Source organism: Cupressus sempervirens, chromosome 9, assembly GCF_028749045.1.
Source record: "Cupressus sempervirens isolate cs-2001-9-10 chromosome 9, ASM2874904v1, whole genome shotgun sequence".
NCBI classification, from domain to species: Eukaryota; Viridiplantae; Streptophyta; class Pinopsida; order Cupressales; family Cupressaceae; genus Cupressus; species Cupressus sempervirens.
In genome coordinates this window covers 827,428,344-827,572,522 of record NC_143126.1, presented here as the reverse complement: position 1 = coordinate 827,572,522, position 144,179 = coordinate 827,428,344, and the positions used below count along the sequence as shown (strand labels likewise).

At 35.0% G+C, this 144,179-nt stretch overlaps 1 protein-coding gene across 1 annotated transcript; it reads right to left on the bottom strand.

Annotated features, from left to right (window-relative positions):
• Window positions 1–28,910: 28,910 nt before the first annotated feature.
• LOC149541231 (TatD related DNase) lies at window positions 28,911–88,538 on the bottom strand. Its single transcript, XM_089802243.1, has 12 exons — window positions 88,242–88,538; window positions 88,009–88,029; window positions 87,792–87,892; window positions 87,621–87,678; window positions 87,330–87,373; window positions 86,376–86,456; window positions 83,655–83,725; window positions 83,423–83,533; window positions 60,942–61,024; window positions 60,178–60,394; window positions 30,264–30,347; window positions 28,911–29,721 (listed from the first exon to the last, which is right to left on the bottom strand). Exons 1-12 carry the CDS (start codon window positions 88,264–88,266, stop codon window positions 29,649–29,651), a joined length of 969 nt encoding a protein of 322 aa, XP_089658369.1. The 5' UTR covers window positions 88,267–88,538; the 3' UTR covers window positions 28,911–29,648.
• Window positions 88,539–144,179: the final 55,641 nt, after the last annotated feature.

The following is a 144,179-nucleotide window of genomic DNA, read 5'->3' as shown; positions in this document are numbered from 1 at the left end:
TCCACGTTCCATTATAGTCATGTTCATGCATTCAGCCACTCCATTTTTCTATGGGGTTCTTGGAACAGAGGTGTGTTGATAGCTTTAGCATTCTCCATAGAGAAACGTTGCAACACTTTCTCAACATAATTAGCTTGAGATAGCATCAAATTCATGTTCTTCCTATCTCTGCAAATCTTCATACCAAGGATTTGTTTTGTTGCCTCCAAATCTTTCATAGTAAATGCATGTGCTAACTAATTTGATCCATGTTAGACCCAGCTATAAGCATATATGCAGATATAAACAATATAAAAAATTTATAGATCACACATATAAGAACATGAGACACCAAGATTTAACATGGTTCACCCAATCCTTGGGCTACGTCCACCAAACAAGAAGTCCAATATTATTATGATCCAGTGATTACAACCTAATTACAATTTGTAATCCCTTACAACTCAATACCGCTGCAACAACCAATTTTTGCATCATCCACAGTAAAAAAAATTCCTAACCCTAAGCTCTTCTATACAAGTATTTTTACCACTTTAGGGTTATAATTAATAATTACATGTTGGCCCAAAATCTCGATAAAATATGGCCCCGACTGTATTGGGGGCTACCACCCCCAAACCCCCACTCAGGGCCTGGTTTGGCCCCAAACCCTGCTGAGGAATTATGGAGTATGTATAGTACTTTTCTAATCAGTGACCACAACCTAACAATCTCCCACTTGGGGACTGATTAGGCTTCACACTAAACAACAATCTCCCACTTGGAGACTAATCCTGTAGCTATGTCACTACTCCATGAGGCTCCCGCTAGATCAAACCATCCTGAACGATGTTTTTCTTTTATTCATATTCAATCTAGAAGACCAATAGAAGTTGGCAGTCTATTGGGAAAGAGAGATACTGAGAGGCAGTTGAATCAGGATATCTAAAACTTTTATCCTTTGAAATAATTTTCAAACGGATATATTTCACCACGAACCCTTCTCTCAACAAATACATGAATCACATAAACATATACTACAATAATGTATTTGTAAGGAAACTTAGGTGCAGAAACAACTTCCTACACTAATTCCTTAAGGAAAGTATTGTGCAAATTCCTATTAAATCCTTAAAATTTAGATTCAATATTATGTAAACAATAATATTGCAGTCAACCATGAATACAGAAAATAGATAGAGAAAGAAAACACATAAACACAAAGATATGTCAGTGGAGAAAAACCTTTCAATAAAACAACCCCACCCCTCCAAAACTTACACAATGTATTATCTTCAACACAATGGTTACAACACACTTGCAATGCAAGTTCTTTCTGGACACGGAAGACTAATCCAGTAGCAACCAACAATACACTTTTCATTCTCCTATCTGCAACCCGAAAAATGCTTATATCATACGCTTCCATTTCTAGGGCAACTAGATGGATACTTGAGTGTACAATACTCAATGATCAATTACCACAAGTTTTCACATTTTCACCCATCATCAAATCTTTCAAAGATAGCAATTAGTTGTCATAGGAATCTGTCATAACCGTTTAAGTCATGATCTCCTTACACATAATTCAAGATGCCGACACATGCAAGTGGAGTGACACATCAACATGCCAACTAGACATGTACACTCACACTTAATTACATTATTTTCAAAAAAAATTTACAAAACAAATAATAAGAATAGGAATTATCCAAGGTTGAGACACCTTATTCCTAATAGTATTAGATCTAATAGCTAATCACGTCCATAAACATGAAAGTAAATAATCAACACATAACACGAAGATTTGGTAACCCACAAACCCTCCAAGGTGAAGCTAGAACTAGGGTGGGTATGAAACCCACAAATCTTTGCTACTATAATAACAAAGTTCATATGTTAGGGCTAAAATTTGATCACATCTGATGATCTACCCATTGAGAGTTTTTCCCTATTAAGAGCTACAAGACTTATTCAATCCACCTTGATTCAAGGATTTAAAACTTACAACAAAGTAAGCACTCTATTAGAAGATATACACAGGCCTGATAGGACCACTCTGTTAAGAGATTTACCATGATTCACTTTGTCAAAATGTATCACTACCTGATCCTTCGATTACCACTCTAATGCTTGATAACGAATCTCTTCTTTCCAATGTTCGATTCTCTCTCTGATATGATATAACTCTGCTCTACACTTCACTACTTTCTCAGTCACTTTGTTTGATTCTCTTTCAGAACTTTGCTTCAAGCATCCAAACACATAGACACATACACTATTATGAAAATAGGGTTTGGATCCTTCTTTTATAACCAATTGGAGAGGTTTCTAGATCCAAATCAATGATCCATATTTCTCCCTTTTGCTACTTAAACCTTCCATTTTTCTGATTGGTTAAACACCTTCCATAGGGATTAATGATGCATAAAAAAATGTCTAATCATCCCCTTAAATTACTCCTCGATCATTAAAACATGCATTAAGTTGGCAAAAAATGGTTTACCTTAGTGTTTGTGCAATTCCAAACAAATATATTAAAATAAGTTCACTTGGCACATGAATACCCTGATGCTCAATCATAACTAATCTTCATGTTGTTCCTCGACTTCTGAATGCTCGGCACTCACTATATGACTCAACATAAACTAATTTTGTATAGCTTGGTGTATAATGTCTTATGTCTCACTTGACATGCATAGGAGTACTTGACGACCATAGACTTTCTCAGCAATAACGATTGCTTGGCGTTAACTAAAATACAAATAAGTCTAACATACATAGCTTGGTCTTCATAAGATGGCTCGATCGCAGTAATGACCGACCAACTCTGCCAAAGGAATGACTAAGTGTTTGACACTGATAGACAACAAATTTTAGGGATGAACATTCTCCCCCTTTGACATTAGTGGCAAAAAAACTTTGTCATGGTTCAACATTACATCCAAAACTAAAAATAGTACTCCCCCTTAGACTATGACTCGATCTTCAAAAGACTTCAATATATATATATATATAACATATATACATGACTTATGACATACTCTGACTTCAAAATGAGTACATTACATATTGTTCCCCCTTGATATACATATACATTTGCATTTTCATTTCCCCCTTTCATAGACATTTTCTCCTTTATCATATTTCCCCCTTGTTTTTCTCACTAATGGTTGTTGGGGTGAACGGGTCAAACCATACTTGTCCAAAAATGGTTTGTGAATCTATATAACCATTGCTAATGCATTATCCCAACTTGATCTAACAGCTTCCAAAACTGAAAAAAAGAAATTCTAGTGGAGCAGCTAGGTCAACTAGACTTTTTGCAGTAGAGAGATGTGAATCTCTTTTGATTATCTCCTTAGCTAGGAACAACCCTCTCTATGTCAATTCCATATGAGGTATCAACATGGACTAAATGGAAATGAGTTTCTCTCACACTCTACCATATGTGGCTTGTAATTCGACCAATCTCCCTTGAGTAAAAATCAATCTTTTAAATAATGAATGGAACTTGAACTTGCATCCATGATTAAAGAATGTCCTCTAGACTTCAAATCTAATTGTAATTTCTCAATATGATCTTGAATATTGTGATTGAATACATCACACAATGTTTTATACAAAGTTTGGATATTCTTCACTACACCTGCATTATTTACATGGTTATAAAGTTCAACTTGCCTGATGGCTATTTCAATTGACACTTTCTCCAAACTTCTCAAATTTATTCTCAGAACATTGCAATAACTTTGCATTTGCATCTATATCATCAATATTGATCTTTTTCTACAATATGCACTAATTGGTCCATTATTGGGACTTTCCCATCAACATCTTTGATATCATGTGCATCAACAAAGATATCCTTCATTTCTTGAAGTACCTATTTTTGTTGATGTTCCCTTCTCAATTCTTCTTGTTTGGTTTTCCTAGCCAACAAATCTTGCAAAATTTGTATTTGTTCGTAAGTTAAGTGATCAACATCAAACATAGGAATTAGTGTAACTTTGTCTAATGTTACATGCTTGCCAGGTGACCTTGCCTTCTTCTTTAGCATTTTCATCCTTGGGGTGTTGTTGCTCGATAGTGCTAGTTGTAGTAAGTGTGATGAAATATCTACACTTGGTCTTTGTTTCTCTTGTGCTCCACTAGCATCTTAGCTTTAGATTGTGTAGAAGGTTCTACACTCAGTTCACTCTCTTTCTTTCCTGCCTTCTTTTGTTCCTCACCCCATCTCTCAATCCTTGTTGCACTTGATGGACCTATCTCCTTAATTCCCTCTGTAACAGGTCCTCAAACTGTTGATCTTGTTTCACCTGTAGTAGTATGAAGTACTTGAGCTTTCTACACATCAGTATGACCTTCTATTGTTCGATTTTCCTTAGTAGCCTCTTCATCTATTTTCTCTTCACCTGTTGATCCACTTTGTTCCTTGGCATCTATGACTAGTGTCTTTTGTTGGATTTATTGTAATTGTGTATTAATGTCAATGGTAACAATAGGTGCTTCAGTTATTGATTCAATTACCTATCCATTCGTTCCTTGCTCTTCAATCTTTGGATATTCCATGATTTGAACAATAAATGGATTGGAGGTATCTATCAAAGTGCCTTTGATGGATTTTGGAGCTTGCTACCCTTTATGTAACTCAATTGACACTATCTTCTCTAGCTTCGTTGACACTAGAGTCACATTGGGCAATGTTGTAATGGGGGTTTTCTCCTTAATGATGGCTATCTTTGTCTATTTTTCCTTGTCTTGAGCCATTTTCTCCATTGTCTCTACCAATTGTTCTACATCATTATATGGATCTTTTGTATTATCCAGTTCTACTTGTTCATCTTCCTTTACCTCTTCTATTGTTGGTGGCATTAGCTCGAAGGCTTTCTTCTACACCATCTTTATCTCTTGTACTACTTCCTCAATTATGTTTCTCAAAAAATTGTAAGCTCTAGTCTTAGGTACAAATTTCTTTGCAAAATCTCTCAATGCTATAGACATATGAGTCTTACCTAAATAAGGCATTGTTTTGGCTAAGGTTGTTTCCCTTATTTGTCTTTCTATACGTAATGCACGTTTCCATTTAGAATCCAGTTTATTACACAAATCCTTTGGCAGTTATTTACCTAATTCCATATGTGTATATTTCAAATTTACAATCATGTCCAAAACTGTATTGTCAACTTTTTCTTTATTGAACTCTATCTAAAGAATCATATTTTACATGTTTAAATCTAGTAAGGCCTACTAGACTTCTAATATTTTATCATACATTTTCTATGTCCTAAGGAGCTAGCCTTGGCACTATCTGAAATTTGCTCAAATCATCTGATTCTGTCCTCTCGCCTTCATAATCCTCCTCATCATCTGGTTTAACAATAAGTTTCCTCCTCGGCCTCTTCATTTGACCTTGCTTGGTCTCTTTGGCCTCTAATTGCCTCTTGTTGGCCTTGTTATTTTCACTATCCCTTTATTTGGCTCGACACTTGCAGGGGTAGCTACTCTTCTTTGAGGTGTAGAAGTGGGTTGTGTAACCACTTTCCTTAGACTCTTCTTTAGCTTAGGATCAACAATCACAATGTTTTTGCCTTTTGGTGCCAGAGGCTTAGGAACCACAAGTTTTTTTTCCCTTAGATTCATCATCTTCATCATCGTCACTCTCCTGATCTTCCCATTTTCTTTCGATGATTTGTAGGGGTGTCTCTCCAAGTTTTTCTTCTAGGTCTTGAATCATTTCCTTTCTTTTCTTGTCCATCTTGGGGACCTTTGTCTGCATCATCATCTTAATCTTTTTTGTTTCATATGTGTCAAATGGCTCAGCATTCTTGTTAATATCTTCTGATAGTAATGTTGTTACTGTTGCAGACACTTCATCAATATTTATTTCATATTGCATTGGCCTTATCCATGCCACTCTTGATATAACAATTTCGGCATAGGTATAGTCGGTATCTACCATCAAGAAAATGTGATTATAATATTGATCAACAATTGACTTAGGGGTTCTCATCCTATTCTTCATTTTCCTTTTGAATTCATTAAAATAACCATCCATAATTGGCTTAAAATTTTCAATTAATTGCTCAATATATACATTAATCTACTCCGTTATGGGTCTATCCTTATCGCACACTATATCTCCAATTGTAGGAAATGAATTCTATACATAGTATAACTGAGCCAAACTTACACGATGTATTCTTTGCCTTCCTGATGGCCCCAATATTCTCTACTAATTGAATCAACTACAACTTGGCCAATTAGTAGCTATGGTCCTTCTTGACAATTTTATATCCCATATTGACAGCTACACAAGGCCCACTATTCAGTCAACTTGAGTGATAGAATTTTTGAGAAATGACTAGGACTGCAAACTCAATAACATGATCATCAATTGCATCAATTGACATTCCTTAGTCATTCCATTTCGCCTTGGAAAGTTCTTCAATCACATTCTTGGTCTAGCATTGAATTGTCTTCACTTAGTCAAGGGTAGGGAAACTAGTAACTTGATGGATGATTGATTTAGTAATCTTCACTGGCCCATTTTCTAGCCACAACTTCATGTCGTGCATCCTGCTCAAAATGATCTTAATCCACTCGATGTTAAAAACCTTTGGAAAAGACAAGGCACAGGTTAGCCCTTTCTTGACAACTACTATATTTTCTTCCTTTAGCATTTCATTTTTTTGCAAAGCCTGTCATATGTGTTCCTCGGCTCAAAGTCACCAATTTCTCCAATCTTACACATATAGCATGATCACACATCATGCACCATAATGACTCATGGAGGATAGATGACAATGCTCTAGATGGATCTCTAGTCATCAGAAACTCAGGATAAGCCTTAAATTTTGGCAGGGGGCATGCATCATTTCGCACAATTTGGACATTGTTGTCCTTCAATGCCTCTTTATTTCCACTTCCAGATGTAGATGAAGTCATTACAAACTAGGGTTTCCAACTTCAAATGATTTTACAAACTAATCAAACTCGATTCAAATAAACTTCACAAATTTACACACTTTTGTCTATGGCACACACAAGTTTCTTTGAAATTCATGCAAATCGCTCTAGAATTGCCTGATATCGCTCTGCAAACTCTCAAATGGCTAGGTGAATGAAGAAATGAACTCAAAATCAATTGAATACCTTCAAACGGTCGAAATATGCTTACATTTAATGTTTCATACATATAGGAGGTAATGCATAGTGCATGACAGTTGTCTTGGCATACATAAGATAACTCGACATTCATACTCCATTCACTGGCTTGGTCACAACATCTCGATCACAACAACATTCATGTTCTCACTCCCATCTCGATCAAGCATAATAGCTCAGTCTACACAGGATCTCGATCAACATTGTGACTCAGTCACAACTAATGTTGATACTATTGTTCGACATCAACTATGCTCCAACTTGGTATATATGCACTTTGCTCAGTTCACACTTCAAAACTATCCTAATGCATCTCGTCTTATGCAGATATGGACTTCACCACATCAAATGTTAGGAACCGATGTATGATAAATCATTTGAATTATAGTTCCTCACATACCTTCTTTATTTAGTTTGAAGTAGTGTGATCACCTAATCCATTGGATTGGATGATCCTGGCTTCACTTGTTCCACTAATGCAAGCTTATTCCTTCTTCTTCCAAGTTTGATTCATCTAGTTCTTTGTTTGTTCACCCATATTTTCACCTGTATTTTGTTCATTTCTAGGTGTTAATGCTTAGGTCATGCACTTCTTGCTCACATGTCCTATCTTGTGACAACTATAACAAACCAAATTGTCATTCATCCAACTCTTGGATTTTCCTCTTAAATGTGTCTTCATGCAATTTACTACAACATGACCATACTCACCACATAACTGATAGTTATACCATGTGTTGTAATCCCAATTGATTTTCTTTCCTTGTTGAACCCTTGGTATTTGGTCTTTGATTGTTGTTATTGATGTCAATAATGTAGTAATAATGAGCATATGGTATGGTTAACATCATGTAATTATCTTATTTGACATCCTTAAATATTGTTCAAAAAATATTCAAGAAAAACACTAAAGTGTTAAACAATTAACACTTAATGTTCACATTGGTTTAGAAAATGGTTATAGAAAAAAAAAAGTTTTGGTCTATGAGAAAGTCAACAAGCTTTTTTACTAGATAGACCCCAACTATCATACCTTTTTGGAAAGGTCTCTAAGTTAGCTAAAATGGGTCTTTGTTAGTTTTTGCATAACACATGTATGGAAAGAGAAAAAGTTTGTTTATCATAAATAATTACCAAATTGTTATGACAATTTTAGCAATTTTGAGTGGTTTTGGTCTGATGGAAGTTTGGGGTATGTACCTGCCTCCAAAAATTTGACTTTCTTAGTTTATAAGTAGATGATACATTCCTCTAAAACATCCAATAGGTGGTTTTAACAGAAGTTGCAAGATTTGTGTGGAATTCCTTGTAGACCGAACAATTTGCAGGCAGATTTTTGACAGCAAAAAAGAGGGTAATGCTTTATGTCTCTATTTTCATATTTGTTATTTGATTTTCATTGCAAAAGTTTATTAGAGGTAGAAGAAGGGTTATATATTATTGCTTCATTCATTCATATCAGTATTTGATCAGATCTTTTAATGGAAAAAGAAAATATATTTGGATATTAGATGTTTTGAGAAGAATAGAAGTATATCTTGCATTATGTTTTCAACAAGTTGAAACTAGTGATTCATGTTTTGTGTTGTAACAGAGATGATCCTCTGATTTTATATCTCATTTGTTCATTTTGGAAGTTGGTGCTTCTTGTATTCATGAAGTTGGTGCTTTAGGTGTAAAGGATTGGTGTTCCTTGAAATTGGTGTTTCTAAAATAGGGTGTTGGTGCTTCCCAGAGTTGTAGCTCTAAAAGATTTGCCTAAGAGGCCAATAAAGTTTTAGATTCAAAGTGGTTTTTTACCCTAAGGGGTTTTCCACATTAAAATATTGTGTCACTTTGTTATCCATTAACTATTTTGCTCATGTGTTAAAATTTTTATAACTTGTATTTGTTTCAAGTTTAAAAAAATATTTTAAACCACTGATTCACCACCCCCCCCCCCCCCCCCCCAGTGGTGATTGTATTCCAACAAGTGGTATCAGAGAAAGGTTTCCTACATCATATTTAGCAACTTTGTGTAGATTTTAGTTGAGTGGAATACTTATCTTTTATGGCTCAAGATAGTTCTTCAAAGGTTCCTATTTTTGATGGATCAGATTATGCTTTTTAGGAAGTAATGATGCAAACATATTTGTTATCTATTAATGTTGATGTTTGGGCTTCAATTGTTAATGGTTATAAAGTTCATAAAACTTTACCTACAAATCCTGATGAAGAGAGGAAGTATGAAATTGATATGAAAGCTAAATTTGCCATACTTAACAGTTTATCTAAAGATGTTTTTGTTAAGGTAATGCATTGCAATTCTTTTGAAGAAGTAGGGGACAAATTGAAAAACGCATATCATGGTAATGATAGAGTTAAAGAAGCCAAGATACAACATTTGAAATCAAGATTTGAAGACCTTAAGATGGGTAATGATGAAAAACTAGAAGACTATCTTCTTAAGATAGATGAAACTGTAAATGGCATAAGAGGACTTGGTGAAAAAATTGATGATATTGATGTTGTAAAGAAATTTTTGAGATCTCTTCCTGATAAAATTGATTCTAAGATATGTTCTATAGAAGAAACTAGAGATATTAGCAAGTATACAATGGAAGATATTCATGGAGCACTTGTAGCTTATGAAATGAGAAAGTTTGGCAAGCAGGAATCCACAAGCAAAGAAGCAGCATTCAAGGTGGAAAAGAAAGTGAAGCAAGTCTCTTCAGAATCAAAAGATCTTGATGTTCTTGAAGCACATTTATCAAGGACATTAAATAAAGGAACGGGTAAATGCAAAAGTAAACTTCATTTCAAATTCTTTAATTGTGGTAAAATATAACACTTTGCATCTAAATGTCCTTATAATAGTCATGATGAAGTAGATGATAAGAAAGAGAAATCAAGTAAAAAAAAATTCTATAACAAAAATAAATTCTTTAAGAAGAAGAGTAGTTTGATTGTTGATGTATCAAATAGTGAATCTAGTAGTTTTGAATGTGATGAAAATAAGTTTCATTCATGGCTATAGAAACTACTTGTCAAGAATCAGATAGTGATGATGATGTTGAACTTGTTGAGGCTAATTTAGAATGTGAATTTCTTTATACACTTAAAAAGATCAAGGAATTAAAAAGAAATTTAAGTGTTCAAGAAAATCAATTCTTAAAAGAAAAAGAGAACTTTGAAAAAGAAACTAAGGACTTAAATCAACAAGTTGTAGAATTGAAATTACAAGTTGAGGAACAAAAGAGAATTGACTTTCTCACTAAGGAAGAGTTAAGTTCTAAAGATCGGGAATGTACAAGGTTAATGAATGAAGTAGTAACATATAGAAGAAAGTTAGAAAAATATGAGAACACTACTTTGGATGATATGTTAAGGAAACAAAGAAGAACTGGTGATCTAACAGGAATTGGTTTTGAACTTGGACAATGTTCTAGTGACAAGAAAGATAAATCTTTATTCGAGATATTTAAATCTGAAACCAAGAATATATATCAGAATGCTACCACTTCAAATGTAGGTAAAAATGCAGATTTTAATCAGATTTCTAATGATAAAAATTAGGTTATATCAAGCACTTCATTCATGGGTAAAAGATACTCAAACAGGTTCACTTTTTTCTTTGATGGTTATTGTTTCATGTGTCATCAATATGAACATAGAATAAGTAATTGCATATACATGTCAAGGAGGTATTCAAAGTTTCATTTTGGTTATTCCTTTCCTAAAATGTTACAAATGCAATCTCTTTGGTCATGTTATGAGTAATTGCAAAACTAAGTCAATTCAGAATGATCAATCTTATGCTAGTCTACAAGTTGATAAAGAATTTGTTGATATGGAGGCCTAAGATTAATATGTCTATGTTTGTTTAAATGGCTCTACATTCTGAAGAAAAGGACTTTTGGATAATTGATAATGGTTGTTCTAGGAACATGACAAGAGATAGAACAAATTTTGACAAATTGATTAACTACAAAGGTGGCAATGTTAGTTTGGTGATGATTCTTCAAGGAAAATTAAAGGTTTGGGTTCTTTGATGCTTAGTGACAAAATGTCCATTCATGATGTGTATTTTGTTGATGGATTAAAGTACAATCTTCTTAAGTGTTAGTCAAATTTGTGATCATGGATATGAAGTTGTTTTGGATGACCATGGTTGCCAAATCAAATTAAAATCTGGACAGTTGGTTGCATCAGGTAAAAGATCTAAAGGCAATGTATATAATTTAAAAGATATCACAAATACAAACAATCATGAAGATGTTTGTCTTATGGGATAGGTGAATGAAAGTTGGTTATGGCACAAAAGGCTTGGGCACTTGAATTTTGACAACTTAGTAAAAGTTAGTAAGCATCAGAAAGTAAGAGGTATGTCATGTATAAGTAAGCCAGAGAATGTTATTTGTGAAGGGTGTCAATATGATAAGCAAACAAAGGCATCTTTTCCTTCAAAAGAATATTTTGCTTCTAAACCATTGCAATTAGTACATACTGATTTATGTGGCCCTACCAGGACAATATCCTTAAGTGGTGAAAAATATTTCATGCTTTTTATAGATGATTATACAAGAATGACATGGGTAACATTCTTAAATCATAAACCAGAGGCATTGAACAAGTTTAAGATTTTTAAGAAAATGGTTGAAAATGACTCAGACATGAAGATTAAATGCTTACAATCAGATAAAGGTGGTGAGTTTACTTCAAACAAATTTGTTGATTATTGTGAAAAATATGGCCTCAAAAGACAATATGCAGCATCCAAAACACCTCAACAAAATGGAGTTGTTGAGAGAAAGAACCGAACAGTGAAAGAAATGGCAAGGATTATGTTAGACAAATCTAAAGTACCAAACAAGTATTGGAAAGAAGCAGTTCAAATAACACTATATACTTTAAATAGGGCACAACTAAGGGTAAAAACTAAGTACACTTCTTATGAGTTATGGTATGGACATCATGCATCTGTTAAGCATTTTAGAATTTTTGGAAGTAGATGCTTCATCAAGAATTCTGATGATAAAATAGGAAGCTTTGATTCAAGATGTGATGAAAAAATATTTTTACGATATTCTTCTCAAGGTAAAGCTTACAAATGTTTTAATAGAAGGTTGAATAAACTTATTGAAAGTGTACATGTGAAAGTAGATGAAGTTGTGCAGGATAAAAAGGAAATAAAATTGAATAATACTTTCCTACAAGACAGTGATAAAGACTTGAAAGAAGTAGATAATAAAGTTGATGAAGGTAAAGAAGCAGATAATAAAGTTGATGAAGGTGAAGAAGAGACAAAAGATCAAATAGAAACACCAAAACTGACAGGTACAAAGGTTACAGGAACAACATTGAAGAAGTATCATCCTCATGAATAGATTATAGGGGATAAACATGCAGTTATTCAAACGAGAACAAGAACTACATCTAATGAATGTGTTAATCTTTTTTTGTTATCTCAAATTGAACCTAAATCATATAAAGAAGCTAGTATGGATGAGTTTTGGGTTAATGTTGAGAAAGAGGAACTAAGTCAAATTGAAAATAATAAAACTTGGGAATTAGTGCCTAGACCTAAAGATAAAAATGTAATAGGTGTTAAATGGGTCTTTAGAAATAAACTTGATGAAAATGGAAAGATATCAAGGAACAAGGAAAGATTGGTTTGTAAGGGTTATGCACAAATAGAAGGTGTAGACTTTGATGAAACTTTTGCATCGGTGGCTAGAATTGAAGCAATTAGAATCTTTCTTGCATTTTCAGCTTTCAAGGGCTTTAAAATGTACCAAATGGATGTTAAAATAACATTTCTTAATGGTTATCTTGATGAATAGGTTTATATGGATCAACCTAAAGGATTTGAAAACAAAAACTATCCTAATCATGTCTACAAGCTACAAAAGGCTCTTTATGGTTTGAAACAAGCTCTGAGGGCTTGGTATTCTAGGTTGGATTAGCATCTTATCAAAAATGGCTTCAAAAGAGGTGGTGTTGATAGCAATTTGTACATATATGGTACATGTGATGATGTTCTCATTGTTCTTGTTTATGTTGATGATATAGTATTTGGATCCAATGATGATGCTTTAAGTCAAGGTTTTCCAAAGCTTATGCAATCTGAATTTGAAATGTCCATGCTTGGGGAACTATCTTATTTTCTTGGTTGCAAATTTCTCAGTTGGAAAATGGTATATTCTTATCCCAAACTAAGTATGCAAAAGAAATGTTAAAGAAATTTCATATGGAAGATTGTAAGCCTATGGAAACACCAATGATAACAAGATGTACACTTACTAAAAATGATGATTCTCCTAATGTTGATCAAACTACTTATAGATACATGATTGGTAGTTTACTATATCTCACAGCTTCAAGGACTGATATCATACAATTGTATGTTTGGTTGCAAGATTTCAATCTTCACCTAAAGAATCTCATGTTATGGCAGTTAAAAGAATTTTCATATATATATTCATGGTACTTTGGATTATGGAATTTGGTATCCTAAACATGATGATTTCATATTTTTTGCTTATACTGACTCAGATTAGGTAGGTTGTCTAGATGAAAGAAAAAGTACTTCAAGAGCAGCATTTTTCTTGTGTAACAGGCTAGTGTGTTGGCATAGTAAGAAGCAAGAATCTACTACACTTTCTACTATAGAGACTGAATATATAGCTGCATGTTCTTATTGTCAACAAGTTCTTTGGATGGTTCAAACTTTATCAGATATGAAAGTAATAGTGTCTAAACCAGTTCTTATCTATTGTGATAATCAGAGCGCAATCAACATTTCTAAGAATCCAGTTATGCATTTATACAAGCAGCACATTGATGTTCGTTATCATTTCATAAGGCAACATATCTTGAATGGTATTATTGAATTAGAATTTGTTCCTTCTTCAGATCAACTTGCTGATAGATTTACAAAACCTCTCTCAAAAGCCACATTTGAAGGGCTAAGAACAAGATTGGGGGTTCTATCCCTCTCCTCTTGCATAAGTTCATAAATGAGTGATAGGTTTTAGGGGGAGCATATTTTTCTTATCTTTTTGTTACACTGAAACCTTGTTATATCTCCTTTGTCATTGATGTCAAAGGAGGAGAAAAATTAAGATGTCTACATGATGGATATATAGGTATAGGTACACATGGATATACAAGTGGAAGTTGGTATTGACATCAATGCCAAAGGGGGATATATTTAACCCTTGGTATTTGGTCTTTGATTGTTGTCATTGATGTCAATACTGTAGTAATAACGAGCATATGGTATAGTTAACATCATGTAATGATCTTATTTGATATCCTTAAATATTGTTCAAAACATATTCAAGACAAATGCTTAAGTGTTAAACAATTAACACTTAATGTTCACATTGGTTTAGAAAATGGTTATAAAAAAAGATAGGTTTGGTCTATGAGAAAGTCGACAACCTTTTTTATCAGATAGACCCCAACTACCATACCTTTTTGGAAAGGTCTCCGAGTTAGCGAAAATGGTTCTTTGTTAGTTTTTGCATGACACACGTACGGAAAGCAAAAAATATGTTTATCAGAAACAGTTACCAAATTGTTATGACAGTTTTAGCAGTTTGAGCAGTTTTGGTCTAATGAAAATTTGTGGTATGTACCTACCTCCAAAATTTTGACTTTCTTGGTTTATAAGCAGAGGATATATTCCTCTAAAACATCCAATAGGTGGTTTTGACAGAAGTTGCAGGATTTGTGTGGAATTCCTTTTAGACCGAACAATTTGCAGGCAAATTTTTGACAGCAAAGAAGAAGGTAATGCTTTATGTCTCTATTTTCATAATTTTTTATTTGATTTTCATCGCAAAAGTTTATCAAAGGTAGAAGAAGGGTTATATATTGTTTCTTCATTCATTCATATCAGTATTTGATCAAATCTTTTAATAGAAAAAGAAAATATATTTGGATATTGGATGATTTGAGAAGAATAGAAGTATATCCTGCATTATGTTTTCAACAAGTTGAAACTAGTGATTCATATTTTGTGTTGTAATAGAGATGATCCTCTGATTTTATATCTCATTTGTTCATTTTGGAAGTTGGTGCTTCTTATATTCATGAAGTTGGTGTCTCAGGTGTAAAGGATTGGTGTTCCTTGAAATTGGTGTTTCTAAAATAGGGTGTTGGTGCTTCCTAGAGTTGTAGCTCTGAACGATTTTCCCAAGAGGCCAATAAAGTTTCAGATTCAAAGCAATTTTTTACCCTAAGGGGTTTTCCACGTTAAAATATTGTGTTACTTTGTTATTCACTAACTATCTTGCTCATGTGTTAAATTTTTATAACTTATATTTGTTTCAAGTTTTGAAAAGTGTTTTAAACCACTGATTCACCACCCCCTCTCTCAGTGGTGTTTGTATTCCAACATTCCTTCCTTGATTCTTAGGTGTCCAATTAAGTTTAGCTTTTGATCTACATTTTTTAGCTCGATGTCCATGTTTATGAAAATTGTAGTAATAACCTTCAAATCTAGGTGCCACTTGTGTTAGAAGATTGGTTGGTGTAATGCCCTGCCAAGGGATCCAAAAGAATTAACCTAAAGTTATAACTAAGTTTGCCAAACATTTTTTTTTTAAAAGAAAGAATAACATTCACATCAAACATAAAATAGCGGAAGCAATAACATACAATCATGCAGAAGCAAACATAATAGATTGCATTCCTTAAGGATCCCAAGATGTTGAATCACATTTAAATATAATTAATATTAAGTCTAATAAATACCACATCCACAAAAATAAAAATAGAAGTCCAAAGTCCATTTAAATAATATACATTTGTTCTGAATGCCACTTGGCAATAAAATTTAGAATGTTCAATCATCCATTGTACATGTCATAGGGTATAAAAGGCTAAAAGAATATAGATTTATAAAAATAGATTACATCATCCTTTTTGGATCCATGAAACAAAGTACAATACAATAAGTGAAACCATCCATCATTAAGATATAATCCATCCATCATAATATGCAAGAATAGAATGAAAGGAAATGCAAACAAGGAAACTCTAGCCACAGAATTAACAGACGGATCTCAATGGTAAGAGTAAAAAGCACTACCACTTGATTGCGTGGTAACCCAAGAAGGCCCACTCCCACTGCATTGAGGAGATAGTCTCAAGTCCCAAATAGGATGTCAATCCAAATATCAAAAGTACTCTCTAAGTCTAGGAAACCCTAAAAGTAATCTAATTCAAGGGTTCCAAGATAAATCGACATCTAGACCGAGAGGCACACAAAGGCACCTAAGAAACCTACTATGTAAGCGAACAAATGTCATCGCACGAATCAACACTAGAGTTACCCTGGCAGTCTCTCAAGACCCCGGCCCCCTAGTGACGCTATGCGGCACTAGTATCCTCTCGTACTGACAAGGCATACTAACGATGCATGGTTGCAACCAAGCGTTCTCTCTACTCCCATCCTAGTTTGTACTAGCACTTGAGGCATGGGCGAGAACATATAAAGACTCTTGTTAGGTTCATTTTACTCTCATTTAGTGTAGTGTTTTCAATTATTAAACAACGTACAATGGGTTACCCTGGCACCCACTTAGGGCCTCAGCCTCCATTGCAAGCCACTTCTCGACATTACATATAGATAACCTATCCTAAGCTCATGAAATCACAAATCAAAGAATCATATAATATCACCTCAGTCCTATACAAGTGATTGGAAAGCATCAAAAGATAAATCACAATAACCCATCAGTTGTCTACAAGCAACTGGAAAGTATCCCACAAATACAGATCGAAGACTCAAAATGGTTTAAGTAGGTCATAACTTTCATTCCGTTATCCCATAATAACACTGAAAACAATAACCGACAATATAAACAAACTCATCAAAGAGCATACCAACACATTACCATGGTTGAGTTTAAAAGATCAAGATCAGTTCAGCATAATACCACAATCACAAAACTCCCAAGCCTCTAGTAAATGTCCTAAAATTGGTCAACACTCTAGTCAACCCAAACCCAAAACATTGACAACATACAGATAACAAAGTGTAGATTTTCTAGTTTGGTTTGATTTTGAAAACATATTGTTAAGTTAAATGTAAGTTTTCAGTTTTCGTTTCAATGTATGTTTTAAGTATATAAGATTCTCAGTTTACCCTACAAATTAACCCCTTCATTTATTCGAATCAAATATAGAATTACTCCCATTATATTTTAAGTCAATTTCCTAAAAATAATTTGAGAGTAATTATTTATTTATTTAAATATTAAAATAATAACTATTGATCTTCCAATAAAACAATTTCAATTTTATTAAAGTCAATATCCTTATAAAATAAAATAAATTTAAATCCATTAAATACTCCTCATTTATTAATTAAACTTAATTAAATTTCATTAAATTAAATTAATTAATAATCATATAAATGAAATAACTATATTAACATTTTTATTAATCATTAACAAATTTAATAATAAATTCATTAATTAAAACTCATTAAATTTAATTATATATAAATAAATAATTTATTAATATTAAAATTAACTTATTAATAAAAATTAATAAAAATTAATAAATTTTATAATTTAAAAAAAAAACAATGGAAAAGGATTTATTTTTACAAGGCCCACCAACCTCTCAAATACGACACCCTATTGTCGTAGGGCCTACGACAACAGTGTACTTAGTACCACTGCTATAGTACCTGCAACAGCAGTTTACGATTGTCGCCCATGTAAATAAAGAAATGGGGGGTGTGGGGTTTCCCCACCCCTTCCATATTAATTTTTTAAAATTTTATTATATATATATTTTTTAAAATTCGTTATTAATTAATTTGTTCTATTAAATTCTAAAAATATAAATTTTAAAGAAAACAAATTCCTTTCTCCATATATATGTATATATATATATATATATATATATATATATATATATATATATATATATATATATATATGTATGTATATATATATGTATATATATATGTATATAACAATTCCAACATTAATCTGATAGGAAAAATACGACCAACCAATCAAATTTTCTCTTTAAATTTTTCTTTTTAAAATTCAAAACCCTTCACAATTTAATATCTAATTTGTAAAATTCTTGGACAAGGATTCTAAGATATTTCAATCTCTACATATACAGAAGAATTAACATGCATACAGAAATCCACAATACTGAAACATTCGTCACGAAGAATTATTCAAATAAACATCTCACAGGCACAAAGAAGATAGGAAATGAAATAGCGTAATTAACTGTGTGAATTAATCACAAGAATCTACCTGGATTCTAATGCTAACAACGCAACACCCAAAAATATTTGTGAGAGAAATTTCTCCTCTCAAAACCTTTTTTCTTCCAAAAATTCCTCTTCCAAAATTCGCGGTCTTTCAAAAATGAACCCTCAATTGTTGATAAGGAGTTCTCTCCTAAATTCAAGCCACTAATTGTGTGATCACCCGAGAGGACTCCTTGCTTACTAGTCTTTAACTCTTCTTTATCTTTTTCATGCACGTTTATTGAAATATAAAATATCCTTATTTAATTTCACTTGACTTCTCTTTTTAATTAATCTATTAAATTATAATCTCATGCACACTTTATGCAATCTTATAACTTTTAATAAATTAATATTTTTTTCACTTTTTAATTTATTTTCAAAACGTTAATTGATAAAATATTTATTAACTTAAATAATAATAGCATTCAGCATTTCTTTAAAAATGAACTCTAAATATATTATTATTAAATTCAATTAATATTAGCACGTTCTAAAATTAAACTTATAACTTCTATCTTTAAATTTAATTCTTTTTATTTAATTAATTCTCCAAATTAATTAAATATTGCAAATATCATAACAATTTTCTATTAAATTAAATCATTAATTTAATCATTTAATTTGACTTAATTAATAGAAAAATTACCAAAGACTTAAAGGACGAAATATGAAAACCCATCATAGAAAAACACATACAAGATCAAACTAAAGGGTTATAATCATGAACTTACGTCATACGACACATTCGGAAAGTAATCAACTCAGATACTTGTCCTAATTCTTTTTTACAAATAGGTTTAAATGTTAGGATTTGGACTTAAGAATTTATCTCTCCTCTCTTACCATTGAAATAATGCGATAAAGTACGCTCATCTTGGCAATTTAGAGAAGTTGATACCTAGTACCTGCAATCTGCATAAAATTCACGCATGTATAAACACATATCTACTAAACTAAATAGGCAATGGTAGGAAGTGGTGCATCATTGACTATGACTCCTTTCCTTAACCACATTAGAAATGTCATACATAAAGAAAACATACACATGTAGTATGGGGCAAGTATTCATAAGAAAACACATATGATAATCCATCTAACTAATCATCATCAATAACTGAAATCATTGTAATAATCATCATGCATACATGAAGTATATAGTATCAAGTAGTCTCATCATAAAATCAACTAAATATGAAACAATATCTAATAATCTCAAAATGCTACTAAGCATCAAGCATAAAATTGGCCTAAAAGAGTTTGGCAATAATAACAAAAATGTAAACTAGGGGCAGGCACTACAGTTGGAAGCATGGATGTTGATGATATTCCTATGGGGGAGTATTGTAGATATTTTACTATGATGATATGTTACATTCGTGATTGAGTTTGTCATTGATGTCAACATATCTATTTTTTTTGGTATCTAACATAAGAACAATGGAAATATCAAGTTGGTACGGATTACTAGTTGAGTGTTTACACTATCCGAGGTTATGGGAGATACTTCTGAGTATTTGGTATACTCCGTTAACGTCAGAAGAAAGGATAAGTCTAGAAGAAGTTATGTAAGTTTTGGTGACGTTTGTTCTAAGATAAAGTTTACAGAGGCATGTTTTGGTAAACTTGTTATATCTCTTAGCAGAGTTGTTATTCTGAGAATCTATAATGGGCACCCTGAAAATGCCCAAGAATTGAACCACTAATTATACCCAATCTGCCTATAGCTGGAAATGCGTCCAAGCTTCCTATTAATGAGTTGATAAAAATGAATTCCAAAGGCCAAACCCTGAGGGAATGACGTCTAGAATGTCACAAGAGAGGATAGATGTCCTCTAATGCCAAGAACAAATCTGTAACTCACACATCCAAGTTCTTATCAAATGCAATTCACAATAATCTAATGCTAAACAATGAGGCTCTCGCCCCTATTTATTCTTTTCCTTCACCCTTCTAGAAGGAAATTAAATATTAATTAATTGCATTCTCTAGAAGCTTCCCCCTTTCCAATAATTAATGCACTTGCTAGAAGATTCTCCCTTGCAATACAATAATTAATTGTGCTTTTAGAAAATTAAATTACTAGAGGCTTCCCCCTTTCCAATAATTAATGCACTTTCTAGAAGCTTCTCCTTGCAATACAATAATTAATTGTGCTTCTAGAAAACTAAATTAAATATAAAGTCACCTTTTAATTTTAATTTATTTAATGACTTTATAATAAATTAATTTAATCAATTTCTCCTTATTTCTCCACTTAGCCTTTGGAGAACATAAAGGCTAAGAACTCCACTGAGTTGCTAAAAAGATGGGGACATTACTATCCGCCCTCCTGGAAATTGCTTGTCCTCAGGCAATCCAGCAACACAATGAACTCCAACCTCCACTCGGATCCCAAATGAAGTAGTATGTGACATTCCTGTGGACATTAAACCAACTACAAACTAGCATCATCAGGACCAACCACATGTCCTGTAACCTAGCACCCAAAACTTGTGTTAATGATGTAGAAGCCAGAATGTCACCAGAAAGCAACTTTGTAGAAGATCTATGAAACCTCTTCTTCTCTGTATCCACCCACATTATATATATTGGACTGGAATCCTGATCATCACCAACATGCATTGAAAAATATGTAACTACAAGTGAACCATAAACACTCATGCTAACTCTATCAACAATAGGTGTAGCCGCATCGAAATATATGGACATAGGAACAACACTAATTGTTGCAACAAAAAACTGAACCAAATCTGTAGTTGATGAAAACTCATAATCATCAACATATGTGCCATCATTAGAATACACATCAACAACTGCATGCATACTGCTAAACTCCTCATTGGATGGTTCAACTGACACAAAAGTGGCTACTAATATGACAGTATCCTCGCATTCTCCTAATCCCACTATTGTTGCATCACCATCCCCTGACAAAGCCTCATGTGGACTCCTGACTCTGCACACATGACTCAACAATAGATTGTAAATCAATAATACTAGAGTGTAAACCCACATCTACTAACTCCACTGAAATGCCCACATCACCAACATCATAGTTGAGTGACTCTATACGTGCCTCGGTCTCACTTGAGGAATCAACTACCTCCTACTCTGGAGCAACACCATGAGATCTCACATACAAATCCTCAATAATAATCTTGTCCTTGAGAGAGTCAAAGGTTTTAGTGGTAACAATTGCATCAACTACCTTTGCACTAACCGTAGCAAGAGCTCTGGGAACCTCAACCTGCTGAAGCTTGGTGTCATTATCCTCTGATGCCACTGACACAACCGCATGCCTCTGTGAAGTAAGTCCATTGTCAACATTTCAGATAGGACTAACAAGTGTCATACTAAATATAGGCACATTTGCATTAGAGACTCCTGTTGTGGAAAACTCAAACTTCCTTCCTTGCAACCTCAATCTCTGCCTTCGAAAAATAGAAACCATATACCTCGTTGCACTTTCAATTGTCTCTTGATCCGAAAAGCTCTCCCTCAATTTATGTTGATGAAGCTCAAGTTTTTCCATACTCTCTTGCAAAGCATTCATCTTTGTGCTAACTTCCTCATTACTCCACCGACTTCTAGAACTGTCAATCCTCCTATGTCTATCCATGGCTAGAAAATACTAAAGTATTGGTCACTCCAAATGAAATAGAAAATCTAATAATAATTAATATTTTCCTACCCCGCAGGATGGTAGGAAACCGCTCTGATACCACTATAATGGGCACCTTGGAAATGCCCAAAAATTGAACCAATAATTACACCCAATCTGTCTGTAGTTGGAAATATGTCCAAGTTGCATGTTAATGAGTTGATAGTAATGAATTCCAAAGGCCAAACCCCAAGGGAATGACCTCTAGCATGTCACAAGAGAGGATAGATGTCCTCTAATGCCAAGAACAGATCTGTAACTCATACATCCAAGTTCTTATCAAATGCAATTCACAATAATCCGATGTTAAAAAATGAGACTCTCACCCCTGTTTATTCTTTTCCTTCACCCTTCTAGAAGGAAATTAAATATTAATTAATTGCATTCTCTAGAAGCTTCCCCCTTTCCAATAATTAATGCACTCTCTAGAAAATTCTCCCTTGTAATACAATAATTAATTGTGCTTCTAGAAAATTAAATTACTAGAGGCTTCCCCCTTTCCAATAATTAATGCACTTTCTAGAAGCTTCTATCTTGCAATACAATAATTAATTGTGCTTCTAGAAAATTAAATTAAATATATAGTCACCTTTTAATTTTAATTTATTTAATGACTTTACAATAAATTAATTTAATCAATTTCTCTTTATTTCTCCACTTAGCCTTTGGAGAACGTAAAGGTTAAGAACTCCACTGAGTTGTTAAAAAGATGGGGACATTACAAAATCGAGGTTGAGGACATGAAGGAGACATGTTGTTGATGACGTGGTTAAGCTCGCTCATCATAATATTGTGTGTATGACAAGTTATTCAAGTTGCAAGGCGGAAGATTAATGTTATCGCTAAGTGTAACGTGTTCTTAATATGGTCCTATAATAATTAATTAAGAAGGTCTAACAGCCGACTCGCAGAATTGTTTTGAGGACTTGGTATAAAGTTAGGATATTTTCCTTTATCATGGTATGGAATGATATGTTTTGATGATTGACTATAAGTAGCAGAGAGTGTGGGATGCGAAGTTGAGTAGAGTAGTGCAGAAGTGAAGGAAACTTCATTGTTGAGGTTTTATTGAGTGATCCGAGGTTTGGCATTTGGATTTGAGGTTGGTGACCTGGTCTATAAGGTTTGACAATGATTAGTTTGGTTGATAGGATAGAGGAAAGACGAAGATAACAGTAAATTACTTGTTTGAGCAGTGAGCTCTTTTTGTAATTGAAATTGCATGTTTGGGTAGTGGGCTCATCTTGCATACATTGTACTACAACTCCTAACAGGGTTGGAATCTCCTAATAGGGATTCAAAGTCTCCTAATAGAGACTCATTGTACTAAATTGTTGTAATAGACTCCTAACAGGGTCCATCCTCTAACAAGGAATATTTATATTACTACATCATTTTGTGGGCATCATTCCCACCGGGGTTTTCCTCTGATCAAGGGTTTCCCTAGTCAACATATCTCATGTATTTGTCTATGTGCATTTATTATGGTTGCTATTTACTTTGGTTGAATGGTTAAGTTTGTTTAAAGAAGATAAAATGTTTTAATTGTCAGATAACTGATTCACCCTCCCCCCCTCTCAGTTATCTTGGTGGACTATTGTTTCTAACAACTTGTATATCACTAACCTTTGACCTACATTCACGGGCCTAATGTCCTTTCTTCTTGCAATTAAAACAATTACCAATAAATTTGGGCTTAGGATTTTGCTTACCAATTTTGCTTCTGCAAATATTTGTTGTATGACTTAACTTTCCACAATGATAGCATGTGGGTTTGTTCTTTGGCTTTGCATTTCTTTGTTCTCCACTCTTTGTTGATTCTCCTTCCTCGATAGATGATAGGTGCTCAGTATAGCCTAGTACAGATATGTCATGGGGTCTTCTATATGATCTCATCAAATCTTCATAGTATTTCATAGCTTCTTTAGGCTTGTTCAATCTTTTAATGAGTTCCCTCTCCTATTTCAGTTCATTCTTCAGATGTTCATTCTCAAATTTCAGATTTGCAATCTCCACATCCTTCTTATTGAATTCTAGAGTTGTAAGGAGCAAGTTGTTAGCTATGTCCAATTGACTTTGAGTAAGCCTTTGCACTTCATTATTCCTTTCATCAAGTCTTGTAGACATATGACTCTTGTCCTCTTCAGCTTTATTTTTTTGTTTAGTCACTTCACACAATCTTACTAATTAGATTTCATGTTCTCTCTTTAGTGTGCTTACCTCTCCATTCATTGTGTTGTTTTTCTCCAATAGATCTGCTATTGTTGCATCACTTTTCACTGGAATTTCCACCATCAAGTAGACCTTCAATGTCTTCTTGATATTGAGTATCATTCTACTGAATTGTCAACTCCTTCCTTTTCTTTAAGGATTTCCTCAGTTCTTCTCTTACTTCTTCAAGTTGTTTTAGTACAAGTATATCAAGCTTCTGATTTTCAATGATCTTTCCCAACTTCCAGGCCTCCATCTCCAAGATCTTGACTATCAAGTATTTAGACTTCTACTAGAACTCAACTCTAATACCAATTGTTTGAAGTCTACTGGGAAAGCAAGATACAAAGAGGGGGTGAATCGAAATCTATGAAACTTTTATCCTTTGAAACAATTATCAAACTATATCTTTCACCACTAACCCTTATCTCAGCAAATACATGAATCACATAAACATATACTGCAATAATGTATTATATCTAATAGAAAATCGCATCCATAAACATGAAAGTAAATGATCAACACACAACACAAAGATTTAGTAACCCACAAATTCTCCAAGGTGGAGGTAAAATTGGGGTGGGAGTGACATTCACATATCTTCACTACTACTGTAACAAAATTCACATGTTGGGGCTACAAATTGATCACTTCTGATGATCTACCCTATGAGGGGTCTGCCCTATTAAGAGCTACATGACTTATTCAATCTACCTTGATTAAAGGATTTAAAACTTACAACAAAGTAAGCACTATGTCAGGAGATTTACACAAGCTTGTTAGGACCACTCTGTTAAGAGATTTACCCTGATTCACTTTGCCAAAATGTATCAGTACCTGATCCTTTAGTTAGCACTCTAATGCTTGATAATGGATCTCTTATTTCCAATGTTTGATCCTCTCTCTGATCTGATATAACTTTGCTTTGCACTTCACTAAGTCTATTTGGTTGCTTTGTCTGATCCTCTTTCAAAACTTCTCTTCAAGCACACACACACAGCATTATGAAAATAGAATTTGGATCCTTCTTTTATAAACAACTAGAGAAGTTTCTAGATCCTAATCAATAATCCAAATTTCTCCCTTTAGTCACATAAACCTTCCATTTTTCTGTAATGGGTTAAACACTTTGGATAGGGATTAATGATCCATAACAAAACGTGCAATCATCCCCTTAAATTACTCCTCGGTAATTAAAACATGAATTAAGTCAGCCAAAAATGGTTTACCTCAGTTTTTGTGCAATTCTAAACAAATATATTAAAATTGGTTCACTCGACACATGAATACCCTAATGCTCAGACATAACTAATCTTCATGTTGTCCCTTGGCTTTTGAATGCTCGGCACTCATTGTCTCACTAGGCATAAACTGACTTTGTATAGCTTGACATATATTGTCTTATGTCTCACTCAGCACGCATAAGAGTACTCGGCTACCATAGACTTGCTCGGCAATAACAATTGCCCATCGTTAACTAAAATACGAACAAGTCTAACATACATAGCTCAGCCTTCATTGGATGGCTCAGTCAGAGTGATGACCGACCAATAGTGTTTGACATTAATAGACAACAAACTGTAGGGATCAACATGAGGATGCTCCTCCTTCATTTCTATCTACTTTACAATAACATTGGGCTTGCCAAATTCTTGAGTTAACAGGCACTCTTATTATAGATCATTCGAATATTCAAAGGACTTGGTCACAATATCAACATCTTCCACATGGTTAAATTGATACAAATTTTATATCAACAATCCTTTAAGTACGCATGACAAATTCCTAAGTGGGATTAATAATGGAAGACGAGTATAGTTCCTTGATTAGGAACCACAAATGGGACTTAGTTCCACTTCCTAAAGGGGGGAAGATTATTCAATGTGATTAGATCAATTAGATCAAGTATGGAACAAATAAATTAGTGGACTTAAGTAAAAATCTTAGCTTTTTGCAAAAGGTTTCTTGTTGATTCCAAGTATTGAATACACATGAACTCTTTTTCCCCTAGAATTAAAACAAACTCCATTTGTTGACTTTTCCATTGCTATAGCTCATGTTTGGGCTATACATTATATGGATGTGAAGAGTTCATTTATACATGGGTAGCTTCATGAGATTTACATAGAATAACGAGATTCATCCAAAATTTGCTCTTTAGTTTTCTGATTGTGGAAGTCTATAAGTGGCCACAAATAGGACCCTTAGGCTTCTTATGTGAAGATGCATTGCTTTCTTCTCTTAGTAGGATTCATTAAGAGTCATTTGGACCTGAATGTCTATATTTTGTAACAGAATGCCTCTCATTTACTTGCTCTTTATGTTGATGACTTGATTATCATAGGGAATACATCATCCATCCTTAGCAATGTCAAACCTTCTTTGTAGGAAATATTTTATATGATTGACTTGGTCCATTTGCAATACTTTCTTATAGATAATGTTTTCATATCTTACCTTCTTGGTCAATATCTCTTATAGATAATGTTTTCATATCTTACCCTTCTTGGGTCCCCAATAATTACTAGTCCTTCTGACTCCCCTTCTGTTGATATATCATCTATCCTCAATAGTCCAATTTTGTTTTTAAAGTTCTTGATTACATTTGTGTCCATTTTTGTTCCCTAAAACATTGTTATTCCTACATTATTTACTAAAATATTAAATTTTATTAAACATTGATTGTTAGGGGCATTCATTGCACCTAATATTCCATATTATTATCCCCATTTCCCCTTGAGAAGGAACTTCTCCTTCCCTACATTTAGAAGTGTTGTGATCTTGACTTAATCTATTGCTACTCTCGCCAATTGTCTTAATTTTAATAAAGACTTTCTTCCTCTCTCTTTTTCTTGTTTTCCTATAGTAAAGGGTATCTTTGTTTGGGAAATCTTGAAAATGCCCTAGTTCAACTTATTAATCCTTATTATTGCTTCTTGTTTTAGAGGTCCAAATAGAGCTTCTACCTCTTCACTTTTTGTTGTCTCATATTCCAAAATTTCTTTGGTGAACTTTTCTTTTTCCTTTCCTAATTGTTTTTCCTTTCAACTTCACTTTCTTCTAGTGCTTGAATTAACCCCCACAAAGTCATAGATTGCTTCTAATTCTACAAGGATTCTTGTTTCTTCCTCTAGATTTCAGATTTTTCCTGTGTTTTATTGTTTCCCTTTTATCTTCCTTTTCACTTGTTTCATCGTTGTTTGCCTTCATATTTTCTCTACTTTCAATTAATGTTAATTGTGCTTTTATCTCCAATTGGAATGACTCTTATTCCTCTAATAATTAGTTAACTGCTTCCTTGTATTCTGACATCGCTTTTACCAATTCTTCCTAAGATCTCTATTTTGTAGCAGCGCCAAGCTACACAATTTTTAATTCAAGGGTTTCTATAATGAAACCTCTGATCTCATCATTTAAATTCTTTATTATCTTACTCATCTGTGAGATTTTTTTAGTATTTATTTATTCTTTAGTTTCTATTATGTGAGTTTTTTTGTTAGCAAATGTCCAAATATTCTACATTTATACAATTCCAGACTAATTATTATTATTTCTAGTCCAATAATTAATTCTAGAGGTCTGAGAGATTTTAATATTTGTGCCTATATCTACTAAAATTTTGACCCGTCACTAAAATTGATGAGAGAATATTCTAAACCTATAAAGGAGCCCATGGCATTTCCAATAACCTCTAGAATTTCAAAATTCAAGTACTCTACTAACATATTGTAAAGTATTATTTTATTAAGTGTTAGGGCTGAAACTCAGCTAACGTTCTATGCAACAGAAGTTATAACCATTGAAAACTAATGGATCTCCATATAAAATATCTTCTTTGATTGATTCATTTTTACGTTAAATGAACAAGAATTCTTCTGCAAGGACTGATATACTTGCCTAGTTGGAGAAGCTTGTGTCCCACCAAGCTAAGATCCTTTTGATTGACTAACTCGAGCCACTCCATCAAGCAAATAAACCAAGAATCTTACAAAGATCCCACGTGGTTACCATGATTTTCTATGAATTCTGGCATTTTTTAGTTTTTGTTTTGCAACTTCCCAGGGCAGCATTTTGCATTGTCTATTTCTCCACCCACCATTGTTTATCTATGATTTTTGCATTTTTCTTATTTTTGTGTAGTAGAGCACTTCCAAATTAATGTTGTCGCTCATAGCTTTATTTTGTTATCTAATTTAAAATATTTTTAAAATAAATTAAAAAAACGAAAATTGAACACTATAAAAATTATCAATTATAAATAGATTATATATATATATATTGATCTATTAAAATTTTATTTATCTTTTAAAATATGTTGATGATTCAATTTTCTATTGACAATTTGCTTTCACTCCAACCAATTTTAAAATATTAGACATTAATTTTCCCTCCCAATAATACAAGTAGTGAGAAAAGGAAAAACAACACAAATTAGCCAAAGATCAACAGGAATACCAGAGACCCACTAGACTATACTTCCTGATCAGCTACTAACCAGTTAAAGTTCATTTGAAAGGGAAACAAATGAATTCCATTAACCAGGTCAAAATCTAACTTTAATGCCAGGATAAATCACCCAAAATCCCACAGGGTTTAAAATGTGATTGCCAATTAAAATTACAAAAATTAAACGAACCTGCTATTATATTTCCAATAGTTTTATAGAATTGTATAGGAAGATTTACAATAAGAATTGAATTGAATTGCACACAAGTGCATGAGCTTAAACAGTCCACATGGTTCCTGTCACTGTCATGCAAATGTTTAATTGGAAATGACAAGCACGGATAATTTACTCCATTGTGGTATTTATCATTTGACATAATATGTTATGATACTCTTTACCAATTTGGAGATTTGTTTGGACAGATGCATTGTTAGATTATACAGCCCTGCACGTACCATTTAGCATAGATATGTATGATACTCGTGAACAATTTATTTCTTCATTGAAATCCCACAAGTTATAAATCAGTGTCCTAGTAACGTCAAAATTTACCTTCAGAACCATCGTTTGCCACTAACTGATTGAGATATATTATTTGCGATAAACTCTCGTTTTTGTTTTTCCTTTCTTGTTTTCAAGACATAAATGTCATGTTTTTGCTCCCATATAGTCACAATTAAGTGTTTATAATATTATAAAGTAGTTACATAAATATGAATAGCAGGCAGATCATCACCCAAGATCTCCTTTACTTTGGAGGGTGCCCATTTTTTAGTCCTGAATTTTATCAAATCCAGCCCAATAAGACTAGGAACCAGAATTGTTTTTTAATTTTTGGGAAACAACTCAAGTTGATTTCTTCCACGACAAAAATTGGTGATCATTTCAAAGTTTGTTGAAGCAATGTTTCACTTGTTTGTAACATGGTCGTCTGCGAGAACAGCACCTGCCATGGTGTCCAAGTCTTGTGGGAAGAACACCCTAGACGTCACAACAAAAAACATTAATTAAGCAATTGGAACAAAATAGTTGTATGGTAATTTAGTTACAACAGATTGAGATAGCATCTTCTTTGTTTGCACATCTATTCATAAAGCTTGCTAGATTGCATGGTGATAAAGAGCGACATAATGCAGGGCATGCTGGTTTATTCTGTATATACTTCTATTTGATAACAAGAGGTGGCTAGAAAAGCAACTTAAGTTTTTTATCAAAATAATCACAATTGATGGCAGCTTTGCATTCAAGTGGTAAGTATTGTCTTGTTTTTCCATATCCTGTAAAATTTGAGCATTTCTCTGTTTATGAGAATATTTGCATCATTGGCTCAGAAGGGATCAAAATTGTATAATTATTTTTTATACATAAATTTCATCTTTCCGATGATGGATCTGGCTGCAAACCAAAACACTGGTCAACGCCATACACAGCAAATCCAGAAGCAATCTCTATTCTATCTTACTCGCTTGGTTTTTCATCTTAAAAGATTCCTCAGGTAATTCAAAACATCAGAAAGAAAGTACCTGCATGTATTCTCATACAATATCTTGGCCAAGCTAGTAACGTCTTCAATGCCCCTTTGTGCAGCAACCACCTCCAAGACTTGCCTGAACATATCAGATTAATATTTGGATAAATGCTTTCCAGCAAAGTATCTAAAACAAACCAACTGATCCATCTATCTAAAACAACATAATAAAAAAGCAAAACTACAATAACGTGAGAGAACCATACTATTGAAGTTGGAAGAACCTAAAATAGCATGAGAGAACCATACCATTGAAGTTGGAAGAATACTAGCACCCGCAACTGGCAAATTCCAAACTACGCTATGTTTGGGTGTTTGAAATTTATGGAAAACCAAATTAAAACAATGAAAAGATTCATATATAAAGAAAAAAGGTTGCAAGAAGCTCCCTTGGCAAGCCAGTGAAAAAAGTGCAATTAATTTAAAAACCAAGAGAAGAGATTGTATTGATCTCTTGAATAAACAAAGGGCATTAAATACGGATTTAGAAGATTCCAAGGTTGCTATCATACTACATATATGCTTTTATCTTTTAATCATTATTAGTCATGAAATGTTGATGTAACATTTCCCTTTTAGGAGCATAACCTATGATCTCTGCCTAGACTCGTCTACACCCAAACATTTCCAACCTATCTAATATTTTACGTTCTTATTTGACTATTAAATATTGAAAGTATTACATAATTACTATGTACAGATAGTAAGCATATGGAAAGTGGTACCAGATCAAATAAGGACTTCTTGCCCTAACATTCCAGAGGTGATCTGGTTCAGCTGTCTAGTCCATAAAAACATTTTATTGAAAAGTAATATTTACTTTAAAAGCTATTCTTGCAAGTTTGTGGTGAGAGTTGAAAAAAGAACAAAAAAAATTCTCAATCACTTATAATAAGCCATTTGACAAACCAGTTTGAAAGAGTCTCCTCCCTCTGACAGTTTAAAACAATAAACAACAAAGTTACAGCAGCCATGCTGCAGCCAAAATACAGAAGCCCAGAAGTAACAAACAGAAAAAGAAAACCAATAAGGAAAATCAGAAACACCAAAGGCAGGGAGTGACTCTAGAGTTGATTAAGCACTGCAGCAGCCCAATGGGCCTCGCAAAGGAGCTCCAAATACCTTTCCACAAACTCAGCATCCTCTTGTTTGACTTGTTTGCTTGAGCCAAACAATGGCTGATTCTTTCCTGCAGCAATTTTAAGTTGTTGGCACTGTTGCATATTATGTGACTCTACAACACCCCCAGGATCAAAGAAAGACCAAGATAACTTCCACCAGAGAATGGTAAGAAGATTGCCATCACAATACAAGAATGATGATATTGCTAATGGATGTTAGAATATACATCATAAGCCTTGCTTAAGGGCAAAGTAAATGGACAAGACACTGACAAGTATCACACTACTATGCAATGCACAACCTATCACCCACATAAGGTGGAAAAGTGGTAGTGTGATAAGACCACTAAGGGTGGAAGATTCACTTGAGGTGGATAAATGTTGATATAACCAACAAAAATGGAGATGCTCTTAAAGTGTTAGGTGATCACTAAGTAAACTTAAGTGATGTGTAATTAGGAGCTAGGTGAGGTTATCACTAGGTACAACACCTTGATTACACCAACATCGCCCCCGCCTGCACACCCCCCCCCAAGTGCAACTTAGGGAGTGCATTTATTATGCGAGGATGTAATATGGGTCATGGCTACTACATCATGTTAGATATCCATGTGCAGTGCACATGCAATCTCTCACAAGCGGAGAGGAGGAGAAAACCACATGAGAAAAAATTCCTCTTCAAAAGATAGAGAAGAAACAAACAAATCATGATGCGTCAAGGGCTCAAGACCCCCCAAGCACTACATACATCATATATATACAATCAAGTATCCCCCGTAGGAAGGAAAAGAGAGAAATATTATTCTCTCCATAATGAAGAAGCTCCAATGCCAATGAAGTATGCCTGAAAACAAAACACAATCCACTGTCAAAGCAGCCCATCTTCCCTTAGGAAGAAACAAGTCCACCAAATGATGAAGCAGCCACTCCATGTCCAAATGAAAGGAGAAGGAAGTCTCCAATGCTTTAAAGACTGAATGGGAATCTCCAAGCTCAAAAAATCCATCACATAAGCATGATCAAACTAGACCAACAAATGTGACAAACCAAGTAAAGGAGGAAACTCCTGAATTTCAATCTCCAACTACGATGAAGCTGTCATCAAAGAGAAGAAAAACTTCCTCACTTATGGCTGCCAAATTGGTAATATGAGATCCAACATACAAGTCTAAAATGTCATCCAAGTACTCATCCCACACTGCAAGATCTGAAAAAATATGATCATCTTGTTGAAGAGTAGAACTCAAATCCAAAGAAGCAGGAGGTGAAGGAGTAAGAAGCTCAACACTTGTCTCAAGAACACGATGATTCAAGTGTCCAAACTTCTCCGATAAACATGATTCACTCTTGATGGAAGGGTCTGACCACCAGGGGCATTATCATCATAAGCAAAATGAGAAAAGGAATAAAATTGAGATAAATGATCCACAACTCCAATAGCTATGACATCTCTCATCTCCAAGCCCTTAATGTAGACATTATCAAGAGTAAACTATACAATTTACGTTGTGCCCCATGAGTAATTTGATAAATTGAAAGGAAATGAGTGGTCAAGATTGGTATATAAAGAACAGCATTAATTGTCCTCTCTCCCATGTCAGTAGAACCTTTCCCACAAGCATTCATGTATGTGTGATTACCCATCAACATGCTTGGAGATTTACAAGGCTCAAAAGAAGAGAACATATTCATAGAAGATACCATATGATAAGAGGCACCTAAATCAAGAAGCTATCTCCAATGTTCAAGATGTGAGGAAGCCATGAATTCTTGACCTTTCATCTTTTCCAACCCATGTGAAACTCCTATAGTTCCTATCTAAGTAGGTGAAGAGGTTGCCAAATGTGATAAAGGAGAAGACATTGATGAAGGCACCTTGATATTGTTCTTCCGAAGGTGTGTGAGTTCATCAATCTTCTTATTATAACATCTATGCTCATCATGTCCTAACCTTTTACAATGTGTACATTTCATCTTCTTTTAGACAATTCATCTTTAGATGAGGTCTTGGACTCATGAGTATGATGTGAAGGAGAATCCTTGTCTTTCTCATGAGGATCAGAATTGTTATATTGGACATGTTCGAGCTCAAAGGCAAGAGTCTCATTAAAAAGGGAATTTAAAGAGAGGATTTTCAAGTGAGGAAAGCTATATTAATCTTAAATTTGGAAATCAAAGACCCGCATGAAGGAAATTACAATATAAAGGTTTTGAGTTTTCATAGGAAGGCAAGATATCAAGTGAAGAACAATTCGAAGAGAAGGTTCCCAAAAATGACAAAGATGAAACAAAATCACGAAGATGATGCAATTGGAGAATATGAGCCATCATTATTGAAGGCTTAATAATGATTTCTCCTCATCGATGGAGTATTTATTAACCTATAAGATAAACATGTTGAGGTGGCACATAGTCACCATTAACCAATCGCAATGCCCCAAGTGTCCTAGTGGGTGAGCTTCATCATATTATGTTCAAATTCATTGAATGTGCCAAAAGAGGAAAAATCAAAGAAAATTATCTTCTTAAGGAAGAGTTTTTTTAAACCCACATGACATTTTATCATTTGCCCATTGGTGGGCGTCCTCTCTTGCAAGCACCTACATAATCTATTTTCTTACTGGCTCATGAAGCAATGTAATTTTATGATCAGCCCTCAAGGTGGTGCTTAATTATAATTGGGTGGGCATTTAATAATGAATTAGTGGAGGTTATTAACCCTAATTAGGCCAATTTTGGAATAATTGTAATGTCCCTTTTTAGGGTTCATTATTATAAATGAATATTTAATCAACCCAAATGTTCATATTAGTTATTTTTAGTAATCAAATGATAATATTATTTGGATTTACAATTGAAAGTCATAGATGTTACCCAAGTTGCCTAGACACCATCTACAGACTCCCTAAAAGTTTACAAGTTCAAGCTTGTTTTACGAAGATTTACAAGACGCTAATCCCCACCCTCTAATTGGAATAAGATCCAAAGATTGGATTTATACAAGCCCCTCCTTGGTAACACTAATTCAAATAATGATATTGTTGGAGATTATCTTTAGGTTTATGAAGGAGACTTCAGATGTAATTAAGTTGCTAAGACACCAATCCTCAATAGGTGTTCCCTCAAAGTTTACAGGTTCAAGTCCGTTTCACGAAGATTTACGGAATATCGACGCCCTCTATTGGGATGCAACCATTGACTGAAATATACAACCAGATCAACACATTTAATAAGATATATAAACGTAATCACTTAAGCATTGAAACAAATTAAGAACAATTGTTACCTTTAAGAAGGGGTCAATTTCAATCCTTCTTGTAATGTCAAGACATGTTCTAGTATAATGGTACCCATGGTACTCACATTTGTACATGTACACACATGTATATGTATGTATGCATATATTCAAATATGATTTACGTGTCTGTATACTTCAAATACAATGTACACTCATATACAAATATAATAAGTACCATTATATTAAAACATCAAGGAGTAAATTATTATGCCATCTTTTGTCAATGCATTGTTATTTTAAAGTCCAATGGCCTTTTATTCTTTTCAGCCCTTTGAATTTACAAATCAAGAATGTAACTTATGCGCCACCTTTCAAGTCACCTTGTACGTAACTCCCTTTGGTAGAATTATAATCTTAAAAAACAAGCGTAGCTCAAAGAGAAAAAGAAAGCAAGTCATTATAAATGCTACAACATTCCTCTTCTTCATACCCGACGATTTATATAGCAATAGCAAGGATTTAAGTTTATACATCTGAGGAGTTGATCTAAGCCAGATTCCAACGATCGAGACTAGATGCACCCTTGCATTTGCAGTCTACCAGATCATACATCTTTCTGCACTTTTCCATTATATTTCTTATGATTATGCAGCTTTGAGATTGAGCTGGTTTTGAATAAGGATTTAAATATATTTTGAATTGTGCCAACTAGATTATGCCTATGAATCTATGATCTCTAAATATGCTTAAGCCTTCCAATCTGCTTAAATTTATGATTAGAACTGACCAATTTAATGTGCACGTAGTCAATCTGGATAAGAGTTGATTTACCTGTTGCTTATTTATCTTGTCTTTTCAAAACTTCAATAAATTCGGAAAAGACCCAAATTATGCACTCTTATACAGTGGTATAAGTAATATGCCTCTGAGATAAGATGAGGCACCTTCACAATGTATAAATGATGTTATTATTGTATGCCAAGAGACTCCTTAATATCCATACAAGGCCTCGGTTGGGCAGATAATTTGTGACTGTGGTAAACAGAATTATCCAAGATTTACGGACAACCTCACCTGTGATTCATCAAGGATGACCAAGCATGGTCGAGATGAGAGATGTGGGCTGATATCAAATGATTTGTGGAAAATATCTGCAAGCCAAGAAATGAAAATCAGTAACAAATCAATCATTAAATGAATTATAAGAAAATTTAAATGGTAAACCAAGTCAGCTCATAGTGGGCAGTAGGGTATAGTCTTGTTTGTCAAGTCGAGTGGTGGATGATCGGGTACAAAGTGTGCCCATGTAAATCCCTCGCCAGGGTAGGTTGGTGGCAACTTCTTGTTCTGATCACTAGAGGTCAAGATAGCTTGCAGTTGGATGGATGGGTTGATAGGAAAGAAACCATAGTCTAGCCGACCGTATAGCTGACGCTCTAACACCAGGATGCTCATGTGGTAGGATGAGGTGGTGTTCTTGTGTCTGATCCCACATAAGGTAGGGTCATTCTCAAATGAGAGTGAGAGGGCATACCTAAGGTCCATCATTGGGAGGTTAAGTCTCTGACAATGCTTTTCCTCTCCTCCAAAGCCAAGACTTGCACAAGACAGTTCAGGTTGCATTTTCTTAATCTGGTATGATTCGGGCTTAGCTGGTATTTACTTTTCCTTTATACTTCAATTCAAGGTCAACTAGATATATGTAAATATAGATATGTAGTTCCATTTAGTCCCTTTAGCTACATGAAATGATAGTTAATGTTTTTGTTAGTTAACGATCTCTCATTTGCACTATCTATTTGTATTTGTAACCAAATAAAGTACGTAATCTTCATTTGTTAGTTAAGGCATTTCATCAAAATCAGTTAATTTGTTATAATTGTTAATCATGTTGTCCTACATTTTGTCACCAGAAAATGTAGGTAACAGTACGAAACTTTTCAACTTAGTTTCGCATTTCTTTGAGTTTGGTTCATTATTTAATTGGTTAGTATTGATCAATCAATCGACTCCAATTCACGTCATGAACTCTTTCACTGAAGGCTTCCGTCAAGTCTTTTTAGTTTTTATGTTTGTTGAGCCTATGCTTGATTTTTGAAGCCTTCAATATCTTTTTTCTCGTTTTTGAGTGTGTGTTTGTTTGCTTTTGGTCCTTTGGTTTTGCTCAAGTTATTGCTTTCGATTTTTCCTTTGATGCGGTTTATCTTAGGGCTTAATCAAAATTGGCAATCAAAAGATATGACGATTTTGGTGCCCAAAAAGTGGACTCTCTCGGTGCAACTACACAAATTAAAATATCATGTTATATTTTGAAGTTGACATTAACTTTTTGAAAAGTATAACATAAATTCACTTTATGTTATTAGTTCCTGCCATGGGCAAGAATACTTATGCATTCATGTTAGTGCTAATATGACATTAGCTTGACCAATCAAATCAAAGAATTTAAAAGTTTATATGCAACTTATAATGTGTATATCTATTTTTCATTTTTCCTTATTTTATAAATGACATTTTGTGCTCATTCTATTGGTCCAAACTATTTTTGGTAGGGAGAAAAATCAATTTTCCTTAACAAAAATTCACATATTTTTTTCCAACAACAATGATGTCATGCATTAATGATGCTTTATCTTTTTCACAATTGTGACAAATTGATTAGAGTTTCCAAAAAGTAATTATTTTATCTTCCACCTCACTACCTAAGATATAAATGCATGTCTAATCAACAATAATAACTAACTCATTTTTCTTACCAAAGATTGTAAATATATCAATTTATTATTTTTAACATCTTGTGAGTTTAAGTTTATTTAAAATCTTACTTAAAAACTAATTATCATATCATTTTAAAATACATTTATTTAATACTTTCTTCACAATAATTTAAAATTATTTTATTCTAATTTTAAAATTAATTTTTTATTCTAAATTATAATTAAATTAATAAATAACAAAAATATATTTTTAAGAATATAATTCTTTGATAAATTTGTATTAAAAATATTTATAAATTTTGTACAAAAAAAATGAAATTTAGTTTTTAATGTTTTATATTTTCTATTTTAAATATGTTTATTAGTTTTACATTGTCCCTTACTTTTGTCAATCGTAAAATGCTAACTTTTTTCACACTATGTTTAACTAGCTATTTTTTCCAATCTTGTTTGAGTTCTTTTTTGCATTTTAAAATTTGTAAATCTAATATTGTTCTTCAAACCTACTCTTTTGTTGGTTTGGATCAAGTAGTCAACAATTTATTTTTTAAAATTTAATAGTTGAATTTATATTGGAAAAGGTAGAAACGAATACTTCATTGATTTAACTCAATTTTATAATTGTTATTTAAATATTTCTTAAAATAACATAATCCTTAATCTCTTTTTTTAATTCTCTTCCAGCTATCTCTATTCAGTGTCCCTATAATAACATGTCATTCTCTCTCTTTTAGATCTCTTCATATCCTTCGTATCCTTTCATTTCTATCTATAAATCTCTATTATCATTATCTCTCTTTTCAATCTGTCTTCACATGTATAAATCTCAATTTTCCTTCTTTGCTAACTAATACGACGAATATAACTCTTTTAAGTCTCTCTTCATATATTTTACTCTCTAATTTCCTTCTTTCCTAACTATTGGCAGGAACTTTGATGCAATGCGTCTCTTGTTTATGTTATGTTTTTAAGTTAATTTATCCTTTTAATTTTTCACTTAAAGTAACTATAGAGCACTTTATGTTATATTTTTAAGTTGAGTTGTTTTTTAATTTTTTACTTAAGGGACTATATTAACTATATAGTTCGATTTAATAATTGAATTTTAATACAAACATCTTAGTAAATATTACTTTTTGAATGATATTTGCACATTATATATTTATCTATGCAGTATAAATATTATTTATGAACAATTTAAGTAATATTTCTACAAAAATTAAATTGACATCTGCTTAATTCATCACTTAAGTTGTGCATAACATGTGTACAATCACATTTACATGAAAATATGCAATTGCCTCTAAAGACCATGGTTTTGATCAAAAAGGCAATTTGAAAACACATAAAACCAATGTTCCCTTGTTTCCGACACAGGGGGGGGACAGGTAGGGGACGTCCCCCAACCGTCCCCAAAAAATGTAAATTAGCAAGGGACGTCCCCGAAACTCGAGGACGGCTGGTTGTCCCCAGTACGGAAAGGGGACGCCTAGATGTCCCCCAATCGTACTGGGTACGGCCAGCCGTCCCCAAATGTTTGGTTTTTTTTTGTTTTTTTATTTTTATTTTTTATGTTTTGTTTTTTCTAATGCAAAAAAAAAAAAATTGAACATTAAAAAAAAAAATTAAGGCTCCTAACTAAGTTGCCGAGGTGGGCACCACCCCTTAAAATGCGGTAGAGGTAGAATAGGAGCAGCAGTCTGCTTCATTTTTCTATGTTATGTTTTTTATGTTGAACGTGAACATGATTATGATACATTGATACTTATAAGTTATTATTTTATGGCAGCCCTCTAGCCTTTGGGCATATAGCTTTAGGCATATTTAGATTTAGATTTTCAGATTTATCATTATGATATTGTTCACTGATATTGATATGCATTTTGACAATTGAGTACTGAAATCAGATATTATTTCCTAGGTGGCACTCAAATGTTGTATGTTATGATTCTATAATGTTTAAATGACATGCTTTGTGCTTAGTTTCATATGAATGACATGTATATTTGCAAATTTCAATTTATATTTTAAAATTTCCCTATATATATAACCGTCCCTGTTTGTCGTCCCCGTCCCCAAAATCGCCAAAAAAGTTGTGGTCTTGGAAACCCGTCCCACTGTCCCCGTATCGGAAACTCCGAGTAAAATAGCATAAAACATGTAAATACATGTGTTTTAGAATATGCAATGAATCCCCAAGAGTGAAACATGCATATTTAAGTGTTTTCAAAACATGCACTAACCCCCAAAAAGTGTGATTTTGCACTAAAGGTCATTTGTTAACATATTTCAAAACATGCATATGCACTCAAAAAGCGTGATTTTGCACTTGGCCCTTTATTACGTGTTTTTAAAACATGCAATCTCTTCCCAAAGGTATGATTTTCCTTGAAATGCATGCATATGTCTTCATGGAACCCGGTTTTGAAGATTGAAGAGAAAACTCCATGCACATGCCCTTGAAGAACACATTTTTGCTTGAGATCTCCAAATCCATCCATTCCAAATCAAGGAAATCTTCTACCTAGGGTCGTTTTTGCATTTCCATTCATTTGGCATCCAAATCCATAAAGAAATCGTTGCATTTCATGAGATTTGAAGCCACGTTTTACCCAAAAACGTCCAAATTTAATCATTGGAGATCACGTTTTGGCTCAAGCATAGGTCATTTTTTCCAATGCAAGATTTAATCATTGAAGGTCACGTTTTTGTCAATCTGTGAAAAAAATGTTGAGTGCAAGGCAGATTGAATCCACATTTTGCCAAGACCAATTCATGCATTGATGATTGAAGACCATGTCTTTGGGCATATCCATTAAAAATGGCTCTTCTTTGCTCATTTTGAATTCATCATTGCAAGGTTGAAGAGGTCAAAATTTGTTTCGAGAATTTTAAAAAGTTAAGAGTTTATTTCTCCTCCATTTTTGGTTTATTAATCTTCAAGTGGACATTTTCCATTTTGCTCATTATTTCATGCTTATCTTGCTAAGTTGATGCATGTGTTAACTTGATGATGCACACTTGTTGATATAGATGCCATGAAAAGTGCATTTTTCTTTAAAATGATTAAAATTCTCATTTTCATACTTTTGGTTTTTTCCCAAATTCCAAATTCGAATTTGCATTTTGAAGGAACTTGCTTGTTGACATGTTTGAGTCTAAGATCAAAGGTACGTGTTTCTTTTGTGCTTGTTTTTGTTGTTTGTTTGTTTATTTTTGTTGAAATTGCAAATTCTTTCCCAAGAACTTAAACATGTTTCACTTCACTCCACCTTCCATCATCTGATGCAAGTGCATCATTTCATTCCATATTCGCCATTATATGCCAAGGCACATTGCATCCATTCCTTTCATATGCAATTACACTTCGAGAGCAATTACATGTAATTCCACTTTCCATGTCATGACACACTGTATCCCATTCTCTACATGCAATTACATGTAATATCACCCTCCATCCACATTTACACGCAATCTCATTCTTTGTTCCCAATCGCATGTCATATTTACATGTAATTCACTTTTCGTTCAATGATATCTTGAGAACCCGTTTTTGACTAAAGGTCACTCTTTGAAAATCAAAAATTTTCATTTGTGCACATTCCTATGCATTCAACTTTCATGCCTTAAGGCATATCCATAAAAGCTCATTCCTATCTCATATTTCCATCTTCTCAGTCGCATTTCAGCCTTTGCATATATGCATGCTATCTCCTCTCAAGATCATTACACTAGATCTTTTAAGTATCTAATCCATACTCCAAACTTTTGTTGTTGATCAAGCGTCAACGTTTTTATGGAAGCGAAATCCTCTGATGATGTGTTCACATTTTGGAATTTTCATGTTGCAACACAAGCACAAGAAATGCCCTCATCCACAAAATTGAAAGGAAAAATGAAATATCAATATGATAAAGAGTTGGCTCATAAAACTCCATCTCAGATCACGTCTAATCTTGATAGTGTGTCAGATACAGAGATCGGGCATGTGGATATGAAAAGATTTCTTGCAAAGGATAGAAGTTCCTGCTAATCATGAGATGAAGCGCATCAAAAGGGGTAATATTCATTTGGTCTCTACATTCCCTATGGCTGCCCTAGAACCAGAATTTGTCCTAGAATGTGCAAAGCATTTCAATCCAAAGTCTAAAACGATAAAGGATGCAAACGGTAATGTCATTATTAGCCTTGACTCTGAGGTTATTGAACAAATGTTTGAAGTACCACAAAGTGCAAAATGTGCGGATTTGACAAAGGAAGCATCTTGGGAAATATGGAATGAAAACAAGGAAAATTATCACAAATATGTTAATTTATATTGGTTGGATTCCAAGAGAAGCAATTTCTCAAAATGGCATAAAACCATTCACAGATCTAGTTTTAAACCAGACTACAAAGACTTGATTAACCTTCTCAGCAAAATATGCGGTCTCAAAGATTCCATTGATTTTGAACCATGGATGTACAAGTTCATTTTTCAAATCATTAATAATAAAAAACATTTCTTTTGGGGAGAGCTTATCAATACTACGCTTTGTGAGCAGTTGCTCAACGTAGGGACTTTAACACCATTTTATATGAATTCCTACCTTGTTTACATCACTGCTGCTATGGGGTCTTTTTCAGGACTTTTTTAAGGACTTTCAACCAAAGGAGATCCTCTTCAAGTTCCAATTTGGAAGTATTATGATCAAATTACCTTGATAAATAGTAAATATCACTATAGAAGAGTTCAAGATGCATTCTTTGGACATTTCCAGTGCTTGTTTGATAAGCAATTGTCTGTCAAATGAGTGTCTAATGAGGCCTGGGATAAGGTTAATCAATATGGTTGCATCTTTATTCAGTTTCCAACCTTCACCTATTTGAGAGTTGGGTACTTCAAACGAGAACCATATACCTTACCTAGGTATGCTATCGACAAAATCATTCTAATGGAGTTGGCCAGACAACTCATGGAGGTCCAATCCAATCAACATATTATGCATAGACCAGGTTTTGGTATCACCTCTGCCAAACCCTTGATGATTGGTCCTTACATGATCAATTCAGTACACAAAGAAAAGGCCATGGAAGCAGAACTTCAATTGATTACATTGAAGAAGTTCAAAATCAAATATGATTTTGATTATAGAGAGATGAATTCAAGAATTAAGAGAGCATTCACTCATATTCATCGTATAGAAGACAATTGGATTGATATGCGGGCAGAGTTAGATATAATGAAAATGGACTATTGCAAGTTAACATTGCAGTAGATTATTGATCTTAATATGCTACAGATTTCATCTAATCTTCAAATTGAAGATGATGGTAATATTCTTGATCCAGAATATCATTAGGCTAGTTTTGATAAACGATGCCCTTTTCCCATTCAATGGCAGCAAAAGGAGGGTACTTCTATCCTTGATCGATTTCAGTCCATCTTGGCAAATACCAACAAATGGTTGAAAATCAAAGGTCTCAAAAGGGTGAATCCTAAGATGGGGGTGGATTGTGAAAGTTTTGGTCCGCCTAGAAGGAAGTCACAATTAGAAATTGCAAGCAAATATTGTGCATCTTCCTCTGATATAAAGAAATCTCTCAAATTCAAATTGAAAGGTGAAAAAGGATTTAAATCATCTCAAACACCTGAATAAGCTCAAGAGTCAAACGGAGAATTTGATGGACTTGATAAAGAAGATGAGGAGGAAGAAGGAGAAGTCATGATCATATCTCCTCCACGGCCTACACAAACTTAGGGACCATCTATGCAGGAAGCATCTTTCTTGGGTGTGATAGATGATGATGTGGATTCATTCTCAACTCTCTTCACACCACCTATCCTGACCTCATAAGTAAATACACTGGCACTTCCTATATCTTCAGCAGTTCCTCCCATTTTAACAGTTGAACAATGCGAACACTTAGGGAATGTGTTTGAGGATTTTCCAACCCTCACAAAAGGGAAAGTTTCTCAACTCAATACATCCCTAATTAGTTTTGAGTTGTTCGTGACAGAATCTTCCTATGATGCACCCATGAATACAGCTGTACAAACTAAGTCATGCTCAGTCACAATAGAGTTACAGTCAAGATCAATGCTTATGGTCACCACTGCACCTGTTTCTGTAGATGAAAATTTCAGTTTGCCTGCATGGTTAAGCAAGAATACAATGAAGACAAGAAAGGTTGTGGTACCCCAGATAACCTTCCTATTAAGAAAACTAAGTCTAAATCTTTCAAAGATAAGATTGTTTCTAGAATCATAATTGATTCCGAAGAGACTAAGTTTGTAGAAGTTGTTGAGCAATTGGTGGACAACCCAGTTGAAGAACTTAGCCATTCTGATTACAAGTTCACCTAAGTAGAAATTGGAAAGCAGTCACGATTGGGTTGTTTACAAGATGCTCAGGATGTACTTGCCAATGTATCAAAGAGTAATGATGAATTATGGGAGAAGAAAAATCAGCTAAAACTAGAGGTTCGTTTAAATGAGGTCACTCGACAGCAATCCTCACAACATGCAGTTGTTGCATCTTAGACACCTAGAGAAAAAAGGTTAGTAGAAGTTGCAAAGTCTTGGATGGATGAAGTCATTTATGAAATGTTAAATTGTAGTTCAGTTAGATTAATATTCATAAGTTTCATTAAATGGTAAATCATCACTAGATAAATATTCTTTATATATATTATATATTATTATATATATAATATATATATTACACATTATATTTTATATATATATAGATATATATGGCTAGTTATATCAATATACTAACCAATGATGATTAGCCATAGAGACATGTCCCTTCATGAGACATGTCTCCTCCTCATATTAATATGAGATGCAAATCTGCATTTGAAAATCATCAATAACAATGGAAATGAAAATTACATTTGCAGAATTCAATCCATGTTACTTAACATGGTATCAGAGCCAAATCTGTAAATGATAAGGCCACAGGATTGATTAAAGCCATTAATATGTGAAATGGATGGTCAGACAAATGGAGCAAAGAACAAAGGAACTATGTGGGGTCTTCATCTGCATAATTAGAAAGACAACAGGCAACAAAGATCTGTACTAAAAGGGAGAACAGGCAGCGAATAAGAAAAGAAGTCTATCTACACATCCTACAATGGAACCTACCCATTATCAAAGCAGAGGGGAATGTATGATCCCTAAATCATCAATGAGTAAGAATAGGCATTTCTCCTTCCACTTCATAATATTTGACCATTAAGACAAGGTCTGGGAATACTGGTTGACGAGAGTCAATAGGAGAATGTACAATACATCTAATATAGAGTCAGCATTGAAGCTAGCACAACAAGTGAATCAATTGCGAAGATCAGGACAGAAACAACATAGGAACATCCCGACAATCACTAAGTTTGCAGAGGAAAATTGTATGAGAAATCAGGAAAAGGAAATAAGAATTATTGATTTCAATTAGAAGACAATATCGGCAATCACTAGCTAGTGATGAATTATAATGCACAATATTGATTTAATTGGAGGCTTAGATGAATTGGCAAATAATGTAAGATGGATCTGAGACGTCCGTTCAGGTCTCTATATCTGCGAATATTTATAATATGTAATATTTGCAATATATGGTCAAGTGTCTATTTTTCTTTCAGCGACTGACATAAACTTGGGTAAACATGATACTCTCATCTCAAGGCCATTGCAAGAGTTTATAGCTCGCAGCCTACTAGGGAACAAGCGCCTGAAATTTGAATAGAAGACTCAAGAAGTCATGCTAGCTTCCAAACTAGGCTAATGGTTGTGGGGAGTTTTTGTTATCCCTCATTGCTCATTGCATGAGACATTGGAGTCATTTTGTGAGCATAAAAATTGCCTGGAGATCTAGATGTCATAGGAGTCACTTGCAATAAAGAATTTAGTACAAATAAAATATAAGATTTTCAAAAAGATGGCAATAAAATAAGGAACTGTGAAGTCATCATCGCCATCCAATAATATTTAAGGAAGTGATAAGACTTTAGCTCAGCACAGATGTAACGGTGGACAATCTGGCCAAATCACGTGGAAATCACAATAATCACAACGCAAAGCATGTGAAGAAATTATTAAATATACCAATTGATCCTAAGAGTCTTTAGCTCGACCTAGATTACAAATACATATTGCCGCATACGAACATTGGGAGTTTTTTTCATTTTGTGGAGATTGTGCTAAAATGTATAAATACCAATTTCTGCATATGAGTTACAGAGAAGATATTTGTCTCAGGCCCAATACATATTCTATACATTTTCAACCATTAAACTCCCAATGTGATAAAATGTTTTGCGGTTAATTAGTTGATATAAAATATCCATGTGAATGAAGAACGTGCAGAGCGTGACCACTATCTTGCAATCCATTAACAATGACAACGATTATTGGAACATAATTGAGCTTTATCCCAAAAGAAATAGAGAGGAGAATCTAGACATATCCAAAGCTACTACAATATGATCAATATTTATGTGGCATTGATACTTGAAGTTGATGTAACTTACATATTATGAATGAAGAAAATCACATATTCATGATGAAATATACGAAAGTGTAGCAAATGAGAAAAGACATTAGTGATGTTTGTTGGACAAGACATTGCAAGAGATTTCTATCATTGGATCAAGTCTTCATTGATCACATGGATTAGTCAAATGGATTATTATCAGTCCTGATTAGAAGTCAAATGGATCATTATGAAAGTAAATAAGGAGACTGTGATTTCATAATTACAAAGGGTGTGAATTTCAAGAAACAATAAGAGTCAATCTACACTTAATGAATGAGGATTAATTTTATTGAAAATATTGCATCAAGTTTGAAGATGTTGGATTTAGGGATGAAGATATTTTGTTAAGTATGAAAACATTAATATAATGGGATTGTCTGTGAAAGGATCTACTCATACGGAGTTGGTGATCAAAGTAATATATTTGAGGCTCTTATATTAATCAGATCAATACTCTAATATTGGGAGAATTTACAATTTTGCATGGTACAATAGAAGATCCTTGAAGACATTAAGGAGTTATATGTGAGATACCCAAAGACATGTTGAAGTAAGAGAATCATACAAGGAATTTGAAGGTGCGTTACTTGGAGAAGTTGTAGGTCACTAAAGCACAATGAAAGTGATGGTAGTACCTCAAGGTCGTATTGCACATAAAAGCTACGACATGCACCAGTGATATAATAAACTGAATCTACCAGTTTTCCAAGCAATAATGATTATCTTTCAAAATATCAATTATCATATGAGATATTGATCAAATAGACTGAGATTTTGAGATCTATTAAGCATAAAGAAGGTCGATACAAAATTGTTCCACAATATAAGAATGAGCGGGAATTTTACATTGTGGGGGGAATAATAGTCAATGTTCCATTCCCACTTAAACCTTCTTCAGAGGGGAGATGTTCCATTCTCAAATAATCTTAGAAGACAATTTCTGAATCTTCATGTGCAGATAAGTATTCTTATCTTTTATATTTATCTACTCATTGTGGTCTCTCTTATTTGTAATTTCTATACATACTATAAAGGTTATTTATCTTGATCTTTTCCTTTATGGTTGAGGATGTTCTTAAAGGAAAAGGAAATTGATACTTTACACATGCTACCAGATATTGTGCAGACTCAACCTAATGACAGAACCTCCAAAGACCCTAATGATCAAGATGGATAAAATGAGGCTCTTGAAGCAAACAACTTTGATGATTGAAATTATGAGATCCTTCTACATTAAGAGGGAGTATGACATTTCTTCTAAGGCAATGCAGGAGCTTAGAAGATTGATACTGAGAGAGAGTCTAGAAATACACATGGGTGACTGCATGATGTTGACAGGCCTACTCCTATGTATAACATGAGGAAGTAATGACTTATCACCAGAAAATCAGAAAATTGATATCAGATTTTGAGGGAGTTTGACAAGCATCATTGGGGGAAGAAATTCTTGTGGAAGTAACTAGAGGACCTGACCTCTGAGGATCGATATTTAGAGGGAGAAATTCTAAGATGCAATCCTTCATGGATGATATCCTCTCTACAACAAGAAGTTCTAAGTAATGCACTCCTATTTATTGTTGTTTCAGTCTTGGGTCAAGCTATGATATCTTGGTTTAGTAGAAAACCACCAGTTGTTGACTCGAGTTCTATTGAAGCTGAGCATGTAGTTGCCTCCATGGGAGCATGCGAAGCATATCGAGACTCCTTATCACTATATAAGAGATATGGTTGGCAAAGATGTTATCAAATTAAGTTATATTAGTACAAATGAGCAAAATGTTGATATTTTTTACCAAGCCTCTTGTGAAGCTGAAAATTGTGTACTTCAGAGGTAAACTTGGTATGACATTTTTTGTAAATGCATTTATTAACTAATATATTCATGAATATAAAATTGTGCTTGCAAGCTTGTGTTGTGAAAAGTGACGACTTTTCTTGTGAAAGGTGACGACCTTTCTTGTGTTCTGATCCTATTTAAAGTGATGACTTTATTATAGTTGATCTATCTTCGAACATAAATGTTTGAAGTTAGGGTTATCCTTGTTCTTCGGGCCGGATTTTGCCAGACACATTGATGACCTTCGTGGTTCTTCGGGCTGGATTTTGCCGAACACCATGAAAATCAATTAGGGTTCTTCGGGTCGGATCTTGCCGGACACCATAATTTTAAAAACTATCATAAGCCACACTTAAGGTGGTGGTTATTCTTGTACTATAGTAGCTTCAATTCCTTTTATAAAGTGGGGGTTGATAAATTTAACCTCATAGTGAGTTGAAGAAAATTCCATATGTTAAATATGTTAATTTGCATATGTGTGTTGATGAATCCATATTGATATGCCATTCTAGGGATATCATAGTGAGATGATTTCTCCTTATACTCAAGAACATAGTATGTTCTATATCAATTCTTCCTAACTAAGAGGGAGTGTTAAATTGTAGTTCTGTCAAATTGATATTCATAAGTTTCATTATATGGTAAATCATCACTAGATAAATATTCTTTATATATAATATATATATTACACATTATATTATATATATAATAATTTATATATATAATACATATGGCTAGTTATATTAATATACTAGCCAATGATGATTAGCTATAGATGAGACATGTCTCCCCCTCATTAATATGAGATGCAAATCTACATTTGAAAATCATCAATAACAATGGAAATGAAAATTACATTTGCAGAATTCGATCCATGTTACTTAACATGAAGGAGTACAGGCCATCGCAGATACGGCCAAAGTCCTTGGACCTATCAAAGGTGTCGAAAAAATGGTACATGATTTGATTACATCTTTAACTCAAGAAACTAAAACTTTGAAAGAAATTCTGAATGACTGGGATGAGATCGCCAAATTTGATCTAGACGCCATGGTCACATGTGACATTGTTCCATCTTGTGAAATGTTCTATAGATGTCGTGGACTCATAGGTTATAAAGAAGAGACCCTAAAAAAGATTGTAACAAAGTTGCAGGCAAACTTAGAAGATTGTCAAGCAATAGAAACTGGAATCATGTGTACCTTGGAACAAATGGGATGTCAAACTCTTGATGAGCATGGTAACTTAATTGTAGTTGAAGGAATGACTTCACAATATACAAACAGGGTCAATGCTGATTTAGATTCTGAAGATTTTAGTTCCCATACAATGAATAGGTTTGCTTTGTACAAATCCTTAGCAAAGCACTTACAGGAATCTCTATCGGCAAATTCCAAGATTGTGAAATCAGCATGTGTCGATGCACAAAGGATAGAAGTCATTTCAAAGACAATGGAGATTTCAAATCTTCTTACAATGTGATGTCATCATCAAATTCAAGGCACTAAAGAACAATCTTTAAAGATTGTTATTTTGTTTTCATGTTTGTAGACTAAAGAGGATGTATTGCATGAAATTGTGTAATTACATGTAATACAATTTACATGTATAGTGACATGTAATTCAATAATTTCTCTTGTTAGTTAGACCGGGTCAAAGTTGGTTGAGTTGCTCCCATTTTTTCCTCTTTTTTCTCAACTCCTTTGCCTATATAAAGGAGCACTCTCATGTTGTAAAAATCACCTTTTATTTGTATGCAAGAGAGCCCTAGAGAAATTGTGCAAGCATAACTTTGATTGTGTAGCGCCATTTGAAAGAAAAGTGAATACAAAGAATCAATTGAAATTGAACTTTGATTGAGTGCAATTATTACTTATGCAAGTTGGAAGCTTTCACTGTGATTTGCATTTGTTACCTTTGATTCATGTGTTTTTTGCATTCTTGATAATTGAGTATAAAAAGAGTTAGGAAGCAATCGGAGCTAAAGCTTTGACTAGGAGCGGTTGTGGAGATATATAGACCAAGAGCTTTGACTGTAGCCTATATCTCTTTCTTGACTCACAAAATAGTTAGAATCCTTTACTTCTGGTAGTCTTTGTGCCCCAATAGTAAAGATTATTCTTATAGCATAGATTAAGACCGGACTTAGAGCCAAACTAGTACGCTTTCAGCTAGCCTTTGAGTTAGTGTTAGTCTATCGGTATCACCGTTTACAACTCTAAATAGCAATGTAGTTCAAGGTTTCATCTTGCCCATATCTTGCTCCATGAGTAAGTGGATTCTTTCCTAAAAGATAAGAGGAAAGAATATTGATAATACCCTTTCAAATCTGTCAACTTCTTGCTTACCTTGAGGTGATCCAAGGAACGGTGAGAAGGGGGAGCCTTCCCTTTAAGGTAGGAGAGACTTTGTCTCACACGCTGTGGCTGGTCTACCAATTTTGCGACTGGATTTTACCCAAAACTGTCAATTGCAAAATATCCACCCAACAAATCCTATGCACGTGAACATAATTTATAGCCTATTTGATTGTTAAAAATAAGGGAAATTAGGGTTAGGAAAAATTGGATGTTACAATTACTCTTAATATCATTTGATAATGGTGGATATCTTGTAATAAGATATTTGTGGATATGCCATACCATCTAATGATCTGTATGGTGGATATCTTGTAGTAAGATATCTATGGATATGCCATACATTATGATGGATATCTTGGAGTAAGGTATTTGTGGACATGCCATACATTATGGTGAATATATTGATCAAAAATATTCACGGACATGTCATACGATCTGATAGTGCATATCTCATGTATATAGGTTACTGAGATATGGTATGGTGTATGCTATAAGTCTTAGTATATCGAGACACAATGTGCAATTATTTTTCTCTGGTAGACATCGTGAGATATGATGTTAATTCGCATACCAAGAAAATATACGAATATGGTGAAATTCATATGGTTGATATTCTTAGACATACCATACTCCTAATGTTACTATGAGATAACAGTAATACACTATGTCATTTATTTGGATAGAGATCATCCTCCGTAATTAAGAGGGAGTGTTAATGATTGTAGCTTCGATCAAATGATTCCAATCCATGAAATAAAATGTTTGAATGGCCCATTGGCCTTAAACATTTGATATCTATCTTTCTCTATTATTATTAATCATGGAGCATTATTAGTATTGATAATATATATATATATATATATATTTCATATATAAATTATTATCATTATAATAATACATTGAGCGAATAATAATTGTGATAATTAATGAGTTAAGAAGAGACGTGTCTCTATAGGAGACAAGCATCTTCATATATATATATATATATATATATATATATCATTGTAAGAGTAACTTGAAACACACACAAAAATCATGAGTGCTATTACAAGTTACAACAAAGACAAATCAATCTACTTTAACACCTATCATATCTAAAGCATCTTGGTGGGGCCAACTTGTAAAAGCTTCACGAAATATCCCAGTGCAAGTATAAGTTCAAGGTATACTTTCAAATTGTCTCACAACCTCAGATACCAATCTGTGCCTCCTAGGAGCAAAGGCGGAGGCAAAGTCCGACATGGATGCATCTGGATGTTGACTGGAAGCCACGTCCATCCAATCGAATGTCTGGATGCTAGTCGAAAGCCACTCCTAGCCAGCCAGATGCAATTTCAACTTCTGATCAGCAACTACGTGCCTCCACCAGCCTTTACGGGCCCAAATGGCTTAGAAGCTTATTTGTTTTTTTTTGGCCACTTAAAACATGAGAAAATGTGATTTTCAACCTAATTTTTGCTTGTAAACCCTAAAACAGCCCTAAAAGAGACCATTCAACCACTCTTCATCACATTTTGTTTGCAACTAGACTCTTTTCTCATTTGCTCTCCATTTTGGCATTTTGAAGGCAAGGTGATTATTTTCAAAGAGGATCATTCATAGGGAAAGAGAAAGCTTCCACAAACGAGTTTTAAGCATCTAAGGTAAGCATTTGATCCCATTCTTGAGTTATTTAATGAATTTGTTTAAAATTTGAAGTTTGTGGAGAAAGCTTTCAAGCTTTTTTCATATTTGTTTTCAAAAAAAATTAAAGAAACAACTTTAGCTATCTATTTTAATAGTTTTGCATCATTGTTTTGCACTTGTAGGCTTTATCTTCATAGTTTTTTTTTTTCTAATTTAAATTTATTTAATTTCTTATCATAGGAATATCAAGAAATTATATTGTATTGTGGAAGAATCACTGCCACCAGTAGTCAAAGTTCAATGGGAGGGCAAGGAACCGATAGTTTTAAACTTGATGTAGGATCTCCTTTATGGAGACATGCCACAAGAACATCACAGGTTTCCAGAGGTAGCTCATATATTTGGAAGTGTAATTATGGAGACATCCATTCAGTAGCTCATATTCTCGAGTCAAACTTCATTTATGGACCCTTCTGGTAAAGGATTTTCAATGTGCAAAGGCACGGATGAGAGGGGACTATCTAATGCACCAATAACTTTATTTGTAAAAGAACAAGAAATTATTGATAAATTGATAAAATGATCAAAACAAAGTTTTTATCAGCCTCCATTGTCAAAGAAAACAATGCAATTACCCATGGAACCAATTGTATCCTCTAAACACCCATTCTTGCAAGTACCTATACTGGGAGTAGAAGAGGAAGAAGTAGAAATTATTGCCTACAAAAGAGGTCCACTGAACACCGCATTTAAAATGGTGGCAAAAGAGCTTGCTGATCAAGCCATTGCACGTTGCCTCTATGCCAAAGGCCTTCCTTTCAATGTGTCAAGATCACCATTTTGGAAGGAAATGGTGGCAGCCAACTCCCAGGTATGAAATGGTTCATTCACTTTATTGCAAAAAGAAAAGGCTTGTGTAGAGAGAGCCATTCAACCAATTAGAAATTCATGGAAAACTTTGGGTGTTTTCATTGTTTCGGATGGATGGAAAAATACAAGAAACTAGTCATTGATTAATGTGATTGCAGTGTCACTCAAAGGGGCAATGTTTTTGAAGGTAACTATTGTGACAAGAAGTGAAAGATTCACAATTCATTTCTAAAATTCTCATTGAGGCCATAGAGATGGCGAATAGTGAAAATGTAGTTCAAGTGATTACAGATAATGCAACAAGGGCTTTGGACGAGGGTCGCTACAACCATATTTTTTGGGCACCATGCATTGTACACTCCCTAAACTTGGTCATGCAACAAATTGGCACTCAAATTGATTGGGTGGAGCAAATATACCAAGAGGTAGAGGATATACAAATTTTGTGATGAACCACATGTCACAATCCATTTTTAGATCATTCTTCAATTTGGAGTTGTTGAAGGTAAATTGTAATTAGTAAATTTCATTTATTTATTTAATTTGAATATGTTTTATGTCAAGTTCAATCATCAAATTATATATAACTTTGCTAAATATTTATTGACATATTGTTATAATTAACTTACTTAGGTGGCTAAAACCCAATTTGCATCTCATACTATTGTTATCAAACAACTTGTCAAGGAGCAATAGGCATTAAGCCAAATGGTAATTTCTAGCCAATGGATGTAGGGAAGGTTTCGTATTCAAAGAGGGCACAAAAGGTCAAAGCATTGATCTTGGATGAAAGCTAGAGGGCTCATGTGCAATTTGTATTAGATTTCATGGACCCTATCATGACTATACTCCACTTTGCTAATTTAGATCAGCCTTGTTTGGGGTATGTCTATGATGGCATGGATACGACAATAGAAAAGGTAAAACTTTCTATACAAACACATGAGGATGACCCCACAAAATTTGAAGCCTTATACAATCCACTTGAATCAATCATTCTGACATTCGTCATCGTTGGGAAAAGATGGCTACCCCATTGCACCTCCTTGCATATGCCTTTTCTCCAAGGTACTATAGCGAGGAAGTACTTGGTATGCCAAATAGAGTAGCACCATATGCGGATGAGAAGTTGCTAGTGGATGCTACAAAGCTTTTGCAAGACTCTTCCTAGACGATGAAACACAATATAGTTAGAACAAAATTTGGGTTATTTACTTCAAGAGCAAAACTTAGTCCTCTTGCAATAAAGGACCAATTTGATATGGTAGCTATTACATGGTAGTACCTGTATGATCAACCTGTTTAAGCCTCTACAACCTCTTGCAATCAAAATCCTCTCACAAGTAAGTTTTAATTGTTTTTTGTTTACCACATGTATTCTACAATTCTTTAAATCATAGTTCAAAAAAATGCCAAAAAAACGCAGATATTGTGATATCTCGCGAAGCATTGGGGCCGCTGAATATAACGCAGTAAAACTCAGCGTCGAATTTAACCAAAAAATCGCAGCATTGAAAACATGGAAATAACACGTTAAAATGAAATACTCGCCAAAAATGTCATTGAAAAGTCCATTGTCCATCGTTTAGGGTTTTTTCACTTTATTAACATTGATTCACCGCCTCTTCTACCACCAAGCCCCTTCTTATCTCCCAACGACATTGTTATCATTCCTTTGCGACTACAAGACGGATAAACTGAGTCAAGGACCAACAATTTGCTTTGCATTCCGCGATTTGACATTGTCGGATAAAGTGAGTCAAGGCATTGCAGACTGGACAAAATCGAAAGACATTGCGCCACTGGAGAGTGGAAATTGGACAAAATAGACATTGAAGCCGAGGTGCCAGTAAATTTTTAATTTACATTGTAACTAATAAATATTAATATATATATTATATACAGCATTTTCTTTTTTTTTTTCAGATGCTGACAATATAAGACTTAAGTTTTAAATTTGGTTTTTTTAGGTTGAAATATAATTAATATTATATTGTTATTAATTAATAAATTATAAATACTAAATATTGAATATTAATAATTGTACTGTAAAATTGTAAACTATTATATTTTAAAAAATTTAACAGATGCTAGATAAACTATTAAAATCTAAATTTAAATAAGGATATTTATAAATATGTGAAAAAAGTTAAAAACGGTAAAATCATTAATCTGTCATTTATTAAAATTTAATACTAATATAGAATTATTAATAATTTAATATCTATTAAATATCATCATTTTCATTTTCCATAACTCTAGAATTATAAATATATAACACCATTTGCCATTTTATTGTATTTTAATTTTCGAGTTATTAAGAGATTTATAAAATAATAAAATTATATAAATTAATCCTTAATATATTTTAATAGATCTATGATTTATCCCTATTAAATAGACCTCATTCCAGTTTATTTGGTTAACCTCTGCATTTTCGGAATCGCACCTGATTTATGTTTTCTAGTTTCATTATTTAAATGTGATTTGTGCTTTTTAGATTCATACTATTTTAGAAATTGTTACAAATTATGTTTGATCTCAAACTTATCTAATATTTGATTTTTCATTCTTGTACAGTGGACTTATGTGTGTCACTGAAATAGGATGATTGGTGGTGGCAGATCAAAGGACCCTTTATGGAAACATGTTATCCCAGGAGCAAACAAAGGAGATGTCCAATGTATCCACTGCCTTAAATGCATGACTTCAGGCACAAGCCAATTGAAATATCATCCTGCAATAATATTACACCATGTGACAAGTGTCCGAAAGAGGCTACAAGAAAGGCTTTGACAAGCCTTAAAAAATATGCACAAAGTAAAGCAGCAAAAAAAAGGATATTCTAGGCCATGGCAGCCCCAAGGGGGACTTTTAGTTCTATAGGATCACAAACAGGTGGAGAAATTTCTTCTTCTATTGGGCCTCGAATATAAGGATCCGGAAGTGTGAGTGGGTCTTTAGCAGAGTTTTGGGTTCCACGTAACACTCCTGGTGCTCAACCTGGCTTACTAGGTACTACATGGAACAAAGAGATGCATGAGAAGACAAAGGTGGCAATTACGAGATTTTGGATCCAGAATGATATTTCCTTCAATGCTTTATGTAGTCCATATTGGGATCAAGTGGTAACTTCCATTTCTTTGACTGGTAAGGGGTTCAAGTCCCCAACTCCCTATGAGGTGAGTGGGCTGTTGTTAAATGACGAGGTAAGAAACATTCATCAGCTTGTGGAAGAGCAAAGAAAAGCTCGGGAACAGAAAGGTTGCACTATTATATCTGATGGGTGGACTGATGGCAAGAATAGGGCGCTCATCAACTTTATAGTTGCTTCAAGGGGGTAGTTGGTATTTCTAAAGTCAGTTGATGCCTCTGATCAAGTAAAAATGCAAAAAAATTGTGTAAAATGTTGGATGAGGTGGTAATAGAAGTGGGAGTGGCTAATGTCATCCAGATTGTCACTGATAATGTAGTTGCGTATGTGGTAGCCATTAGACTTCTAATGGAGAGACATCCCACATTGTTTTGGAGCCCTTGTGTTGCCCATTGTCTCGACTTGCTTCTGCTTCTTGAGGATCTAGGGAAATTGAGCTGGGTGGAGAAGGTGGTTGAAGATGGAAGGAATATTGCGAAGTACATCTACAATCATACATGGGTCTTGAGTCTTATGAGAGAGCACACTAGTGGTAAGGATCTTGCACGAGCAAGGGTCAGACGCTTTGCTACTAATTTTCTAAACTTGCAAAGCATATCAGAGACATTGTTAGACCTCAGGCACATATTTTTTGATAAGAAATGGTTAGAGAGTCCTTATGCCAGGAAGCCTGAAGCAGAGAAGATTGTAAGGATTGTGTTTGATGGTAGCTTTGAAAAGCTAATGGAGGAGACCCTCAAAGTAAGTTTTCAAATCTTAATTGATGATTTAGTATTTAATTTGAAATATTTTCATTGGCTGATTTTGTATGTTTTATTATGTCTAGGTGTCAGAACCATTGGTGAAGGTTCTACGAATTGTGGATGGGAATAAAAACCCCATGGGGTTTCTATATGAGGCTATGGATAGCACAAAAGAGGCCATTCAGCACTTGTATAGGTCAAATGAGACCAAATATAGACCCATATGGAACATCATTGATCGTAGGTGGAACCGACAAGTCCACCAACATATTCATGCAGCTACCTACTTCTTGAACCCCAAGTACTATTTCTCCAACACTTTTAAAGCAGATGCAGAGGTTCAAATTGGCTTGGACACATGTTTGGTTGCTGGTATGGACCTCTAAGACCTCATATTTGATGAGTTGCAGAGCTACAAAAGGGAAGAGGGGCCATTTTTTTCTTCTCCTGATTGCAGGCGTAGAAGATACACCTTGAAGCCAGGTGAAAAGGAAAATGTGTTTAGTTTTATCATACCATATATTTCGCTTGTGAAGTTTATTGGAAGTTTTACCACATCATAAATGGTTTTTATAAGCCTTGTAGATCTGTGGGGGGGAGATTATGGTGTCACAATGCCTAATCTTCAACAGCTTGCCATCTAAATTTTATCGCAGCCTTGTAGTGCTTCTGGCTACGAGAGAAATTGGAGTACTTTTCAAAACATACACACAAAGAAACATAATAGGTTGACTCAAAAGCGCCTAAATGACTTGATTTATATCAAGTACAACATTTTCTTGCACGAGAAGAAGGTGAAAGGGCAAGCTTCATATGTAGCACTAGACTTGGATGACATTGATCCATATTCAGCAGATTGGATTGCTCCTCCTAATGGTGAGGGTGCAGATGCGGATGTGGGCGAACCTTTATTGACAGATGAGTAGCTAGCTGAGTTTGAGATAGAGGCAAATGATTGGGATGTGGATTTGGCAGCATGTGAGGAGGAACCTGAGCTTGGTCATCCATCAGAGGCTTATGTGGAGCGTGAAGCACCTACTAGGGCACCTGTTGAGGATGTTGCTACGGCAACTACTTTAACACAACTCACCCAGTAGCAGTGATCGTTTTTGAGTTTTACTCGTAGATGCAATTTATGATTGCTACTTTTAGTTTTCATTGATACTGAAACTTGAACTTAATATGTATTTAAAAGTTGTAGTTTCAAACTTTCATGGAGATTGATTGCTATATGTATTGCACTTATTTATATTTTGATATTATACTTGTTTTTGGGTTTATCATTCTATTACTATGTTAATCTAGTAAGTTTTAGTTGCTATGAAATTATGAATTATTGTTTAACTCAGCACTTTGCTTCATATATGGTAGATATCTCAAATCATTATATGTTCTACAAATTTAGTGTATGTATGCATTTTTAAGAATATTTTAAGAAATTGTATATTTTCAAATGTTCGATAAAAGTGTCGATTTATTGCCAAATTTTTCGCCAAGTTTTTGCCGATTCCAATATTTTCAAAAAATTTGGGTTAGCTGAGATATTGCCAATACCGAATTTTTCAACTAAGTTTAAATTGCTTTTCATTTTTATGTTTTACTTTAATAATTAATTTTGTAATTGTGAACATTGTCCAGGTTGCAAGTTCTTCTATTGCTGCATGGAATTGGAGTACAGACCCCTTTATCCACTTAGTGAAGTGTAACCAGTTGAGCTCTAAAAAAGCTGAAGATTTGGTTTACGTTCATACCAACTTGCGTCTTTTGTCACATAAGGAGGATCACTACAAAAAAGGGGCAGCCAAGCTTTAGGATGTAGAACCTAAGTGTGCAAACTTGGATGCAACAATTCAAGATCTTACTACAATCACGGATGATGATGTTGATAACATCATGACAAATAGTATATCTAGTGTAAGTGGAATCATTTTTTGTTCAAATGATCTTGAGCTTGCAGTGGTCGGAGGAGTTTGAGATGATGTGGAAATTTTGTGAATCCATATGATTGAGATTCAGACTGATGAGCATTGTATGATGAACTATATTTTCATTTTGTAATTGTGATGTTTGCTGACTTACATTGGAATCACAAATGATTGAAATATAGGATATGGTTTATAATCGTATTGAATATTTGAATATGTATTGGTGAAGTTACAAGATATCAAATGTTTTAATTTTGTATATTTCTTTCATTTCTTTGCATGTATATGTGTAAATATATATATATATATATATATATATATATAAACGTATCCACGTCCCAAAAAAGAATTGCACATCCACACACCTCTTTCCTACATCCAAATCAGTAACTAAGCTCACAACCAAGCCAAACACCTATTTGGGATGTAAGACCCCACATTTGTGGAAGCCTAGAAGAGAATTTCATTCAATTTATCTCACATGCTCAGATTTATTACCTCTATTTTTGACCTCGTAATCAAGCTCGGGTGGAAACTGAACCTTGCTAATCTACCAACATCCAAAGTAGCCACAACCAACACCAATTTGGCATATGAGATCCCATGGTTATTAAAGCCTACAAAAGGATTTCTTTCCGTTTACCATATTTGTTTTCTGAGATTTTTAACCCTAGGTTTTGACCTCATTACCTGTGTCTATATATTTGTGTGCTTTACAACTTACAGTGACTATTAATTTATTAATTATTAATTATCGTTAAATAACTACATGCTAGAATTGCACATTCCAAAGGTTAAGTTCGTTCTTGTATAACTATTTTTTGTTAAAAAACAAATGTTTCAAGCACTAGAATATTAAAGCAGATATTTTAATGCGAACTATTCCTATACTACATTTCCGTGGCAATCGATTTCACTTGATGTGACAGTGTCTCTAGAGATAGTTTGTGTCAAGAATGTAAGAATTGCTTGCCTGTGACAAGATAAGATATACTTCAAAGGGTCCTATCTAAGGGTATGAAGCATTCAAATCCATCAATGCTGCAATTATGCCGAAACAAAACAAGAGAGTTAAGAATGATTCATATCACTTATCTGGTAGGTTTTAATTTTCGACACATTTGGGCAAGTTGCAAAAAACCCCAGCAGGTTCATATTTCTACAGCTGTCTATGATTCATATCACTTATCTAGCAGGTTTTAATTTTTGACACATTTCGGCAAGTTGCAAAAAACCCCAGCAGGTTCATATTTCTACAGCTGTCTACAATATTCTCCATCTTTCCGCATATTGGCAAGTGCATTTATTTTAATTTCCTTTAGACCAGTTCTATTATTCTTATTCTCTCAAGATTCCACTTATAAACTCACACAATCTTACCCAGAAGCATGAATATAAGATTCCACTTATCAATGCCCCTAATTCTAGTATTTTAGCTAGTAAGCTTAACTCTTAAGAAACAATTTACTTCATATTTAAAAAGGGAATCCAAATAAGAGTATCCACTAGAAAGAACATATAGTTTTTGTTTCAATTTACAAAGCCAAGAATACTACTTGTAATGAAATCATTCTATTAAGGTGTGTTTTAAATCAAATATGGAGCTCATAAATCCATATTAAAAAAACGTCCAAGAAAAACTGGCAATATTTAGATAAAAATTTCTTCCTGAAATATAGTCAGAATTTTCAAAAGTATGTTTCACTTTCCATTAACCTTATTCAAGGCTGTAATAAATATAATTACTATAAAGCAAGGATTAAGTACTATATACATAAATAAAGGATGGTCCACTTTACCTAACATAGCAAGGCTCGTTGCGATTTTTAACGGTGCAATTAGGATCATATTTTTCTTTCTTCTTACAAGGCCATGTTGATTTTGTATAATGCACTCCTGCATGAGTGCTTCTTATCTCACAATATGGAGCATCTGTCTCTATCATCATCCTCTCTAAAGGAATACCAGATAGAACTTCAAGATTCTCTGATGTCTTCAGAGAGCATCCATTTATACCTGCAAAAGCCTGAAAGTTTGTAGAAAATCAAAGAGACTGGGAGATTATACTTCATGATATCATACCCTACAACAATAACAGTAAGCAAATGAAGATGAACCACCGATTGAAGCTCCCAAATTATTTTAGGAAAAAAAATATCACAGGATTAATCTTTTACATATGAACAAATACGAGGGATTAGTTTAGGTACAATGCTAAGTTAGCCAACGCCTTGGGTCTCAATTCAAAGAAGATACTCTGTTGCTTTTATTAAGTGCATCATAATAAACTATAAAGATATAAACTTAATGAATTGATATGGAAAATGTTTTTGAAGCAGCAGAAACTAAGGTCACAGTATAATAAGACAGGAACAAGAACATGTGAGCCCTAGGACTGTAAATAATCAACAAATTCCTTTGAAGAATTGTTTTTTCAGAAAGAATCTGATACATGTGGATTGTTTGCAACTTTACGTTTTTAATTAAAAACAATGAACATCAAATATGTCTCTAACGTCATTGAGAATTTGTACACAACCTAGGTCAAAGTCCATTAACTCACCTATGTATATATTGTCAAACTTCAAAAGCTGATCACGTTCTTCTGCAGATCCAGTGAAAGAGTGAGCTACTCCTGAAACCAACCTGCCATGCAAAAGATAATAAATTTGTTTTAGTTGTTGGCAATATGGTCAGATAGATGTCCTGATGGTTGTCATTTATAGCAACATGTATTCAGTATTTTCATTTATGCATTTAGTGTTAGTAAATTGTCTAAGTGTTAGACAGTTTGCAGCAGTACAGAGAACAGATCTTAAGAGTACAGACGACTCGTTGAGAGTTAGCTTATCCACAGTTAAGGAAAGCTTCGTGACACTGTCATGATGATGTGATTAAGTGCAAGGATGTGTACAGACAGTACGCCACAAGTTATGATTAAAATACCAATGCGGGTATTTAACCGAGTAGAACAGAGCATATCAGTAAACAGAGTTGTACGGCTTGAGGAATTATTTTGGTTACAAAATAATTACTAAGTTATGATGAGCTGACCATGTGGATATTAATCCATAAGTTATTTTATATTATGTCAAGCGTGTAAACACATGAAAGCTGACTGAGCAGAGTTTCGTGAATGTGCAAGGTATAAGTAAAGATCTTATAGTGCGCAGTTAGTGGGAAGTCCTATGAAGTCGTGAGATGTTCTAATTGTGATACGAACTATTATGCAAGCCTTATGTGATGCGAGATCTGATGTTTGATCAGAGCAAGTGCAAGTTACAGCAGCGAAGCAAGTATTGTATGTATACCTATCTTGTGAAGAACTGAATTGTATTACTGCATGTTAGGGCAGTGGGCTCTTCTTGCATACATTGTATTTTTTCTACCAACTCCTAATAGGGTTGAGGCTTCTAACAAGGCCTAGTCTCCTAACAGGAACTCGAGACACTATATGTATTTCATAGACTCCTACCAGGGTCAATATCTTTAACAGGATCCTGTTGTTTAGTGAATCATCTAGTGGATATCATCCCCACCAGAGTTTTCCCTTGGCCAGGGTTTCCCTAGCTAACAAATAATGGTATTATGAGTTATCTATGTGCATAGTTATATTTACTGTTCAGCATTGTTGGTTTACTTTCATATGCAAATTATAAAGTAATTAACAATATACATTTGTGGGCAAAAGTTTGTAGAATACTGATTCACCCCAACTCCCCCCTCCCCCCTCAGTATTATCTATTTCTAACATTAGTTTATAATATAACACCAAAAAATCTCCCTTTCCATTTCATTATTGATGCAACTGCCCTTTTGTGGCATGGGCCCCACAAGTCATCTATTTGGGGTTATTGATGGTACTGTCTCTGGTGGGTGAATGAGGTCTTTTGGTCCTTTTCTTTATTTGATTTTTCATTTTTAGTTTTATGTATGTGCATTGCTAGGAGAAGAGTTGTTAGTTTGGATTTTTGGGGTGGATAAGGACTGAAGTGATCTTGCTATTTGTATTGAAAATAGCTCAGAAAATAAAGGATTAAAAAAGGCTATGCAGTCTGCACTTTATATTGCATGAGTTTTGGTATTCGTCAGAATATATAACTAATAGGATATAAAACAGAGAACCAATTGAGCATTTGTATGAATCAATATGTTCTAGTTTGATTCATCATCAGTTGGATTCAAGTGCATACATGCTGATGGAGCTCTAATTTTTTCAAAAGATTTAGGGTCTCCATTTGAGAAATAAGGTTGAAGACCTATCACCCACCTCAAACAAGAGCATGGGATCATGCATTGTAGGTACAAGGGTAGAACTGTGAGTGACGTCAAAACTTGAGACATAAGATGTTCATATAAGTAGATGAAGAGGCAATGAGATTTTGATTTTTAAGAACAAATGTATATGCATATATACTATGGAGATGAATACAAGATGTATACCTATTACACACAAAAGCATAATATTAAGTAACAAAATTCATCTGATAAGGAATGTCTTTTCAGGAAACAACAGCACATAACATTGTCATCAGTATAGGCAAGGATGTAAGGGAACGTCTACTTATAGATTTAAGCATCAAAGTATAAGTTCAGTGATTTAGAGAATGATCACATGCCATGGAGGGTTCTTAGAGATGAGTCAGAAATGATACTGAGAAGGGAGCACCATGTAATTGAAATGAAGTCCAAAATCAAAGTCAGGATGGATAGCAGTACATACAATTGCACTGATATAAGATTGCATGCTCAGAAAGAAAATACAAAATATTTAAGTCTGAAAAATATCAATGAAGATGGAAACTATTATAATGCGTACTTGCCATATCTAAAAATGAAAGTATTGAGGATGGAAGACATGTTGCATTTCTAGAGGGATATACAACCATTCACACTTGCACAGAATAATCAGACGTTTCAAATACAGGAAGGCATCGAGCAAACTCGTTATGCTGCAATTACTACAAAATGTATGGATGATGTTAGAGGTATTATCATTTTCTTTGGAGACCTGAGATAATAACTGTCGGGCCTGAAGATATTGGGATGATATTACCAGTAAACACAAAAAGCAAAGATAAATCACAAGACGTCACAAAGGAATAGCAATTCATTTCCATACCAAAGTTACGCTATGAGGCAACAGATATATATTAAGGGACCACAATAAGCAAACATCCCCCTCATTTTTGTCAAGGCTAAAGACATATGCTGTAATTTCATCAAACAATTCACATGCAAGGGATGTATGACTGATATAGTATTTCAGCTGGCTTAAAATGACTCTTTTTTCAATTTGCATCAATGAGAATCTTGTGCTAGAAGACTCCAAATGGACTACACAATGACCTAACGTGAGTGTGCTACTAATTTTGTCAATATTCAGTGCATATATATGATCTAAGCATGAGAAATGAACACCTACAGCCAACTGACATTTTTATAAACAATTGGTATGCAAACTAACTAGTTGATAAATAATGATATTGAATTGTTTAAATGACACCAGCAACTATTATCTTCTTAATTGCAATGAAATTTCAAATACAATACTCATGAAATATGGCCAAGACTTTTGGCATTTACATGGATTACAAAATGATAATGCTGGTATAATGCACACTTACAGCTGATACTCTAAAAACAATACTAACAAAGAAACCTGGTTGTAGATGGCTGTAATAATTTCCTTCAATGTTGCCCCTTCTGCTTTGCTTTTTCGAACTGTTTTTTCAGATCTGCTTTTTTAACTGCTTTTTCAGCCTGTTTTTTCGGTTCCGCTTTTTCGGGCTGCTTTTTCGGTTCCGCTTTTCCGGACTACCTTTTCGTATCTGTTTTTTCGGACTACTACCATGTTAAATCTCAAGACCATATCTTTCAATGGCGTCAAGATTTTCAGCTTGAAGGGATTCCGTCCTTCAAATTATTGAGACATAATCTCCAAAAAAATTCTCAATTTCTTTGATATTTCCAAGCATACTTAAAAGAAGCTCTTCCATTTCTTTTATAGTGTTCTCACAAGGGTTCCATCCTTCGTTTTCTCAATGTGGGATAAAACATAACTCCCTTTATGTAACTTATGTCTCCAATGTGTTATAAAATAAAGGGGACTCTTTTAATTTAAATATTTCCTACAAACTAGAGTCTATGCATTAATAAAGTTAAATATTTAAATTTAACTTTATAAAATAGCTTTATCAATGCATAACAAATCTTATCAATGATAAACAAGTCTTCTTGTCGATTTTAAACAATTACCATCGACATACCACTGCCACTGGATGTCCGACCATATCCAAGATGACTTACTATAAATAGTAAGTATGCCCAAGGTTGCCTCAAAACCCCACAGAAAGACCTGCAGCTGAAACTATCTAGGCCAAATGGCCTCTAAGTCCCTTTAATGTCCTAGTTAGTCTACGGGACCGTAGGGAAATAGGCTAACGACAACATCATGCTATGAATGCTAAAAAGGGGACATTACAGTCCGCCCTTCCCAATATTGCTTGTCCCCAAGCAATGGTCGAACAACAACCCAATCAATCCACCTGGATCCCAAATGTAGTCATGAACTATACTGCTGTCAGTCAACATAGGCTCCTACAACAACCTCTGAAAATTAACCAAGAGGAATCCATAATCAAATTGGCGAATACAACTCACCCAAACTCCAAAGTCAGGAACCCATGCGAAACAAGCTCTCGAAATATCAGAACCCAAGTAGAGTAGATAACCCAAACTACTAACATAGTAAATACCATCAACACATCCCACTAGCCTATGTGGAATGTACAATACAATTCTGCAACAACGATGAATACTCCCGCATGAAACTGCACCAAATACAGAGAATCCACACATTGTACACCTACTGCAATTAACACAACTCTGCAGATCACCGGTCACTGTCTCATAACCATAACACCCATGCACTACTAATGGTGAATAGTCATTACACGGTAGATAGCAAAAATGAGAGCCCAGACCAAACTTGTCTTCCATCAACTCCTCAACACATGGATCAAAAGCAAACCGATGAACATATCCTACAGTGTAATGCCAGTAAAAAGAACCAATCCCAGTCAAAGACTCATCCTGCAGACGTGATACAACCAACTGTGACTGATCATCAGCTAAGTTAGAGGATGATATAGCCAAGAGTGCAGAATCAATAACAACATCACTAGTCTCTGTGCCCTCCAAGACAAACATATCACAATGCTCGGCTGCAACACCCAACTCAGTTGAACCTGCCTCTAGTGGAAACGGACCAAATATGCTAATACTAGTGTCGTGGACAGATATATCCTCATCTCCACTACCTCTATCAACCTCAACCATGGACATCCGCGGATCACCAGACACCACAGCTTGTGACTGTACAGAATCTGGTAAAGACTGCAGTCGCTCTAACTCCATGGTCACCTTAGCCAAATGAAACTGTGACTCCTCGAAAGCCAACTGTGTACTGTCAAGAATCTCAGAAGTCACCTCGAGCTGCTGAGTAAGTTCACTCACCTCATCTTCCTTGGCCAATAATGCTTCGTATGCTGTACTCCCCCACTCCATAAGATAATCTCTGTCGGCTACCAACTGCATATAATTCTGTCTCAAAATCCGAATAGCCTCCCATAAAGAGTGGATCTCTATCAAGGAAAGATAACTGCCTCCCTGCTCATCCCTCGTAGGAAAACCCCATCCATAAACTGCTAACAACTGACGAGCAGTGTCGAAATGTTGACAAGCGATAGAAATGTCTCGCTCACTAACTCTCAACTGACTAGACACATGATGGCACTGGCTAGACTGTCTCCTACAAACCTCCTCTGACGCACTGTCTAAAGGAGTATCCTCAAAGTTACTGGTCTCTAGAGTATTACCATCTATATCCTGCAAATCAACTCCAAAGCTCATATCAACATACGGAGTATCAAAGTCTGTAGCACTACTGTCCAACTCCTCTGTACCAAAAGAAACTGTCAAGGAAACTAAGTCTTCAAAACTGCCCACTGCATCCTCCTGGATGTCATCAATGCCAATATGATCCTGGGACTCATCTGTACACACTGCCAAATATGAAAGATCATCAACACATTCCAGCAAGAATGGTCGACTGGATATATGAACAAAGCCCAACACCGGTGTATAAAAACTAATACCAACATCGGACAAGCTGCTAGCACAAGAAAAGACAACACCGTGCAATCTGCTAATCAAATCCATGATAGCACCCAAACAATCACTGCTACCAAAAAGTGTTAAAGATCTCCAATCAACTGAATCCCAAATGCCAATGAAACAATCTCGAGTCCATATCCGTAAACTAGAATCAGCTGGTAACTCAAGCAAACTCCTCAACTGAGTAATATGACCAATACCAACTAATTCCACATACCTGTCTGACATTGTCCCTGTATCCTGGATGTGAATGCAAGATGAACTCACAGCATTATCAACGACCACATATGATTTACGTGCTGCAGAAAGCTGAGTATCAGGAGTGCAAGATGAAACTAAACTCAACTCCATGCCATGCTTATCCCCATGTCTCTCTCAGTCCTGTAATGCCAATGGAGTATTCACCAAAGAAGCTTGAGTGTCCTCAAGCTCGAGAAAAAGCCTGTCAACTTCCTCCTCCTTCCTCCTCAAGGCATCTGAATAGTCTCCAACAAGGCTAAGAAGATGGTCACGATCTGATAGAAGATGTAAATAACTCAACTTAATCGTTCCCATTCCTTCCCTAATCGCCTGTAAGTCAACACAAGAAGACTTTGCCTGAACTCCCTTATGTCTACCCTGTAACTTAATCATCCGAATGTGATCCTCTATCATATCCCGCATCCTGTCATGATGAGATAATGAAGTCACAATACTGTCTTTGCTCACCTTCAGCTGGTTGGACAAATCATGCGGAGTTCTACCAACCTCAACCTCATGTGACGAAGCATCTAACTGTGCCTGGTACTCTTTCTCAGCAAAGTCATGAATGCTCACTTTCTGATCAACTGTACTATCCTCAAACATGACAGTATCCTCAACTGCAGTAACTTCATCCAGCCCAACTGTACTGGAATCACTATCTGTGTCAATCACGCAATCTGGTGTGTCTGTGATATCACCTTCTGATGCAACTGGCTCAACCTGCACAACATCTTTAACCCCTTTTGCCTGTGAAGATGATGCAGATAAACCATTACCTGAAGATGTGTTAATGTCTCCCTGTATTGAATCCGCATGTCTGTTAAACTCCTCATACAAGTTTCTGCCTGTCATAGGGAAGGTATGATCCCTAGGCCTATCAATCAAGCTCTTTAACCACGTACATGCCATAGGTGACAAATTCCTCTCTTTTGTCCAAACATACCATAAGTCTTCTGCCAAAAGTTTAGAAATTTCATCCTCCCCCTCAAACAAGATTGTGAACATGATGGAGTGCATTGATGCCAATACTCTGCTAGGATGAAACTCGTCCATAATATTCCAAAAATGTATTAAACATCTTGCGAATGTCACTAATACAACCAATTGCCAGCATAATATTTTCAAATCTACACCTTGCAAATACTTCAAGTAATCTTGCCCTCTTTGTGAAATAAGGGTCCCGAATGTTGTCCAACTTTTCAAAGCTTTTTACCATGGCATGAAGTACCTCTTTCATAATCTGATCGTCATAAGAATCAAGGCCAACTATTATCCTCATGATTTCACTAATGCAAGAGAGAACTGTAAGTTTTATTACCTCATCGTGATGTCTCAATAATCGGAGCTTAACCAACAAACCAAATGCTGGAGATAAAGCTGTTTGCATAGCAACGGGTCTTGATTGATCAAACTTGCCTAAATAAGTTTCCAACTCCTCCAAAGTTCTTAGAAGGTCCTCTGTTTGCTGAAATGGACAATCTAATTTCTTCTTTACATTGTGCATTCTTTCTTCCAAATCCTTGTCTCCTGTTAAAGCCATACTGATAATTGAATTCAATCTGAAATAACCCAATCAGGCTAGCAGGAAACCGCTCTGATCAATATTCAGTGCATATATATGATCTAAGCATGAAAAATGAACACCTACAGCCAACTGGCATTTTTACAAACAGTTGGTATGCAAACTAACTAGCTGATAAATAATGATATTGAATTGCTTAAATGACACCAGCAACTATTATCTTCTCAATTGCAATGAAATTTCAAATACAATGCTCATGAAATATGGCCAAGACTTTTGGCATTTACATGGATTACAAAATGATAATGCTGGTATAATGCACACTTACAGCTGCAACTTATAATACCCTAAAAACAATACTAACAAAAGAACGTGGTTGTAGATGGCTGTAATAATTTCCTTCAATGCTGCCCCTTTTGCTGTGCTTTTCCGATTTGCTTTTTCGAACTGCTTTTTCGGATCTGCTTTTTTAACTGCTTTTACAGACTGCTTTTTCAGCCTACTTTTCCGGTTCCGCTTTTTCGGACTGCTTTTTCAGCCTACTTTTTTGGTTCCGCTTTTTCGGACTACTTTTCGTATCTGCTTTTTCGGACTGCTACCATGTCAAATCTCAAGACCATATCTTTCAATGGCGTCAAGATTTCCAGCTTGAAGGGATTTCGTCCTTCAAACTATTGAGACATAATCTCCAGAAAATTTCTCAATTTCTTTGATATTTCCAAGCATACTTAAAAGAAGCTCTTCCATTTCTTTTACAGTGTTCTCACAAAGGCTCCATCCTTCGTTTTCTCAATGTGGGATAAAACATAACTCCCTTTATGTAACTTATGTCTCCAATGTGTTATAAAATAAAAAGGACTCTTTTAATTTAAATATTTCCCACAAACTAGAGTCTATGCATTAATAAAGTTAAATATTTAAATTTAACTTTATAAAATAGCTTTATCAATGCATAACAAATCTTATCAATGATAAACAAGTCTTCTTGTCGATTTTAAACAATTACCATCGACATACCGCTGCCACTGGATGTCCGACCATATCCAAGATGACTTACTATAAATAGTAAGTATGCCCAATGTTGCCTCAAAACCCCACAGAAAGACCTGCAACTGAAACTATCTAGGCCAAATGGCCTCTAAGTCCCTTTAATGTCCTAGTTAGTCTACGAGACCATTGGGAAATAGGCTAACGACAACATCATGCTATGAATGCTAAAAAGGGGACATTACATATGCATTGAAGTTTCTTAAGTTAGACTTTGTGAATCAACAGCAAGTAGTGGGAGGGCTCACGAGTCCATTGCATCCCGTGAAAATGAGAAAAGTTGGAGAACATTGATGAGCATGATCCTAAAAGAGTGAAAATTGTAGCATTCAGATTGCGGTCTCATGCTGTTCTATATTGAGGATATTTGTAAAGTTCAAGAAGAGAATAGGGAAAGGGTAAAATCGAACTATGGTTTGAGATGCTGAAAAATTTATGAGCTCAATTCTTACATTTTGAATACCAGTAAAATATAATTTTAGATCTATCATTACTTGAAACAAGCAAATAACCACACAGTGGAAACACAACAACAAGAAGCAATAATGCAAGATCTGATACCAAATCATAATAATTTATTCATAGATATAACTGATTACATGCAATGTGTCGGGCTGTAAGGCCTTCCCAATTACAGTCAAATACAAAGCAAGTAATAGTTCTGCAAAATCCCTCAAGATCCAATCCAAACACTATCCCAACTAGTCCAAATCTGTAATATAACAGCAATCTGGAAGAAACCACCAAGGAAATCTAAACTTGTGCTCGCAAGCCCACCAAGCAATCTCCTTGTTTTCCAGCCGCAGCACTAGCTTTGCTCCAACTTTATCCAAGATCCAAGTGTAAACTGCCTCACATTCGGTGCTCTATCCACACACTCACAACTCCATCATAATCCTGCTCTAAATTGCCTCACATTCGGCGCTCTGTCCACAAACTCAAGAAAAACTCGCTCTTCAGCTACTCTCCACACTCACTCTTCTTTCAAATGAATGAATCATCCCTCCATGAATGAATGCTTAAAAGACTCCACAAGACCCCCTACTTATACCAATCTAAGCCACAAGTTGGCCACAACACAAATTAAATACCCATACATAAATTAAATGCCAAAAGTCGGCCTCCAACATAAAGTAAATGTCCAAAAATTGAGACCCGAGCAAAATTGCAATATCTCCTAGCTACGATTGAATTAGAACTTGTGCTTCGAACTGAAGGTAGTAATTTAGGCCCTTTACAACCCTTGAAATGTGCAAAGGTTGTTTCATTAAGGATGTTTGCGCATCCATCCCAAAAGTCATGCATAGAAACCTGTCATGCAAACTGCCAGAAATCGATAGTCCAGGAGAATTGTCATATCTCCCAACTTATAATGAATTAAGACTTGCGCCTTTGACAAAAGGAAGTACTCTAGGCCCTCTTCAATCCCTGAAATGCGCATCCTCTCATTCATTGCGCAAAATTAGTTACACAGCTTGCAATAGGCACCTAGAAACCAGAAAACGCAACTCCAGCAACAAGGTAAAAACAGCTCAAACTTCAACTCAATCCATCCAATCTCTATGCAATCACGAGGAAAGGTTCCCCAATGTGTCTCCAACACATCCCTAACCATGAAAAGAATAACTCCACCAAAATCCAAGCTCGATGCTCCTGCATCAGACTCCCCAGGTAAATAGAAAAGTATGCCCCATACTTTGATGCCCAAAGAAAGATCTGCAACCAACTTCATCTTTACCAAAGGCTTCCACTTCATCAAAATCAATATAACAAATCTGAATATCAACCATCTATGCTTCATCCACTAAAACATCAGAATCAAATATATATCAGCAGCCCAATCAACATGCTCACACCCAAGAACAAACTGAACATAATGCTTCATCAGCAAATCCTCATGCACATCAGCAACTAATGAATCCACACCAGCAACAACAAACTTCACATCAATAGCAATACGTAGATCTCCATCAACACATGCCAAACTCACAACACCAACAATCTCATTACTCACAACAAGATGCTCTGCAACATGCAAGTCACCACCAACAACAACTAGATCATCCACGACCAAGTGCTCTACAATTTCCATGTCAAACCGAACCGACTGATCGTGAAAACCAATGTCTATCCCAGCATCAACAAGGTTAGGAATATCTTCAGCAACAACCTCCAGCAGCTCTACAGGTTCTGTGTCAGGCTCCACAAACTGATCAACAAAACCAACCTCTTCCACCTTGACCTTGCTATGCCACCTTCTTTCACAAACAAGTCTCTTAACCGGCCAAATAACTCTCTTCCGGATTGGTAGACTCCAACTCCACAAACATCTACGGAATGCCTTCCTCATCCTGTCCTTATCTCGATTAGCCGAACTAGTTTCAAACCGAGCAACCACCTCCTTAGCTCGATTAGCCAAACTAGCTTCAACCCGAGCAGACATCTCAAAAAACCTCCTCTCCAACACACCACGGAGATTTCCAATCATCTCAAGGTCCAATCCTCTCGTAGTCATCTTCCAAGATATTCGCAAACCCTTTGCAACAAATCCTTCCCACGCTCCTCGTGACAAGCTTGAATTGTTTGCAAGTCAAATCGCAACTTGCCACCTCGCATGAACAATCAGGAACCACATCACAAGTCCAAGACCACGGATCTGCAATCCACAAACTCTCTATGATCATGCCTCAACAAGATTAGTTTTCCATCTTTGCATCCATCGATCCATCTGCAAGCCCTCTGCAATTGCAAGTCAGAACCACAATTTGCCACCTCACAACCAAGAGATCTAGGCCTCTAGAAAGAAAATCCACCAACAGATCAAAATCAACTCAGATCTACTTCTCCAACCCAAGTCCTAGTGCAAACTACCTCAACTTCGGCGATCTGTCTACACACTCAGGAACAACCTTCACTTTGATACCACCTGATGCAGCGTAGGGCAGGATTATCCCCAAAGGAGATGTCCTAGCCCCCAACAAATAACCACAGAATGGAAACACAACAACAAGAAGCAATAATGCAAGATCTGATACCAAATCATAATAATTTATTCATAGATATAACTGATTGCATGCAATGTGTTGGGCTGTAAGGCCTTCCCGATTACGTTCAAATACAAAGTAAGTAATAGTTCTGCAAGATCCCTCAAGATCCAATCCAAACACTATCCCAACTAGCCCAGATCTATAATATAACAGCAATCTGGAAAAAACCACCAAGGAAATCTAAACTTGTACTCATAAGCCCACCAAGCAATATCCTTGTTTTCCAGCCACAGCCCTAGCTCTGCTCCAACTTTATCCAAGATTCAAGTGTAAACTGCCTCACATTTGGCGCTCTATCCACACACTCACAACTCCATCATAATCCTGCTATAAATCGCCTCACATTCGGCGCTCTATCCACAGACTAGGAAAAACTCGCTCTTCAGCTACTCTTCACACTCACTCCTCTTCCGAATAAATGAATCATCCCTCCATGAATGAATGCTTAAGAGACTCCACAAGACCCCCTACTTATACCAATCCAAGCCACAAGTCAGCCACAACACAAATTAAATACCCATACATAAATTAAATGCCAAAAGTCGGCCTCCAATAGAAATTAAATGTCCAAAAATCGATACCCGAGAAAAATCGCAGTATCTCCTAGCTCCGATTGAATTAGAACTCATGCTTCGAACTGAAGGTAGTACTTCAAGCCCTGTACAACCCCTGAAATGCGCAAAGGCTGATTCATTAAGGATATCTGCGAATCCATCCTGAAAGTCATGCACAAAAACCTGTCGCGCAAACTGCCAGAAATAGATACTCCAGGAGAATTGTCATATCTCCCAACTTTAATGAATTTGGACTTGCGCCTTTGACAAAAGGAAGTACTCTAGGCCCTCTTCAATCCTTGAAATGCACATCCTCTCATTCATTGCACAAAATTAGTTATACGGCCTACAACAAGCACCCAAAAACCAACAAACGTAGCTCCAACAGCAAGGTAAAAATGGCTCAAACTTCAACTCAATCCATCCATTCTCTATGCAGTCATGAGGAAAGGTTTCCCAATGTGTCTCCAACACATCCGTAACCATGAAAAGCATAACTCCACCAAAATCCAAGCTCGATGCTCTTGCGTCAATATGAATATGATTCAGTGGTGCAAAAAAAATTGAGCTTGTAAAGCAAAATGGCAAGTAAAAGGGGTGGTAGCAATCAGAATAGAGCAAAAAAAATTCTTTACAACCTGTCATGAGAGAAGAACTAGACAAAGGCAAGAATGTTAAAGCTTACTTCCAAGAAGGTAAGGCCTTTGAGGTGGGGTATGAGGATGCCAATCTTCTTAGAGAATTGGAATCCCTTGAGAAGTATGATTTGTGATGAAGCCCATAAGGCCATAGATTTCCCTCAAAACCCCAAAAGGGCAATGGTAGCCTAAGAAGATATCTAGGAATACCAAATCTCTGAAAGTTGATTGGAGACAAAAGTCCAGTGTAAGGACAAAGTATATGTTGTGAGGTTTTCACACCATCGCCCCAAAAATTTTGGGGACCCCATTTTTTGGGCAAGCCTTGGCAATTTTCACGAGCGTTGGAATTTTTTCAATTGCCTTAGCAAAATTTGGAGTTGTCCGGAGTTTTTTGTATTGGTGCTCTTACACCTTGGACACTTTCGAGCCAGGAGGGGATTTGGTTTGTTTTCACATGGTGCGAAACTTGATTTCTGAAACATGTAATTTCGTCCTTAGGCCTAGCAAGTTTCAAGAGCAACATTTTTTTTTATGGTTAAAACGATATCTGGTAGGATAAAATTGCAAATTGTAGACTTAGACAGATTTTGAAAATTTGATTTAATTGAACAAGCTTGAACATTTTCAAAATTAATTTTTAGATTTAGACGTTTTGGAAAATCTTGAAATTTTTTTGGTGAAAAGAATTTTTTATAGTGAAATTGAATTTAGGGTTTGAATTTCGATTGCCAAGAAAAAGGGATTCATTTTGTTAAAATTTTGAAATTGTATTGCAAAATTGAAATTAGATTAAATTGCAAAATCTCATTAATTTGGTTCAAATTTTGCCTAGAGGATTTTAAAAATGTTAAAAGAAATTGGTAATTTGGAATTGAAAATTGATTTTGGGCTTGCTAGATTCGATTTTAATGATATTTTAATTGCAAAAATGTTGTTAAATGAGAATTTTGACATCTCTTAGACTTACCTCGTTTCTATTTTGCAATTCTGGGTCAAACTGACAATTAGAAGGGTCAATTTCTCTATGGGGCTTAGTTATTTTCATGTTTTATTTAAAACTGGGCCATTTTGGGGGGTTTAATTTAAGTTTTTGTTTCCCTCCAGGCAGGTCAGCCCACTTTGGAGGTGAACAGGAGTATATAAGAAGGGCCTTCCCCCCTCTTATTTTCTCATTCCATTTCCACTCCTCTTGCTTGGTGTTGAGTAATTTCTTCTAGCTGGGCGAATTTCTCCTTTGGCAATGATTTTGGCTTGAGAATTTCCATTTTTGGGCAACAAATTTCTTTCTAGAGGTTGGGCAATTTCTGCCCTAAGGCAAATTTGGGGGTGAAGATCTAATTTTAGGCAAGATTGGACGATTTTGGAGGTTTGATTTTCCTCCCTGGCAGCGAAATTTTTTCCTTCAGCTGAGACGATTTTATTTGGTGGAGAGACAAGATGCTTTGAGGTCTGATTTTTGCAAGTGTGGGCGAATTTAGATGGGCAAAATTCTGATTTGGAGCAGACTTTTCTATCCTAGGGCAGTGATTTTCCTTCTAGTTGGACGATTTTGGCAAGGAGGTCGAAATTTGGTGAAAGGAGCAGATTTTTGAAAGTAATCCATTTGCTAGGGCATCACATTTTGGAGGGGGACTGAAATTTCTGAGATCATATCTGAATTTGAAGAGGCCCGATTGTTGGTAGAAGGCAGATTTAAGGTAAGATTCTCATTCATCTTTAAAGATGAAGATTAGTTTTAAAGACGGATTTTATTCCTTGTTCTTGCTTGGTTCGTTCGTTTCCCTTATCTTCTTCTTGCACTTTTCATCCACTGCTTCATCATTTCCATTGATAGATTGAAGTTGGGAGATGTAAATGTAGATTTCATGATAGAACATTTGGAGAGGCAGAAATAAGCTAGACCACCCTAGGATTGAAGTTGGGAGATATAAGTGTCGTCCATCCTAAGGTAACGAAGAGACAGAAATAAGTGGTAGTCCCACCCCTAGGTTGGAAAGGCAATTATAACTATAGACATAGGATTTGGAGAGGCAGAAATAAGCTAGATTCCATCAATAGAAAGAAGTAGAGAGATTAAGTGTAATCCATATCATTTAGAACGAAAAGGCAGAAATAAGTGTTTAAGATGGTGGATGTTAGTACAAGCAAGAACCCAAAGGGAACGAATACCAAAAAAGATAAGGAAGACATGATGCCTAAGACCACCTTCTTCTCAAAAATGAGGTGAATAAGTGACCAATATCGGCACGGTGAACATGGTACAGTTGAAGGATAGATTGAGGGAAGGACAATCCCCCATGGTGAAGAAGATCTACAAGAGCGGAATTGTACAAGCGGTGGCTTTTCCTCCTACCTTGCCTTGTCTGGAATTGGTAATGGAGTATGCATCTCGGTTTGATACTGTGACCAAGTCCATTGTTTTTTATGAAGGGAAGAGAGTGTTGGCTAACATCAGTAGACAAGCGGTCGAAGAAGTATTCAATATTCGCCAGCATGAAGGCATGATAATGGTAATGATGGATCAAACAACCAAGTTCTTTCAGGAGAATCAGGATGCCAAAGGCACAAAGGGAGTTACCAAGTCCTCAAAGCTCACCAAGTCAGATTTCAAATTAGAGTATGGTGATCTTATTGTGCTTCTCAGCCGAATCATGGGCATGGCTCGAGGTATGCAATTCGAGAACTAGATGTACTATTTTATTGATGAAATTGAAAATGGAAAGAGAAAGTTTGATTGGGCTAGAATTATAAGTGAAAATTTAGTGTTGCAACTAAGGACAATACAAATTCAAAAGCAATTCTACATGGGGTCCTACCTTTTCTATCTAATTGCGAGACTATATGAACATCGTGGACTTAAGGACTTAGGAGTGATAGGCAATGGGCCAGGGCAATGTTTGGTGCACGAGTGTTATCCACAGCTTTATTTGCACAACACCAAAGATTATAAGATGTTTATGATGCCTTTGCTATGAAGATAGTAAGAATATTACAAAGGACACCTACTAGGAGGCTCTCATCAGAAGTGGAAACAAAAGTTAAGAAGTATGAGAGTTAGTTCATCCAATTTCAACAATTCACATATATCAAAGTAGCAGGAAGTACAATTTGTCCCAAGAGACTTCCAAGGTACCCAACCGACAAAATAGTTTTCATGGAGTTAGCCAGGCAACTTGAGCATCATGACAAGATGATGAAACTTAAAGGTGAGACAGGGATTACCTTCTCATTTGGAATAGTCAATGATACTTGCCCCAATCCTGTCGCCTTTGCAACTACGGAGGAGTTAGAACAGTATCATCTAGGATGGTATAGAGCAAGACAAGGATTCGGTCCTAATGGTCTTATCAAGGCACCTCACAAAAACACATTCAAACATATTCCTACTATAGAAGATTTTTGGGCCAATGCACAGGATGAATTTCATGTGAGGAAGCTAGCTTTCTCAAGATTGTCAGTGGGCATGATGAGGGCAATCAAATGGAGAGGCCTTGATACTCCCAATCAGCTGGAAGATGATGAAAATGTGCTAAGAGAAGGTTATGATACAGTGGATGGAACAAAATTGGCACCAGTAGATTAGGATTATCATTAGGACCTTCCTTAGAGGCAGTTACAAGGACAGTTGATCTACACACTTAGTCATGGTACAATGAGAAGTTAAGACAATTACAAAGTCGGAAGGTGCACCTTACTTATGAGATGATGAAACCAAAGAAAGAAGGTCCAGTGAAGTTAGTCCGACCGAAAGGTGGGGGCAGTAGCCAGCAACAACGAGCAGTTAAGAGCAAGAAGAGAAACTTGGAGATTGAGAAAAGTAAAGAACATCAGGAGCCTCCAGCAAAGAGACAGAATGCAGCAGCGTCAAGGGAGAGCATAATTGAGGCTAGGAGCCAAGAGGTTAATACAAGTGGACAAGGGGTCGTGGTAGAGGTGAGCTCTGATTTTGGAATCAAGTGGTTACAGTGACAATACCAAATACTCTCCTCTCTCAGAGAACTAGCATGGAGATGATATGACAATCACTAGTGAAGAAGAGGATAGGCCAATTGAAATTGAGGAAGTAAGCCAGGCGCCTGAGGTTGTTGGTAATGCTTTGCTAGTCGAATCAAATCTAGATTTGGGGAGATGCACTGCACCACTAAGGTTAAGGCAAATCCTTATGCCAAGAGGCGAGGTGGTGACTACCCGAACAATTGAAGATATTCAAGGGTTAATGGAAAAAGAAGATAGTGAGAAACAGAAACAAATTGCAAAAATGGTGGCAAAGGTAATCAAGACCGATGATGAGGGTCATTGAAAAGTTCAAATTGCTATACCAAAGGTTAGCAAGGCACTGGATGAGATTGTAGCCCAGGAGTATGAGATAGTAGAGCATAACTTCACGGATGACATGGAGTGTGAGGAGATCCAATAAGGCATGGTTTCAATTAGAGATAGGTTGAGGAAGGCAAACGAGAGGATTGTAAAGTTTGAGGCCGAAAACAAGTATTGGAGAGATAGTCAGCCTATCCAACAATTGCATCAAACAGCCCTTTTGTAAGATAGCGGGAGCAACATATAAGAGATATCGGCTCAGCTACACGAAATCAAAGATTGGATTAGTGATATAATTCAAGATGGACGAAATTTCTTGTCTTCTTTTATCTCAACATTCAAGTCATTAGTGGCTATTAGAGACAAATTCAAAACATTTTAAGGGGAGTGGAAGGATTTCCTTCCAGTCAAAGACTTAGCCATTCCCAGGCTACGGGCATTTATTGGGCTACTAGAGAGATATTTGGAGAAAACCAAGTTGGTGGATGAAGGAGGAATGAGTACGGTGGGGTCATGGTATGTTGCCTTGACCATCAAATTGAGGATACTTGAAGAGATACGGAATGAAATTGCACAGCACAGCCCAGGCGTTGACACTTCCATTTCAACCATGATAAGTGATGTTGGGGTTGCACTTGATTTTTAAGATATCAAAGAGGAGAACGTCAATGAAACATAGTTTGGATCGAGATTGGATGAGTTGGGGAAGGTTGCCATCAGGAAGAAGCATTTGGGCACCCTTGCCTCCCTCAATGCCTTTATCGGATATGTGAAAGAATATGAGAAGGATCATGAGAAGATACTGCAAGCAGAAAGCAACATGATGAATTTAGCTGAGCTCAAGATGAAGCACAAGCCTTGCCCTCCCATGAAGGAAGTCAACAATAGGCTAGCCAAGTTCATTGCCTTGGCTAAGAAGATGAAAGAAAAGGGTAGAATTATATTAGAGGATCATTTAATGTAAGCCCAAGTGGCAAATTCTCCTTCTTTGGTAGGATAGGTGTCTGATTCTAATTGGCTACCATTTTGGTGCCTTCTTATTGGTTGCCAATTTTTTTTTTCATTGGTCCATTGATGAGGTGGCGTCTTCTCATTGGCCAATGGGATGACAACCCTAGTTAGGGTTTCTAGGATTTGATCTGAATCGTTGATTTTGCCTCTTAATCTCTACCATTGGTTGTAATTTTGGCCCCTATATAAGGCCATTTGCCCTCATTTGTAAAGGGTTGAAGAAAATTGTTGCTTAGATAATACCAAAATTGCTTCTCTTATCATTGTTGTGTCTTGCATGGGGATTAAGAACACGTGTTATTGCATGGTTTCTACTTCCAATAGTTAAACTTAAATTCCATTGAAGTTGTTAAATTAGATTTTATTTCAAGAAAGTTGTTAAGCAAGAGTAAGAATAGATGGATAGTTGCATGGTGATATTAGTGGATGTTTGATAGGGATCCATAAACTAGGACACTAGCATCCTAGCGGCTTGTCAGGAAGCCTTGCGTGGTAATCTAGTCTTTTTCCCTTTGAATCATTGCATCTATGGAGGTAGCGCCGCTAGCAAGCTTTCATCAGATTTGATCCCTATCCATCTACTAATCTTTCCATTTATAGGAGTAGAAGTAAAGCAGCAAGTAGTTTAGTAGTTGGAGTCTTCAAGAGCAAAGTTGGAAGTGAGATAAATTGGAAAAGTAAATTGAGAAAGTCAAGTCATTATACGTTGCAAAGCTAGATTTCATCACCATCACAGCAAAAGTTCGACATCTTTGAAGGAACAACGTAAGCCCACCTACGTGATTAACCAGCAAATCAGATTAATATAACTGAGTTAGTATCCCCAAGTGTAAGGAACCTTGGAGTTTTCTCATGTTCTTCATGAGAATTTACTTTTCAAGAGAGGGTTGAATGTTTGGTATTCTATATCAAATATTCGATTGCTATATGTTATGTAGTGGTACAAAACTGACATCAACAGTATACAAGGTGGTCGTAGATGGTGAATCTACCAATAGTCTTGTAAGTACAAAATTGATTAACAAATTGAGGCTTACTTGCATTCCAAAGTCTAACACTTGAAAGATTTCTTGGTTGAAGATAAATCAGTGTACTTGTATTTTGCAACTAAATCTTGTTTTAATGCTTGCAGAATTGGTCTGTGTGGATGAAGTGCTATTTGATGTGGTGCCAATGGATGCATATCATTTGCTATTGGGAAGACCCTAGAAATTTGATCAGCAAGAAATCCATCATGGATAAGAGAACACGTATGAGGTACAACTGGAAAGAAGAAGACACTCAAAATTGTGGAATGCCGAAGCATCTGAAGTAAAAGCTTTGTCTCTTCTTTTAGAACATAGACTTGCCTCTGAAGAGAATCAAAATTGGTTAAGCTGAGAGGTGAGCAAGAGGCATGTTTGGAAGCCAAAAGTGCAGATGATTTGAAGAATGCAGTCCAATGGACAATTGATTAAAAATGGTGGAGCTACATCAAGACTCAACTGGCATGGTTCAAAGTGCACCTCATTTATAGATGTTGAAGGTTTAGTTGACCACGATCTTCATTCAGAGGAAACATTAGAAGATCCAACAACTGATTTTAATTAGATTGAAGCAGATGATGGATCATGAAAGTATGAGCACAACCATAGAAAATTCTCCAAGAATATTATCAAGAGTTTGGTAAAAAGTGATAGCCCCAATCAATCTGAGAGCAATAATGCAAGGCATGGTTACAACAAGATAAAGAGTTCCAGTTGTGTTGGTGATAATTGTCGATGTTTTTGAACCACAATAATTTAAATGCAATATACAGAAAACTAGAAATGCATATGAACAGATGACATGATTATTTATCCTGGAAAAACCCTGCTACTCAAGGAAAAAAACTCAGCCACACCCAGAAAAAGATTCTCTTTACTGAATACTCAACAACTCCAAAGCTCTCAAGCTTAAACAGAGAATAAAACAGTGATTGTTAACACTTAATGATTGATCAAAAGATGCCTTCTTCACACTTCAAATACACCTGCCATGTTCACAGTTTGAAAATATATATATATATAAAATCCAACAACAGAAACGAGACTCAAGAAAGTCAAACCATACACTCGCATATAATATCAATCACATGGAATGGAATTACATCACAAAGCTGAAGGCTTCCCAAACAAACCGACCACCATTATGAACATACATGGCAAAGAACAATACAGACCGATGCCCTTGATTAGTGAAAGAACTGACGACAATAAAGAAACAACGGCAGCCAAGCATAAACGAAGATTCCACAAAATGAATCGCGCTAAATATACACTAATTGCCGATAAACTCTGCCTGCTATCCATGAATATTAACGACGCTGTGTCATCACATGAAGACACCAGATATGAATTCCACAAACATGAAGGAACAACAGGAAGAATTATATCTATTGCAGCTATAAAAACATGAACAACAATAGCAGCAATTATTTCTCAGCTCTGCATTAGAGATTTCATCTTGCTTTGCCTGTCTAACACAAAGGTGGAATCGGCACTGGACCCCTGACCATGAAAAAGCATGTGTTGGAAATTTTAGCAGTGACTCAGATTGTCCAAGGAATTCCAAGAGACTATTCTGAAGGCAAGACTACCATAAGGTCTGCACCCTGGTGATGGTAACGACAAAATTCAAGATGAAGTTTAACAACTCAGGATCTTCTAAACCAAGAGGTTTGTACTTCGTAGTTTGTTTGTAGGAAGAAGAATGTTAACCACTCTTTTATGTTGTGGGCTGTGGATCCCACTGTTTCATTAAGCTTTGATATTTTGAATTTTGTTTGTAACTGTCTCTGGTAGCTGCATAGTGTTTTTTCGGTGCTTTTCTTTTTTAGCTTCGTTTTTGGTTACAGTAGATGTGTGTTGCTCAGAGTTGGATTTTCATTTGGGGTTTTTGGGCTGAGTAGATTGGATTAATCTTGCTATTAGCGTACAAAAAGATAAGAAAAAGAAGGATCAGAAAAGGCTCTGTAGTCAGCCCTGTACAATGTGTGAGTTTTTGTATCCATTGGAATATTATCGATTATAGGGCAGAAAATCAACGATGTTTTTGCACTATTTAGTATGCTGTGTGATTTTCTGCTGTTTTGATTCATTATCAGACGGATTAGAGTATGTGCTTGCACCAACAGACATTGACAGCATCAGTTTCAATCAGACAACGAGTAATAATCCTTTGTTCTGTTCTGTTTGTTCTACTTTAAAGTTTGGGATCGGAGGATCCTGGTACATATGTTAAATCTGCAGAAACAGAGGTTTATCTGCATCATTTATGCTCCTTTATATACCATCAACCAACCTAGCTACCAATCCAATCACAGATACAAAATCAAGAAAAAACATAATATGAAAGCAATAGAAAAGAAAAGGAAAGGTCCGTTTACAGTCCATAATGTCAGCCATATGTTTTTGGGTCTACATATGGTGACAGCAATACGGGACTACCCCATTCTCCTTGCAGAAGGCACCTAACTGTGCTACAAATGAGTTGTGAACAGAGTAGCCAGAAACTCCTCTGCCCCTCCTTGGGCACACATACATTGGATTCCCTACCCATGTATGCCCAAAAATCTTTAATTTTTTAACTGTGCCAAAGACTGTGTTTTGATAAATAAAAAAATTAAATTGACGTAAATCTTCCTTCATTTTAAACAAACTTCAATCATGCAACTTTTTTTTAGTTGCTATAAACAAAGCTACACCAAATGAGGAAGACAAATAATATGATTTTCTATTTCAGGTAGCAGTTTTTAGGTAATCTTCTAAAGCAACTCACCATTTCTTGTGTATTGCAAATATTTCAATCAACTTAAAATTATGTATGTAGCAATTATATGCCTATATTGCTATTGAAGTAATGAAAATATCTTGTAACAACTTAGAAGATTGTGTTAAATATATTTGTTTTTTTTATGAATGCCATATCAAACCGTATCCATATTGGGGTTCTTCAAAAAAGACCGCAGCCATATCCAATACCATAACTGTATCTGTATGCATGCAACTTTGGGTGTGACCTCTCTTGCAAGAGCACAAGTTCACCAACACTATGCCAATAATAATAGGTCAACCTATCAGTTCCTCTATAAGAGAAAAATCTATAATATGTTAATACTCATCTTGATCCTCATTTTGTCATCCCTTCGCAGTTGCACATACATAAGATTTTCTATCAACTTCCTAGGCATAATCCTTAAACATCCTGGCTGATAAACAATTCTATAAAATGCTATACTTAATCCATAGAGATATTTTATAGCAGGGCCCTCAACATTCCTTCAGAATGTAACAATTCTCACTATAATAAATGGGGATGGCATATAGCACAGTATAAATTAGTCCTCCACCATACACAAACAAAATTTGGAAGGATGTACAGAGGGTAAGTTTCAGCACTGGTGGCAAGGATGATTTATAGCGGTTTATTTTCAACACAGCATTCTATTTACTTAGAAAACTTACTGATGCCTATTATGTTCTAAGACATCGCAGAAGTCCTTGCAAGCTGCACGCATATGAAGAAACATCGGAAGTCTTAATGCCTCAGCCAGCTCAAACTGCTTTTCAAAATACCTAATCAAAAAGAGAACCACCTTGTTTAGGAATTGAGGCAGCTTTATATTGATATCATTTTAAGTCTTAACCTGTGAAATTCATTTAAAATATATGTAAAATGCCTTTAAAAGATCCTTACTGTCTTTGAATATTAGCAGGGCAAAATTGAAGACGGTCATAGTCCAATCCACATTCCCCAATGGCTACCACCTGAAGTAGAATGAGTGCATACACTGTGAAGGAGGCATCTATTAAGTTTTAGAAGGTAAAAATATTAATAAAAATCATAATTCTCATGTGGGATTCACTCTTTCAAAATTGATTTTCCAAACCTCTTCACCTTTCAATACACAGGCGGTAAAGTTTAGAAATTCTTTGAAGTCTACAACTCCAACAAAGAAGATAAGAGAAATTTAAGAGGCACTTGAACATGGGAAAATTGATTTTCACATTTTACCATTCCCCCTTCACAAAAGGTCAACTATCTTAGAAATGTTAACAACTTTATATATCTAATTAAAAATAGTTTTTGTCTTATTTTTTAGGATTCTTTTCCTTTTTTGTTTTTGCTTCGCTTATTCTTCATATTTTTAGCTGCATGAGAAATGTGGCCATTTCTGCAGCCACTTCCTGTCATTGTAGGTAGTTTCCTGGTCAATTCAACCTGCAGACATAAGTGGTTCTACAGGTGAAAACACAAAGGAAAAAATGCATAACAGAAGACTTTTGTGTCCAGTGTTTCTTGAACCTGGAAACATGAGGGATGACCAGGAAACAAGAAACATGCAGAAACAAATAGCTCTACAGGTAAAAAAAGTAAAGAAGAAAATGAATAACAAAAGATGTTACGGCTGGTGTTTCTTGAACCTAGAAACAAGAAGTATAACAAGGAAACAGCAAGTTTGGGAGACTAATGCATTTCTTGGTGCAGAAAACTTCTACGTTTCCATTTCCAAAGAACTTACATTTTTGGCAACATCTTGTATTGTGGCTTCAGTTTGAATTTCAATTTTATTTCAAATCTAGCGTAATTGTGTGTTTGTTCTTTTTAGTTCTCCAAATGGAATATCAAAGCTTTTACAGTTGACTCTATATTCCTTAGTGGAAAACATATTTCTTATACCTTGGTAACCCTTTCAAAGTTTCAATTCAAATAACAAGATAAAAATTTATAATTATTCTTTTCACTGTACTCTACCATTCTGGCAGCATATTCTAGCCCAACCAATCAGACATAAGATCATTGGAGTCACCTGAACAAGGAAAATAAGATTTCCAAGTTTTTCAATTCCCTCCACAATGCATAATATAAATTATGACACACTTGCTAACTCTAGAACATTGCATCCCATGCATCATAGGCTGATCTGACAGCAGGCCTCAATGATAGATTGAAACAGTAAGAGTCGGGACACTGTCTTGGAAAGTTAATACAGATAATGGAAAACCGAACAAATTATATCCACGGAATTCCAAAACAGAATACTAACAGAATTTTCCAAAAGTAAAGTTAAAGAATTTTTAAATTTCCCAAGGAAAACCTTACTCATGACTTAGTAATAATCAACCACTCAAGTCATCACCAGTCATGGAACTGAATATTTATAACTTGCATTCAAATGTCTCCAAAGAAATACAGTGCAAATCAAAATGGTGCCAAAGATATACATCATTATTAAGCATAAATGCTTGATGTTGTTGTATGGGGGAGTTAGTCAGATTGTCAGAGAGATGATTGAGTGCTTATGTTTTGCATTCATGACAGTATTTAACATTGATGTCAACATATCAGTTCGATGGAATGTTTAGCCAAAGTTACAAAGGAAGATTCGTTCAGTGAGGTTCATGGTCAGCGAGTTATGTTATGCGCACTTGGAGAAGAATTCGGGAACGTGTTCTGATGTTGTGTCTATGTTCACAAAATAAGATTTCCAGTTAAGCATGAGTTACAGAAATTTTAATGGAGACTCCTCTCAGAGCAAGTTTCCAGTAAGCAGTTTTTGGTAATTGTGCTATATCTTTTCAGTAAGGCTGAGGAACATGGCATCAGATGTTCATTCTGTGATGAGTTGTGAAGTCTTTTCAACGTATTGTTCCCAAGAAGCCGACTGTTGTTAATATCTTTATGGGAAGTGTTATTTGTAATGAAACGTGTAATGTAATATCTTTAAGAGGTCCTATACTATTCATTGCAAATTGAGAAAGCCTCAAGGCCGACTCTGGTATAAAGAAAAGTTTGTTTCCTTGAGGTAAAGTGTCTATGTGATCCAGTGTGGATGGCTGTTTGCTTATGTAAGCTTGGACACGAATTATGTATGATGAGAGCAGATATTGATGTTGAGGATGTACCATGAGCTTTAAAGGAATGGTATTGGCAAAGGAGTTGTTTATTCAGTTCAAAAACCTGAATATGTTATCCTGAAGATTGTTTAGTGAAGAAGGTCGCAGGGCTATTTGAACAGTGAGTTCAGTTGTCCTCTTTTCAACTCCTAAAAGGGTTGGCACAACTCCTAACAGAGTTGGAGTCTCCTAACAGGGACTCATATGCACTGATTGTATTTCATTGGCTCCTAATAGAGTCCATCCTTTCTCAAGGAACTTTTATATTAGTAAATGATCTTGTGAGCATCATTCTCACCGGGGTTTTCCCTCTGATCAAGGGTTTCCCTAGTCAACAAATCTTGTATTATTGTGCATGATTATCTTTCTATAGTTGTTGCATCTTTTAAGTACATGTTTCAGATTTGATAATAAAAGTTGTTTTAAGCACATAACTGATTAACCCTCCCCCCCAAACTCTCAGTTATCTTGGTTATCTTGGTGGACTTTACTTTCTAACAATAACATAAATAAGTCAAACCTTTCCCCTTTGCACGCCTTCCTTGGCCAAAGTAACAAGCTCCATAAAGTGTTGCTCTGGATTTCCGCTTTCTTCAAATTCCTGCAGGATAAAAGCGCACCATCAACCATTATTTCAATTTCCTGAGAAAGTACCACAAAAAATATCTATGAACAACCAAACATATTTCTTAGGGATGTTCAGGAATGGAATTCCCTTTGACAGTATTTGAACAAACAAAACAAGAAAAAACAAGAGGAGAATCTATGACTACCTAAGCATTTTACGTACAGTAACCTCACATCACCCAACGCCAGTTTCATGGTATGTTTGTGGTGTCATGTTTGTCTGCACTTGTGATGGCAACAAACTAGTTACATCCTTTTTAAAATGAAACTCCTAAGGATTGGACCAAACCCATGAAGGACGTTCATGAATGGGATTCTCATTGATAGAATCTGAAATAAACAGAAAAGAGAATCTATGACATCATAAGCTTTCATGGTTCGGTTACTTCCCAGCATTCAGAACTTGTTGCATATTGTGTTAGGGATATTATATGCTATCTGCATTTATAAATAGACTACAAGTTTATAAAGTTCTTAGTAATTACCCTCCATTTGAATTTGGGATCGTCCGCGAATTGGGTCATCATGGATAAAGTCTCAGAAAAGAAAAAGGAAATTGAGATGAAGAAAACACATTTAAGGCAACCTGAGTTTTCTAGGTACAGTAACTTCAGATGGTCCACGACTGGTAGGAAATTATGTTGGGGGTGTTGTGCATCGTTGTTGTCTACACTTATAGCGATAATAAATTGGTTTCCTTCAATTAGGTATGAAATTCTTGTCAAAAAGCCCAAATTTGTTCATTTGTGAGACGGGAGATATTCACAAATGGAAACTCGTGAACATTTTATTAAAAAATAGAAGAGCTATAAACAGAATTAGAAATAAAAACTTGGCATCCACTTACATTGCACCTTGTAGGATGTACTCCCACTGTACAAAATAGTCGACCTATAAAAACAAACCATCAGTACAAAATAGTCAACCTATAAAGAACAATCTTAGCGCTTCTTATTGTGATATTGTTTCATATCTCATAACAGAGAAGCAAATTTGACGGACGAAAAAATTGATAAGTAAAAACTAAGATGCACTCTAACTAGTATGCCGTGGCCGGGACGAACTGTAATTCCTACGCACACACTTCTCTTGTAGTCAAAAGCTTCTTAAGCGTAAAATAGAATAAGGCTAAGAATACCATCAGTTTCAGCAATGGCAAGTGCCTCCTTAGATTCTTTCAGGGATCCACCAGTCACCTATTTTGCAGCCAACCAAACACCCTCTTAAAAAATTACACAAAAACATTCAAATTAATGCCGATGATCCAATACTTATGAAAAAACGTCAAATATCAATTTGTTATATTTACTATAATTCTGTCCACCCCAGCTTCCCATGCCCTCTTCAAAACCTCAGCAATATCCCCAATGTGGTATTTCTTTCCATTGTAGACTCCTTTGAACATGTCATCTGTGTCACCCAAAAAATACACGTCACGCTATTAGCTGAATAAATGGAACCCTTTAATTCCTTAGAAAAGTGAATCGAAGAAAATAATAGATACTTATGCCGATATAATTGCTCACCAGCAAGATTGGCAGCAATATCTGCACACAAAGGGCATAAGAGATATTCAAAACTTGAAATAATAGTAAATTTAGTAAAAAATAATAAAAAGAGCAAAACACCGAAATGCTGATTTCTGAATTGCGATTCTCAATAGCTCAAAAACAAACTTTTTGCTTTAAATTAAAAAATGCCGAATAAAAGTAGATGGCGAAGAATTAAAAAGCTGTTAGAGAGAGAGAAAAAAACTTGCCTATCATCTTCAGGTTATTCATCATTTTCTTGTCTGGGTACTCAAATTAGATATATTTAGAATATTAATCTCCAATGGGATAATTCTAATAGCACGGAGGATCTGATTAAGGTTTTTTTGGTAGGTTTGGGAAGAACTCGTGGATTTAAACTCGAGCTTCTGAAAGAAAAACTTGTGTTCGTCGAGGAGGTGTCAGATTTTAGACTCTAGGAGAAACGATCCAGTAGCCGTCGTCCATCTGTAGGAAATGATCCAGTAGCTACCCGTTGTGAACCTACACCGGTCAAATTTTGTTGCCAACTTTTACAGGAATGAGTGAAGAGCTTTTAGCTAACCTTTCGATTTCCTACACTTTTACTTAGTTCTATCAAGGTAACTTTTCAGTTTTCCCACATTCTTGGAAAGTGTCATTTTAAACATTTTTCTTGATGAAGAGTGCTCCCCTCTTAAACACATAACAGAAACAAATAAATAACTGCAATTTGTGAGAACAAAATATGTCGCAAATGCGAAATTACAAAATTTAGAATTGTGAATTGTAATCTACAAGACAAAGTTGTGAACTATCACCCAGAGTTGTCCTAGACAATAGTCGAGCATTTCTTAAATAGACGATTTTATGTCGCCCAAGAAGGTTTTAGACACTCAAATTTAATTTGTAGGACCTTAAGAATACATGTACAGTCGGCCAAATATATTTTTGACATTTATTTTGGAAGTTTTGGTCAATCCAACTTCGGAAGGCCATAACTCTTGAATTGTTGCTCTGATTGGCTATCATAATCATTTTTTGAAAACCTTAGCTTGTGATCTACAAGCGCAAATCAACATAAGTGTTCATTCATTGAGTTTTCAAGCCTCATTCAAGTATATTTAGGCTTTCAATGGTGACCCTGAAGTTTTTATACCAAAATCACACATAAAAAAATTGCAATAAATCCATGAATACACATGATATGACACTAAGACAACTTGAAGTTTTTATACCAAAATTGCACATCAAAAATTTGCAATAAATCCATGAATACACATGATATGACATTGAACCTCAACTAGTAGGCTGATATATCCAAGATGAATATCCACATCTGAAATTAGGACATCTTGAGCTCATATGACTAACTTACTAAGTAGCAAGCTTCCACAGACAGTGACTCTGCATAAAGACAACCCTTATTCAAACAACTAAAATGAAATATTTTATGTTGATGCAAGATTGCTCTTATACCCAGGATGCTCCTACATCACTTTTGAAACCTACCACTAAGACCCCCCAATAGTCGCTCACCCAAAAAATAGTACCAATTAATAATCAAGAAGACTAAAAAATGCTCAACTATTAGTACATGTGTGATCTGCTAAGATTACATGTGTGATGCTTCACTTTGATTTATATGTAGTTTTATATGTTGATGTTTGGTAGCTTTAGTTGGAAAAACTATGAGACAATAGTGTAGAAATATATGTGTGTGTGTGTGTGTATAATATATGAGATATTATATAGTGATGTGAATATCAGGATTTAACTGTGTGATTTTGAGTCAAACTCATTGACCCATGTTTCATGAGTAGTGATTCAACATGAATCCATCTCTCATGAGAATAAATGGAACACTTAGCACTCATTGGATCTAAGTGATGCTCACAGGGGTGAAGCAACGGGACTTCCCGGGAGGTCACCCATCCCAGTACTACTCCAGCCTAAGCTCGCTTAACTACAAAGTTTCCTCCATAGTTAAACCCAAAGCTTGCAACCCATTTGTAAGCTTCATGAGAGATGGATTCATGTTGAATCACTACTCATGAAACATGGGTCGATGAGTTTGACTCAAAATCACACAGTTAAACCTTGATATTCACATCACAATTTGACTTGCTGTGAAAATTATCTCCTACTTATCAGATATTATATAGTTAAATAATCATTTGTTATTATATTTATTAGATAATAATAGATAGACATGTCTCATGAGGAGACATGTCTCTTTATGTCTAATTGTTAATATAAATAAGAGTGATATATCTGTCATTGGAAAATATATACCAAAAATGGCAATGCAACTACACTTGCAACAATCCACATAAAATCGATGTGGTATCAGAGCCAGGTTGTTGCAAATGTAGAAAATGATTAAAACCATGATAGAAAGATTCATTCAAAAAATAGAGAACTGTAAAATATCATTGCTAGTCAAATATAAGTAAAAATATGAATGCAAAATGCAGAAAAGTTTTTAAACAAAAGTCAACACTCCCATTGGCTCGAGCCCATTGAACAAAACAAAGAGGAATAAATAGTTTGCAAACAAGAAACTCCAATCTACATAGGTCTGCAAACATTGCAAAGGAGACCGAATTAACTTGGCATGTGAAAGGGTTTCGTACTGTCATCAGCCCATCACTATCTTACATCGATAATAAGTCATTTTAGGACACTTGTCCATGTTTCGTAGGGGACAGGGAAGGTTACTAATTCCAAATGACATTTCTATTTACTCATTAAAGATCCTCAAATCTATACTTTTCCTTTGTTTGATTAAACTCCAGTTGCCATACTACGCAAGTGTCAAGTGTCGTACCTTTATTCCTAAATAATCTCTCATTGTTGGACTAAGATGTGACCCAAATTAAATTCAGAAGCGATTCTCGCATATATATGATCCATTCTGTTAAAACCACATTGTTATTGTTCATGATGGAAACACTAAAAGAATGTAAAATGGGTTTGTGGTTTTATAAAGAAGTTTGAAATTCACATAAGGGAAGAGGGTAATTGTTGAAAACAAAGCACAGGTTGAGATTAGTAAGCACAAATGGGAGGTCAGTTGCAGCGACATGAGCCAGTAGATCATAGTGTTTTACTTTCTAATGTAGAAGTAGTAAGAAGATTCAACGCATGTGGCTGGCTAGAATATTTCTTGAAATTAACAGAGTTTGATGAAGAGACAACTACTGAATTTACAAATACATTTGAGGAAGGTGAAGCAACAATATGGGGATTGATAGTCCTTTCCACAGAGGAACGAATAGCAGAAGTAATCGAGCTAGGCAGGGGAACACTACCCTAATGAGCATGATGCCAGATTAGCTAGTGCCTAGTTTTCCCTACCAGGTGACCCTCCACTGGAGATTACTAAGAAAGGATGCAAGAGAATGTATATTCCTCCGCCATACAATGAGTTGGTCATGCATATTATCATTTATTTTACCTGTGAAGGAAGATTTTCTAATTTGCACGCACATTATTTTAAGTTACTCAGTTATGTAAGGCATAATCTACCAGTGAATATCCTTAATTTCTTGTTCAATATGTTGTGCATTAGTCCTAAGGAAACCTAGAAAGGAAATGACAATTCTATTACTCACCATGCCCTAATTAAATTTCTCATAGAAAGATCTCTTAGGGACATCTCTCTTATGGCATGGGTAGAATTTGTCCAGCATAAAACGTTGCAGCCTCAAATTGCCCCTAATGTGTAGCCTAGCCAAGATAATGCAATCTCCATTGACACAGCTATTGAGCAAGGCACCCAAGGTGCAGAAATTGAAAATGTGCCTTTACCCACTCAAATGAGCAATGTACCTACTTATGCCCGAGAAAAACGAAAATGGAAGTTACAAGAAGAAACTTTAGTTCCTGCAATAGAAAAATGAAACCCTACAGTCTAAAAATGAAAGAAAATAAAGTTGGTTCCTACAGTAACTACTGTATTAGAGACACCAAAAAGGATTAGCAAGAAAAAGGTTGTGGTGCTTGAAGAAGCTCCTATGCGAAGAAGCCCTAGAAAAAGAGGATAAATTCCTAAAGTGCCCTCATAAACCTAGTCCACTTTACCTAAACAATCTGATGAAGAACCTCTAGTACAAGTTATCCCAAATGATTCCCCCAGTCAACCTAGACATTCCTTAGAATCCTAATGAGAAATGTAAAGCTAAGACGAATGAATGCCAAAATGATTCCCAAGTAAGGCAATAGGGTACCCCAAGTTGTGAAGAAGAACAAGACCCAATAACATACCAACTAGCTTGTTCAGAAACTACCTTGGTTTCCTATAAGCAAACATGATTTATAACCTTCTTGGAACACTCGTGGAGGGAACAAAGGAAGAAAAATAAGTGGGATGAAGAAAGTGGCCCAATTATCTTACAAGTGCTTCTTTTTCAGCTATATAATAAACATGTGTTAAAACAACCCTATGGGAAGAAGAGAAAAAGAAAAGGAAGAAGGTAATAATAGACCAAGGTGAAGAAATTGTAGAATTAAAAGAGCAATTAACGAGATAGAATCAAAAGAAGGATCATTCCCTTAAGCTGGCTAACCAAATAATTACTTGTAGGCTGCCACCTAAGATCTATGCCATTTGTTTAAAAGAACAATTCCTCTTATTCCAATTGATGATGACCCTCAAAGATATTGATACAAAATTTAGGTTAACTCAAGAATTTTATGGCTTGTACCAAACCGTTGCATCATGGCAGCAAAATTTACTCTATGAATTGTATATGCATAATTTTATTATCCCTACAAAAATCCAATGGAACCCCCTCTACTTTATATAGGGGATATACACCTTAGGGCCCTAATGTCTTGGATGCACAATGAGGCCAACTATGATAGACAAGTGAACAATTACAGAGAACAAGAGAGAACAAAACCCCTACCATTAAGAGCAGAAAGCAATACACTAGAAGAAATCCTTAGGGATTGGTTCAGGTTGACCTATGGAGACGTTCACAAGGAAATAAGAAAACAAATTTTCGAGGCTAGAACAAAAGTGTATGCAAAGTATGACAACATGCCTTGCTTTTTTCTTTCAAAGAGCCATGGTCAATGCCAAAAGCAAATGGAGTAGACTACTCAAAGGATTCAGAAGGTTGGAACCACACAACCCTATCAACCTTGTGGCAGCCCTTCACCACACACCAAAATACATGCAGCTGGGAAGGCAAATTAGACAAGAACTCTGGTGTCCATTAACGATGTCGCCACCCATGCTCTTTTGGCCCCTATATGACATCAACTCTACATGACTTGATAGGTTGCAAGAGGATCACATGAGGGAAGTCTAGGAAAGAACAAGAGGATTCTACTACACTTTCAGGAGTCATAGGCAAGGGAGGATTGAGGTTGGAGACTTTCGATCAATTGCCAGAAGATGCAATGCTTGAGGACAAGCATTAAACTTACCAGGGGGCAGATGATGAGGCCAATTATTGCCTCTATTTTATATTAATTTTAATATTATGTTTATAATACTGTCAAGACATTTGTGAACTCATAACCAGTTGAACCTATGATAAAGTCCAGATAGAACTGTTAAACCATGGGTAGATAGTTATGTCATATTTTCCCAATATTATACATATAATGTAGTATTTCATATAACTATCAGAATGTGTGTTCTAATATATGGATTTAGTTTGATTATACTTATTTGCATAAATATTTCTACATCGCAACTAACTTGCTAGGAAAGGAAGAAGCTAGAGAGTGGTTGATAGCATTCAAGAAGGAGCGTCAAGGCCCAGTTGCGGCAGAGGAATCATTATGGCACTAGAAGACATGACTACTATAAAGGAGGAGACATTATTCCAGGAATACAAAGATGAAGTGTCACTATATTCCCTTTGCATTTAGTATTATGCTAAATTGGTCGCCCAAACTTTATTTCTTATTCCACAGGCTGTTATATTTCCCTTTTCTTCTCTAGTGGATCTTCAGTCAGTTTCTTTTCTTTTCTATTTTAGAATAAGTTTTGATCCTCTATGTATAGGGATTGGATTGATAGTTTGAGAAGGTTGGAAAAAGTTTATGAAAAAACGTTGTTGTATCTTGTAGTGAATTATCTACAGTTTTATGTATTGTTCTTATGTAAGGAGTTTTTGAAATATAATGTAAGTAATTCTTGGTTTACACTCTATGTTAGTAGATTAGCAGAAGCCAACCAATGGGGTCCACTTGGGAGGTGGATTAGATTAGAGTAGTGTAGATTTACTTCCAACATTTCCAGTATTTCAGATAGAAGTTACAGTTTCTTCCTACAGCATCGTACTTTGTGAATGTTCCTGCAGCATTTGCAAGAGTAGTTATAGTGGATGGTCTAGGTTGAAATATAGGTTAGCATAGAGTTGCATTTCCAACATTCATTTCAACAAGGAGTTAAGAGTGTTACTTTCCTGCAACACTAGTGTAGGTTCTTTATATGCATTTTATTTTCCTACAGCATAAGCATAATGACTCTTTAAGGAACCTAGTGCACATATTATGCCGACCATTTCAAGTATACGTCCTTAGGTTGACAAATTAAATGTACCTCATAGTGGGATAAATAATCCTTAGATTGAATAAACTATTCCTCAGTAAGGCTTTGGGCATGATTATCACACATCTATTGTGAGGCGGACCAGTCGGTAGGGGCATAACCCCAAGCATACCTCTCAAGTACTCAAATGTATCTTTAGGTAGGGACTTCATAAAGGTATCTACAATCTGATCTTTAGTACTTGCATACTCTAATCTAATCTCTTAGAATGTAATATCAGATTCTTAGACATACTCACTATACTTGTGTTATCACAGTAAATGATAACAGATTCTGCAAACTCAATTATGATATCCTTCAGCATCTATTTCATCCACATCACTTAATTGCAATTATCAGTTGTTGTAACATACTCTTCCTCAGTTGTACTCTAAGAAATACAATCTTGTTTCTTGCTCATCCAAGAAACCAATCTTCCTCCAAGAAAAAATGCTCTACCACTAGTGCTCTTTTTTTCATCCATATTGCCTACCCAATTTGCATCAGTATATGCACATAGAGTAAAATCACTTGATCTATCATACCAAATTCCATAGTCAAATGTTCCTTTCAAGTATTTGAATATCCTCTTTACTGTTGAATAATGATACTCCTTGGGATCAACTTGAAATCTAGGTACAATACCAACTACATTTGCTATATCTGGTCTGGTGTGAGTCAAATATTGCAAACCTCCAATCATGGATATGTACTTCTGATCAATTATAGGTGTCTCATCCTTTCTAGATAACTTGTGACTAGTTATCATAGGTGTACCAATAGGATTACAACTTTCCAATCTAACCATTTTCAAGAAATCCTTCAAGTACTTAGCTTGTGAGATGAAAATACCATCACTGTTCTACACAATCTGCAACCCTAGGAAAACTTCATTTCTCCTATCATGCTCATTTCAAACTCATTCTTCATTTCTTCAACAAACTTATCACTTGCTTCATCATTACCTCCAAATATGATGTCATCAACAAATATTACTATTATCAGCAAACCATTCTCAATTTCTTTCAAATACAAGTTACTATCTATTGTACCTTTAGCAAATCCAAGCTTTGCCAAATAGCTTTCCAAACTTGCATACCAGGTTCTAGGAGCTTGCTTCAGACCATATAGAGCTTTCTTTAGTCTACATACCATATCTTTGTCTTATGTCAAAGAAAAACTTTCAAGCTGCTTAATATATACCTCTTCTTCAAGTTCTCCATTCAAGAAGACTGATTTAACATCCATCTTATATACTTTGAACTTCTTATTCATTGCATAATCTACAAAAATTCTTACTGCTTCCATTCTAGCTATAGGGGCATATGTATCCTCATAGTTTGATGCGAGTATTCTTTGCATACAAGTCTAGCTTTGTTCCTTACAACTTCACCTTGTTCATTCATCTTCTTTGATATACTTCTACTAAGAGTTGTCAACTCGACTCTTTCTTCTTCTCTAGGCTCAGATCTCTATTCTTCAATTTGATTTCCATTCTGCAAATCATTGTTAGTCTCGATGATTACTTCCAAATTTTCATGGTTAGCCTTTGGATCAACAATAGTTACCTAAGCTATCTCATCTACTACTTACTCTTTCTTAACCAATTCGAGCTCATTATCTTTATCATCACAGTCATTCAAGAATCTTTCTATACTTTCTCTAAATTCTTCATCTTCATCAGAAAGTGAACTCTTTCTAAATTTTCTTACTTTCTTAGGACATCCAGATGAAAAATGACTAGATTCTTTACATGTCTAAAAAACAAAAATTTCCATACCTTTTGGCTCTCTTTTCATAAGTAGATCAACACCTTATTTGATCTTCATGTCTTCTTCTAATCTAGATCTATCTTTACTTGTACTTCTATTCTTTTGTATGTAACAAAATGATTTTGGATCTAGAAACTCAATGCTCAACTCTTTACACAAATCTAATAACTCACCAAGAATCTGCATCTTCTGGGTGTCAAAAATTTCTCTTTTATGACTTTAGACTATCTCTTCTTGCCATGATCTCTCAAAGTTGTTAAGCTTATCCTTCAAGGACCTAAGGCTCTGATATAATTGAGAAGGGGGTGGGGGTGAATCAGTTATCCAACTATTATTACAATTATCAACTTTAAACAAACTTAACCATATGAGTAATATAATAAGAAACCACAACAAGATACTCATACACAATAACACAAGATATGTTAACTAGGGAAACCCTTGATTAGAGGGAAAATCTTGATGGGGATGGTGCCCATAAGTTGACGTACTAATATAAATATTTGTCATTAGAAGATGAACCCTATTAGGAGTCTATAACAACATTCAATACATATCAGTCCCTGTTAGGAGACTTTGAATCCCAGTTAGGATATTCCAACCCTATTAGAAGTTATGCCAACCTTGTTAGGAGTTGTGGAAGACAACTACACCCACTGCCCACATAGCTTCAAGGTTAAGATGAATAAACCCACCATCCAAATGATCTTTGTATCATTCCTTGCAGAATATTAGAAATGAATAATACTTCCTTTCTCTGTCTTGTCAACCAAACCTCTACTCCTTCTGATCTTGTAACTAGATCACAAAACTCACATCCAATAATCCCTTTGATCACTTACTCACATAAAGTAAACACTCTTCTCCTTTTCACACTTTACACTTCATACAACAATCACAATACATTACAAAAAAGGAAAACATCTTTCCTTTATAGCATATCTTCAAAATAATTCCTCGAGTTGGTCTCGAGGCTTTCCCAGTTAATTATAATAAGAAAATTAATTAATTACAATTACAATAGCACTGTTGGCTCACAACCTATACAAAACTTAACACGTGTAATACTAGGGCTTATGCATCTACCACCATCATCATTTGACTGTCCTCTATCACTATCTAACCGTGCATCTCTTTATTACATCTCAGATGAAAGATATAATACAAACATTAGAAAGTGCTTTCCAAGCACTCTGTCTATGAATTGTTCTTTGTAAATTAGGTACAACATCTATACATCTTTGACTTACATGTTACGCATTGAACCACATCATCATGACAATCTAGTGAACATGTCCATGACTATGCATCACTAAACAAGAACAAATTTGTCCGTACAACTACAATCACTCTCAGTTACTCTGCCAGTCTTCACAGACTTACTGCTATGTTGACATCAATGAAAAACACAGTCATGATGCAACATGTCAATACTCTCCAATGCTTAGGACACTCCCCCAATGTGGTATCATTAGCATTCATGCTAACAGTATTTGGAAAGTTCTTCAATTCACTTTCCAAACCAATCATATGATCATACCTTATTGTTGTGATTGCCACTATCTTATACTTTCATAAAAAGGATAAATTGTTTGATAAAATAGTCGTTAAAACAATGAAGAACTTTGTTTGGGAAAAATCCTATCATATAGATGTGGGAATCCAAATGTTGGTGCCACATGAATGAAATAAATTACAACTAACAGCCATAACGATAGGATTTGTAATTAATTTGATAGTTAATAACTATTTAAAACTTTTAATTTTCACCCACATAATGATTCATAAATCCAATGATCATATCATTCACTTAAATCTCATGTAGCAGTGAGATTAGCCACTTATTGAATCACTTGAATTTGTTTTAATGGAAACTCCCCTCTTTACTTCTGGATCTAAAACAAGGGTTCATGCCATAACTTCTTATGTGCAAGGGAGGAAACATAGAGTTATCTTTCCGCAAGCTTGCCTTTTCCTTTTGATTCAGGATCGTAGCATGAGAGATACTCCTTCAACACCTTGGGGACTTTATTTCCTTCTTTTCTGCTTTCTCATTTTATTTCACAACCTAATTTGGGGGATGGATTCTCTGCCTTGATCACTTGAACAATTGATTTCCTTTGCATTGGGCTATTAGTTTACCACCAATTCCACATAACAACATCTTTCTGGCATCTCCACAGAATATCCTCACATGTGGTTTTTCGAATTGTTTTTCTCCTTGTCCTCCAAAAATTAAGCTTTCAATTTTTCCATTAGATGGAAAAGCACCATTGAGACCTTTGCTTTCTAAAGAGAGAAACAGTTAGAAGTATTTTCCTTTGATTTAGTCATTTTCCCTATACATCCTCAAGATGAATCATTGACCATAGATTCCTCATTTAGTAATGCATATCAAGGGTCTAGATTAACTTCTTTATAACCTAGCATCTGGGTCCACCGAACACATGGAGTCTTCTGAATGGAGCATGAATTCTCTTACTTAATCATCGTAGCTATTCATTTTTAAATCACAATCTTTGATCTGAAATAACATCAATGATCAAGATATGATCTTAATCCTTAGGAAAGCTTTTTCTTTGGAAACACATTAGAAGATGTTCACTTCCAGAGGATGAGCAACTAAAAGGATGAAGTTCTATTTCTTTGCACATAAATGAACTCTAACTTTGGGTCTTCATTCTGAGATTTTCTTAGCTTTATATTTTTGCTTCTAATGGTCTTCTCATCATGAATCAACCATACGTATATCTGCGGATGCCATTGTTGCTCCATTCTTTCTTAATGAAGTTTTCCAAAGACAGATAGCTAACAGAATGGGCTAGAATCTGAAGGAAACATTCTTACTTGAGGTAGGAACAAATTTGTAGAACAAATAGGAATTTCTTCTCATCAAGAAGATGCTCAAACAACAGCTTGCTTAAACCTAGATTAGCTAAGACCTTAATGTAGTGAAACAACAAGAATCCTGCATGGAGGTATAAGGGGAAGTGGAGTAGGGAAAACTTAGAAAGGACACAAAAGGAAAGCCTTAAGATGTTTGATAAGAAAAAAGATACCTAGGGGCTACCTAGATAGGAAAGTGAACCTAACTAAAATGAAAACACATCAAGCTAGAAGCTCACAAGGGATGTACTCAAAGTCTGGCAATAGCTGGCTTTGACTGTGGACTTAGGAATGTAAATGCTTGAGTAGGGACCTAGAAAATCTGGTTTTGCACAGTCGGAATGACAAACCTGAGGGGGGGGAGAGCACTAACTAAGAACACAACAAAAAGAAAACTAAACTAGGAAAGCAAGAAACTAATCTAAGAAAGTAGGAAATTAAGGCCTACTTAGACTAACCATTAACTAAAGGGGTTACATGCTTTCAATTGTGATATTGATACAACTTTAGGTGCTGACCATTGTAGGAAAATAGTAGAACCTCACTAGTGGGATAGGCCAAAATAAAATAATTATTCTGATTTACTTGCACAATTTTGAATTTGCCTTTCCAAAGAGAGTCAAACTTATGGTGGATGCCTTTGGGTTCATGTCTCTTGTCGCACAAGAAGACTAGGTCATCTTTCATGAATCTTCTCGGTCTTGATTTCTCATCAAAGAATCTCTTTACATGCTTCTGATGCTTAGTGATAGGGTCAACCAATTTGTCATGCTCCTCCTACAACTTGGTTAAGTACATGGTTCATTTTTCCAAACCATTCTAAAATACTAGATGCTCAATCACTTGTTGCAACTTGCAAACATAGAGCTCTAATGGAAGCGGAAGGTTAGCTTCAACTCCATATACTAGCTCAAATGGAGAAATACCAATGGCCATTTTGGGTGTTACCCTATCTGCCCAGAGAGCTTCATGTGACTTCTTGTTCCAATCCTTTTGATTACTAGAGACAAGCTTTCTTATAATGTTGATCATATTTTTGTTACTTACTTATGCCTAGCCATTTCCTTGAGGAAAATAGTCTAAAGAACAACTCAAATGGATACTATTATCATAACAAAATTCCACAATCTCCATTGAAGAAAAGTATGTAGCATTGTCAGGATGAGCGTACCCTATCACATTATCTCAATGGTAAGAGAGGGGAGATAAATTTTTAAGTCCAAATCCTAAACCCTTAACCCATTTGTCCTAGAAAATTAGGTCAAGTATCCAAGTTTACCCTCTGAATGCGTTGAATGCTGTTAATTTGTGATTATAACCCTTTAGTTTGATCTTGTATATATTTTTCTATGATGGGTTTTTGTATATTGTTTTATGAGTCTTTGGTGATTTTTCTATTAACTAAGTCAAATTAAATTATTAAATTAATGATTTAATTTAATGGAAAATTATTATGAGATTTTTTAATATTTAGTTATATTTAATTAATTGAGAAATTAATTAAATGAAAAGAATTAAATTTAAAGATAATAGTTATAAGTTTAATTTAAAAACGTGATAATATTTATTTTATTTAATAATAATATATTTAGAGTTCATTTTTAAATAAATGCTAAATACTATTATTAGTTAAGTTAATAAATATTTTATCAATTAAATGTTTGAAAATAAATTCAAAAGTGAAAGAGATATTAATTTATTAAAAAGTTTTAAGATTGCATATTGTGTGCATGAGATTAAAATTTAATAAATTAATTTAAAAGAGAAGTCAAGTGAAAATTAAATAAAGTTACTTTATAATTCAATTAACGTGCATGGAAAAGATAAAGAAAAGTTAATAAAGAGTTAAAGTTTGGTGAGCAGAGAGTTCTCTCGGGTGATCACACAATTAGTGCCCCGATTTTAGGAGAGAACTCCATATCACAATTTGAGGGTTCATTTTCAAGGGAATGCAAATTGTGGAAGGGAATTTTCGGAAGAGAGTAGGTTTTGAGAGAAGCAATTTCTCTCACAAATCTTATGGAGGTTTGCGTATTAGCATCAGGCTCAAGTAGGGTCTTTTGTTTGATCGCTGAATGAATTATATAATTTGGTATTCTTGCCTACATCATGTTTGGGGAATCTATTTTCTAAGTTTCATGTGTATGAATCTTTCTATCCTTTGCTCTGAATCTTTTGATTCCTCGTATCAAATTTCTTTGTATGCATAGAGTTTCAAACATCGTTAGAACCCTCGTGTAGAAGATCTAAAAAGTGAAGAATTAATCAGGGGAGGGATTGTATAAAAATGGAATTTTTAAACTAAAAATTTGATGTGTTCGCTCTTTTTTCTCTATCAGATCTATGCTAGAATTGTTATTAAAAAAATAATTAAAAAATAAATAAAATTATATATATTAGGAAGAAGCTAGTTTGTTTTCATTAAAATTTATACATATAAAATTTTATAAAAACTAATTTATTAAAAATAATTTTAAAAATATATAACAAAAGAAATTTTAAAAAATTAAAAATTAAAAGAAAAAAAGAAAAAAGAAAATAAATAATTTAAAAAATTAAAAATAAATAAATAAATAAATAAATATATATGTATGTATATATGTATATATGTATACATATATATATATCTGTATATATATATGTATGTATACATATATACATATATACATATATGTATATATATATATACATACATATATATGTATACATGTATATATGTACACATGTATATATGTACACATGTAGATATATGTACACACACACACACACACACATATATGTACACACACACACACACACACACACACACACACACACACACATATATATATATACACACACACACACACACACACACACACATATGTATGTATATATATATATATGTACACACACACACACACACACACATATGTATACACACACACACACACACATATATATATATGTACACACACACACATATATATGTACACACATATATATATATATATGTACACCTATATATCTATATATACATGTATATATATATATATATATATATATATATATATATATGTATATATATATATATATATATATATATATATATATGTATATATATATATATATATGTATATATATAGATATATATATATATATATGTATATATATAGATATATATATATATATATATATAAACATTGGTGGGGAGGCGGGCCACCAAACCCCACCTCCCACCATTAAAGCCTATCACGGTAGTGTACTACCGATGACCTTAATGGTCCGCAAGTAGGCCATTGTCGTGGCTGTGACTGTAAGTTTGCAAACCTGCGGTAGCCGCACGACGGTTAAGAGAAAGCCGATTGGCTTTAAAAAAATACGCATGTTTCAATTTTTAAATTTTTTTTTTTTATATATAATTTTATTATTAGTTTCATTATTAATTAATAACATTTATTAATAAGTTTTATTATTATTTATTAATTTAAATATTAATGCATTTAAATATAGTTAATTTTTAATTAATGAAATTATTGATAATTTTATTAATTATTAATAATTGATAATTGGCCAATAGTGGCATGTTGTGACGGTTAAGTTGTTATGTTGTTATCCTTGCCATCAAGGTTCAAATCTCATGGGGATGAGGTCCCCCGTTTGTGGCCTCACTGGTTCATAGCTCCAGGTCAAAGCGTTTACCCCTCTTTTAAAAAATAATTGATAATTGTTAAGATATTAACATAGTTATTTATATAATTATTAATTAATTTAATTAAGTTTAATTAATAATTAAAGTTATTCAATGGAGTTTTAATTTATTTAATTATTGATAATACTGATTTTAATAAAATTGTAGATTATTTTATTTGAAAATCGATATGTATTGTTTTAATAATTTAAATAAATAATTGCCTTTGATTATTTTGGAAAATTTACTTAAATCGAATAGGGGTAATTACACAAATTATTTAAAAATAAGAATGAGTTAACTGTAAGGGTGAACTGTGAGACTTATTTACTTGAAACTTACATTAAACAAAAATTGAAACCTTACTGTCTAACTCAACTGCATGTTTTCAAATAAAATCGAACAGTAAGACTATTATATTTTCTATGTACTATCTATGCTTTGGGGTTTTAGAGTTGACCTAGCTTTGACCAATCTTAGGATGTTACCAGAGGCTCGGGAGTTATGTGTTTATGGTATTATGCTAAATTGATCTCAATCTCTTATACTCAACCATGGTAATGTGTCTGGTATGCTCTATGATGTGTGCTGATCTATTGATTGTTATTGCTTTGTAGTGTTCTTGTGTGATGTTGAGGTGAATGTATGACCTACTTGACTTAACCTTTTTGAGTCCTCGATCAATTGTATTTGGATTGTTTTCCCATCGCTTTTATAGGATTGAGGTATTTGGTATGATTTGTTCTTGGTGATGTCATGTTATGACATAATTGACTTAACCATTTTGAGTCTTCGATCAGTATTTTTGGGATTATTTCCAGTTGCTCGTAGAGAACTGATGTGTTATTATGAATTATCTTTTGATGCTTTCTAGTCACTTGTATATGAATGAGGTGATTTTATATGATTCTTTGATTTATAATTTTATGAGCCTAGGGTAGGTTATCTATATGTACTGTCGGGAAATGGCTTGCAATGGAGGTTAGGGCCCTAAGTGGCTGCCAGGGTAACCCATTGTAAGTTGTTTAATAAGTGAAAACACTACACTAAATGAGAGTAAAATGAACCTAATAAGAGTCTTTGTATGTTCTCGCCCATGCCTTGAGTGCTAGTACAAACTAGGATGGGAGTAGAGAGAAAGCTTGGTGTTGGATACAATTAAGTAATTGTGTATTGTCTTTGATGTTACACAAATGTCATATCAGTTATCAGACAGAGTCTACCGAGTTCTATCAACCAGGAAAACAGTTTACAGAGTCTACCGAGCTCAGTTGGTCAGTAAAAGCCTTTTGCAGTGTATACCGAGCATTTCGGTATGTCACACGGTGAGTTAGTGTTAACCGAGTTCACTCGGTAAGCTAAGGAAAGTTTAGTTCTTACTGAGATCACTCGGGTATCAAAGGATTTTGTAACGAACGGTTAAGTATTAATCGAGTTCGCACGGTAAGCTAAGGAAAGCTGAGTTTTCACCGAGCTTACTTGGTAGTCGAAGACAGCTTTTACCGAGTCCAGTCGGTTTCCAAAGGAAGTGGCAGGATTACCAAATTTCTCGGTAATTGTAGTTCTTACTGAGTTCTGCCGGTTAACACAGGAAGGAAGTTTTTGTTCTGTATTGACCGAGCAGTGTCGGCCAGTGAAAGTTTTTTTTGTTCAAGCCGACTTTAGAATATGTTTAGTCAAGTTGGTTGAGGCAAGCCGACTTTGGAATTGTTTTAACAAGATTGGTTGGGCCGACCTGGTATTATGAATAATATATAAAGAGGTGCTCAAGATAAAAAAGAAGAAGAAGAAGAAGAGAGAATGAATATATAAAAAGTGCAAGGAAGTGCAAGGAAGAGACTTGCGTGTGCCTAAGCAGAATTGAGCAGAGGGAAATCTTGGAGCTGCAGAGATATATTTGATCAGTAAGGATCTCGTGGAGCTAAACTGAGATCTGTATTCAGCAAGATAAGTTGCATGTATTTTCAGATCATTCATTGTTTCTTTCTAACCATTGTAACAGTGATTCCAAAATCTCCTAACAGAGTTGGTTTAACAGCCATTTCATAAATCCTTTAACAGGGTGGAAATTCAGTTGAATTGTTCAAAAAGACCTCTTACAAGGCCACTCCTAACAGGGTGATTAAATCCTCTAACAGGGTCACACCTAACAGTGTGTTTTGTAACCTTTAACAGGGTTGGCTCCTAACAGGGCTCACTTCAGAAGAGTGAAAATTGGTGACTAGTTGCTGGTGGTTTTTCCCATATTGGGTTTCCACGTAAATTTGGTGTCTACTGTGTTAATGATTACTTTCTTTTGCATAGTCGCTTATTTCAGTAAATGTTTCATAAATTAACTAAACACCTATCAAGTTTTTAAGCAGTGATTTTTGTAGCAGCAACAACTAAGTTTAAGGCATCTTTGGGACTTTTGAAAATGTTTTTGTGGTAACTGATTCACTCCTCCCCTCTCAGTTACTCCATCTTCATTTTCCAACAATTGGTATCAGAGCTCTTGGTGCTTGCAGAAGAAGATTTCAAAGATCTAAGCCAAAGATCAAGATGTCTTATAAGAGGGAAATCCCAAGGCTTAACCGAAACAACTTCTCAGCATGGCAGGGATTAATGAGACTTCATCTAGCTTCCATTGGTGACACTGGTCTGAAATATCTTGATGAGAAATATGTAGAACCATCAGGTACATTATCAGTCAATGACATTTCTATAAAGAAGACTCATAACATTATGATGATTGATATTGCATCTGCCTTGAGTTATGAAGAGTTTGATGATGTCAAGGACTGCACTACTGCCTATGAAATGTGGGAAAGACTGAAAGAGATCTATGGTGGAGATGACAATGTCAGAAGAGCCAAAGCTGAAAGTCTGAGAGGACAGTTCGATCAGATGAAAATGAAAGAAGATGAAAATATTGCCAAATATGTTGAAATAATTAAAGCATGTGTCAGTGCTATCAAAGCTTCTGGAGGAAGTATCAGTGAAGAGACAGTCATAAGTAAAGTTCTTAGAACTCTACTTCCAGTTTATGCCATCAGGGTATCAGCCATTCAAGAAAGAAGGTGTGAGGCCAATCACAAGATAAATCTAGAGGCCATAGTTGGAAGATTGACAACATTTGAATTAGATAATTTTGATAATTATGTTCCAGCTGCAAAGAACATTGAGTCTGCATTTGAAGCCAAGCTCTCACTCAAGGACAAAGGCAAAAAGAAGAAGGAATCTCAGTCAGAAAGTGAAGATCAATCAGATCAAAGCTCTGACAGCGACCTTGAAGTAATTGAAGCCCTACTTGCAAAGAAATATTCAAGAGGAAGAGGTAAATACAGAGGTAAAGTACCCCTAATCTGCTTTTCATGTGAAGAAGTCGGTCATATTGCTGCAAGGTGTCCAAACAAGAAAGATAAAGATGAAAAGAAAGATAATAAATGGAACAGTAAGAAAGATTTCAAATCATTTAAAGATAAAAGTAAGAAATCATGTTTTATGGCTAAAGATTCTAATGATTCTAATGATGAAGAAGAAGATGAGATTGTTTACATTGCTGTAAAAGATGAATCTGACAATGAAGAAATGGCACTCATCTCTCACATAAGTAAGAATGATACATGGATCATTGATAGTGGCTGCTCACATCATATGACTGGAGATAAAACAAAGTTTGATCAATTTGAAGAGTATGATGGTGGCAGTGTAAGATTTGGAAACAATGAACCTTGTTGCATCAAAGGAAAAGGAAGAATCACTCTAACCCAGAAACTTGTATGTGATAATGCTTATTGGGTAGAAGGACTAAAGCACAATTTATTGAGTGTGGCACAGTTACTCAACAATGGACTCAAGGTAGAATTCATCCAAGGCAAAGCAAGACTGCTGAACGGTAAAGGAAAGCAGTTACTGTCTAACTCAACTGCATGTTTTCAAATAAAATCGAACAGTAAGACTATTATATTTTCTATGTACTATCTATGCTTTGGGGTTTTAGAGTTGACCTAGCTTTGACCAGTCTTAGGATGTTACCAGAGGCTCGGGAGTTATGTGTTTATGGTATTATGCTAAATTGATCTCAATCTCTTATACTCAACCATGGTAATGTGTCTGGTATGCTCTATGATGTGTGCTGATCTATTGATTGTTATTGCTTTGTAGTGTTCTTGTGTGATGTTGAGGTGAATGTATGACCTACTTGACTTAACCTTTTTGAGTCCTCGATCAATTGTATTTGGATTGTTTTCCCATCGCTTTTATAGGACTGAGGTATTTGGTATGATTTGTTCTTGGTGATGTCATGTTATGACATAATTGACTTAACCATTTTGAGTCTTCGATCAGTATTTTTGGGATTATTTCCAGTTGCTCGTAGAGAACTGATGTGTTATTATGAATTATCTTTTGATGCTTTCTAGTCACTTGTATATGACTGAGGTGATTTTATATGATTCTTTGATTTATAATTTTATGAGCCTAGGGTAGGTTATCTATATGTACTGTCGGGAAATGGCTTGCAATGGAGGTTAGGGCCCTAAGTGGCTGCCAGGGTAACCCATTGTAAGTTGTTTAATAAGTGAAAACACTACACTAAATGAGAGTAAAATGAACCTAATAAGAGTCTTTGTATGTTCTCGCCCATGCCTTGAGTGCTAGTACAAACTAGGATGGGAGTAGAGAGAAAGCTTGGTTGCGACCATGCATCATTAGTATGCCTTGTTAGTACGAGAGGATACTAGTGCCGCATAGGGATCACTAGGGGACTGGGGTCCTGAGACACTGCCAGGGTAACTCTAGCATGATTCGTGTGATGACACTTGCCCACTTACATTGTAGATTCCCTACGTGTCTTTGTGTACCTTTGGGTCTAGATGTCAATTTATCTTGGAACCTTTGAGTTAGAGTACTTTTAGGGTTTCCTAGACTTAGAGATTACTTTTGATATTTGGATTGTTATCCTGTTTAGGACTTGAGACTATCTCATTAGTGCGGTGGGAGTGGACTTTTTTGGGTTACCACGCAGTCGGGTGGTAGTGCTTTTTACTCTTACCTTTGAGATTCGTCCGTTGATGTCATGGCTGGAGTTTCCTTGTCTACATTTCCTTTCATTCTATCTTTGTATCTTATGATGGATTTCATTTATTGTATTGTACTTTGTATCATGGATCCGAAAAGGATGATGCAAACTATTTTTATAAATGTATATTCTTTTAGCCTTTCATACCCTATGACATGTATAGTGGATGATTGAGCATTCTGAATTTTATTGCCTAGTGGCATTAAGAACAAATGTATATTATTTTAAATGGACTTTGGACTTTTAATTATTCTTTCATCTGGATGTGGTAATTGTTAGACTTAGTATTAAATAAACTTAAATGTGATTCAACGTCTTGGGATCCTTAAGGAATGAAACCTATCATATGTGCTTATAGATGATTGTATGTTATTGGTTCTGCTACTTTATGTTTGATGTGCATGTTATTCTTTCTTGTTAAAAAAAAGAAATGTTTGGCAAACTTAGTAAAACTTTAGGTTAATTATTTTGCATCCCTTGGCGAGGTGTTATAGTATAATTTGGATTTAATTTATTCAAAAGCCTTCCCCTAGAGTCATTCCACTTGAATTTTTGATTGCCCTTCATCATGCCAATTATACACTTGGTAATTTCAGAGAAATCAGGAATAAATCACCTTAAGAAATTTACCTGTCCAAAGAAGGAATTAATTCCAAATTTTCTTGCTAGTAAGTTGAGCTATTGGATAGCTTTGACACACTTAGGATCAATCTTAATGCCTTTTAAAGACACTATGTGACCCAACAACTTGCCCTCTATAACACAAAAGACAGATTTCTTGGGGTTAAGGGAGATTCCATGTTCCCTACATCTCATAAGAACTTTCTACAAGTCCTTCAAATGAATTTCTCTTTTCTTGGAGAAGAGTGTTAAATCATCCAAATAGATGATAATAATATTGTCCTTTAAATATGCAAAGGATGAATTCATGACTCTAAAAAGTAGCTCCAACATTAATTCATCCAAAGGGCATTCTATTATAAGAAAAGGTTCCCCAAGGAGTAGTGAAGATGTTTTAAATTGATCATCTAGATCTACTTCAATTTGATTGAAGCTTGAGAAACCATCCAACATGGACAAAATTTCACATCCTTCCATTATCTGTAGTAAATGATCTATGTTAGGGAGAGAATAGTTGTCTTTAAGAGAAGCTTGATTCATATTTCTAAAGTCGACACAAATTCTGATCTCCCCACTCTTTTTTCAGATAGGGACAATATTTGCTATCTAGGTTGAATGGTGTATGGGATATATGATCCCTGCTTCTAACATCTTATGCATTTCTCTGAAGATGACATCTGAGATAATTGGGTTGTAGTTGCATTTCTTTTGTCTAAAAGGGATTGTATCAGGCTTAAGGGGAATCTTATGTTTAAACTCACCATTTTAAAAGTTTTTAAATCCTCATATCCCTAAGCAAAAACATCTTGATATTCAGAAAGCAACCCTTTAGCCCGAGTCCTTTCTTCATTAGAACAACTACTACCAATATAAATCATCTTAGACTTAAACTTAGTGCCTATATTCATTCCCTCAAAATCTTCAAAGGTTCCACCTTTCCTACCTCTTTCTCTTTTGATGTATGCATCATGTCTATTAAACAACTTTTCTAAAGAGATTAAATGCATAGGAATTTTTTTACCTTTTACTTTCTTAGCACCAAGCTCTAAATCTTTCTTTCTATCAAGGGAGAAGTCTCAGCAATGGCTTTCACTTCCTTGAAAGTATTGGTCAGTGAAAGGCTCGAATCTCTCTAGAAAATACTAGATTTTCTTACCATTGGTTAAGATTTGCCACAATTCAACATGGTCAGGCACATTAGGTCTGAAGAGGACTTTGACCTTATATTCTTTGTCTTTGAATTTTGGATGAGGTAGCAGAAGGGATGAGGAGGCAACTAACATATTTGCCCTTACATTTTGCTCCCTTGGAACAACTTGTATAGAGAAGGCATCAAGGTCTTCTATTTCATCCTAGATTTTGTTCCTAAAGTTTTGAAGTCTTGGGTTCTTCACAATATATTGACTTCGGACTTGCCTCACTATTAGTTTTGCATCGCCTTGGGCTCTTAGGATTTTTGTAGCTCTTTGTTTGGTAGTAGTAATACCCAATAGCAAAGTGGTATAGGGCCACCGAGGTGGGATAAGGAAGACCTAGGGATCCCTTTGGGATTTTGGATTGTAGTAGTTCTAGCCACACCAATAGGTGAATAAAGGGACTCATGTAGCTCTAAGAATGTAAGTGTTAGGTTCGATAATCCCAAATACATCAAAGTTGCTCCTAGTTGCATACTAGGCCAAACTAGGTGTTTTGGGGCATAGAATAATAGAATGGTCAAATAGAGGTTTTGAGGTCATATTTAGGTGTTTTAATTCCTATTTGGGCATTATACAAAGCTTTATGGCCTTTGGAGCAAGTTTGAGGGTCTAACTCAACAAGATGCAAAAGTTGCTCGATTGTTGTCAACCTTGTCAATGACAACATTGACAACTTTTCTTTCATTTTGTGAAACTTTGTGAAAAAGAGGAGATAATTGTATAAAAAAATTAGGAGCACTCATGGTAAGCCTATATGAGGCCATTATCAACCTATTGATGGTATTGGAGAAGTTAGTTTTGGATTGTACGGACTATGCAACAAGTTTTTAGTAATAATTTTATGCTTTTGAGTTCTTTTGGCTTGTATATGGATTAGTTTTGGATATTTTTAGATTGGAAATGTTAAATTAGGTTGATTTGACATTCAGTATAGAATTAGTTTGTTGTTTCATAGGGTTTTGGGTGTTTGATTAAATTATTTTGGTTTCTACTAGCTCGCTATTTTGAATCAAGCTGTTTGCATGAATGAGGTCATAGGGCCAGTTCCCACCATAGGTTCTATACAACCTTTTGAGATTTGGAATATGACTCCATGTAAATTATGTATAGTGAAGATCTAAGGAGCTATTTTTGAAGTGATGCCCTAGGCAAGTCCTAGCAACTTGGTTAGGGATCATAGTGTGGAGCAAGTAGATTTGGAGAGGTTGACTGTTTGTGATACTTCAACCAAATCTTAGAGAATGTTAGAAGATTTTTTGGAGTAACCTCAATCCTAATGGAAAGCATTGAGAGAATTACTAAGGTAGGCAAAACCATCTTTGCCTCAGACTGCTTGCCAAACCCTTAAAACCTTTGTTTTAAGGCTAAATTTGTTTTCGTACTAAACAGACAGCTTGGGAACCATAGACCCCAAAAATTCTCAAGCTATCTAAAATGGGTATCTAGATTGGTGGTTTGTTTGACCCTTTTTTAGGATTTTTAAAAAACATTTGAGTTTTACTTCATTTGGAGGGCTAATTGCTTGCAACCCTATTACAAGCATTTGAGTGCATTTTTTGCTTGGTAGTTAGAACTCGATTAGGGTTTCAAGTTTGATTTTGATTGAGGATCTCAAAGGAAGTTCAAGTACCTTCCCAAATGACCAATCATACATTTGGAAAGTCAAATAAACATTTTGGGTTACTTGTGATGTTGGTGAATTAGTAAGCATGTTTGTTCTACTTGATTGATGGACACCAATTGAATGGTTTGGGACCTCTTGAATAGAGTCCTAAGGAGTATAGGGTGAGTAGAAGCCCTATTAGGTCAATTTAATAACCTAAGGAAACCCTAAGAGAGCTTGGGGTAGAAGAAAGATTGGCTGTTACATTAGAGTGGTATCAGAGCAAGTTGAGAACTTGGGAAGTGGTGTATGTTTGCAGCTACTGGAGAGTCAGCAGGTGAGTCTAGTGTGGTGACTAATGCAAAACTAGCTAAAGAAGTTGATAAGAAAAAGGAGTAGAATAGACTCCTTGAAGTAGCCTTGGAAGAGGTAAAAAAAAAATTGGATGAAGTTGTTGATGCAACTAAAAGGAAGAAAGAAGAAGACAATGAGAAGGGGAAGGGGGTAGCATAAGAGGATGTGGTACTTGAACTAGACCCTATCTTGGATGAGGAACCTTTCTTGAAAGCTATTAAAGCCATATGAGGGAAATATTTGGAAAGTATGCCACTATTTAGTGGAAATATGGATATAGATTCAGTGATGGAATGGTTGGATGGTATGGAGAACCATTTTGGGTGTGAAGGGGTATCAGTGGTACAAAAGGTCAAAGTGGCTAAATCAAGACTTAGGGGCTCAACTTTGACATGGTGGAAGTATGTGCAAGATGAGAGGATCAGCATGGGCAAGAATCCTATAGTCAACTGGAGTGCCATGGTTACCAAGTTGAAAGAGAAGTTCCTACTAGAAGACTTTAAAATCTAACTTCACAAAATGAGACAAGGACTGAAACATAAAGACTTAGATGTAGCCTCTTATACAAAGGAGTTTCATAGGTTATGCCATAGATACAAGAAATAAGAAGAAGAGCCAATAAAGGTGGCTAGGTATTTGGGTGGTTTGAAGTGGAACATCAAAGGGGAGCTTAGTTTGTGGGCACCTATTATAGTCCTAAGGTTCCATTAGCTCACTCTAAAGGTGAAGGAAAAGAATAAAAGTAAAGGAGACTCCAAATTCAAGGACAAAGGAAAAGTCATAAATCAGAGAGGACAAAGATGAGGTTACCAAGGTAGAGGCATTGAGTAGAGGAACCAAGGTGAGACTAAACTCACTAAGAAATTCAATTGAGGAACTCCTAAAAGAGGTTATGGAAGAGGAAGGGGTAACCAAAGAGGCTCAAACAAAGGTACAGGATCAAGCATGAATAGCTCTTATTTTTCCACCATGAAGTGTTATAACTATGGAAAACTAGGCCATCCAACATATAGATGCCCTGATAAGCCCTTTTCTTCTAAGCATGACAAGAGGATAACATATGTTAAAGAGGAGAATTGCAACAAGGACTCTAAAGTGGAGCATAAAGAGTTAGATAAGGGTGAAAACCTTGTGTTTAGAAGGTTACTAATTAAGCAACCAGCTCTTGATGAGCCTAAGTATAGGAAGGCTCTATTTAGGATCATATGTAAGATCCTAGGGAAGGTATACAAAGTGGTAGTATACTCTAGATCTATAGACAACATAATATCAGAGGACACAATCAATAAGTTCAAGTTGACGAAGATACCCCATTTGAATCCCTACAAAGTGACTTGGCTCAATAAGGGTTAAAGTTAACTGGTAAATGAACAAACATGGGTGAACTTTTCTATAATAGGGTAAAAGGACAGATTGTTGTGTGACATCCTACCCATGGATGCTTGCCATCTACTGTTAGGCAAACCTTGGCAATTTGATAGAGAAGTAATATATGATGGAAGAGAAAATTCCATCTCATTTAAGAATGATGACATAACTTTTAAGATCCAATCCCTAATGGAAGAAAATGCATCATAATCCAAAGTGCCAAGTGTCTTGTTGTGTAGTGGAAAGGATTTTTTCAAGGACCTAAAGGATGAGAAGGGCCAAGGTAATGTAGTAGTATTGAAGTCTAAAGGAGAGGAGAATACAATCAAAGGGCCATTACCAAAGGAGGTACATGTATTGCTTGAGAAATACAAGGACATAGTAAGTGATGGAACTCCTTTCACCCTACCTCCTAAAGAGTCATAAGCTAACAAATAGAATTTGTTCCTGGTGCATCCCTACCTAACAAAGCATCATACAAACTCACTCTAGACCAAAACTTTGAAGTGGCAGGACAAGTGCAAGAATTGATGGACCAAGGTCTAATTAAGAAAAGCATAAGCCCATGTGCAGTCCCTATTGTACTAGCATCCAAGAAAGGGGGAAAATTAAGATTATGTATAGACTCAAGAGCCATAAATAGGATCACAATCAGGTATAGGTTTCCCATACCTAGGATTGAGGATCTCATGGATTACCTTGGAGGAGCAACGTAGTTCATCAAATTGGACTTGATGAGTGGATACCACCAAATCAGGATTAAGGAGGGAAATGAATGGAAGACAACATTCAAGACCATAGATGGGCTATATGAATGGCTAGTGATGCTATTTGGTCTCTCTAATGCTCCTAACATTAATGAGGCATATGAATGAGGTGTTTAAAGACTTTACAGGAAGATTTGTGGTGGTGTATCTAGATGATATACTCATATTTATAAAAACAAAGGAGGAACACATCAAGCATGTAGAGGCAATATTAGAGAGACTTCATGAGGAAAAGCTTGATATCAACCTTGAGTAGTGTATCTTCTTCAAGCAAGAGCTTGTGTACTTAGGTTTTGTGGTGTCCAAGTGAAATCTAGAGATGGATCAAGAGAAGGTTGCTACAATCCTCAATTTTCCACCACCTACTACATCTACTAAGGTAAGGAGTTTCCATGGTCTTGCTCAATTCTATAGGAAGTTTATTAGGAATTTTAGTGGCATATGTGCACCTTTTCTAGATACCATAAAGGGTGGAGTCAAGTCCAAGTTTAGATGGACATTAGAAGCTGAAAATCATTTGAGATACTCAAGAAACAAGTAGCTAACCAACCTATTTTGCAACTACCTAGATTTGTAAAACTCTTCACCCTAGAATGTGATGCAAGTGGCCTAGCAGTAGGGGAAGTGTTGAGTTGAGAAGGTAGGCCAAAAGCCTTCTTTAGTGAAAAGCTCAATGAAGACAGAAATAAAAAAAAATCTTCCTATGACCTTGAACTCTATGCCTTAGCTCAGTCCCGTAGGAAGTGGAGGCACTATCTTTTGCCCAAGAAATTTGTTGTATTTATTGATAATCAATTCATAAGATACATCAACACTTAAGAAAAGTTGAGTAATAGGCACTTGAAGTGGATGGAGTACTTTCAAGCATTTACTTTCACAATCAAGCACAAGAAATGACAGATGAACAAGGTAGCAAATGCTTTGAGTAGAAGGTTGTTGACTGTCCAACAAGTTCAACTACATAGAATTGGGATAGAGAGATTTAAGAGTCTATATAAGGAGGACAAACACTTTGTAGAGGCATACAAGGTATGTTCTAATTTTGAGAACCACTTTCATAGTAAGTATTATGAATTTACCTTACAAATTGGGTTTCTCTTTAAGGGTAACCGATGTGTGTATCAAGGGGATCCATAAGGAAGAATCTAATACATGAGAAGCACAATGGTAGTCTAAGTGGGAACTTTGGTGTCAGAAAAACCTTAGAACTAGTCCAAATATTCTACTATTGGTCTAAACTAGTTAGAGATGTGACTAAGTATGTGGAACAATTCATGGTATGTATAAAAGTTAAAGGGGGGATGAATAATGTAGGTCCTTATTAACCCTTACCAGTCCCCAGTAGGCCATGGGAATGTGTGAGCATGGATTTCATAGTAGGATTATCCAAGAGAAAATAGGGTTGTGACAATGTCTATGTAGTTGTTGACAGGTTCAACAAGATGGGACACTTCATTCCATGCAAAACTACCAATGATGCAAGTCACATTGCACATTTGTTCTTCAAAGAGGCTGTGAGGATCCATGATCTTCCATTAAGAATAGTTTCAAATAGGGATGTAAAATTCATAAGTCACTTTTGGAAGACCTTGTGGAGCAGACTGGGCATAAACTTTTCCTCTAGATCAGCATACCATCCCTAAATAGATGGTCAGACAAAAGTGGTTAATAAAGTGTTGGGTAACCCCTTAAGGTGCCTAACTAAGGAGTATGGACAGACATGGGATATGGTTATCTCCCAAGTAGAGTATGCATATAATAATAGCAAGAATATGACCACAGGGTGAAGTCCATTTGAAATTGTCTACGGAATGCATCCTAGAGGTGTATGGGAGTTGAGAGATCTTGGAGGCATGGAATATAGGAGTGGGCATGCTGATGATTTAGCCAAAACAATGAAGCAAATACAAGAGCAAGTGAGGAAGACCATCCAAGACAATACACACAAATTGAAAGCTAAGATAGATGAAAGGAGGAAGGACATTTAGTTCTCCATCAGAACTTATGTCATGGTACACTTAAACAAGACATGATTGCATAAAGTTGTATCTACTAAGTTTTAGATGAAAAGAGTAGGCCCTTACAAGATCATAACAAAATATGGGGCAAATGCATACAAGGTTGATTTACCATTAGATTTGGGAATATCTCTAGTTTTTAATGTGGAAGAATTGGTTCAATTTAAAGGTCCATGGCCTACTAATGCTCACAACATTCAAGGAATTTAGGATGATTTGGAACCTATAGTAGTCCATCTCACCAACAAATTGGAAGTTGAAAAGGTGTTAGACTCAAAAGTCGAGAAAACCACTAGGAACAAGGTGTACATGAAGCACCTTATCTAGTAGAGACACAAAACAAACTTAGAAGTCACATCAATTTCTATAGAAGATGTTAAAAAGCTAGGTATCAGCACAAACCTTTTGTCTACAAGAGTGACATAGATTTTTCTATATGGGGGAGTATGGTACAGGGGCACCTAGGTGAGATAAGGAAGACCTAGGGATCCCTTTTGGATTTTGTCTTGTAGTGGTGCTATCCACACCACTAGGATAATAAAGGGACTTATGTAGTCCTATGAATGTAAGTGTTAGGTTTGACAATCCCAAATAGGTCAAAGTTGCTCCTAGTTGCATACTAGGCCAAACTAGGTGTTTTGGGGCCTAGAAGAGTGGAATAGTCAAATAGAGCTGTTGAGGTCATATTTAGGTTTTTTAAGTTCTATTTGGACATTATAAAATTTTTTATGGCCTTTGGAGCAAGTTTGAGGGTCTTGCTCAACAAGATGCAAAAGTTGCTCAATTGTTGTCAATGACAACATTAACAACTTTTCTTGCATTTTGTGCAACTTTTTCAAGAAGAGGAGATAAATATCTAAAATAATTAGGAGCACTCTTGGTAAGCCTATATGAGGCCATTCTCAGCTTGTTCATGAGGTTGGAGAGGTTAGTTTTGGATTGTACAAACTGTGCAACTGGTTTCTAGTAACAATTTTATTGTTTTGAGTTCTTTTGGATTGTATATGGATTAGCTTTGGATATTTTTAAATTGGAAGTGTTAAAGTAGGTTTATTTGAGATTCTATACGGACTTATTTGTTATTTCATAGGGTTTTGGCTATTTGATTAAATTATTTTGGCTTCCACTAGCTTATTGTTCTGAATCAGGTTGTTTGAAGAATGGGGTCATAGGGCCACTTCCCACCATAGGTTCTGTATGACCTTTTGGAATTTGGAACATGATTCCATGTACATTATGTATAGTAAAGATGGGGCCCTGGAATGCTAAGGAGCTATTTTTGAAGTGATTCCCTAGGCAAATCCTAACAACTTAGTTAGGGATCATAGTTCAGCGCAAGTGGATTTTGAGAGGTTGAACGTTTGTGATACTTCAACCAGAGCTTGAAGAATATTAGAAGATGATGTGGAGTAACCCAAATACCAGTGGAAAGCATTGAAATAAGTCTTGAGGTAAGAAAAACCATCTTTTCCTCAGACTGCTTGCCAAACCCTTAAAACCCTTGTTTTAAGGCTAAATTTGTGCCCATATTGTATGGATAGATTGGGAGCCCTATACCCCCAAAATCCTTAAGGTCTCTAAAAAGGGTATCTGGATTGGTGGTTTTTTTGACCTAATAGGGGGACTTATTTTGCATCCATAGAGTAACAACACCCAAAGGTATTAGTTAAGGGAAAGCCTAAGGCACAGACAACAATAGAAGACATGAAATTATCTGAGGCACCCGAGTCAATTATGCAATTACTCAATTTGTGACAATTTACATATAAGGACACATAGAATGGATCGAGTTTTTGGCCAAGAGAGGTAGCTAGGACTAAAGATTTTTCTTCTTTGAATATCATGGGTAGGATTGGTTCTTCATCAATAGGGGAACAAGCACTGGTACATGTTTTTGACATTGTGATGAGTTTTATCACTAGTTTCTCATTTGCAATAATCCACTAATTTTTGCAGCTCAATAGGATGAGATTTCAAGTAATCTAGGGGAGAAACTTAAATATGAACATCTTTGTAATATTAGATGATATCAAATGAGGAATTAGACTTACCACTTGGCTTCACTTTTGATTGTTCTCTCCTTGAAGTAGAGGGGGTAGATGTGCTAGTGAAGTGGAAGGAGTATTGTTCCAAATAGGGATTGAGCTTGTTGTATTTTTATTCCTTTGACTTCTTATTTTTACAGTCATTTGTACTCCATCTAAGGTGGAAAAACAATCACCTCTTATCTTTGAATCTGATTCATACTCCAAGTAAAATTTTTTAGAGTCACCAGGGGGAGTAGAATCATCTTCGCTTTTAAGGTATTCTATTGTTAGCCCAGTACTTGCATTGAGTTTCTTGTATATGTTCATTTTTGGACATGAGTCACCATAATGATCTTCTCTTAAGTGGAATATGTACGTGCTATGCTTCTTAGGAGCTTCCTCAATGGTAAGCTTTTGTTGAGCAAGAGGTAATTGTAAGGTTTTCCTTCATGTTTCCTTCTGGATACATCCTGGTAAGGCTGTTGGAATGAAGGAACTATCTTACCCATTTTCCTTTTCATGGAAATCATTTTGTTTGACAACTTTTGAAGCATTGTTTTCATGTTATTGGCTATACTGGTAGTAGTATTAGTGGAAGTTCTACTTTGCATCTCTCTCTTCCATTTTTTGGCTACTATCAAATCATCTTCTAGTTCTATTGCCAAAGTCTAAGTAGCTTGGAGATTTTCCACATGTGCTCTTCTAATTTGAAAGCTAATATCTAGAGGCATAGAAATGATGAAGGACATCTTTTGATTATTTTTAGTTTTCCTACTTGCAATAGAAATTTGGTTAACCAACTTGCTAAATCTTGCAATGAAGTCTCTCATGGGAACACTTGGTTCCTTCTTGATTTGAGTGAGTTGAGACAATAAAGTATGCTCATCGTCTGTGCTTTTATAGTGTGCCTCAAATTGATTTTGCATGTCATCCTAGGTTGTGATGCATCCCATAGGGAGATGTTGGTGTAGGAGTTGATGAAATCCAACTCCGCAGTCACCAAGATCACCTGCAATGCAAATAGCTTGTCGAAGAGAAACCTAAGGAGCAAGAGCTTGAAGGAAACAAAGCAAGAGAAAATATTTCACAATAGGAAAAATGAAATTTCTATGTGAATGAATGATTTTACAATGAGTGAGAGACTGAATATAAAGGCCTCAAGGAAGCTTGTAGAACAAGCTAGAAAGTGGTAGAAGATAAGGTTGACAACTAAGCACTCTTCCACAAAAAAGTGGAACATGCTAGAAAGGAACAAACTCCCGTGTTGTCAACAACTCATCACTACAACTAATAACTACTAAATATTAAATAAATGCATTAACCTAAGTAAGCTTAAGTAAATAGAATAAATAATTATTAATTAATTATTTACTTTAACGCCCCCCCTTAAGTGCAACTTAGGGGAATGCCTTAAGCTCACAAAACTAAGAGAAAATGCAGAATGGGTCCTGGCAACCTGGCCATGTTAGGTACCCATGTACAATGTACAAAAATGCAACCTCTGTAAATGGGGAAAGAGAGAAAACCATGCGGGAAAACCCTACCCCAAAAAGAGGTAAAAGCAACATGTAGAAAAAAACATGAAGTGAAGGAAGGAAGGCCTCAAACAATCCCCCTAAGGACAACTTCCGCCAGAAAAGAGTCAAGAGAGCCGCTCAAAACCATAAGTACAACTAGCCCCCCTATGAGAGATACTAAAGCCTCCCCAGAATAAAGGAGTCCCTAAAGGAGGGATCGAACCAATGCAACTCCAATGTGGAAGAAACAAGGGTACATAACAAGGGAATCCTTGAATGAGAGGCAAAACTGGAAAGCCTAGCTGATGCCCAGAGGAGAATGTATGAGGAACCAGAAAGGGAATCCCCAAGGCAGGTGTGATGACATTATCATGAATGTCCACTATAGTATCTGCAAAAAGTGCTCCTGGAGTCTCAATGAATGAAGTTGGAGGATCAGGTAGAGTGGAAGAAGAATCCTACAAAGGAGAAAAGCCCTCAACTAGATATGGCGTGGAAGTCAAAATAGGGATCTTAGGAACAATACAAAGGTTCAAGTATCCTGACTGCACCACATGATGCTCCTATGAAAGAGAAGTAGTGTGCTCCAACAATGGAGATGGTGGACCAAAGTGTGAGAAGGTGTAGAGATAGGTGGAAGGATCAACTGCCCCTATAGCAATAAGACCTCCTGTTGCACAATCTCAAATGAAGACTGAATCTGCTGTGAACTCAACTGTCTTCCCTGATCCATTGCATGTAATCTGAGAAATTGAGAGAAGGTTTGTAGACAAAGATGGGACATACAATACATCATTGAAGGTGTTGTCTTGAATGCTAATTGAACCTTTCCCACAAACTGGTAGGGCAGTGTTATTCCCCATGCAAATATGAGGAATGGGAGCAGCCTCAAGAGTAGAGATGACACCTTGAGAAAACGTCATATGGTGAGAAGCACCTGAATCTAGTATCCAAGAAAACATGTGAAGGAGATGTAATGGTAGCCTATAATGCATGACCCTTTCCAAGATCCGATGTAGATGGTGAAGATGTGGAAGAAGACTGAAAGGCAGACCCCTGTGAGGTAGAAGAGGATGGAGAAGAAACAATGTTCTTATGAAGAAGAGCTTGCAAATCTACAATTTATTTCTCATAGCCATCAAATCTCTTCTAATACCATGTAGGAGTTGATGAAATCCAACTCCACAGTTGCCAAGATCACCTGCAATGCAAATAGCTTGTCGAAGAGAAACCTAAGGAGCAAGAGCTTAAAGGAAACAAAACAAGAGAAAATATTTCACAATAGGAAAAATGAAATTGCTATGTGAATGGATGATTTTACAATGAGTGAGAGACTGAATATAAAGGCCTCAAGGAAGCTTGTAGAACAAGCTGGAAAGTGGTAGAAGATAAGGTTGACAACTAAGCACTCTTCCACAAAAAAGTGGAACATGCTAGAAAGGAACAAACTCCCGCGTTGTCAACAACTCATCACTACAGCTAATAACTACTAAATATTAAATAAATGCATTAACCTAAGTAATCTTAAGTAAATAGAATAAATAATAAATAATTAATTACTTACTCTAACAGTTGGAACCAATCAATCACATTTTCAACTAATGTCTCAACAAACATTCTTACAACCACATCTTTGTGTTGAGGACAAACAATGCTACAGGCTACAAAGAAGACAATGATATGTTCATCTACAGGAACTTTCCCATCACCATTGAATTTAGGGAAGTTTTTTCAGGAGGCTCTTGGTAAGTCATTGTTAGCAACAAGTCATTGGGGGCCAATAGCATTACCCTAGGGCACGACCATTGATGCAAGAAGAATAATTGGTATTGGCTATAAGGTGACAACAATTGGGGCTACAACTCTATGTAAGGTGAGAGCATTACAAAAGGATTGAATTTGAGTATGAAAGATAAGAGGGGAAGAGGAATAACCATGTATCTAGGAAGTGGGACATAGTGGTGGAGATAATTTTCCATAGATACCTTGAAATATTGGGTCCCTTGAGAAATCTCTCCCTCTTCTCAGAGGATCTTCTAATATTGGAAAATCAACTTTCCTTAGCACTTCAAATACTGGATCAATTTGGCCCCAATCACAAACACTCTTGGTATATTTGGGATCTAGGATGAACTAATTCTATTCATAATTGGTGTGCTTGTTTCAATCTTTTTTTTTTTGCAACACACCTTCCTAGTACTCAACATTGGATTCTTCTCTCTCTAATACAAAGTTGGCTCTTCTATACTCATCTAAGGATTTTCTATTTCTCTAGGGGAGTGTATTCAACTGATTTTTTATATCTTCTTGTTCATCTTGAAAGCCAATGTTGGGTTGAATTACTAGAATTTGACCTTCATGAGCCAATGATATTTTTTCTCATTGGTTAACAAGCATGACTCGACAAATATGTGAGTGCCAATAAGGACAAAATCTGAAGTTACTCTAGTGAAGCCATAGACAAACTTACTGAAGATAACTTAGATAATGAAAAAAAGCATGTGATTTTATCTAATTAGTGAAGGGATATATGTGATTTAAAGATTTTGGAAATATCCCCCAACAGAGTCACCAAAAAATGTTGGTTAATAGTTTGCCTTCCTTGGATTTGGTTTATACCTTGACTCTTAATATGCCTAGTGTGATGAAAAACAAAATAGTTAACGACGGAATGGGTCAATATAGTAATCTATCAAAGACCCATGAATTGAAAGGTACAACTCCCTATTGGAGATATGAGAGGAGTAACTAAGAGGGGAAGGGTGAATCAGTTACTACTAAAATAAATCCCAAATCCCTTAGATGTCAGTACAAAAATGCAAACTGAAAACTAAATATTGCTGATGCTCGGTAAACACACATAAAATGTTGTAAGTCAGTGAGTGCTTAAAATATAAACTTTAGATGTTATCTATGATTACCATTAATTTAACTTAGTTGCAAATACATAAAAGAAAATAGCATGAACACATTTGACACCAAGATTTAACATGAAAACCCAATTTGGGAAAAACTACCAATTGCAACTAGTTATTGTTTTCACTCTTATGAAGTGAGCCCTATTAGGAGCCAACCTTATTAAAGGTTACAAAACACTCTACTAGGTGTGACCTTGTTAGATGATTTAATCACCTTATTAGGAGTGGCTTTGTTAGAGGTCTTTAGACAATTCAATAGAATTGCCACCTTGTTAAAGGATTTCCAAATAGTTGTTAAGCCAATACTATTAGGAGATTTAGATCACTGCTATAGTGGCTACAACGTAACAATGAGATGGCCTAATTTGAATGCAACTAAATTTTTTATTACAGATCTTTTTTTTGGCTTGTACTTGATCCTTCCTAATCAAATATAGCTTTTCTACTCCACAAGGATATTCTGCTTATCCTTCAAATTTGCTTCCTCTTCTCATCATTAAATCTTCAATAACATCTTCATACTTTTTCATCCACACACCTTTTGAAATCAGAACTTGACCTTATACTTATATCTTTAATATTGTCAAGTCGGCTCCAATACAATTTAGAATAATTAATATTCATCACCTCAGTTGGCTAGAATCAATAGATAAATCAATTAAGCTTAATATGTGAAAATAAGAAAATCCTTTGTTAGTCAACCCAGATTGGTAGAAACTAACTCATAAATGATTTCTTGTGTTAACCAAAAGAAGCTCAGTTAACACTGCAAACTTGCAAAACTACTTTGGCAACTGAGTGAGCTCGATTAGCACTAGTTCCATCCAACTTTCCTTCATTAACCGAGTGAGCTCGGTTAACACTCATCTTTTGCATAATTTCTTTTGACCCCTGAGTGAACTCAATAGACACTGCCTTCTGAACTAGGTAATCATAGGAATGCTGGATAGACACAGAAAACTGTCTTCACTACCCGAGTGAGCTTGACATATACTAACTGATAATGATATGACATTTGTGTAACATCAAAGACAAGACACAATTAATCAATTGTATCCAATAATCTCCCTCTCTCGCATTGATGGTAACACAAAATTTCATAGCATAATGAAATTTTGGATTTGTTCTTTGAGAACTCCCTGTGTTAGTATGAGCTCTTTCTTTTCATTGGATTCTTCTTCTGTTTGCAACAACTTCTGCCAAGTTCATTCAGAACTTCTCCCTCTTACAACAAACTTCTCCTTCTTTAGAAAACTTCTCCCTCTTTAGTTCCTTACTTTATGCTAGTTCCAAAAAAAATTCTCAAAAATATGATAGTAAACTTCTCCCTCTTTGACAACACATGCCAAAGACAATAGTTCTATTAATACCAATATACCTTAAGTACTAGTTCATTTGCAATATTCCCTTGCCAATTTTGTACCAATTGATTGATCTTCAACTAGCTCTCATTGATGCATCACTAAACTTTATTTAGTGAGCTTTAGATAGGGGAATGATCCCTAGCTTACCTCTTAGATACAAAAATGCATCCTTAGGTAATGGTTTGGTGAATATGTCTGCAATCTATTCTTTTGTATTGACATATTCCAATTTGACTTCTTTCTCTTGTACTTACTCTTCAATGTGCTTTATTTTGATATGCATCACTGGATTTTTGATATGTTGATGGCACTGGTGTTATCACAATATATGACTATTGGATCCTTGATCTCTATCTTCATTCCTTCCAACAATTGTTTGAACCAAACAATGTTAGAACAATTTACTGCTATTGCCACATATTTTGCCTCTGCTATGGATTGAGATGTACAATTTTGCTTCTTGCTTGTCCAAGACACTAGTCTTTTACCAAGAAAGAATGCTCCACCACTAGTGTTTTTTCTGTCATCAATACTTACTGCCCAATCAACATCAGTAAATACTTTCAAGTCCAAATTGCCTCTAAGTTTATACCATAAGCCATAGTCTTCAATACCTTTTAGATATCTCATGATTCTCTTGATTGCCATCATGTGATTTTCCTTAGGATTTGTTGAGAATCTTGCCACTATTCCAGTTGATAGAGCAATATTAGGCCTTGCATGTACTATATACTACAATTTTCCAATCATTGATTTGTATGTGGTCTGATCTAATTCTTTGGAATCATCATTTTTGGAGAGCTTATGTCCAGTAGACATAGGGGTTCCAACTGGTCTTGAATCTTCCATTCCAAACTTCTTCAGTATTTTCTTGATATACTTAGATTAAGTGATGTAAATACCATTTTTGTTTTTCTATATCTGCAATCCAACAAAGAATTTTATCTCACCAAACATGGACATCTCAAATTTTTTACTCATTTCTTCTAAAAATGCTTTGCACAAGTCACCATTTTTTGTAAATATAGTATCATCAACAAATATTTTTGCCAACACAATCTTCTTGTCTAGTCCTTCCTTGATATACAAACTATTGTTATCATTTGTCCTTTGAAAACCAATATGTACCAAGTCATTATGAAGTCTTTCATACCAAGCTCTGGGAGCTTGCTTGAGACCATATAATGCTTTTTCTAACTTTCAAACCATGTCTCTTTTGCTAGGATCTACAAAAACTTATGGTTGTTCAATGTAGACTTCCTCATCAAGAATTCCATTCAAGAATGCAGATTTAACATCCATTTTATACACTTTAAATCCTTTATGTGTTGCATATGCTAGTAAAGTTCTAACACCTTCTAATCTTGCTACAGGAGAAAAAGTTTGACCATAATCAATACCTTCTTCTTGATAATAGCCTTTGCATACCAATCTTGCTTTGTTTCTTGAAACTTTTTCATCTTCATTTAGCTTATTTCTGAATACCCATTTTGTACCAATTACATTCTTATCCTTACGTCTAGTAAAAAGAGTCCAAGTTTTGTTCTTTTCTATCTGTTCTATCTCTTCATTCATTTCTTCAATCCAACTTTCATTTTCTAGAGCATCTTTAACATTTCCAAGTTCAAATTCAGCAAGTAAATATGTACCTTTTAATTTTCTTCTTGTCATTGTTCCATCATATTTATCTCCAATGATCTGATCAATGCATGATGCCTTCTAACATATCTTGCTAACACAGGATCTTTGGGCTTTGAATGAGTTTCACCATCTTCATCATGAATTTTAGTTTCGAGCTCGAGTCCTTTTGTCTGTGACTCAGGTCCTTTAGACTCGGTTTGAACTAGCTCGGTAGCCTCTGTCTGTGACTCAAGTTCTTCAAACTATAACTCGGGTTGCACTGTCTGCAACTCAATAACTATTGGAGATTTTGGGGACTTGAGAGATGAAACCTCCTTTCTTTCAGATAGATTTGGTAGGGTATCAGGTTCATAGTAAACAAATCTTTTGTAATCTTTTGGTTCCTTATTGCTTTCTTCTTCAGTCTTTTTTGCAAAATCATCAATTCTAACATTTACACTTTCTATAATTTTATGAGTAGACAAATTCAAACATTTTTATGCTTTAATTCTATAGGAGTATCCTAGAAATATGCCTTCACCACCTTTTACATCAAATTTTCCTTTTCTAGACTCTTTCAAGATATAACATTTTCTGCCAAATACTTTCAAGTAACTTACATCAGGTTTGTAGCCATACCATAGCTGATAAGGATTTTTGTTTGAGTCTTTTTTCAACTATACTCTGTTCAAGGTATCAATTGTAGTGCTGATAGCTTCCTTCCAATATTTGAGAGAAACATTCTTTTCAATCATCAGGGTTCTTGTACAATCCATGATAGATCTATTTCTTCTTTCAGCTATACCATTCTGTCGTGGTGTACCAGGAGTTGATACTTGTCTTTTAATTTATCTTTCAATGTAGAAATTGTTGAATTCATTGGAGATGAATTCACCACCTCTATCTGATCTTAAACATTTCAACCTCTTTCCAGTTTCTTTTTCTACTCTTGCCAGATACCACTTGAATTTTTGAAAGGCTTCTGATTTTTCTTTTAGATACATTAGAGTCATCATTCTAGAATAGTCATCAACAAAAAGAATGAAAAAATTTTCTCCACTATAACTCTCTATACCAATAGGTCCACATAAATCTGTATGAACAATTTCCAAGACTTCTTCTGACTGATAGTTTTTTCTTTTGAAACTAGTCTTTCCCATCTTACCAATTTGGCAATTCTTTCAAAGACCCATATTAGGCTTCTTCAAACTAGGAATACCTCTTACTCTTATATCTTTCCTTATCTTAACTAGATTATCAAAGTTTACATGACATAGCCTGTTGTGCCATAACTAACTTTCTTCTACTTGAGCAATAAAACATGAACAATCACTGAGATCAAGATAAAATAGATTACCTTTTGTTTGCTTGCTAGATCCAACCAGATTTCCTTTTCCATCCAATAGCTTGGCCTGTCCATTCATGAATTCTACCTTGAATCCAATATTATTCAACAGTGATACACTCTGTGGATTATGCTTTAGTCCTTCAACCCAATAAGCATTGTCACATACAAGTTCTTTAGTCAATGAAATACATCCTTTTCCTTTTATGTTACAAGGTTCATTGTTTCTAAATCTCACACTACCTCCATCATAATATTCCATGTGCTCAGATTTTGTTTTGTCTCCAGTCATATGATGTGAGAAACCACTATCAATAATCCATATATCATCTTTTCTAACATGAGAGATAAGTGCCATCTTATCTCCTTCATCATTAGATTCATCTTTTACAGCAATATATATCATTTCATCTTTACTGTTATCATAATCTTTAGCTATAAAATAAGATTTCTTACCCTTGTCTTTGTAATTCTTGTAGTTCTTGGAATCCTTCTCGCCTTTATGCTTATTGCTTTTCTTTTCATCTTTGATTTGCTTAATTGGACACCTAGTAGCAATGTGACCAACTTCTTCATAGGAAATCAGATAAGAGGAACTTTACCTTTGTACTTTCCTCTTCCTTTGGAATAATTCCTTGCATGTAGGGCTTCAACAAATTCAAGATCACTGTTTGAGCTTTCTTCTGATGTTCCTTCTTCATCACTTCCTGATTGACTAGATTTTGACTTCTTACCTATTTCTTTGAGTGAGAATTTAGCTTTAAAAATAGATTCAATAACCTTTGAACTAGGAACATAGTTATCAAATTTATCTAACTCAAAAGCTGTTAATCTTCCAACTAGAGCATCCAAAGATATTTTATTATTTGGATCACATCTCATTTCTTGAATAGTAGACACTCTAATTTCATTAATAGGAAGAAGAGTTCTAAGTACCTTGCTTACAACTATTTTCTCTTCAATGTCTCCTCTAGATGCTTTAATTGCACTTACACTTGCTTTGATCCTTTCCACATATTTTGCAATGTTCTCATTTTCTCTCATTTTCATCTGATCAAAATGACCTCTAAGACTTTCAGCCTTAGCCCTTCTTTCATTATCATCTCCTCCATATATGTCTTTCAATCTGATCCACATTTCATGAGCTATTTTGCAATCTTTGACTTCATCAAATTCAACATAACTAAGAGTAGATGCAATATCAATCATCATGATGTTATGATTCTTCTTTTCAACAATATATTCAACTAAAAATGTTCCAACAGGAGTCTTGTATTTAGTATCAAGATACTTGCATCCTAAGTCACTGATGGTAACCAAGTGTAACCTCATAAGTCCTTGCCATGCTGTAAAATTGTCTCTGTTTAGCTTGAGGATTTCTTTTTTGTAAGACATATTGATCTTTAGCTTAGGTCCTTGAAACCTTTTATGTAAGCACCAAATGCTTTGATACCAATTGTTGGAAATATAAGAGGAGTAACTGAGAGGGGGGGGGGGGTTGTGAATCAGTTACTACTAAAATAAATCCTAGATCCCTTAGATGTCAGTACAATACTGTTGATGCTCAGTAAACACACATAAGATGTTGTAACTTGGTAAGTGCTCAGTAAATGCTTAACATATAAACTTTAGATGTTATCTATGATTACCATTACTTTAACTTAGTTGCAAACACATAAAATAAAATAGCATGAACACATTTGACACCAAGATTTAACATGGAAATCTAATTTTGGAAAAACCACCAATTGTAACTAGTTATTGTTTTCACTCTTCTAAAATGAGCCCTGTCAGGAGCCAACCTTGTTAAAGGTTACAAAACACATTGTTAGGTGTGACCCTATTAGAGGATTTAATCACCCTATTAGGAGTGACCTTGTTAGAGGTCTTTAGATAATTCAATAGAACTGCTAGCTTGTTAGAGGATTTCCAAATAGTTGTTAAGCCAACTCTGTTAGGAGATTTAGATCACTACTACAATGGTTAGAGAGTAACAGTCAGATGACCTAAGTTGAATGCAACTAAATTTCTGATTACAGATCTCTATTCTGGCTTATACTTGATCCTTCTTGATCGAATATAGCTTTTTTGCTTCACAAGGATATTCTACTTATCCTTCAAATTAGCTTCCTCTTCTCATTATTAATTCTTCAATAACATCTTCATACTTTTTCATCCACACACATTTTGAAATCACAACTTGACCTTATACTTATATCTTTCATATTGTCAAGTCAGCTCAAATACAACTTAGAATAATTAATATTCATCACCTCATTCGGTTGGAATCAATAGATAAATCAATTAAGCTTAATATGCCAAAATAAGAAAATCCTTTGTTAGCCAACCCAGCTCGGTAGAAACTAACTTAGAAAATTTTTGGTGTTAACCCACAAAAGCTCGGTTAACACTACAAACTTACAAAAATCATTTAGCAACCAAGGGAGCTTGGTTAGCACTGGTTCCATCCAACTTTCCTTCATTAACTGAGTGAGCTTAGTTAACACTCATCTTTTGCATACTTCCCTTCGACACCCGAGTGAAATTGGTAGACACTGCCTTCTGAACTAGGCAATCATAGGAATGCACGGTAGACACAAAAAACTATCTTCACTGCCTGAGTGAGCTCGATATATACTGACTAATAATGAAATGAAATTTGTGTAACATCAAAGACAATATACAATTAATCAATTGTATCTAACACTCCCTTGTGTAAAAAATATTTGTAAAGAATTTTTTTTTAGTAGATCAACTAATTTTGGGGCTATGCTCTTAACCAGAGAGAAGAATAGGTATAACTAGATTGCCTAACACTTCAAGCAATCTTGGCCAATTTTAGATTATAACTCATAACCTCCATAGATATGAATGCATGTAACTCATTGTTAAGCTCATCTGACACCTAAAATGCAATCTATTATATCTTCTAAAGCAAGATGTGACAATGCAAAAACTATCTACCAATGCGCATTGCATATGAAGAGAAAGTATATGGTCAACTAGAGAACACCTAGAATGCCCCAATTGTTGAGATCTGATAATACTCAGATTGATTTGTATTCAATCCCTTTCATTAACCAAATCTCAAACTTCTTACATAACAATGAAATACATATGAACTAACTTGTACAGAATAGAGGAATTGAAAAAATACTATAAATGAGGAAAGTAAAGCTTACAATCACTGAAAAGAAAGAAAAAAAAACCAATTTATTTGCAATCTTACAATTTTTTTTAACAGTATGTTTCATCCCAAGCACAATAAAAGTCTTAAATAAACAACAAGATTAAAATGTAGATGCAAAGTCTTACACAGTAGTCCCAACTACAGGGGTTTCCCTACATAATAATTTGCCGATATTATTTTCTTATGAAAAAGTTACATTTATAGGCCTTAATAGGAATGGCCAGTTACATTAATGATTACTTTGTAGAGTTTCTTTGAATCATTCTAATAATAGGATTGACTAGAGGGTCATCAGTTACAAAACTTTAACCTTCAAGAAGAATTCTGAATATGGATACAATATTAGAACTTGAGAAAGAAAAGAGGTGACACTTGTCAAAGAGAGTGTGAGAGAATCAATTTTTTTTTGGGGTCACAACATTTGCTCTGTAAGCTTTCATTGCATTAGTTATATTCTTTAGGTCATTGACACCTAGGATGAGAATGTTATCAACTCTAATCATCTAGTAATCATGCATTTATATGTCAATTCATCAACTCTGGAGATCTTTGATTGGAGCTTCTTTGATGCTTGCCTTAGAATAGAATCTGTTGTTGAAAGCTCCAAGATCTTAGCATCTGGAAGCTTGATGGGTTGGTAGCTTCTTCTACAAATGAAATATATTTAGCTTTCATTCATTCAATGTCCACCAATTGACCATTATTGGTGACAATTCAATATGCAACACCTTTAGATGTTCAAATATTTTATCCATCACATTCTGCACTAAATCATGTACATCCTTTAACTCATTTTCAGACCTTATTGAGCTCTCAACTTTGAATTCCAATGATTTCTTCAATGAAGCAATGGTTCTTGGCCCATTTTAAGAATCCCATGAGTGAGAAACATTAGTTTTCATATCAATTACCTCCTATAATAAGGCTAATTGTTTTGTCAAACTCTCTGATGCATTGTGCATTGAGGTCTGGTGACTAGACATTTCTTCTCTCAATTTTTTGGTATCTAGCAGCAGGTTTCCAAGGTTCTCAATGAGAGGGCAACCTTGGGCCTTCATTTGGTCAATCCAGGCATGACCAATTTGACCAAATTGCCTCTCCTATTGTAGCTTTAGTAGTAGATTCTTGTTCGCCTCTGTACTTTGGTCAAATATGCTTGTAGAGGTGCTTCCAAGTGTATCCTTGATGTACTCCATCAATTCTTTATTTGAGGCCTTGAGTACCTCTTTCTTTGGCCTCAATACTTCCAGTCTATCCTTGATCTTCTCATTTGTTGATTATCAAATGTTGACCATATAATCATGCACCAAAATGACTATGCCAATAGTTTTGATATGGAAATCATTCATAGTCATCTCATGAAACCTTCCCTCCTTCTGAGGTTCTACAATCTCTACTAGAATATAACTTGCAGAGGAATCAGTAGACAATGTCGCTACAATTTTCTTCTTCTTTGCCTTCTTTGATGTTGGCTAAGCCAAACTTGCTTGCACAATGAAGTCCTTGGATGGGCCAGCTTCCTCAAATCTTCTTTTCTTCTGATCAATAGTCTCTTCCAACCATGACTCAGTTGAAAGGACATTGATTGCTAACTATAAGGTTGTGGGTCAAAAATATTCCTCACTACTAGAGGTGTTACCTTGCTTTGGGTGATAGTATGAAAAGCAGTTACCTTGGTGACTAAGAGGGCTAGAGCGTCACCTTGTTGAGATGCCTCTTGCTCTTGACCATCCAAGGGATTATTGTCACCATCTAGGTTGATGACTTGCATAGGGGAGGAGGACTTAACCATTGACTTCTCTTGTTCATTCCCTTTATTTGTCTCATCATCCCCAACCTTTCCTATGTCTGGCAGAGATCCTCCTCCACGGGTTGGTCTCCTCCTCCACTGATAGATTGTGTTCAATTAGTTGATGTTGAAGTAGCATTAGTTGATTGAGCTATTCTAGAAGCTACTCCACCAATAGAGCTTGTACTTCTAGTTCTTTTCTTCCTCTCTCTAGTGCATTCCACCCACTTGTCCATTCTTTTGATGATTCCATGCATGAGGACTTCCATTGTGTCAGCAATAGGAACTTTAGGCAGAGTTGACATAATGGCAGTCTTCTTGACCTGCTCATTGGTTGAGGGATGCATGTAGGAGCCATCATCTGCAAGATCAAAAACATCAACAATATTATTATACAATTTAATTTAATTTATTGTTATCTTGGAACAATACCTCTCCCTAGTCTTCTATTCATCATAACATCTGGCCCAATAGTCTTCAATATTTGGGACATGTCTATAAGCATATCAAAGCTTTAGATGATCTTTCATAAAGTTTACTAGGTCACACTGAGGCATTATTACCTCACAATCAATCAGTTTAATCTTCCACTCAAATATTTTTGACTAGATTTTGGGCATCAGACCTAGAAGTACAAGAGTAAGGTCTTACTACTATTGGGAAGAAAATCTTGACTATTTTATTCACATTAGAACGCAAGGTATTCACCTCTAGTATTTGTCTACATAGTTCAACAAGAACAATTTTGTGCTTGGGATACCTGGGAAGCCTTTTGGGGAAACCATGAAATGCACCAATCCTTAGGTAGGAGAAAAACATGAATTAGATGAAACAACATCCGAATTGGCCTACAACTGATATAGCCTTAGGTGAAAACCTTTGCTCAGGGAAACCTTGCAATTCCTGGCACAACCTCATTGTAAAGGCATCATTAACCTTTACATATTCTTCAAAAATCCTCTATAGTTGTAGGTGGGGATATAACTCATACACCCTCATGTTCTCATCATAGTCTTCAATATTGGGAAGACCTGACTAGAGGCAGTGTGTGGCTAAGGCATATATAAAAAATGAAGACATATAGAATTTCCTTAATACCTTAGCCGAATTTAGCCAAGAAGAAAGCTCTTCACATATGATCTAAGCCTAATCAATCTGTAGTCTCTCAGCATATATGGCATGCAAAAAATAGAAGTGACGTTCAATGAAATATAAGATCTCCTCCTTTCCTTTCAATCTTAGTAATAATGCTAGGATGTCCACAATCTCTCTTTTTAAATTGGTTCCAAAAAGAGTCAGTGGCATTTTACTCTTTTTGGAACGAGGTGTCTCAAACTAAGTTCTCTACATGTCCTCTCTTCTCAGAGTTTTCTTTTCATTAAACATCAATGTAGAGGACGAGAAGTCAATGTCACAGTATTATTTTTCATTGGGATGCCAAATGTAGATTGCATCAATGCTTTGTTTATAGAAAGCATAATAGTTTGATTGGGTAGCAATACTTTCTTTATCTCTAGGTTGTATCATTCAATACATTCCTTTACTAGCTCTGGCACTTATATAGCCATGGAGAACCTAACAACTTCAACTACCTTAAATTTTTGCTTTATTGGATGAATAGGCTAAGAGTTGAGCCTTCTATGTAGATTTCCTAAATCATAAAATTTGAATGAGGTATCTGAAAATTTCTTCAATTCACTTTCCAAACCAATTATATGATCATACCCTACTACTCTGATTTCCATTATCTTATACTTTCATAAAAGGGATAAACTATTTGATAAAATAGCCATTAAAACAATGAAGAACTATGTTTGGGAAAAATTTGATCATATAGATGTAGAAATCTGAATGTTGGTGCCACATGAATGAAATAATTCACAACTAATGGTCATAACAGTAGGATTCTTAATAAATTTGATGGTTAATGGCTATTTAAAACTTTTCACTTCCACCCACATAATGATTCATAAATTCGATGATCATATCATTCACTTAAATATCATGTAGTAGTGAGATTAGCCACTTATTGAATCAGTTGAATTTAGTTTAATGAAAACTCCCCTCTTTACTTTAAGTTCTAAAACAAGGGTTCACACCACAAATTCTTATGTGTGGGGGAGGAAACACAGAGTTATCTTTCCACAAGCTTGCCTTTTCCTTTGATTCAGGATTGTAGCATGAGAAATACTCCTTTGACACCTTGGACACTTTATTTCCTTCTTTTCTAGACAAGGCATTCTCCCTTTATTTCTCAACTTGATTTGGGGAAGTTGTGGAATGGATTCTCTGCCTCAATCACTTGAACAATTGATTTCCTTTGTATTGGGTTGTTACTTTACAACCAATTCCATCTAACAACATCTTTCTAGAATCTCCATAGAATATACTCACATTTGGTTTTTAGAATTTTTTTGCTCCTTGTCCTCCATAAATTAGGCTTTTAGTTTTTCCATTCGATGGAAAAGCACCATTGAGACCTTTGCTTTCCGCAGAGAGAAATAGTTAGAAGTATTTTCTTTTGATTTAGTCATTTTCCCTATATATCCTTGAGATGAATCATTGACCATAGATTCCTCATTTAGTAATGCATATCAAGGGCCTAGATTAACTTCTTTATAACTTAGTGCCTGGGTCCACTAGGCACATGGAGTCTTCTGAGTGGAGCATGAATTCTCTTGCTTTATCATCATAGACATTCATTTTTAAATCATAGCCTTTGATATGAAATAACATCAACAATTAGGATATGATCTTAATCCTTAGGAAAAAATTTGCTTCAAAAACACATTAGAACATGTTTTCTTCTAGAGGATGAGCAACTAAAAGGATGAAGCTCTTTTTCTTTGCACAAAACTGAACTCTGACTTCAGATTTTCATTCTGAGAGTTTCTTAGCTTTATATTTTTGCTTCTCTTGGTCTTTTTATCTTGAATCGACTAGACATATATGTGTGGATGTCATTATTTCTTTTTTCTTCAGATTCTTGCTTAATGAAATTTTCCAAAGATGGATAGCTAGTAGAATGGGCTAGAATTCGAAGGAAACATTCTTACTTGAGGTAGAAACAAAATTGCAGAACAAATAGGAATTTCTTCTCATCAGGAATATGCTTAGACAAAAACTTTCCTAAAAGATCACCTAAGACCTTAATGTAGTGAAATGACAAGAATCTTGCATAGTGGTATAAGAGGAAGTGGAGCAGGGAAAACTCAGAAATGACACAAAAGGAAAGCCTTAATGGTACACCCTTAATCTTGGTGTATATAGGGTTATGAATAGTCAACTTGTGGCTATCTTAATCCTTAAATTAAGTCATGTTATAATTATTATATTATTATTTAGGTAGGTAGGTTGGCCTAGGTGTTATGTAGGGTTGTATCTATTCAACCTAAGCATAATTAGGTATATATAGGAGGTTGTGAGTCTTATTTCAACATCATATTGTGAAGTGTGTTCTCATTGGAGATATTTGGAGGTTGCCCCCTCAAAGTGGCCTATTAATCACAATTATTATCAAGTATTTATATAATATTTCATATTATTTCTTCTATTGTGCAAGTTATTTTATTACAAGTGGTATCAGAGCATGATCTTGGCACCATACAGGCAAGATTTTTTCTCAACTTTGGGGTGATTTTGGGAAGAGCATAACGTTTAGATTTTATCAAAATTTTCAAAGATTTGTAAAGGACTTTTGAAGACCATATTAAAGAAGATGTAGTCCAAAATTTAGAGGAATTGGAGCAAATTTGAGAAAATTATTGCAGAATTACTATTTCTACACAATTTATTGAGATCTTCATATCTCTCACATCCTGCCAAATTGGAGTATAACTTGTATTAGGTTTTTGAATACATAGTAGAGGAGCATAAATTCAAATATTGGAGAAATTGAAAAACTTTAATATATTGCAAAATTAGGAAAATTCTCTCTCAAGGCAAGAAATTTGCTTTAAAAAATTGGGATTTTTTTCGAGTAAGGGTATCTTGGCCCTAGTAAGTTACAGTAATAAATAAATAAATAAATAAATAAGAGAATTTACATTTCATTTGTGTGACTTATTTCAAAAGCACTAGTTTCCATCATGATGGGGCCTTCAACAAGAGGCAAAAAGAATGCTACCACATCGAGGAAATCCTCTGATCAAGACTAGGATGAAACATAGGATAGTAATCCCAATGAGGAACTTAGTAAGTTCAAGGAAGAGGTTAAGAGGGATATGTGTGACCTATGAGGAGATATATCAGATATACGAAGCATGTTAAGCACCTATATGAATGAAAAAAGGAAGGATCTCTCACGTAATCAAGGTGAAACCTTCAAGTCGACTAATAATGACACAAATTTTATTAATCCTATGGGATCTAGATTTTTTTTTCCAAAGGTTGATATGCACAAATTTGATGGAAAGGATCCTCTAACATGGATAAATCAAATGGAGATTTTTTTTTTGAAGTACATCAAATCCCATATGGACAAAAGGTCATGATGGCTTCCTTATATCTAGAACCAGATCAATTCATTTGGTACCATTGGCTTTGTAGTCATAGGAGGAAAAAGGGACTCACTGTATCATGGTCAATTTTTACAAAATAACTCCAAGCATAATATAACAATAGTGTGATAGAAAACTTCTTTAGCCAACTTTCTAAGCTTCAAAAAATAGGATCAATTAAGGATTATATTCAAAAATTCCAAAATCTATCCTTAAGAGTGAATACAATTACAGAGGATAACTTGAAGGATTTATTCTTGGGTGGTCTATGTTGAAGGTCCAAGTGAGGAAGAATAGGATGTGCCCATATTAGAGGAGGATAGGGAGTTAGGTGAGGAATCACATGATTCTCAACCAATCATTTCTTGTCATGCACTTTTAGGTTTCAATGCATCGCAAACTCTCAAGGTAGTGGGTTTCTTAAAGAAGTAGAAATCAACAGTGTTGATTGACTTAGGCAGTACTCATAATTTCATCAACAAAAAGTTGGCAACTCTTCTAATTTTTTTAATATATCTAGCCCCAGACTTTTAGGTTTTGATTGCAGATGAAGACACAATTAGTTGTTCAGGGAAGTGTCATAGCATCAAATTATGCATGGGAGATTATCAACTTGATACCCCAATGTATGCAATATCCATGGGTGCAGCAAATATTGTTTTGGGAGTACAATGGCTTATTACATTGGGAACAATTGAGATGAACTTCCAAGAACTATTCATGCATTTTCAATCAAAAGGAAAGGCAGTGGAGCTAAGGGAATTGAAGGAAAAATCCCCATAGATGGAAATCTCTCATCAAATGCAAAAGCTTCTTAAGAAAGGTGTGGATGGTTTTGTGGCCCAGCTATGTTCATTAAAAGTCTCTCAATCTAATGCTCTTACTCATCTAGATTTACAAGCAATAATTGATTTTCACTCAGTGATTCTTGGAGATATGCCTAAAGGACTCCCTCCTAAGAGGGATCATGACCATGCCATACAACTAGTTCCAGGGAGCCAACCACCAAACATCAGGCCTTATAGGTACCCACACATACAAAAAAGTGAGATAGAAAAAAATGTTGAGGAAATGCTAGAGGCAGGAATTATTAGGCATAGCCAAAGTGCTTACTCCTCACCTGTTGTGATGGTGCATAAGAAGGATGGAACTTGGAACACGTGTCCAGATTATAGAGTTCTCAACAAGTACACCATTAAAGATAAGTTTCCTATTCCAACAATCGATGATCTACTAGATGAATTAAATGGACCTATGTATTTCACCAAGTTAGATCTTAGATCGGGTTATCACCAAATTTGGATTAAGGAAGAAGATATTTGTAAGATAACATTTTGAATTCATGAGGGTAATTATGAATTTTTGGTGATGCCATTTGGTCTTACCAATGCACCATCTACACTCCAAAGTTTGATGAATTCCATTTTTAAGAAGTTCTTGAGAAAGTTATTGTCAGTGTTTTTCGATGATATATTAATTTATAGCAAGACTTGGGAAGAATATTTGAAACATGTAGATCAAGCATTATAATTACTCGAAGATCATCAACTCTATGCTAAACCATCCAAGTGTGCTTTTGGTCTTAAGGAGGTGGAGTATTTGGGACACATATTTTCACATGGAGTAAAGGTGGACCCTAACAAAATTAAGGCTATCATGGAATGGCCTATTCCAAAAACTATTAAGAAGTTGAGGGGTTTCTTGGGATTGACAGGATACTATAGAAGATTTATGAAGAATTATGGTCATAGAATAGCACCCCTTACCACTCTATTGAAGAAGGATTCTTTTCATTGGAATGAATTTGCTAATGTATCATTTGAGCAATTGAAGAAGGCTGTGTGTACAACTCCAGTGCTTTCCACTCCATACTTTACCAAGGAGTTCATTGTGGAATGTGATGCCTCTAGAAATGGGATAGGAGTAGTTCTCATGCAAGAAGGTCAACCAATTTCTTTTGAGAGTCATCAATTAAAAAGTAAAAATCAACTCAAACCTATTTAGAAGAAGGAAATGCTAGCAATCCTTCATGTAGTTAACAAATAGAGGCCTTATTTAATGGGTCAACACTTTAAGGTTAAGACAAATCATGATAGCCTAAAATATTTTTTGGAACAAAGACTATCATTAGAAGAGAAGAAAAAATGGGTCACTAAGAAGTTGGGATATGACTTTGAAATTGTATATAAGAAAGGGAAGGAAAATATTGTGGTGGATGCACTTTCCAGGAAGGATGAAAAAAATGAAGCCTTATTGTGTGCCCTTTCAATATTACAAGAAAATTGGGTGGTAGAAGCCAAAGAAGAGTGAAAAAATGATGTTGCAACAAGTAATATCATCCAACAAATAAAAAGTGACCCTAGTAGTTTAGATAAGTTTTGTTTAAAGGGAGATATTCTTTGGTATAAAGAGTGCTTGTATCTCTGCAAGAATTCCACTCTTAAATACAATATTCTCAAAGAACTACATGAGTTCCATATTGGTGGTCATTCAAGATTTTTGAAGACATCATCGGGTCAAGCAAGATTTTTTTTGTGAAGGGTTAAAAGGCGATGTTCAAAAATTTGTGGCTGAATGTTTGGTTTTTTGAAGAAATAAGGGGGAAACAATTAAGACACCAGGTCTCTTGCAACCTTTATCTATTCCTAGAAAACATTGGGAAGAGGTATCCATGGACTTCATCACAGGGCTTCACAAATCTAAAGGTCATAATGTCATCATGATAGTAGTTGATCGCCTCACTAAATATGCACATTTCATTGCATTATCACATCCTTTTACATCAATTATAGTGGCAAACATTTTCTTGAAGAATATCCAAAAGCTACATGGTACACCAAAGGTTATTGTTAGTGATCGTGATCCTATCTTTACTAGTCACTTTTGGGAAGATTTATTCTCATGTTTGGGTACTCAATTGGCTCATAGTTCTTCATACCATCCTCAATTAGATGGGCAAACTAAGGTTGTTAATAAATGTTTGGAAGGATATCTACGTTGTTTCACTTCAGCAAAATAGTCTCAATGGATAGATTGGCTACCTCTTGTAGAATGGTGGTACAATACCTCTTTTCATAGCTCATAAAAAATGTCTCCATTTTTGGCACTTCATGGATATCATCCTCCTTCTATCATATCATCATTAAAGGTTTCACCAAGAGTTCAGGTAGTGGAGGACAACTTCCTTCATCAACACGGTGTACTTTTAGGACTTAGGAGAATTTAGCCATGGCACAAAATCGAATGAAACAAGCAGACCAACATCATAGTGAAAGAAATTTTGAAGTTGGGGACTGGGTCTTCTTGAGATTGCAGCCTTATAAACAAATCTCAATGAAGCAACAAAAAAAGAATAATAAGTTGTCTCCAAGATATTATGGACCATACCAAATCATGCAAAAGATTGGTAGTGTTGCCTACAAGCTTCGGTTTCCACCAACAACAAAGATACATCCAATTTTTCATGTTTCTTATTTGAAGAAGGTAATTGGGCAGAATATTCCTTCTCAAATAGTAGTACCAGAACTTGATGAAGAAGGAAGAATAATTTTGGAACCAGAGATTAATTTTGGAACTTGATGAAGAAGGAAGAATAATTTTGGAATAATTTTCAAACACACACGAAGAAATTGAGGAACAAAACCTTGACTCAATATCTCATCCAATGGAAGAACTTACTAGTTGAAGATGCCACACATGAGAATGAGGAGTTCATTCAAAAGAATCCACACTTGGTTAGCATTGAGGATGATGCTTCTTTCAAGTGACGGGGCATGCTATGCCCTTAATATTAGTGTATATAGGGTTATGAATAGTCAATTTGTGGCTATCTTAATCCTTAATTAAGTCATGTTATCATTATTATATTATTATTTAGGTAGGTAGGTCGGCCTCAGTGTCATGTAGGGTTGTGTCTATTCAACCTAAGCATAATTAGATATATATATAGGAGTTTGTGAGTCTTATTTCAACATCATATTGTGAAGTGTGTTCTCATTGGAGATATTTGGAGGTTGGCCCCTCGAAGTGGCCTATTTTTCTCAGTTATTATCAAGTATTTATATAATATTTCATATTATTTCTTCTATTGTGCAAGTTATTTCATTACACTTATGATGTTTGATGAGAAGAGAGCTACCTAGGGGCTACCTACAAAGGAAATTGAACATAATTGCAATGAAAACACATCAAGATGAAAGCTCACAACGGATGGACAGAAACTCTGCAACATAATGTAATGAGTTATACAAGCTACATTGAGTAACAAGGTGAAAGATGGAAGACAATATTGACCAAGTGACTATAGTTTTCATGGAGTAGTTGGCAAAGCAAGTTAAAGATCAGTGTTAACTGATTATGTTTAGTGTCAACTGAGTGATCTATTGCCCGAGTGGAATATTATGTTTACCAAGTAACAACTACAAGAACAAATTTATAATGATGGAATCTAAGGCTGGCTTTTGGTGAAAATATTTAGAATTTTCAAGAACTTCAAAGGCTTAAGTCAAAGTTTGTTAAAAGATCCATGACTGGAAAAATACAATGAAGATTTGATGATGGAGATTGAAGAAGGATAAAGATGAGCATGAATTTCTATGAAAGTTCTATTTTCTAAGTGACTAGATGTAATGAATCTGAGATCTTCGAAAGTGTTTAAGAGGAAAAATATGGAATTAGAGAGTTTACTATTTAAGGAGAAGTTGGAATATTTGTTTGTTTTTTAATCATTGGTGAAATTATCAAAGAAAGAAGATCAAAGTGTGAATTTTTTGAAGCTAAATGAAGAAAGGAGAACTAAGTAGAGCAGAAGGAAGATCAAGAAGAGTTAAGTGCAAAGTGAAAGAGTAAAAGAGCGAATCAACCAAAAGAAAGAGATCAAAAAGAGACTGAGTAGAACATAGATCTGAACAAGCCAGGCAGTGGTAAACTTAACTGATCATTTGAACTATTACTTTCTTACCATTATAATAGGAAAATGTCTTAACTGAGTGGACCTAACAAGTTTATGAAATTCTAGCTGGTAACATTGATTACTGATGTTTATAAGTCCTTTAAATTAGGCCACTCTTTAGATGAGATCAAGGAGTAATAAGGTCTAGATGATATTTTGGTGTAAATCCTCTAATCGGGTCAAATTAACAATGTGTATGTAAATATTAACAAGGTTGAGTCCTAGAAGAGCTCACTTCAAAAGAGTGAAATTTTTGGGTTGTCGGTCCTATGTGGTTTTTCCCTTTACAAGGTTTCCACATTAAAAATCTTGGTGTCAATTGTGTGATTTTTGTTATGTTGCAAGTTGATTTTCATGGTATTTACTTTTTATTGCAACTTGATAACAACTAGGTAACAATAAAGCTATATTTATGATGCTTAGTAAAGGAATGAATAGTGAGTTAACAATTTGAATTAAATTGATTATAAGAGTTAATTGTGAAGTTGAATGATATCACCGAGTAATTTCTATTGAATTTTATGCTATAGGATAACTAGACATAACTTATTCCCCCCGCCCACCCTTAGTTATCTAACAATTGGTATCAGAGTACAATTCTTGGAGAAAGAAGTTTAAAGGAACTTGAGCTAAAGATCAAAAGATGTATAAGAAGAGGCACCAAAGCTAAATATGGAGAATTTCTCCTCATGGAAAGATAAAATGAGGCTACATTTATGTGGAATTTGAGATAATGTTACACACTAGTTGGACAATGAATATTCTACATCTATTGCTCTTATGACTATGGGAAAAATTTGGTTGAGAAGAGAAATCATAATAGCTTGATGGTTGAGACTGCATCTACCCTTAATGATATCTAATTTGATGGCATCAAGAACTGCACTAATGGTAAATAGATGTGGGCTAAATTGGCACTTGTAAATGGTGGAGATCCAAATGTGTTAAGAACTAAAGATTAAATTCTTAGAGGCAAGTATGATGACATGAGAATGAAAGAAGGTGAGAATGTTGCACAGTATGTGAACCAAATCAAGGAGGTTGTAAGTGCAATCCGAGTTGTTGGAGGTATTATCAATGATAGTAAAATTATAAGTAAAGTTATTAGAACTCTCTTGCCTATCTATTCTATAAAACTTTATGCAATTCAAGAAATAAGAGCTATGCATGTTAATGTTCTAACACTTGATAGTTTAGTTGGTTGGTTAACTACATTTGAATTGAGCAACTATGATAGTAGTATGGTTACACTTGGAATTATTTGAAGTCTTCACTAACCATTGGTAATACAAAGAAAGAGGAAAAATATAAAAAAGAAAGTGAATATGAATATGAAGATAATTTGGATGAAATTAAGCATTGCTTGCAAGAAGGTTATCAAGAGGTAAAGGTAAGTTCAAAGGTAAATTGTCCTTGTTTTGTTTTAAGTGCAATGTGTAGACACCTAAAAACCTTTAGAAAATAAAGTATTTTTATTTTCTGAAAAATTCCTGATGACATCATCATTAATTAATTAATTAATTATTTAATTAATTTATTTATTTTTATGCCATTAAATCCCTTTATCTTAATTAAAAATATTTAATTAAGGAATCCCTCCCAAAAATGTTTAAATCTTATTTAAACATTATTTCCTTATTTATTAATTATTTAATTAATAAATTGACCAAAAAACCCAAAATAAATAAAAAAATTATTTTTTGCCCAAAACTTGGCCAATTTCCTTAAGACCACTAACCTCTTCCAAAATCTTCTAATCCTTCTTTAATTTTAATTAAAGGCTAATCCCATCATTTCCTACCCCTAATCCCAACTCAAAATATTTAATTAAGATTAAATATTAATCCTCATGTTTATTAAAAAAGTTTTAATAAATATCTCCTCAACCCAAACCCTTGAAATAAATAAAACTTTATTTATTTCTTAAAAATCTAATTTATCCTCATCCTAAGAAGTTCTAGACTCTTCTAGAAAGTCTTCATCCTCATCCTAGGAAATTCTAGACTATTCTAGAAAGTCTTTATCCTCATCCAAAGTCTAGACTCTTCTAGAAGATGTCTTTAAACCTAATCCTAATCCCCTCCTAACCTTGTCACATTCCATAAACATGGGTTAAGACTTACTAACCCAAGCCAAAGTTAACAAATATCTCCTCCTTCACCCACCCTCATTAAATGCCATCCACTTGCCTATCCCTAAGCTAATCCTAAACCATCCTAATCCATCCTCTAATCATTTGCACAAGCCTAAGCAAGCTTAAAAACCTCCTAATCAAGACCAAGTCGAAATTTCTCTCATCTCCCTCAAAATATCTCAACCATAAAACTTTATGAAGCCCACTAGGCCATAAATGACTCTTCCAAGCCCTTTTATTGCTCTTACAAGTCATTATGAGGGTCTTTATGAAGATTTTATCCCATTGAGCCTCCTTTGTTGATTCATCCTTCCCCTTTCCTCCATCCTCTCACCATGTGACATGTGTCACTCTTTGATTGGCTGTAAGGAAGCACAATCTATGTGCTCTCCTCTCATGCAATCTGAGCCCTCCATGAGCTTTTTCCCATCCTGGCATCTTAGCCCTCAATCCCTCAAGCCTCTTACCTATAAATTGGATCCTTCCCTTTTGAAAAATAACACAATCCATGAAGTAAAGTCATAATTCCATTTTAAGAAGCCATTTTACATCAAAACCATACACTCACACCCAAATTCCAACTCCTTTTGAAGCCCTTTTTTGAAGCATAAGCTTGAGCATACATCCTATCTATTTAGACAAAGCTACTCAACAAGAGAGCTTCTCATTAAGAGAGCCCATTAATGGCTCATATTCTCAATTGAGAGCTCATCTTAGTCTATCTTGAAGTTTATGAATTTTGTTTAGTTTGTAGAAGCTTTATTTAAATTTGGTTTCTATTAGCATACTAACATTGCTCATATACACAATGAAGTTGGTCATTTTGTTGCTAAGTGTCCTAACAAAATTAAGAGTGATAAAAATGATAAGAAAGACTACAAGTATAGAAAGAACAAGAACTATAAAGACAAAGGAAAGAAATCATGTTACATTGTTAAAGAGGAGAACACTAAGTCCAGTGTTGA

Bases quoted from the DNA above. Each gene is read 5' to 3' on its own strand.
- LOC149541231 (XM_089802243.1), bottom strand. From the start codon at position 88,266: ATGATGAATAACCTGAAGATGATAG. The intron at 87,374-87,620 runs GTATTCTTAGCC...TTGTTTTTATAG, and splicing joins TGCCATTGCTGAAACTGATG to GTCGACTATTTTGTACAGTG. The intron at 29,722-30,263 runs GTACTTTCTTTC...TGTGACGTCTAG, and splicing joins TTGTATGAGAATACATGCAG to GGTGTTCTTCCCACAAGACT.